Raw genomic sequence first — 124226 nt, 5'->3', positions numbered from 1 at the left:
GAAAGGCAATGCCAAAGAATGATCAAAGTACCCCACAATTGCACTCATCTCACACGCTAGTAAAGTAATGCTCAAAATTCTCCAAGCCAGGCTTCAGCAATATGTGAACTGTGAACTTCCTGATGTTCAAGCTGGTTTTAGAAAGGGCAGAGGAACCAGAGATCAAATTGCCAACATCCGCTGGATCATGGAAAAAGCAAGAGAGTTCCAGAAAAACATCTATTTCTGCTTTATTGACTATGCCAAAGACTTTGACTGTGTGGATCACAATAAACTATGGAAAATTCTGAAAGAGATGGGAATACCAGACCACCTGACCTGCCTCTTGAGAAATCTGTATGCAGGTCAAGAAGCAACAGTGAGATCTGGACATGGAACAACAGACTGGTTCTGAATAGGGAAAGGAGTACGTCAAGGCTGTATATTGTCACCCTGCTTATTTAACTTCTATGCAGAGTACATCATGAGAAACGCTGGGCTGGAAGAAGCACAAGCTGGAATCAAGATTGCCGGGAGAAATATCAATAACCTCAGATATGCAGATGACACCACCCTCATGGCAGAAAGTGAAAAGGAACTAAAAAGGCTCTTGATGAAAGTGAAAGTGGAGAGTGAAAAAGTTGGCTTAAAGCTCACATTCAGAAAACGAAGATCATGGCATCCGGTCCCATCACTTCCTGGGAAATAGATGGGGAAACAGTGGAAACAGTGTCAGACTTTATTTTTCTGGGCTCCAAAATCACTGCAGATGGTGACTGCAACCATGAAACTAAAAGACGCTTAGTGCTTGGAAGGAAAGTTATGACCAACCTAGATAGCATATTGAAAAGCAGAGATATTACTTTGCCAACAAAGGTTCGTCTAGTCAAGGCTATGGTTTTTCCTGTGGTCATGTATGGATGTGAGAGTTGGACTGTGAAGAAGGCTGAGCGCCAAAGAATTGATGCTTTTGAACTGTGGTGTTGGAGAAGACTCTTGAGAGTCCCTTGGACTGCAAGGAGATCCAACCAGACCGTTCTGAAGGAGATAAGCCCTGGGATTTCTTTGGAAGGAATGATGCTAAAGCTGAAGCTCCAGTACTTTGGCCACCTCATGTGAAGAGTTGACTCATTGGAAAAGACTCTGATGCTGGGAGCGATTGGGGGCAGGAGGAGAAGGGGATGACAGAGGATGAGATGGCTGGATGGCATCACTGACTCCGATGAACATGAGTCTGAGTGAACTCCGGGAGTTGGTGATGGACAGGGAGGCCTGGGGTGCTGCAATTCATTGGGTCGCAAAGAGTTGGACACGACTGAGTGAATGATCTGAACTGAACTGAAGTCTTCATTGTGCTGGCTTCTTTCTCTTTTTGCAGCAATGGGGCTATGAATTGTCCACATAAACTTGGCTGGGGTATGGTTGGAGACTGGCATTTTGATGCTTCTTTTGGTGAGTCCAGAGGACTCAATGTCTGTTTTTTGGCTATGCTGAGCCTTTTTTTGCTGTACATGGAATTTTCTAGTTGCAGCAAGCAGAAGTGACTTTCTAGTAACTTCCGTACAGGCTTCTCATTGCTGGGGTTACTATTGTTGCAGAGCACAGGCTTTAGAGCAAAGGCTCAGTACTTGTGTTCCACAGGCTTAGTTTCTACGAGGCATGTGGTATCCTCTCACACCAGGGATCAAACCCGGGTCCTATGCATTGGCAGGTAGATTATTTACCACCGGACCACCAGGGAAGTTCTACTCAGTGTCTTTTAACTGGGTGTTATGTATGTTAATACACTGCCAAACAAAACTGGGGTCATCAACCAATAACTGGGAGATCTGAAAACCAGGAGAGACTTCCCAAAACTTCTCTAGACTTGCTGAAGAGGTGGATGGACCCAAGAGACCCTTCCTGAAATACCAAGGCCAGAATGTCCAAAGCACAGTATGGTGCCTGCTTTTCTCAATCCTGCATTCCCCTCAGGGTGCACTTTTGCTGGGCCACTGCAGTGACTAATAAGCTTGATCCTTGAAGAAGTGGAATGTCAAGCCATTTTTCTCCTTAAAAGTGTTAGTATGAAGTAGCCCTTTCTAAGAGTTGTGTGTTTCACATTCTAGCTTGTCATCCCTACACAAAACCAGTTCTTGTTTACTTAAACTGTTTGAATTAATTCCAATTGCAGGAATATTCGTGGGTTCAGCTAGTACCCCACATCCAGCCCCAGTCCACATCAACCCCTACCCAACCTCAACCTGGCCACCAGACCAGGTTTCAGTTTCCAGGCCTCTGAATCACTTCAGCCTCATCAGCAGGACTCCAGGTACAGTTTGGTTCAGTTGCTCAGTCATGTCCGACTCTTTGTGACCCCGTGGAGTGCAGCATGCCAGGCCTCCCTGTCCATCACCAACTCCCAGAGTTTATTCAAACTCATTGTGTCGGTGATGCCATCCAACCATCTCATCCTCTGTCGTCAGACATGCAGGACTCCAAATGTTATGCCTAAACCTTCTTTCTTTCCATTGTGATTATCCCACAGAATTTTTAGGTTTTATTAAAAGTGTTACAGTTACTTAAACTAATGAGCAATGATTGATGCAACACAAGACGTGAGAGACCCTCAGGTACTACTTAACCCTGACAAGACACCTCTGGAACCAGAGGAACAAGCAGGTAAGTGTAGGCTCGGCCAGGTTTGGCCCTGCCCGTCCCCGCCTTGTCAGGTCCAGATGCAGGCATGTGTCCTAGGCTCCGCCCCTTATTGTCCTTTTCCTCTGGAACCTACCCATTGGGAGTCTCTGGTGTCTCCACTAGAAGGACGTGAGTTTACAGCAATTCGTGAAGCTGAGACTTGGTAGGTGCTCACTCCCCAGGAATAGTGTATTAGTATTAGTCGCTCAGTCGTGGCCGACTTTTTGCGACCTCATGGACTGTAGCCCACCAGGCTCCTCTGTCCATGGGATTCTCTAGGCAAAAATACTGGAGTGGGTTGCCATTTCCTCCTCCAGGGAACCTTCCCAACTGTACATAAAGGAGACTTCATTAATGTGTATTAGAGGATACCCCAGGTTAACTGTCATAGAAAACTGTCTCTTGAGCCTTTAAATTCTATACCAATTCTACACCTCTGGTTGGCTGATTGTTTGTTTCTTTATTTAGGTTTTAAGGTGAATGGCCTGGGGCTATTTGTTTCCATCAACTTGATTGCGAATCTAAAGTTGCAGTTGAAATGTCTGTTTTTCTTGCCATCCTCAGAAGAGATTGCTGCTCTACTGTAGATCTACTCTATGATTCTCGTTCTTTTCAGTTTACAATACAAATAGCTTATTATTTTTTGCAACCTATGTCTTATAATAAAGCAGTGCTGAAAAGTTAAATAGAATGTTCAGTTGCTGTATAGGCTACGAAAATGATTTGCTGGTGGTGATTTTTAAGTTTAATTTTAAATAGATTTCTGAGCTACTGTTTTTTGCTTGGTAGTCTTGTTAAGCTCCGCGTGTAGGGTCCCCTCTACTCCATATCTGTGGTCTCGGGTCACTTCAGACCTTCCTAATCCCCCAGCCTTTTCTCCCCAAGTAAATTCAGTTGTTATCTTGAGAGGCCCGTGGTCTAATTTCCTTTCAGCGTAGAATCCTGAGGTAACATATATCGTGCACAAAATATATAGTAATTTATGGGGGAAAGTTATTATACTTGCGACATGGCACTTGATAATTTTGTAAATATCCCAAAACACTTGTTCAGTAACTAGCTTAGAATTTCATCTTTGCAGCTGGTGGTGGAGCTGCAGTTCTTTCTCAAGTGTTAGAGAGGTGTATTACTGTCTTTTTCTGCTTTATATGACCAGGGAAATAAATTGACTACAGAGACGCTTCATTTTAGGGGATTATTTTCAGTGATGCTGGTTACTGGTATGAGTTCTAGAATCAAAGAAAAATATAAAATGGTCTCTATGCTCAGACATTTCCAACTATTTGAGACCCCATGGAGTATAGCCCGGCAGGCTGCTGTGTCCATGGGATCTCCCAGGCAAGAATACTGGAGTGGGTTGCTATTTCCTAATCCTGGGGATCTTTTGACTGAGGGATAAAACCCCCATCTCTTGCATCTCCATTGGCAGGGCGATTCCTTACCACTGAGCCACCTGGGAAGCCTCTTTGGTCTGTTCAGTTCAGTTCAGTTCAGTCGCTCAGTCCTGTCCCACTCTTTGTGACCCCATAAATCACAGCATGCCAGGTCTCCCTGTCCATCACCAACTCCCGGAGTTCACTCAAACTCATGTCCATCAAGTCGGTGATGCCATCCAGCCATCTCATCCTTTGTTGTCCCCTTCTCCTCCTGCCCCCAATCCCTGCCAGCACTAGGGTCTTTTCCAATGAGTCAACTCTTCGCATCAGGTGGCCAAAGTATTGGAGTTTCAGCTTCAGCATCAGTCCTTCCAATGAAACCCCAGGACTGATCTCCTTTAGGATGGACTGGTTGGATCTCCTTGCAGTCCAAGGGACTCTCAAGAGTCTTCTCCAACACCACAGTTCAAAAGCATCAATTCTTCGGTGCTCAGCTTTCTTCACCATCCAACTCTCACATCCTTACATGAGCACTCGAAAAACCATAGCCTTGATGGACTTTTGTTGGCAAAGTAATATCTCTGCTTTTCAATATGCTATCTAGGTTGGTCATAACTTTCCTTCCAAGGAGTAAGCATCTTTTAATTTCATGGCTGCAATCACCATCTGCAGTGATTTTGGAGCTCAAAAAAAAAAAAAGTCTGACACTGTTTCCATTGTTTCCCCATGCATTTCCCATGAAGTGATGGGACCAGATGCCATGACCTTAGTTTTCTGAATGTTGAGCTTTAAGCCAACTTTTTCACTCTCCTCTTTCACTTTCATCAAGAGGCTTTATAGTTCCTCTTCATTTTCTGCCATAAGGGTGGTGTCATCTGCATATCTGAGGTTATTGATATTTCTCCCGGCAATCTTGATTCCAGCTTGTGCTTCTTCCAGCCCAGCGTTTCTCATGATGTACTCTGCATAGAAGTTAAATAAGCAGGGTGACAATATACAGCCTTGACGTACTCCTTTCCCTATTCAGAACCAGTCTGTTGTTCCATATCCAGATCTAACTGTTGCTTCCTGACCTGCATACAAATTTCTCAAGAGGCAGGTCAGGTGGTCTGGTATTCCCAACTCTTTCAGAATTTTCCACAGTTTATTGTGATGCACACAGTCAAAGTCTTTGGCATAGTCAATAAAGCAGAAATAGATGTTTTTCTGGAACTCTCTTGCTTTTTCCATGATCCAGTGGATGTTGGCAATTTGATCTCTGGTTCCTCTGCCTTTTCTAAAACCAGCTTGAACATCTGGAAGTTCACAGTTCACGTAGCACTGAGGCCTGGCTTGGAAAATTTTGAGCATTACTTTACTAGCATGTAAGATGAGTGTAATTGTGTGGTAGTTTGAGCATTCTTTGGCATTGCTCAATGAGATGGCTGGATGGCATCACTGACTCGATGGATATGAGTTTGAGTGAACTCCGGGAGTTGGTGATGGACAGGGAGGCCTGGTATGCTGCGATTCTTGGGGTCACAAAGAGTCGGACACGACTGAGCGACTGAACTAAACTGAACTGAATATGGTGAAGCTTCATGTTATTCTTCAAATCACTAGATGGCAGAATATTTATCTTGAAGAGAAAGCACACAGATGTAAAGTGTGTGGCAAGGCTTTTACCCAAAGATCACAAGTTCGGGAACACACTGGAGCAACACCTCCCAAATGCAATGAGTATAGGAAAATCTTTATGTTGTCCAGGCATTAGGACTTGAGCAATCTGATCATGAGAATGTTCAATTTCTGACCATGAAGCCTAACCATGATGAAAGCTCAGTTTATGAGTCTTTGGGATGGACTGGATACGAATCTCAGGTTCCAAGTCAGTGATGGGAGCTTCTAATCATGCTATGCCAGCAAATTTGGAAAACTCAGCAGTGGCCACAGGACTGGAAAACGTCAGTTTTCATTCCAATCCCAAAGAAAGGCAATGCCAAAGAATGATCAAAGTACCCCACAATTGCACTCATCGAACACTCTAGTAAAGTAATGCTCAAAATTCTCCAAGCCAGGCTTCAGCAATATGTGAACCGTGAACTTCCTGATGTTCAAGCTGGTTTTAGAAAAAGCAGAGGAACCAGAGATCAAATTGCCAACATCCGCTGGATCATGGAAAAAGCAAGAGAGTTCCAGAAAAACATCTATTTCTGCTTTATTGACTAAGCCAAAGCCTTTGACTGTGTGGATCACAATAAACTGTGGAAAATTCTGAAAGAGATGGGAATACCAGACCACCTGATCTGCCTCTTGAGAAACCTATATGCAGGTCAAGAAGTTAGAACAGTTAGAACTGGACATGGAACAACAGACTGGTTCCAAATAGGGAAAGGAGTATATCAAGGCTGTATATTGTCACCCTGCTTATTTAACTTATATGCAGAGTACATCATGAGAAATGCTAGGCTGGAAGAAGCACAAGCTGGAATCAAGATTGCTGGGAGAAATATCAATAACCTCAGATATGCAGATGACACCACTCATATGGCCGAAAGTGAAGAGGAACTAAAAAGCCTCTTGATTAAAGTGAAAGAGGAGAGTGAAAAAGTTGGCTTAAAGCTCAACATTCAGAAAACGAAGATCATGGCATCTGGTTCCATCACTTCATGGGAAATAGATGGGGAAACAGTGGAAACAGTGTCAGACTTTTAATTTTTTGGGCTCCAAAATCACTGCAGATGGTGACTGCAGCCATGAAATTAAAAGACGCTTACTCCTTGGAAGGAAAGTTATAACCAAACTGGACAGCATATTAAAAGGCAGAGACATTACTTTTCCAACAAAGTTCCATCTAGTCAAGGCTATGGTTTTTCCAGTAGTCATGTGTGGATGTGAGAGTTGGACTGTGAAGAAAGCTGAGTGCTGAAGAATTGATGCTTTTGAACTGTGGTATTGGAGATGACTCTTGAGAGTCCCTTGGACTGCAAGGAGATGCAACCAGTCCATTCTAAAGTTGATCAGTCCTGGGTGTTCATTGGAAGGACTGATGCTAAAGCTGAAACTCCGATATTTTAGCCACCTCATGCAAAGAGTTGACTCATTGGGAAAGACTCTGATGCTGGGAGGGATTGAGGGCAGGAGTAGGGGAAGACAGGATGAGATGGCTGGATGGCATCACCGACTCGATGGACATGAGTTTGAGTGAACTCTCAAAGTTGGTGATGGACAGGGAGGCCTGGTGTTTTGAGATTCATGGGGTCACAAAGAGTCAGACAGGACTGAGCGACTGAACTGAAGTGAATAATGAAAAGAATGCCTATGAGATTTTGAATCAAACAGCCTGCTCTGAAACAAACCAAAGTGTGGGAGTTGGCTACTAGAAGTGCATCTAAGAAGATATTGCTAAGACTGATATATTTTGACATGTGTTTTTTAAAATAACGTGTAATCTGCCATTTTTGAATGTTTTGAAAATGTTGATTAGATCCCATGATTTGATGGGGGTATGGAGTTCATCCATAAATCCCAAATCTTCAGAAGACTGTATTTTTCAGATTTTGTTACCCACATTTGAGAGAACGTTGTTGTTGTTCAGTTGCACAGTCATGTTTGACTCTTTACAACCCCATGGACTGCAGCAGGCCAGGCTTCCCTGTCCTTCACCATCTCCCAGAGCTTGCTCAAACTCACGTCCATTGAGTTGATGATGCCATTCAACCATCTCATTCTCTGTCATCCCCTTCTTCTCCCACTTTCAATCTTTCCCAGCATCAGGGTCTTTTCTAATGAGTCGGCTCTTCACATCAGGTGACCAAAGTATTGGAGCTTCAGCTTGAACATCAACCCTTCCAGTGAATATTCAGGATTAATCTCCTTTAGGATGGACTGGTTTGACCTCCTTGCAGTCCCAGAAACTCTCAAAAGTCTTCTCCAACATCATAGTTCAAAAGCATCAGTTCTTTACCACTCAGCCTTCATTATGGTCCAGCTCTCATATCCATACATGACTACTGGAAAAACCATAGCTTTACTATACAGGCCTTTGTGGGCAAAGTAATGTCTCTCCTTTTTAATATGCTGTAGAGATTTGTCATAGCTTTAGAAAATAAAGACCTAAAATATATTACAACTTGCAAATAGACAGTGAAACATTCTAATTATGTTCACACTGAACATATAATCAACTTGAAATTACATTATGGACATTATTTAGTGTAATTTCCTAAACAAGTTTTGGGGAAAGATACTTAACATTTGGGCTTCCCTGGTGACTCAGACAGGAAAGAATTCGCCTGCAATGAACAAGACCTGGGTTCGGTCCCTGTGTTGGGAGGATCCCCTGGAGAAGGGCATGGCAACCCACTCAAGTATTCTTGCCTGGAGAATCCCACGGAGAGAGGAGCCTGGCAGGCTATGGTCCATGGCGTCGCAAAGAATCTGAAACAGCTGAGTGACTAAGCACGTCCTCCAAAGTATAGAATATTTTAAAGAATGATGGAGCTCTCATTTAAAGAAAAAAAATGTTTTTTTCTCCTATTTTGCTTTCTTTTTTTAGGTTATCAATACGAAATTATGGATGCTAGGTAAATTTATTGTGATAATCGTTTCACAGTATATTTATCAGTTAATTTTTCTCTGTAGCTTAAACGTTCAGTTCACTTCTGTCGCTCAGTCATGTCCGACTCTTTACAACCCCATGAATCGCCAGGCCTCCCTGTCCATCACCAACTCCTGGAGTTCAATCAGACTCATGTCCATCAAGCCAATGATGCCATCCAACCATCTCATCCTCTGTTGTCCCCTTCTCCTCCTGCCCTCAATCCTTCCCAGCATCAGAGTCTTTTCCAATGAGTCAACCCTTCGCATGAAGTGGCCAAAGTACTGGAGTCTCAGCTTTAGCGTCAGTGCTTCCAAAGAAATCCCAGGGCTGATCTCCCTCAGAATGGACTGGCTGGACCTCCCTGCAGTCCAAGGGAGTCTCGAGAGTCCTCTCCAACACCACAGTTCAAAAGCATCAATTCTTCGGCGCTCAGCTTTCTTCAAAGTCCAACACTCACATCCATACATGACCACTGGAAAAACCATAGCCTTGACCAGATGGAACCTTGTTGGCAAAGTAATGTCTCTGCTTTTCAATATGCTATCTAGGTTGGTCATAACTTTCCTTCCAAGGAGTAAGCGTCTTTTAATTTCATGGCTGCAGTCACCATCTGCAGTGATTTTGGAGCCCAGAAATATAAAGTCTGACACTGTTTCCACTGTTTCCCCATCTATTTCCTAGGAAGTGATGGGACCAGATGCCATGATCTTCGTTTTCTGAATGTTGAGCTTTAAGCCAACTTTTTCACTCACCTCTTTCACCTTCATCAAGAGGTTTTTTGGTTCCTCTTCACTTTCTGCCATATGGGTGGTGTCATCTGCATATCTGAGGTTATTGATATTTCTCCCAGCAACCTTGATTCCAGCTTGTGTTTCTTCCAGTTCAGCGTTTCTCATGATGTACTCTGCATATAAGTTAAATAAGCAGGGTGACAATATACAGCCTTGACGTACTCCTTTTTCTATTTGGCACCGGTCTGTTGTTCCATGTCCAGATCTAACTGTTGCTTCTTGACCCGCATACAGATTTCTCAAGAGGCAGATCAGGTGGTCTGGTATTCCCAACTCTTTCAGAATTTTCCACAGTTTATTGTGATCCACACAGTCAAAGGCTTTGGCAGAGTCAATAAAACAGAAACAGATGTTTTTCTGGAACTCTCTTGCTTTTTCCATGATCCAGCGGATGTTGGCAATTTGATCTCTAGTTCCTCTGCCCTTTCTAAAACCAGCTTGAACATCAGGAAGTTCACGGTTCACATATTGCTGAAGCCTGGCTTGGAGAATTTTGAGCATTACTTTACTAGCGTGTGAGATGAGTGCAATTGTGCGGTAGTTTGAGCATTCTTTGGCATTGCCTTTCTTTGGGGTTGGAATGAAAACTGACCTTTTCCAGTCCTGTGGCCACTGCTGAGTTTTCCAAATTTGCTGGCATATTGAGTGCAGCACTTTCACAGCATCATCTTTCAGGATTTGAAATAGCTCAACTGGAATTCCATCACCTCCACTAGCTTTGTTCACAGTGATGCTTTCTAAGGCCCACTTGACTTCACATTCCAGGATGTCTGGCTCTAGGTCAGTGATCACACCATCATGATTATCTGGGTCGTGAAGATCTTTTTTGTACAGTTCTTCTGTGTATTCTTGCCATCTCTTCTTAATATCTTCTGCTTCTGTTAGGTCCATACCATTTCTGTCCTTTATCGAGCCCATCTTTGCATGAAATGTTCCCTTGGTATCTCTAATTTTCTTGAAGAGATCTCTAGTCTTTCCCTTTCTGTTATTTTCCTCTATTTCTTTGCATTGATTGCTGAAGAAGGCTTTCTTATCTCTTCTTGCTATTCTTTGGAACTCTGCATTCAGATGCTCATATCTTTCCTTTTCTCCTTTGCTTTTCGCTTCTGTTCTTTTCACAGCTATTTGTAAGGCCTCCCCATACAGCCATTTTGCCTTTTTGCATTTCTTTTCCATGGGGATGGTCTTAACCCCTGTCTCCTGTACAGTGTCACGAACCTCATTCTATAGCTCATCAGGCACTCTATCTATCAGATCTAGACCCTTAAATCTATTTCTCACTTCCACTGTATAATCATAAGGGATTTTATTTAGGTCATACCTAAATGGTCTAGTGGTTTTCCCTACTTTCTTCAATTTAAGTCTGAATTTGGCAATAAGGAGTTCATGGTCTGAGCCACAGTCAGCTCCTGGTCTTGTTCACTATATAGAGCTTGTCCATCTTTGGCTGCAAAGAATATAATCAATCTGATTTCAGTGTTGACCATCTGGTGATGTCCATGTGTAGAGTCTTCTCTTGTGTTGTTGGAAGAGGGTGTTTGCTATGACCAGTGCATTTTCTTGGCAGAACTCTGTTAGCCTTTGCCCTGCTTCATTCTGTACTCCAAGGCCAAATTTGCCTGTCACTCCAGGTGTTTGTTGACTTCCTACTTTTGCATTCCAGTCCCCTATAATGAAAAGGACATCTTTTTGGGGTGTTAGTTCTAAAAGGTCTTGTAGGTCTTCATAGAACCATTCAATTTCAGCTTCTTCAGCATTACTGGTTGTGGCATAGACTTGGATTACTGTGATATTGAATGGTTTGCCTTGGAAATGAACAGAGATCATTCTGTCATTTTTGAGACTGCATCCAAGTACTGCATTTTGGACTCTTTTGTTGACCATGATGTCTAGTCCATTTCTTCTGAGGGATTCCTGCCTGCAGTAGTAGATATAATGGTCATCTGAGTTAAATTCACCCATTCCAGTCCATTTTAGTTCGCTGACTCCTAGAATGCCGACATTCACTCTTGCCATCTCTTGAACCACTTCCAATTTGCCTTGATTCATGAACCTGACATTCCAGGTTCCTATGCAATATTGGTCTTTACAGCATCGGACCTTGCTTCTATCACCAGTCACATCCACAGCTGGGTATTCTTTTTGCTTTGGCTCCATCCCTTCATTCTTTCTGGAGTTATTTCTCCACTGATCTCCAGTAGCATATTGGCCACCTACTGACCTGGGGAGTTCCTCTTTCAGTATCCTATCATCTTGCCTTTTCATACTGTTCATGGGGGTTCTCAAGGCAAGAATACTGAAGTGGTTTGCCATTCCCTTCTCCAGTGGACCACATTCTGTCAGACCTGACCACCATGACCCGCCCATCTTGGGTTGCCTCATGGGCATGGCTTAGTTTCATTGAGTTAGACAAGGCTGTGGTCCTAGTGTGATTAGATTGACTAGTTTTCTGTGAGTATGGTTTCAGTGTGTCTGCCTTCTGATGCCCTCTTGCAACACCTACAGTCTTACTTGGGTTTCTCTTACCTTGGAACTGGGGTATCTCTTCAAGGCTGCTCCAACAAACTGCAGCCACTGCTCCTTACCTTGGACTAGGGTTATTCCTCACCACCGCCCCTTCTGACCTTGAACGTGGAATAGCTCCTCTAGGCCCTACTGCGCCCACGCAGCCACCGCTCTTTGAAGGTGGGGTTGCTCCTCTAGGACGCGGCCCCTGGCCTCTGGCGTGGGATAGCTCTTCTCGGCCGCCGCCCCTAACCTCGGACGTGGGGTAGCTCCTCCCGGCTGCCGCCCCTGACCTCGGACGCGGGGTAGCTCCTCCCTGCTGCCGCCCCTCAGGCATGGGGTCCTCCCAGCTTCTGTCCGTGACCTCGGACGTACACCATGATATTTGTCATTGTAAGAGTTGCTTATACAACCCCCTTTTATGTCATTGTTTAAAGAGTTGGGTTTAGAAAGGGAAATAATTAAAACACGTTGGATAACAGAAACAATAACACAGTTTATAATCATTTAAACTGTCTTGCTCTTTTTAAGGCAGTGGTTAGTGACCCAAATGATCACATCCCTTAAGTCCTCCATCTCAGACACCCAGGTACTGACCCTGAGTTTGTTGAACTCAGCACTATGCTGAGTTTGCTGTTTTGTAGGGTGTCAGTAGGGAATAGCCCATTTCTACCCAGGGAGAGTTTTGTGTTTGTAATATAGAGACTAGAACTGCCCAAGTTCCCAGATCCGTAAATTGCTTCAGCCTCACTAGCAGGATCTGAGCACAACATGCTGTGAAAAACAGCTTTTTATTGAGAATAAACCCTTTTAGTCTTAAGAGGAAGTATCTTGGATTCGACATAACTTGAAGCTTTTACCTAGCAGTGTTACAGACGGTAACAATGCTGTCAAGGTAACAGGCCCCGGCCCCCTCCGCGGCCCGCCCCTCCCACGAACTCTGCGCACAGCCAGCCGGTGCTCGCCCCGCCCCCGGTCGGAAGCCGCGGCTCTAATACCAAAAGCCCTTTCACACAGAGCCGGAAGTTGGAGAGCGCGGAGCCGAGATCCCCGAGCGGCGCCTAAGCTTCCTTCTAGAGTAAGTTTGCAGAGCTCGCCACCCCTCCAATCCCCACCTCCGCCCCCCTCACTCGTCCTCATGGTGTGGGAATTGCCAACGACCTGAAAACCCTGGCACCCGGTGCTCGGCCCCGAATAGACGCTGCCGCTGCCGTTGCGGCCCAGTTATATTTTCGTTTGGGTTTTAAAGTGTTTTTGAGGCGGTTTCGGCCCTCTGTCCGCGTAGACACCGCCTCTGGCGACATTTTCCTGCTTAAAACCCTTTCTTACCTCTGGCCTCGTCAAGTAAAGCCCTCTCTCGCGAGTTGGAGTCGCGCCCCGCCGCGTCGCCTTCTCGACCGCTGGAGGCAGAGCCCATCGCCCCCGCTCCCGGAGAGGCCGCACCCTCTCCCTGGTCCCGGGATTCCGGAGAACCCGCCCCGCTCCTGAGCCCCCTCCCTCCCAGCACCTCTGTCCTCGCGTCTCCTCAGGCCGGTCCTTCTGCCCCGCAGGCCGCCCCCCCCCCCCCCGCCCCGCTCCCCGCCTCCCCCCCCCTCCCCGCCTCCCCTCCCCCCCTCTCCCCGCATCCCCGTCTCCCTCCCCCCCCCGCTCCCCGGCTTTCCTGTCAGCCCGTCCCCTCACCCCGCATAGGATAGGTGACCTGGCCAGCCATGCGACAGCCAGTGCTGTTCCATGCCCAGTTCAGCTCGGTCGGAAAAGGTGATCTTCGGTCCGGGGGCGTCTCGTTCTGTCGCCCACTCAGTACATAACTGGAGGCGGGAGGATCAGGAGAAGTAGAGTCAGAAGGACTGAGAGAAATAACTGCAACTGAGGAGAAAAGCATCAGGGAGAACCAATGGGAACACTGAGAATGGCTGAGGGACTTGCAAAGGGATAGTCAAGTCAAAGAGATTAAGCCTTGAAAATAGCCAAGTGAGTAAAATAGAGAAGTATTAATAAATTAAAAAGCCAGATCTCCAGGAATTGGAAAACAGCGTAGGGAGAACTGCCCTGTATCAGTGATGGGAACGGGGAGGCGAAGGGCAATGAAGGACGTCAGAGGTGGAGAGTCCCTAACTGGGTTTGGCCGGGTTTGAGTCCAGGCCTCTTGGGTTAGAGTCCCGAGTTGTGTTTTCACCCGGTTGGAGACCCTCCACGGGTTCAAGTCTCAATCTGAGGTGGCCGGTTTCATAGTGCTGGCAGAGAAAGAGGTAAGGAGCAGAGGAAGAAAGGGGCTGGAAGGAAGCATAGCCACATGGCCTGCCAGAGAGTGGGGAGGAAGGGAGAGTAACAGCGAGAGAAGAGGAGTAATCTGGAGCGCAGAGAGGGAGCCGAAATGGGGGAAGAAAGAGGCAGACATAGGTATGGATTTTTGAAAGGCTCAGGAAGGTTTGGAAAGAGAGCATTTCGAGGGGGAACGAATTGCAGCAGCCTGGAACAGGACACGTGTGAGGGAGGAAATAGGACAGGAACAGCAGGAGAGCAGAAGGGGAGAAAAAGAGACACTGAGACTCCGATGAAATAGGGAGATAGGTGAACAGAGGGGTAAGCTCCATCCAGGTGTGGCCAGTTGTTTGGATACAGATGATTTTTTTAGTTATACAGAGGAGGCTGAGAATTTCAAAACTCCTGTCTATAAGGCTTGTGTCTTTTTTTATTTTTATTTATTTTTTTTTCTTTTTTTTTGTATTCTTGCCTGGAAAGTTCCATGGACAGAAGAGCTTGGCAGGCTACAGTCCATAGGGCCACAAAGAGCTGGATACAGCACATGTGACTTAATTTTATTTTATTTTGTGTGTGTGTGTGTTATTTAATTTTAAAGTAGAGACCGAAACAACCAGAAAGACATCTTTTGTTTGTCCCATGTGATGTATTTGTTTATTTAAAGCTACATTTGGTCATCACATGGCAACAATCATGCTGAACTGAATGTTGTTTTTTCCCTTTAGATAGAGCCTGAATTCTCATCACTCTTATTTCCTTACCTGCTTGACCACTCTTACCATACTCTGTCTTACCTGCTCTGTCTTAAAACGTCTAAGAAACTGGAGATTTATGAGTGGGAGTGAAGTTGCAGAATTGAGGTGTAGTCAGACTATACCCCAGACTTCCCTGGTGGCTCAGACGGTAAAGCGTCTGTCTACAGCACGGGAGACCTGGGTTCGATCCCTGGGTTGGGAAGATCCCCTGGAGAAGGAAATGGCAATCCACTCCAGTACTATTGCCTGGAAAATCCTGGTCACAAAGAGTTGACTGAGTGACTTCACTTTCATTTTAGACTATACCCAGAGTTTCTCACAGTTCCTCAAACAGGCCAGCAGTCACTATGTTCTTCTCTGGCTATATTAGTTACTCATCAAACACAGAGTCCCACTGAATTCTTTGTTATCTAAAGACTAAATGGTAGGGATTTTCCTGGTAGTCCAGTGGCTAAGACTCCATGCTCCCAATGCAGGGGGCCTGGGAGGGAACTAGATCCCATACGCCACAATCCCTGGTCAGGGAACTAGATCCCATACACCACAACTAAGGCCCAATGCTGCCAAATAAACAAGTATTAAAAAAAAAAGACTAAATTGTGTGGGACTTCCCTGGTGGTCCAGTGGTTAAGAATCCGCCTTGCAATGCAAGGGATGCAGGTCTGATCCCTGGTTGGAGACTAAGATCCCACATGCCCTGGAGCTACTGAACCCACATGCTCTGGAACATGCCGGCCACAACTAGAGAGCCCAGGTACTGCAACAAAAGATCCTGGATGACACAACGAAGATCCTGCATGCTGCAGCTAAGACCCAACACAGTCAAATAAATAAATAATTTTTTTTTTAAAGAGAAGTGCTAGGGACTTCCCTGGTGGTCCATTGGTAAAGAATACGCCTGCCAATGCAGGGGACACAGATTCAATCCCTGGTCCAAGAAGATTCCGCATGCTTTGGGACAACTAAGCCCAGCCGCCACAATTACTGAGCCTGCACACTCTAAAACCCATGCTACACAATGAGAGAAGGCAACCACAACAGCAACACTACACACAGCAACTAACGAGTAGCCCCTCTCGAGAACTAGAGAAAGCCCCAGTGCAGAAACAAAGACCCAACACAGCCAAAAATAAGAATTTTTAAGAAGACTAAATTGGGAAGTTCACTTCCAACAACTTGTATAATAACAAAAATGGAAAGAAAGGGAGAGAGGAATAAAATGGTTACTTAGACAAACACCTAAAACAAACAGAAAATACGTTGTTACAACAGTCCTCATTTCTGTAATTGGTTAGGAAGCCATAACTGACATCTCTGAACCACTTCCACCGCTCATCTCATATTTCCCATGTCTTCAGCCAGAACTTCAGATAGTCAGGGTTCTTTACGTGGTAGAATGATCAAAGCTTTCGTTGCCGATTCAAGGTCTGTGCTGCATTTTTTTCCCCTTCGGTTGCTATGTTAACCTTTACTACCAGGCAAGGAAGTGCCCCAGAGACTCTCCTGGGCTCCAGAAATGCTCTCCTTCTCTCATTGTGTAGCAGCATCCCAATCTCCCCTAGGGAATCAGGATCAATCACACCAGCGAGCCAAGCAATCACTTTTTTTCTTCGCTTCTTGATTCAGTGATATATAGACCCCCAAATGACTAGGTGGCAGATTCTTCTAATTCAATGGAACTGTTAGGTAGGTAGAATAGGGAAAAGGAGTCCAAAATGGCAGTGGCTAAAAGACAAGGAAGGTCAAAGGAAGATCCGAGGACCAGAGTGAAAACTTCAGGCAGAACAAACAGCACTCCTGGCTAAGCCCAATTTGCATAGGGCAGGCCCAGGTGGGGGGAAAAACATATAAAAGGAGGAGCCAAAGCGCTTTCTCTCGGACTCTCTTTCCCGAGTGCATACGCGCACACTCTCTCTCTCTCTCTCTCCCTCCACCCCCCCCCCCCCCCCCACGCACTCCTCCACTCTCTTTTCTTCGAGTCTTGGATTCTCCTGCTATGTTATAAATAAAAACGGAGCTGCAACACTGATTTGCCCAAGAGCTGCAGCAAGGTTTGTCCAAGACCCGAGAGCCGTGACGCGCCGAAGGCTTTAATGTCCATCGCTCCAAATCTTTGTTGTGACGAGACAAAGAATCGAGGAACACACACTCTGAGTCACGATAGATGTCACGCGAGTGTATGTTCCTCGGTTCTCTGTCTCGTCACAACAAAGACCTGGAGCAACGGACACCAAAGCCCTCGGCGCATCACAGCTCTCGGGTCTTGGACAAACCATGCTACAGCTCTTAGGCAAATCAGTGTCACAGCTCTACTTTATTTAGAAGATATCAGGAGAGTGTGAGAGAGAAAGAGAGAGAGAGAGAGAAGAGCGCACGCACGCAGGAGAGAGAGTCCCGTCTTTTTTTATTACTTGTGGCAGACGATGACTTTCATTTGCAAACCCTGTTGAGCCTGGGGCAGTGGCTTGATTCACTGAGTTGTGAGTGACCCCCTTCCCTTGTCCTATCATAAGATAGAGGTCAGGGAAGAAGAGACCTGGGGCAAGAAATGACTGACTTTGTCACTCTGTGGTAGCTTTTTTTTTTTTTTAATTTTTTTGGCTGTGCTGTATTCGGTTCTGTGCCGTGGGCTCAGGAATTGTGGCTCCCAGGTTCTAAAGCACAGGCTCAGTAGTTGTGCACAGGCTTAGTTGCTTGTACTTGTGGGATCTTCCTGAACCAGGGATAGAACCCATGTCCCCTGTATTGTCAGGCAGATTCTTATCCACTGTATCACTATTGGGTAGCATTTTTAAAGGAACACTTATTTTTTTTTAATGGATTCACATTTTCTCCTTTCTTTTTGTGGCTTGGAATAGGTCTTAATTCATTCAGTTTCTGTAATCATTTTTAACTTCAGAAATAAGCTTTTTTAGTTTCCAGTATTGACTCATTGGAAAAGACTCTGATGCTGGGAGGGATTGGGGTCAAGAGGAGAAGGGGACAACAGAGGATGAGATGGCTGGATGGCATCACTGACTCGACGGACGTGAGTCTGGGTGAACTCCGGGAGTTGGTGATGGACAGGGAGGCCTGGCGTGCTGGGATTCATGGGGTCGCAAAGAGTTGGACACGACTGAGCGACTGATCTGATCTGATCTGATTCTACTCTTATCATCCTTTTCTAAATATGATTATTCTCAGTGGTTTTTTAAACTTTGACACCAGATTTTTAGATTAAAAATAATTCACAATTTTTTTTTTTCAAATTTTTTTCAGATTCATTCCTTGCCTGAGTGCTTTCTTCCCTTCATGTCGTACATTTGAAATTTTCTTTGGTAAGTAGTAAATCATCTTAGACTATTTTGTGCCATACTTAGCAAAAATGTCACCTCGTTTATCAGTTCTAACGAGGTAGATGAACCTAGAGCCTATAATACAGAGTGAAGTCAGAGAAAGATAAACACTGTATATTAATGCATATATATGGAATTTAGAAAGATGGTACCAACAATCCTACATGCAGGGCAACAAAGGGAGACACAAATGTAAAGAACAGACTTTTGGACTGAGTGGGAGAAGGCAAGGGTGGGATGATTTGAGACAATAGCATTGAAACATATATATTACCATATGTAAAACAGAATGATCAGTGCAAGTTCGATGCACAAAGCAGGGCACCCAAAGCCAGTGCTCTGGAACAACCCAGAGAGATTGGGTGAGTAGGGAGGTGGAACGGGGTTCAGGATGGGGGTATACATGTCCAATTCATGTTGATGTATGGCAAAAACCATCACAATGTTATAAAGTAATTATCCTCCAATTAAAATAATTAAAAATGAGGAAACTGAAATTTTACAAGTTAATAAGCAAAGATCACCTCCCTTCCCTTTCTCTGAATTCAAAGAGAAATACATCTTGGAGGGTTTTATGTATGGGACATCGTGTAATAAAATAGACATATTTTCAACTGTGGTTTTACCAAAGACATGAATTGTGTGTATGTGTTTATGTGTGCACACACAAATGGATATTTCTGGTCTCAGCTCTTTACCAGAGAATAATGGAGGTATGACATTAGATCTTGTGAAATTAAAGGCATTTCTTTGAGATATGGGAAAATAAAAGAACATTTAACACAATAAAACCAACAAAATAAAATGCTTCATTCTTTCCTTTCAAAAAAAGAAAAAAAAAAGAACACCTAGTTCAACTAGTTAGTCTAATGGTATGTTTTCTCCATTTTCTATGATCAGTGAAAAATGATCTGTGAGGTGATATGAAGATGTTTCCCTCAGGTCCCTTTTTGACTTTTCTGTGCAAATGAGGAAGGATGGGCTGGATTGACCTGGAACCTTCCAACAGAGCCTCTCTATTCATGATAAAAATGATCGCTAGATCCTATTTCTAAGCTGACCTCTTACAATGTTTTTTGTACCAGTGGAAATATATTTGCAATTCTATATTTTTAAAATATTTTACTGCAGTCTTCTAATAAAGAATTACCTGCTTCGTATCAGTTTGACCCAATCTTGAAAGAAAAGTTTCTTTTGCTCAGATATGTGACAGATGTACCTGGTGTTAAATGGGATGGGCATTAAGGACAAATTTGGCCCCCTTGCACTTCAGCCTCCCATTTCATTATTCAGTTATACCTGGTTCTCTTCACTCAGCTCAGACCTTCTCATAAACGGCTTCTCTCTTGGCCCGAGGGAGCCTACTTGTAACATGGAGATGAGAGACTAGACCGGAAACTCTGAGCGTGAGCAACACTGACCCCTGAAATGATTAGCCAAATTGGCTGTGTGTCTGTGTGTGGCAGTTCTGGGTTGGAGGGAGTGTCTGGTGGTAATTAGAATTTTAAATAGATCCCAGTCCTCCTTCAATGAAAAACGAAAAGGAAAACTGTAGAATAGAGGCAGGATCACAGGCTAAGAATCAGATGACTTCTATGAATAAGGCTAAATCTGAAGGGAGATTTTTTTTTTTACGCCCTGACGTCAGACCTCCACTGGCTTTCATGTGTTCTTGGGACAAAAGCTTGACTCCTTGCTGTGGCTCCACAGCCCTCTGTCAAGCTCAGGGCCCTGTCAGTGTCTCCAGCCTCATCCTGGGAGCTGACCCTTTGCTCGTGGTTCAGCCTGTCCTGGTCTCATTTACCTTTTCTCTGTTTCTAAATACCAAAACTATTTCTGTCTGACTTTGTAGTTCCTTTTCTCACCTTCAGGTCACCCTGGCTCAGGCCCTTTGTTACCCTTCAAGTCTAGGCTCAGAGAGGTCTCGCCATCCCCTCCTAACAGTCTCTCTCATGTTACCCAGGTTTATTGCCTCTGTATCAGTTGCCATCAGCAGAAATTAATGCCCTTCTTCGTGGATTATTTTGAGTCCTTCCTGGTTCCCCTCTTTTTATGGCTCATAGTTTTCCTCTTCTTCCCAACGTGGCTGCAGTACCTGATACCGGAAATGTCTTTAGATGACAGGACTATGGGTTGGGCTGAATAATCCTCAGGAAGACCAAGAGAACAGGGCAGGTGATGAAGATGTTTCCCATGTTCTGGACATTTCAGCTGTAATTGATCTTTACCCCATGTGACTACTTAATTACTCAAAAGAAGAGCCAAGAAATATAGGAAATCCTGAAAAGCCCTACAGAACTGGTGCCCTCAAGCAGTGGACTAAGATGTCCCCATGTTTCGTCTGCTGTGTTTCATCTTCTGCAGCCCCCAGTCTAAGCTCTGTCCATCCAGGACGAGTCACCATCATGGACAGCAGCTTTGCTTTCTAGGAGTTCATGTGCTCAGTGTCAACGATTGTTGATTTCAGTGCGCTGAGGATAAGCAGAAATGCAAAACCTAACAGGGCAGGAAGAAGACACTGCCCGCCCCCCTGCAAGGGCTAGAATATCTTCCAAGTAGGTGTGGGTGGGGAAAACAGGAGATAGTGAGACCTGGAGACCCTTGCTTTGAGACTTCCTCATCTCAAAGGCCTTTGTACGTGGACTCCATAGTGTCCCCAGGTGGTGGCAGACTTTCCTAGGGGGGCCAGTGTCTTGGTTTCCATACTGCACGTGCAGTGTCCTTTGGGTGGTAGCTCGTGGACACTCCTCTTGTGATCCCCTTTGCCAAGAAACCCTGGTGCGCTTTAGTCTTGCTTGGTCCAGTCATGCAGGGAGGAGAGGTAGACAAATGGGGAAAGCCGAGGGAGCCTGGTGGGGTCTGCAGGAGGCTTGTGGCAGTACTTGGGGGCATCAAGATGAGCCCAGTGAATGGAGCATGCGCCCATCCCAAGTGTAGTTGCAGGGACAAGGGGTGTGTGGATCTGTTGGAAAAGAATGTCTCAGTTCAGGCTGGAGAACCTGGGAGCGGGTTTGTTGGAGAGCCCTCATGGAATGGTTTGAGGTTCCAATGCCTTAGCTCGTGTTCCCGGGACAGCAGTGCTGAGGCTGACACTTGCCTGCACAGGTTTGATTTGACAACTCGTGACCACACGTGAGCAGCAATGAAGGACGTGGAATTCAGCCAGGAGAAGTCTTTTCCACTGTTAGAACTGTGGCCTGGGCTGAGCCCACAGGCACCTGTGGGTGCAGGAGGATGGGAGCCTTGGGCTTAAGGGGCTGGTTCTAGCAGGTGCCCCCAGCATCCACTCCACGCCCTGGCTTTTGTTGGCTCTTTTAGCAGGCAGGCACCATAGAGTAACAGGGAAAATTTCAGGTCATTTTTTGCATCAACTTTGTTATCATTGTGTACTTGGGGTTGCTGGTGAAGAAAGGTTCATGTGCATTTGGGAAGATACCAAGAGAATCTGGAGTGTTTCCTTGGAAGATGCTGAGGTCTCAGTGGGCCATGTGTATCATTGGAATTATCCCTCTTTTTCATAGTCTTTGGAGATTTTGATGTTTGACCTGGATCACTCACTGTAAATGAAAATATGGTGTCTTGTGTCTGTGGATCCTTGGGTGTCCTCTTTTGTGTTTTGCCTCATGCGTGAGTCATCAGGGCTTGGAATGCTTTGTGTTTGTATAAGAGGGTTCGAGGCTCATTATGGGCTCTGTGTACACCATGAAAGTTTGTAAGTTTGTTTGAGGCCCACTGGGAAATTAGGAGTACTAAGGTTAAGATTGCAGAATGCTTGTTATAAGGTGGTCCTGCTCGATAGGGATCTCTGGGCCCAACCTGAGAAGAATCATAAAGTCCTATGACATAGGGGAAGATGGCTCCGAAAAATCAGAGGGCAGCCTGGAGGCTCGTCCTCTAGAAGATGGAGCTGCAACTCTCTTGCTGCCAGGCCAGTGCTGGGTTCTCTGTTATCCACTCCTGTCCCTCCCGAAATAAGCACACACACAGGCATGGTACAGAAAACACGGAATCTTAACTGCACTGTTGATGGTAATGTAAATGGTGCTGCTTTGTTGGAAAATAAAATGGAAGTTCCTTAACAAATTAATATAAAACAGCTCTACAGTCTGTCAAACCCATTTCTGACAGATATCCAAAGGAAAAGCGATCAGTTTTTCAGAGATATGTCTGGAGTCCCGTGAGTGTGACTGGATTTGCAGTAGCCAAGGCATAGACACAGCCCAGATGTCTCTTGACAAAAGAATAGGTAACAAAAGTGTGGTATAGAAATATTTATTATATACTGTATACTCATGAACTATTTTTTCTCTATATATAAATATAAAAATCAAGAATCCTGCATTTATGCCAAAATGAATGAACCTAGAGAACATTATGCCAAGTTAAATAAGCTTGACAAAAGAGGACAGACACTATGTGGAAACTAGACTTGTCAAACTCATAGAGCCATCGAGTAATAAGGCTGTTACCAGGAGCTGGGTGGAGGGGGAAATGGGGCACTGGTAGTCAAAGAGTAGAGATTTTCAGTTGTAAAATAAGTAAGTTCTGGGGATCTGAGGTACTGCATGCTGCCGGTAGTGTTTCTATATCCTTGAAATTCACCCAGAGAGAAATAATACAGTATATTCATAGGTGGAAGTGTAACTTACTCGACTATAATAGTTATTCAGTGTATGAATCTATCACATAATCACTTTGTACACAGTACGTTTATACCATTTTTGTTAGGTACACCTTAGTAAGGCTGGGAAAGAAAAAGAGAGTTGAGGGGTGCTCTTCTCCTCTGAATGGTGCTCAGCCCAGGCTTCACGTTTCATTCATGAAGCATTTGCATACCCATGTTTTGTACCCTCTGACCAGAGATTTCCCCTTCAGGTAACTTGTGTTGGTCCACAGCTCGAGAATGTTTAAGATGCCCCAGCTGATTCCAATCTGGATCCCTCACTGAGCATCAGGACTCTGACTCTGAGTCCTCCCGGTCCTGTGGGCTGAGATCTGGGCTGAGAAGGGCGTGCTCTGTTCTGACTGGGGATGGATCAGGGCCTGCTGTGTGACCTGAAGGAGATTGCCTGGTCAGCTGAGGTGCCCCCTGCTGCTGTGGACATGAGGCCTCATCAGGAGGGGAGTGTGATCCGACGGAAAGTGTGGGAAAGTCGATGTTGGTCTCTCTGCGGGAGTTGACTGTCCTGAGTCCCTCCTGAGACAGTGGCAACAGGGGCCTGTGTGTTCCTCATGGTGAGGGCTTCCTTGTGTGTGTGGTTGGGGCTCAGGAAGGGGATGTGTTGACTCTAAGCATTAAACAGCATGTTTTCAACTTTCATGATAGACCTATGAAGACTTATGTTGCCTGAGGAAGCTCTGAAGTTAAAGAAGAGGAAGGAAAAGGAGTGAGGCATGGCTCTTTCTCAGGTAAGGTCATATTTAGTCTGTCCTTCCTGAAATGCCCTTCTCTGGACTCGCTAATGGTGTCTGACTGTGGAGTGTCCTGTCTGACTCCTGTACACGCACACTCATCTGGGGCCTTCCCTCAGGGCCTGTTGTCTCCACTTAGATTCCGTCTCCCCATGACCTGGTGGCCTGGCCCTTGTGAGGAGGCTCCCCTGGGCACCATCCTGGGCAGGGCTTCTCACCCATGGGTTGGAGACAGGGTCTTAGTGCTGTTGGGAGGATTGCTTAGGGCCCATCTGGATGTGCTGTCTGCTCTATCAACCAGGGTAAGGAAACTGCACGTCGAAGTCAGGTATTAATATGCACAATAGCCAGTAAAATCTGGGAATCAGATCAATTAGGGGCAGTTTGTTCTGACTTTTTTAAGGCAGTTCAAACTAAAATGTGGGTCAATCTCTTTAAATCCTTATGCTAATAGAATGGAAAGTTCAGAAATAGACATTAGTGAAACAGTGTTTTTTAGTTCATCATCAGATTTAAACTATGAAATGAATCTAAGTCTTTGGCAGGTGGAAATTTTCATCACCTCCGTTCTTCAGAGGTTGTCCTTTCACTCTGTGGATTGAATCCTTTGACACAGAGATGTTTTAACCTTTAATGCAAGCAAGATTCCACCTTCATTCTTTTGCTGGTGGATATCTATTTTCTCAGCATCATGGTTATTGAGACTGTCCTTGCCCTTTTGTGTATCTTGACATCCTTGTGAATATACCTTACATATACACAAAGAATTATTTCTGAGTACTGTGTTCTGTTCAGTTGGTTTATTTGTCTGTTTTTATACCAGTACCACATCACCTTGATTACCTTGTAATAGGTGTTGAAATAGACCTCCATCTTCCTTCTTCAAGAGTTTTGCTGTTTGCTCTTTCAATAGTTCTGTGACTTTCACCATGTTTTATTCTGCTTCTACAAAGATTGCTATTGCAGTTTTGATAATGAGTTAATTGATTGATTGATCCTTTGTGTGGTTATTAAAGAGTCTTTTTTGATATAGCATGTTTCTTTTGTAATCTTTATGATTTTTACTGATGCAACTTTGTCATGTGGGAAAGAAGATAAATTTACTTCTTTTTCAATTTGGGGACCTTTGATTTCTTTTTCTCATCTAATTGCTCCAAGGGTTTCAGTGCTTTGTTGAACTGTAGTGCAGAGTGTGCATCCTTGCCTTCTTCTTGACCTCAGAGGAAAAGTTTTCATTCTTTCCCCATTGCTGTGCTCTTTTCATAATGGCATTTATTATGTTGATGTTGGTATAATTTCTTGTTTGTAGTTTGTTGAGTGTTCCATCTTGAAATGTTGTCAAATTTTTGTCGAATGGTTTTTTCTGCATCGAGATGATCCTGTTTTTTTTTCCATTAATCTGTTAAGGTAGTGTTTCATATTAATTGATTTTTGTATGTTGACTTCTCCTTGCCTTATATGAATAAACTCCACTTGGTCATGGTGTCAGATCTTTTTATTTATTTTAATTGAAGGATAATTGCTTTACAGAAGTTGTTGTTTTCTGCCAAATACCAACATGAATCAGCCATAGGTATACCTATGTCCCCTCCCTCCCATCTTCCTCCCTATCCCACCCCTGTAGGTTGTTAGGGAGCCCCTCTTTGAGTTCTCTGAGTCATTCAGCAAATTCGCATTGGCTCTCTGCTTTACATATGGTAATGTAAGTTTCCGTGTTACTCTCTCCATACATCTCACCCTCTCCTTCCTCCCCTCCCCCTCCATCTGTTTTCTGTGTCTGTTTCTCCAGATCTTTTTAATGTGTTGAAGTGGGTTTGCAAGTATTTTAATTTTGCATCAGTATTCATCAGGAGTATTGGTTTCTAGTTTTCCTTTCTTGTGTCTTTGGGAAATCATCAAACTATTAGAATCATGCTTGCTCCATACAATTAGCAGGATTAGTGGTAATTCTTTTGTAAATGTTGGTAGAATTTGGTCCTGTATTTTTCTTAGAGGTTTCTGACTACTTTTCAAATCTCTCTAGTTATAATGGGCTTCCCTGGTGACTCAAATCATAAAGAATCTGCCTGCAGTGAGGGAGACCCAGGTTTTATCCCTGGGTCGGAAGATTCCCTGGAGAAAGGAATGGCTGTCTAGTCCAGTATTCTTGTCTGGAGAAATTCCATGGACAGAGGAGCCTTGTGGGCTACAGTCCATGAGGTCACAAAGAGTCAGACACGACTGAGTGGCTAACACTTTCAGTTTTAACACTTCTCAATTTTTTAATTTCTTAATAAGTAAAAGAGTTTGTATGTTTCTGAGAATTTGCCAGTATTTCCTATATTCTGTCATTTATAGGCATTATTGGTCATAGTCCTTCCTTATCTTTAGAAACTTTCTTTGACCTCAGTTGTAATCACTCCTGTTGCCTATCTGTTTTTAGTTATTTGAATCTATTTTTCTCTTTTCCTTAGTCTAGGTGGGGTTTTCCTATACAGTTTTTTCAAAACATCAACTCTTGGTTTGTTGATTTTTATATTTTTCTGCTTTCTATTTTAGCTCTGGTTTAATCTTTCATATTTACCTGTTTCCTTCTGCTAAACTTGAGTTTAGTTTGTTTTCCGTTTTCTGCTTCCTAGAAGTCTAAAAGTAGAGTTCGGATTTAAGATCTTTCCTCTTTTTTACTGTAAGCATTTAATAGTTCAGACTTTCCTTTTAGTACAGTCTTCTCTCTGTGTTACAAATTTTGTACTGTTGTCTTTTTGTTTTCATCCATGTATTTAAAAATTTCCATGTGATTGTTTTTCTTAGACCCATTTGTGGTGTAAGAGTGAGTTGTTTAATGTCCACATTTGGGGAATTTTCTTTTTTTCTTGTGTTTATTTCATTGTTATTAGGGAAGATACTTTTATGGTATCAGTCTCTTAAAGTTGTTAATTTTGGCCTAACGTGTGGTGTCTCGTAGAGAATGTTTTATGTGTCCTTGAGATGCATGTGTTTTATGCTTTTGTTGGGCCGTGTGATCTGTACATGCCTGTTCAACTTGGGCGTTGAAATCTCGTACTATTCCTGTGCCACTATTTCTGTCTTCCTTTCCCTTAATGTTTGCTTCATTTTTCTGAGATATCTAATGTTAGATGCATATATATTTTTACTTGTTACAGCTTTTCGGTAAATTGACCATTTTATCATTATACAATTTATCTCATTGCACTTTTTTTTTTCCTTCAGTTTATTTTGTCTGATATAACAGTCTCCCCTGCTCTCTTTAGGATGGACTGTCTTTTCCATCCTTTCACTTTTCACCGTTCCATGTCCTTAGGTTTGTGAGTACTACTTGTTTCAACTCTGACAAACTCTGTGTCTCTTGCCCTGTGTTTTTCCTGTTACTTGTTCTAGTGGCCCCTGCGCATGCGCATCGTATGGTGGTGAAAGACAGACTCCCTGAACAGCTCCTTTCATGCCACTGTAATTTCAGAAGGAATGCATTGAATGCTTCCTTCCCATCATGATGTTTCTTGAGATAGTCTTGCTTAATAACTATTTTTTCCCATATTCTTTTTGCCATGATTTTTAATTCTCCAAGAAGTGTTTTACTTTACTATTGTGATAATTTTTTTTTGTCATAATCTAATGACTCTTCTAATTTCAAATCACTGTTTTATTGATGGAAAAAAAAGCAAAGAAAGTCTTTGGCTTCTGTTAATGTCTTGCTATGTAAATTTAAATGGATAAAATTGTATTTGTAGTTTTGTATATGGTAATTTTATTATGAATTGAATTCAGGTATTTTTGTTTGTTTGTTTTTACCAGTTTTCTTTTGGTAGCCTAGTATAGAAGCCTGTTAACAAACTCAGCTGAGTACAAAAAATACATTTTTATTGTCTGAAAGATGCTGAAATACATGTGAATAAAAAATACATGTGGATTATATAAAATTGTCTAATAAATCTGTCAAGAGATGAATCCTCTCATTTCAGTTAATTTTTTATAGATATGTATGCATGCATGTGCAAGTCTGTGGTTTAGATAGAAGACATCATGATTTAAAAACTACATATCACCTTTTTTTTCAGTTGAAATTATGTTATCAGTATAATCTGTGGCCTTGAAATTTTCTAAACAATCCTGTTAGTGTTTTAAGTAGTAAATGACTAACAGTTGTGTTTCTGTATCCACATCTATAATGACCTTTCATGCCATTCCACATTGTTCACCTTGGACTTTTTTTTTTTTTTTCTCATATTAATACAATATTTATTGGTTTTCCTTCTGTGAAACCGTGAGCCCACCACTTTTCCCAGGCTGCCTGGGGAGTTACAGGAAAGGGAACATACAGGGCAGACACAGAAGAAAGAACTATGGGAGGTGGAAACAGCTCCTTCACATCGTGAAGAAGATGAGCTAGACCACCATCAGGCAAAAGAGCCCCATGGCCTTTGAGAGGGCCAAGCCCATGGTGTAGAAGAGCTACTGTTTCAGAGAAGGGTTCCTGACACAACAGCGGTGAAGCTCCTGAACACAGTCCCACTTCCAGCCCCGGAGCCAGCCACCCCTGCTGTGGCAGCTCCAGCTCCAGGGAACTTGTCTGCTTTGTCAGAGTCCCTTGAAATGGCACTAGTTTGGAAGATGTGGCTAGGAATAAGTGAGATGGTCCGGGGACCTGGGGCTACCAAGCTGCTCTGGCTCTCATCAGTCAGTGTCTCTGGTCCTTCACCACCACTGCGGACAGTGATCACTCAACAGGGGGGAGGTTCTCCCGATCAGGGAGAGGGTAGAGACTAATTTGGCACAGGTGTCCATTTTCAGGGGATGAAGGCCCAAGGCCCAAGAGCTGCTCCCCCTGCAGACAAGACAGAGGGGCAGGGAGGAGGCTCACCTTGGACTTCTTCCAAGTTTTCTTTAGGAGCCTTCTGTCAAAGGATTTTGAATGTTCTCTGTATTACTTAACTGTTAGATGCTTAAGTTTCAGTTGCTGAGCCCAAGCTTCTGAGTTCAGGTGCTTGGTGTAACATTTACCTTCTTGATCTGAGCTGAGTTTTTCAGAGTGTCTGTGACACAGTTTTTCTTCTGTAAGGTGGAAACAGATCGTTCTTTAATGAGCTATTGCATTGATGACAGATTCTTGCCTATAAAGTATTTATTTAATGTTTAGAGTAATATTACAGTAATTTAGAGCAACAGGAAGCCTTCAGACACTTTTGGTCCTTGCTGCTGTTATCAACATCATAACTGAAAATTTTGACCTTTCCATTAGGAGTGCCATGGACTTTGTCATCTCTGAAGACACCACTCATGCTGTACCTCATCTAGATAATGAATTGCACTCACTGGGTAGAACATAAAATCTGACACTTCTGTATAGCCAATACACTGTTGAGTTGTATTTATATATATTTCATGGATTTTGAACAATGATGAAAATTCCATATTAAATTGGAGGATTTCATTAGGTCTTAGGAAAAAGCATAAGAAATTAAAATTAGAGATCCATAATTTCTCCAGATACCCCTGCATGGATCTGTTAGAACACATACTTGAACCAAGTCAATCCTTACCCCTTACTACCCTTTCTCTTTTGCATGAAAATGAGAACTTTTCATGGCCCTTTTGGTGACATGTGGTTTCATTTCAGGAACGACTGACCTGTGAGGATGTGGCCATCGAATTCACTCAGGAGGAGTGGGAATTCCTGGACCCTGCTCAGAGGGCCTTGTACAGGGAAGTGATGCTGGAGACCTACAGGAACCTGCTGTCTGTGGGTGAGGATGACTTCCTTCCAGAGCTGCCCTTGGGTATCTGCATTTTCCCTGTGTGCCCCCTTGGGAGGCCCTGATGTCTTTCATCTGAGAGTTCTGGTGACTCGGGCATGATACAGCTTCACAAGGTTAAACTGACCCTCTTCAGATGCTGTGTCTGTTTCATGTCACTGACTAAGGATCAAGCCTGCACCCCGTGCATTGGAAATGCAGAGTCTTAACCACTGGATCACCAGGGGAGTCCCAGAATTTCTGTTTCGGATCTGAATAGTATTTCCACATTGGAGCACGAGAAAAAGCTCTGGACAGTGGGGAATGATGTAAAAATAGCTAAAAATACAATGTATAAAGAAAAACGAGTATCTCAAAAGGGCTGTTTTTTTCTGTTTAGGAGTGGGACAAGTTGGTGGATTGGGTCCTCTGTGGTCGTTACTTAGGAAAATGTAAGGAGAGTGGATAGAGAGATCGTCTTTTTGATCCTAGATCCTACGAGGGGAGCATATGTGAATCTCGCAGGCTCTTAGCTTGCCATCTGTAGGTCGAGCACATGGTCCCATATCCAGATCCTGTAATGTCTGACCTTCATGTTGTATTATTTTTACTCTTGTGCTGCTCTACCCCGTCTGGGAATGTGAACTGTTCCTGATGTTACATTCTCCTTACTTTGTATCCTTTTACCTCTTAAATCTCTTTGAAATATATTCCTGAGGGTCTGAAATTTTATCTGGTTTCCTTGCTGTGATAATCCACCTATGTTTAATTGGCAGCCTCTGCTGAGTCGCTGTGGGGTGGATTTACTAGGTAACAGAAAACTGTGATGGAGACACTATCCCTAATATTATTTTCTTGCTCTGTACAAAGTCACCACTTGAAGCTATCCAGTAGAGTGGTCAGTATGTTCTAGGATTATGAGAGAGAAAGTATCACGAGAGCCCAATACATCTTTCCAGGTTATTTTATGGCTTTGGAGACTCTGTCAAGGTCACCGTGACAGTGTTGTTCATGTGTATCAAAGACCATATATTTTAGCCTCTGTCAATGCTATGGTAATTTATCCCAGGACAACTTTGTCCAGGTTCACATTCTCATATCTATGAGGCTATTGGCTGCACTGTTGTTCTGTGCATTATAAGTATTTTTTTATTTTTTCATTGAGTTCAAATTTCTGTGTTACTCTTAGTGTTTCTGTTTTGTATTTGCAATGCGTTGGATGGTTGATTGGGGAATGGTCCCTATGGTGGAACTGATGATCAGACCCTCTTAAAATTCTTTATATATTCTTTATACTCATTTATTATCAGATGTATGATTTCCACATATTTTCTCTTTTACTATTGATTGTCTTTTCAAACTCACTGCATTTTAATGCACAGTAGTTTATAATTTATTATCTGGTTTTAATTTGTGGCCTGTGCTTTTGGTGTTATATCTGGTAAATCATTTGTGGGTCCAATTTCCAGAAACAGTTCCTACACGTTTACTTCTAGGAGTTTTATACATTTGGGACTTAGGTTTAGGTCTTTGAACCATTTTGAGTTCATTTTTGTCTATAGTGTAAGATAATGTTCCAAGTAAATTCTTTTGCTGGTGGGTATTCAGTTTTGTCAACATGTCTTGTTTCATAGACTGCTTCCCCCACTTAGCAGTTTTTACACCCTTGTGAAACAGCATTTGAACATCTCCGCAAGACGTGTTTTTGTTTTTGTTTTAACCATTCTTTTTAGGTATGATGCTGCTGCTGCTGCTAAGTCGCATCAGTAGGGTATGACTCTGTGCGGCCCTACAGACGGCAGCCCACCAGGCTCCTCTGTCCCTGGGATTCTCCAGGCAAAAACACTGGCGTGGGTTTCCATTTCCTTCTCCAATGCATGCATGCATGCATGCCAAGTCGCTTCAGCTGTATCCAACTCTGTGTGACCCCATAGATGGCAGCCCACCAGGCTCCTCTGTCCCTGGGATTCTCCAGGCAAGAATACTGGAGTGGGTTGCCATTTCCTTCTCCACTTTTTAGGTATAGTTAATTTACAATGTCGTGTTTCAGGTATACAGCAGTTTACAAGATACTTAATATAGTTCCCTGAGCTATATCGTAGGTTCTTGTTGTTTATCTATTTTGTATAAATATTAGTTTGTATATATTCAGACTCCTAATTTATCTCTCCCTTTCCAGCCCCTACAGCCATCCTGCACTATCCCCTTTGGTAACCATAAGTTTGTATTTTATGCTGGTGAGTTTATTTTGTGAATAAGTTCATTTGTATCATTTATTTCAGTTCAACATATAATATCCTATGATATTTGTCTTTCTCTGTCTGATTTCACTTAGAATAATCCCTAAGTCTGTCTATATTGCTGGAAAAGGCATTACTTCATTGTATTTTATGCTGTGGAAGTGGCAACCCACTCCAGTGTTGTTGCCTGAAGAATTTCATGGACAGGGGAGTCTGGCAGGCTGCAGGCCATGGGGCCTTAAAGAGTTGGACACGGCTGAGCTACTTTCACTTCACAATATTCCCTTGTATATATGTACCACATATTCTTTATCCCTTTGTCTGTCAGTGAACATTTAGGTTGCTGCTATGTTTTGCCTGGTATAAATAGTGCTGCTAAAAACATTGGGGTGCATGAATCATTTTGAATTGGTTATTATCCTTTCTGGATATATGCCCAGGATTGGAATTGCTGGTTCATGTGATAGCTGTATTTTTAGTTCTTTATGGAACCTCCATGCTATTCTCCAAAGTGGCAGTACCAATTTATGTTCCTTCCAACAGTGTAGGAGGGTTCTCTTTTCTCCATACCCTCTCAAGCATTTATTGTTTGTAGACTGTTTGATGGTGGTCATTCTGACCAGTGTGAGGTGATACATTTTTGTGGTTTTGATTTGCATTTCTCTCATAATTAGAGATGTTGAACATCTTTTTAGGTGATGTTGGCCATCTATTTGTGTCCTTTGGAGAAGTATCTGTTTTGATCTTCTGCTCAGTTTTTGACTGGGTTGTATGTTTGTTTTGATATTAAGCTGTATGAGCTGTTTGTATATTTTGGAAATAAATCCCTTATAGGTAGCATTATTTGCATATATAGTCTCCTAGTCCAAAACTTGTATTTTTGTTCTTTTTTTGGTTTCCTTTACTTTGCAAAAAGGTTTTAAATTTAATTAGGTCTCATTTGTTTGATTTTGCTTTTATTACCATGACTGTAAGAGATAGATCCAAAAAAATTTTGCTGACATTTATGTCAGTGTTTTGCATTTGTTTTCCACTATGAATTTTATAGTATCTGGTCTTGCATTTATATGGTTAATACATTTTGAGTTTATTTTTGTATGTGGTGTTAGAGAATGTTGTAATTTCATTCTTTTTCATCTAACTATCCATTTATGCCAGCATCACTTATTAAAGCGACTTCTTCATTCTATATTCTTTCCTCCTTTGTTATAGAATAATTGACTATAAGTAAATTGGTTTATTTCTGGGTTTTCTATCCTGTCCTACAGATCTGTGTTTCTGTTTTGTGCCATTATCATACCACTTCCCTGGTGGCTCAGAGGGTAAAGCATCTGCCTACAGTGCAGGAGACCCAGGTTCAGTCCCTGGGTCAGGAAGATCTCCTGGAAGAGGAAATGGCAACCCACTTCAGTATTTTTGCCTGAAAAATCCCATGGACAGAGGAACCTGATAGGCTACAGTCCATGGGGTCACAAAGAATCGAATATGACTGAGCGACTTCACTTTCACTTTGTTGACTGTAAGTTTGTAGTGTAGTCTGAACTCAAGGAACATGATTCCTCCAGCTCTGTTATTCCTTCTCAAGATCATTTTAGTTATCAGAGTCTTTTGTATTTGGTACAAATGAAGTTTTTCTTTGTTTTATGAAATATGTCATTGTTAATTTCATAAGGGTTGCATTGAATATGTAGATTGCCTTGGATAGTATGGTCATTTTGACAATGTTACTTCTTTCAATCCAAGAACATGGTATATGTTTCCATCTGTTTGTGTCATCTTTGGTATCAGTCATCAGCATCTTATAGTTTTATGAGTACAGTTCTTTTGACATTTTACGTAGGTTTATTCCTTAGAATTTTATTATTTTCTATGAGATGGTGAATGGGATTGTTGCATTAATTTTACTTTCTGATATATCATTATTAGTGTATAGAAATGCAGCAGTATTCTATATATTTTGTATCCAGAAAGTTGACTCTGTTCATTGATGAGGTCTAGTAGTCATCTGGTGGCATCTTCAGGATTTTCTGTGTGTAGCATCATAGTGACAGTTTAGCTTCTTTTTTTTTTTTTTTTTTACTTGAATTCCTTTTATTTCTTGTTCTTTTCTGATTGTTGTGGCTAGGACTTCCAAAAATGTGTTCAGTAAAAGTGGCAATAGTGAACATTCTTGTCTTATTCATGTTGTTAAGGGGAATGCTTTCAGTGTTTCCCTGTTGAGTATGATGTTAGCTGTGTGTTTGACATATACAGTCTTAATTATGTTGAGGTGGGGTCCATCTGTGCTGACCTTCTGAAGGGTTTTTATCATAAATGGCACTTGAATTTTGTCAGAACCTTTTCTGCATCTAATGATCATCATATGGTTTTTAGTCTTCAACTGTTGTGATGTGTCATACTGATTAACTTGTGGATATTGAGAAATCTTGTATCCCTGCAGTAAACCCCACTTGATTATGGTATGATCCTTTTATGTGTTAGTAACTGAATCTGCTCTTTTGAACTCAGAGAAGGTCTAGGAGAATAAAGCTTTTTTCTACAAAAAGGAGTTGGATGCCTCAGAAAGGCTTTTGTAACTGGGAAGGTCCTGCAGAGTCAGTTTCAATCCCTCCTTTTCTTTGATACTCCTCGATCTTGAGATGAACCTGTGTGGAAGAAGAAACGAAATAAATGTCCAGTAGAGAGGTTAATCATACTTGGCAGAGGAACCCAGGTTTAGATAGCCTTTTCCTGGATTTTCCTTCTGATTTCTGCTGATAAGATTCTTACACAATATCCTGGAATATTGTGTATGTTTTTCTTGAATATAAGCATTCCATTGTAACTTATAAAATTCACAGTTGGATACATTCCATTGTAAATAGTATAACAGGTATTATCCTCCTTTCTCCATATATCACAGTCACTTTTAAAATCTCTCTTGTTTCTGTCCCATACCCATAGTATAATGCCCATAAACTTGCTGAACCAGTTCTTTTCTTTTAAGGTCAGTATAGTAGTTTGTGCTCTCAGTTATTTTCCCAAAGACATGCAGTCACAAGCTGATATCTGACATAAACCTGTGTACCCTATGCTCCACACAGGCCCTTTCTTAGTCCTGACCATTCCTCACATAGTACCTTGATACAGATGGAAACATTGTTCTTACCTATCACATCCCTCCACCTTCTACATACACTTACAGTAAAGATAATATCTGGTCATTTATTGAACAAGTTTCTCAGGACATGACCTAAATCACTCTGTACATCCATGATGGCTCACAAACCATTTCAAGATGGGATGGTTAAATAATAGTTAAACAGAGTACTTCTGACTTGTATCTTCCTTGATATTTTCTTTCTAAGTTCCTTGTATGTTTTTTTTTTTTTAATATTTTCTAGTCTATTCATTCGGTGGGTGGTCATGTTTACAAATAAGTTTTCTCAGTCTGTAGGTTCAGATTCATATCCTGGTTCTCTTACCACTTAGTGCGCCAATTGGGTGTGTCTCCTGCTCTGATTAGAGAAAAACATGTTATTTTACTTCAAGCCTTTTAAAGCAAATTAGTGCCGTCAGTTGTATTAGAGTAATACATGTTTTATAGTAAATACTCAAAATTTACTTAAAGCTAATATCTATATTCTGTCATGTTCTTTATGATATGACTTTATCTACATTATATCTTTTTAAAATTTTATTAATTTTTTAATTGAAGGATAATTGCTTTATAGAATTTTGTTTTCTGTCAAACCTCAACTACATTATATCTTGTATGCTTTTCACTTGCAACATTTTTCAGCAATATTGTGTCTGACCCTAGTCAATAAATACACAAAGCACTCACTTTATTATATTTTGGTGCCATTAAACCAGGTAATTAAGAATAGTGCATGGCTAGAGATAAGCCTTCCTGGGTGTCTCAGTGGTAAAGAATTCCCTGCTAATGCAGAAGATGCAGGTTTGATCCCTGAGTCAGGAAGATCCCATGGAGAAGGAAATGACAACCCACTCCATTATTCTTACCTGGGAAATCCCACGGACAGGAGTCTGGTGGGCTACAGTCCACGGGGTCGCAAAGAGTCAAACACGACTGATCGACTGAACAACATAGGTGGGGATTGCTTTGGTTATTGGCTGTTAGAAAACTGGTGAATATTTTACGTCTTAATTTATGTGTCATTTAGCAGTATTCTGCAATACAGCTGACACATACTACTTGGTAACATTGTAAAATGCCTTTTCTTTTTGCGTACGTAGTTCTGTAGCAGATATAGAAAATTGTGTTGTTTGCAAAAAATTGTTTTAGTCATATTCTTCATTTTCTCATTTGTTTTCAATTGTAAACAACCAATTATGAATAGTTAATTATTAATTGGGTAAGCTTGGTTTTGGATTATTTACTGTTATAATATATAATACATTGTTTAGAATTTATTTATGTACAGTAAGTATGCAGAATACAATGATAGTATAATACTTTTCTTTTCAATTTGAAACAACTGTTGATTGATACGTTCCTAGGGGTCCTGGTAGAAAAATACCCTGTTTTTGAGAGTTGGCCTAAGATTGTCCAATGTGAGTGTGTTTGGTATATGGTTTTTAAAACTAGGCTACCTTAACAGTGAATTTATGTTATCATGCTTTCTTAAGTTAAGTATTCTATTACTTTAGTGTTTGTAGAAACTTAAGGTCATCATTGTGGTGTTTCATAACTTGGTGTAAGTATTACTTTTGGTGTAATATATATTCAACATGAAAGATTTATTTGAATTATTGTGAGCAGGATACCTGTGGTTCTTTTTATCTTGTAGATATCTCTCCTACACATGTGATCAAGCATTTACAACCCAAAGCGACCAGTGATAAACGAGAAACATTCCAAACATTGATGCTGGGAAGACCTGAAAGCTGTGAAATCGAATGCTTTCATCTTTGGGAAAGTCAGGAAAATACGTGTGACTTTGAGTGTCAGGGGAGAGATGACAAAAGAAATTACAAAGGAACACCTGTTGGCCTTAATGGAAATGTGCCTGATGGAAGAGATTTGCATGATAGAAAGAATGCAGGGATCGAGCCCTTTGGAAACAGGCTTGGATTTAACTTTCAGGATAAACTGCAGATATTTCAAACTGGCGGGATAATTTCTGAATATTATGAAGTTGAGAGGTCTGTCAACAACAGTTTCTCATTTTCACCACTTCAAAGAACCACTGTTTCTAATATATATGGGAATGATTTCATGAATCCTTCAGTAGTAACACAAGACCTCAAAGCACAGAGGGAAAAACCTTACAAATGTAATGAGTGTGGGAAAGCCTATCTTAAGGGCTCATACCTCATTAAACATCAGGCCATCCATATAAGAGAGAAATCACATAAATGTGAAGTATGTGACAAATTGTTTGATCAAAGTTCACAGCTTGCACGTCATTTGAAAATTCATTCTGAAGTGAAATGTTACAAATGTAATGAGTGTGGCAAAACCTTTAATGATAGCTCCACCCTTGCTAGACATCAGATAACCCACTCAGGAGCAAACTTACATAAATGTGATATATGTGGTAAAATCTTTGGTCAGAATTCATTCCTTGTAAGTCATCAGAATATCCTTGCAAGAAAGAGAAGTTACCAATGTAATGAGTGTGGCAAAACCTTTACTGACAGCTCAAATCTCAAGAGACATCAGAAAATTCATACAGGAAAGAAATTATTTAAATGTGATATATGTGACAAAGTCTTCAGCCGAAATGCACACCTTGCTGGTCATCAGAGGGTTCATACTGGAGAGAAACCTTACAAATGTGATGAGTGTGGCAAGCACTTTAGTCAACCTTCACAGTTCATAAGTCATAAGAGATTTCATACTGGAGAGAAACCTTACAAATGTGATGAGTGTGGCAAGGCCTTTCGTGTAAAGTCAATCCTTTTAAGTCATCAGACAGTTCATACTGGTGAGAAACCTTACAAATGTGATGAGTGTGGAAAAGTCTTCGGTCAAAAACCACATCTTCGACTTCACTGGAGAATTCATACTGGAGAGAGACCTTTCAGATGTGATGAGTGTGGCAAGTTCTTCAGTCGAAATTCACACCTTACAAGTCATCGGAGAATACATATAGAGAAACCTTTCAAATGTTTCGAGTGTGGAAAATCCTTTATTCAGGTCTCAGCACTCACTAAACATCAGAAAATCCATACATGAGAGAAACTCATGTGAATGTGGTATATGTTAGAAGTCTACAAAATTCAAAGTTCAAAATTTACACCCTACTCTTGGTCAGAGAATTCACACTACTGAGAAATCATACAAATATCATGAGTCTGGCAACATCTTAGGCTTCATGAGAAAATTCATACTGGATAGAAGCCAGATATATATGTATTTATTAGTCAGGTCTTTAGAACATGAATTCATTCTAGAAAGATTCCTCACCAGTTCCACAAATGTGGGGGGGGGGGGGGGGAGGAGCGAAAAACAAAACCCTATCCTCACTGCTCACATCTCACCAGTAGTATCAGAGTATTTATCCTGGAGAAAACACACAGCAATGTAATGTGTGTGGCGAGGATCTTACCCAAAAGTCACAAGATAGGAACATAGTGGAGCCATACTTCCCAGATTCAGTGATTGTGGCAAATCCTTTACCTTTTTCACTATATTTAGTCTCTGATGACTTTAGTTCAGGTACTCAGCAATTGCAGTGAGTTCTTTTCGTGTAAAAGAAACCCGAATTCTAACTCAGCAAAGATAATTCTTTGGGACAGTAGCCCACCATCTTTTTGGTCTCCTGGCTTTCTGAATAAAGTCACTATTCCTTGCCCAACAAGTAGCCTCTCAGTTAATGGCCTGTTGTGTGGTGAGCTCTAAGATCTTCACTTTGGTAATACATTGATCAAATGCATTTGCTACATGCATTTCAAAATGGTCTCAGGGAAGGAATCAGTGAGATGAAGGGGCTGACTTCATTAGATACAATTCATTCACATCCGTGTTTCCTGGAAAGACACATAGCCTGAATTACGAAATTCAATAGTGTGTGTGATTTAGCAACAGGGAGAGCAGAAAATAATGTAAAACTAGGACATGACTCATCATGGTCAGTAGGATCAGGAAGCCCTTCCGTACATAGTCCAGCCTGTTATAAAACATAATGTTCTACCAACTGACCTTGAACAGATTAGGCAAGATGTTAAAAGGACTGGGCTTTTCGTAGGAGAGGGACAGTTACCAGGGACTTGCCAGGAGCCGGTGAGGCATTCCACTCGTGACAAAGGTCATGAGGAAGGAGGCTCGGCATATGCAAAGGCAGGATCGAGCCTCAGGAGTCCGCCCGGATATTCTCGAGCATCTACCCCCCAAAAAAACCAGAGTCTGCCTACTTTATTGCTTTGTGCTCTCACCTCTGACTTTACTGGGGGCTGTCCCCTACCACCATCTCGCTCTCTCTGTCAGAGAGTTAACTTACAGCTCCAATTAATAAAGTTCCTGGGCAATTAGGAGTGCTTAAATCCAAACCCCTCAGATGGCTCTCTAACTCGCCTGACAAGTTTACCCGGACTCCTGCAGCTATGCATACGATTGTTTACAGTCTCCCAGCCTCGAGAGGCATGGGAAGCTTAAGATATTCAAATAGCTTAGAGCCTCTCAGAGAGTTAGAAACTGTCAGAATAAACTAGTAAAGGATTTCATTGATGAGTCAATGTTTGTTGCCAAGTTTTCACATCCCCTAAATTGTATCCTTGAATATGTATTAATTAATAGTTGGTATATAGAAAAAATAAGTAGTGGCCTTGGTGTTAGTAACTTTAGACCCTTAAGGTAATAAATTCTTTCCTTTGTTGTAAACCCATTACACATCCGCCCTATAGGAATGCAATTTTATCTTTGGAAGATGGCACCAAACCTTAAAATAATTACTCTTAGAGAAAATAAGTCTTTGTTGATAAGTCCTTGTCAAGAGTCATAAAATGTTAGTAGGCCTTCTGGCCAGAAGATGATGTAAATCACCTAAACCATTTGTATACGATAAATTTGCAGGAAAGAAACCCTGGTTTTTGATAAGAATCAAAGACTGCTGACTTTGCATCCCCTATTATCCTCTATGTGTAACTTAGGGTATAAAAGCCCCTGTTAAAAATAAAGCTATGGGCCTTGCTCACCAACGCTTGGTCTCCCCGTGTCATTCTTCCCTTTAACTTCCAGCTGAGTCTCCATCTGGAGCGTGGAACCCACCACGCTTACTAATTATGCCTGGGCTTCTAAGACCCACTCGAGAAGGTGTCTAGGGTGAGGCACCTTCCGCTATTCGAGAGGGCGCCTGCGGCCTACGTAAGTGGTGCAAACTTCTTGTCTTGAAGTTTTATTGGTCTCCCGCGTAAACCAAGCTACTCAGCCTCTTTTCTCCACTGAATTTTCCTACTGAGCTATCCTCATTCTATTATTCTTTATATCTCTAATTAGCATATAAATAGTCGCCTAGGCCGTCTCTCCTTCGAATACCCTGGATCAGCTGGGGCTGGTCCCCAGCAGGGACTGATGGTGTGCTAGGGACAATGCACAGGAAAATGACCATGTTCTCCATTGGATAGAAATAACTGTTGTATGTATGATTAAAGATTAGTTACTCTTATTTGTGGAAATTGAAGACAGAGCTGTCACAGTCTTTGTAGACCGGGACCTGGGGACTGGAGTTGACGAGAAGAAGGAAGCAGGGGACCCAAGTCTTGAGTGAAACAGGGTGCTTTATTTGCAAAAACACATGTTTCTATATCTTCATACAAGGCAGCTTTAGACAGTAAAAAAATTGAGGAAAAACAAAGCCAAGCAGATAACAATCTTGAAGGGGCCAAGAAAGCATTTCATATCCTGAGGAAGAGGGGCATAACTGAATAGATTACCTTCAAGTAAAAGGTCACTGAAGGGAGTCACTGAAAGGAGTCCAAGCAGATGCTCTTTCTCATGACCTCAGTCCTGAGAACTGCATGCAGCTCTGCTCGTTCCTGTTTTCCAGGAACTGATAAGGAATACAGTCCTTGAGAAACACAAAAGAAGAAAATAATATATTGTATCCTTTAAAGTTGAACATCCCCTGACGGTTCCCTCTTTTTTATTTTTTCATAATTGGTGATGACTGTAGATACTTTTGTGAAAAACGCCCTGAGCAATTGAGTTTGTTTAATTTGAACAATTTTAGTTGAAAGGCATGGGTATATTACAAATACAATCACCAGGATAATTATCAGCATTATAGTTCCAGATGAATACTATGTGTAATGCTTTGAAGCCATCTTCGAGGGTCAAGCGCAGATAATTGATCAGCTAGCTGTTCAGCTAAGGTTCCCAAACTGTTGGAAGAGGGTAGACTCTTAGAGAAGGTTTCAAGGATTTCCTTTTGCAACAATTGTACACGTTTCAGTTCAGTTAATTCAGTCGCTCAGTAGTGTCCGACTCTTTGCAACCGCATGAATCGCAGCATGTCAGGTCTCCCTGTCCATCACCAACTCCTGGAGTTCACTCAGACTCATGTCCATCGAGTCAGTGATGACATCCAGCCATCTCATCCTTTGTCGTCCCCTTCTCCTCCTGCCCCCAATCCCTCCCAGCCTCAGGGTCTTTTCCAATGAGTCAACTCTTCGCATGAGGTTGCCACAGTATAGGAGTTTCAGCTTTAGCATCGGTCCTTCCATTAAACACCCAGGACTGATCTCCTTTAGGATGGACTGGTTGGATCTCCTTGCAGTCCAAGGGACTCTCAAGAGTCTTCTCCAACACCACAGTTCAAAAGCATCAGTTCTTCGGCACTCAGCTTTCTTCACCGTCCAACTCTCACATCCATACATGACCACTGGTAAAACCATAGCCTTGATTAGACGGACCTTTGTTGGCAAAGTAATATCTCTGCCTTTTAATATGCTATCTAGGTTGGTCATAACTTTCCTTCCAAGGAGTAAGCGTCTTTTAATTTCATGGCTGCAATCACCATCTGCAGTGATTTTGGAGCTCAAAAAAATAAAGTCTCACACTGTTTCCACTGTTTCCCCGTCTATTTCCCATGAAATGAGGGGATCGGATGCCATGATCGTTTTCTGAATGTTGAGCTTTAAGCCAACTTTTTCACTCTCCTCTTTCACTTTAACCAAGAGGTGTTTTAGTTCCTTTTCACTTTCTGCCATAAGGGTGGTGTCATCTGCATATCTGAGGTTATTGATATTTCTCCCGGCAATCTTGATTCCAGCTTGTGCTTCTTCCAGCCCAGTGTTTCTCATGATGTACTCTGCATATAAGTTAAATAAGCAGGGTAACAATACACAGCCTTGACGTACTCATTTTCCTATTTGGAACCAGTCTGTTGTTCCATGTCCAGTTCTAACTGTTGCTTCCTGAGCTGCATACAGATTTCTCAAGAGGCAGATCAGGTGGTCTGGTATTCCCATCTCTTTCAGAGTTTTCCACAGTTTATTGTGATCCACACAGTCAAAGGCTTTGGCTTAGTCAATAAAGCAGAAATAGATGTCTTTCTGGAACTCTCTTGCTTTTTCCATGATCCAGCAGATGTTGGCAATTTGATCTCTGGTTCCTCTGCCTTTTCTAAAACCAGCTTGAGCATCTGGAAGTTCTCAGTTCACGTATTGCTGAAGCCTGGCTTGGAGAATTTTGAGCATTTCTTTACTAGCGTGTGAGATGAGTGCAGTTGTGCGGTAGTTTGAGCATTTTTTGCATTGCCTTTCTTTGGGATTGGAATGAAAACCGACCTTTTCCAGTCCAGTGGCCACTGCTGAGTTTTCCAAATTTTCAGGCATATTGAGTGCAGCACTTACACAGCATCATCTTTCAGGATTTGGAATAGCTCAACTGGAATTCCATCACCTCCACCAGCTTTGTTCGTAGTGATGCTTTCTAAGGCCCACTTGATCACATTCCAGGATTTCTGGCTCTAGGTGAATGATTAACATCATGATTATCTGGGTCGTGAAGCTCTTTTTTTTACGGTTCTCCTGTGTATTCTTGCCACCTCTTAATATCTTTTGCTTATGTTAGGTCCATTCCATTTCTGTCCTTTATCGAGCCCATCTTTGCATGAAATGTTCCCCTGGTATCTCTAATTTTCTTGAAGAGATCTCTAGTCTTTCCCGTTCTGTTGTTTCCCTCTATTTCTTTGCATTGATCACTGAAGAAGGCTTTCTTATCTCTCCTTGCTATTCTTTGGAAATCTGCATTCAGATTCTTATGTCTTTCCTTTTCTCCTTTGCTTTTCACTCCTCTTCTTTTCAGAGCTATTTGTAAGCCCCCCTCAGACAGCCATTTTGCTTTTTTGCATTTCTTTTCCATGGGGATGGTCTTGATCTCTGTCTCCTGTACAATGTCAGGAACCTCCATCCATAGTTCATCAGGCACTCTATCTATCAGATCTAGGCCCTTAAATCTATTTCTCACTTCCACTGTATAATCATAAGGGATTTGATTTAGGTCATACCTGAATGGTCTTGTGGTTTTCCCTACTTTCTTCAATTTCAGTCTGAATTTGGCAATAAGGAGTTCATGATCTGAGCCACAGTCAGCTCCTGGTCTTGTTTTTGCTGACTGTATAGAGTTTCTCCATCTTTGACTGCAAAAAATATAATCAATCTGATTTTGGTGTTGACCATCTGGTGATGTCCATGTGTAGAGTCTTCTCTTGTTGTTGGAAGAGGGTGTTTGCTATGACCAGCGCGTTCTCTTGGCAAAACTGTATTAGTCTTTACCCTGCTTCATTCCGTATTCCAAGGCCAAATTTGCCTGTTACTCCAGGTGTTTCTTAACTTCCTACTTTTGCATTCCAACCCCCTATAATGAAAAGGACATCTTTTTTGGGTGTTAGTTCTGAAAGGTGTTGGAGGTCTTCATAGAACCGTTCAACTTCAGCTTCTTCAATGTCACTGGTTTGGGCATAGGCTTGGATTACCGTGATATTGAATGGTTTGCCTTGGAAATGAACAGAGATCATTCTGTCGTTTTTGAGATGGCATCCAAGTACTGCATTTTGGACTCTTTTGTTGACCATGATGGCTAGTCCATTTCTTCTAAGGGATTCCTGCCCACAATAGTAGATATAATGGTCATCTGAGTTAAATTCACCCATTCCAGTCCATTTTAGTTTGCTGATTCCTACAATGTCGATGTTCACTCTTGCCATCTCCTATTTGACCACTTCCAATTTGCCTTGATTCATAGACCTGACATTCCAGGTTCCTATGCAATATTGCTCTGTACAGCATTGAACCTTGCTTCTATCACCAGTCAGATCCACAGGTGGGTATTGTTTTTCCTTTGGCTCCATCCCTTCATTCTTTCTGGAGTTATTTCTCCACTGATCTCCAGTAGCATATTGGCCACCTACCGACCCAGGGAGATCCTCTTTCAGTGTCCTATCATTTTGCCTTTTCATACTGTTCATGGGGTTCTCAAGGCAAGAATACTGAAGTCATTTGCCATTCCGTTCTCCAGTGAACCACATTGTGTCAGACCTCTCCACCATGACCCGCCCATCTTGGGTGGCCCCACACTGCATGGCTTAGTTTCATTGAGTTAGACAAAGCTGTGGTCCATGTGATCAGACTGGATAGTTGTCTGTGATTGTGGTTTCAGAGTGTCTGCCCTCTGATGCCCTCTCTCAGTGCCTACCATCTTACTTGGGTTTCTCTTACCTTGGATGTGTGGTATCTTTTCATGACTGCTTCAGCAAAGCACAGCCGGTGCTCCTTACCTTGGATGAGGAGTATCTCCTCACGGCCACACCTCCTGACCTTGAACGTGGAATAGCCCTTTTCGGCCCTCCTGCACCCTTGCAGCCACCGCTCCTTGGATGTACAGTTGCTCATTTTGGCCACCGCCCTGACCTCGGGCATGGGGTAGCTCCTCTTGGCCACCGCCCCTGACCTCAGATGTGGGGTAGCTCCTCTCGGCTGCTGCCCCTTACCTTGGATGTGTGGTAGCTCCTCTAGGCTGATCCTGTGCTGTTGCAGCCTGGTGATGGAGGAATTAGTTCCCCAACCGAGGGTCAAATCCATGCCCCCCCCCCCCTTTTTTCCCCTTTTTCCTCTGTGCTTAGTTTCACTCACTCATAGTCACATGGTAATGTTTCAGACATTTCAGACCTCAAGCCAGAGTTCCTGGTGCAAAATGACTGCACAGATACCTCAGTTCGGAGGGCGGTGTGCAGACGTACTGCACACGACACTCAATTCAAGATGGTGGCGCCAGGCTGTACATTTAAGAAGCGTTATTATGTGTATCTTGCAAATGCAATTTGGTTTGTCCCCAATTGTAAGCACTATGGTTGAACCCAAGAGGAGTGATACAAAATTGAGTACAATTCCAGTTGCAATTTAATAATACTTGTTTTTGTAAGTCTATTAATTGATCTCCAGTCCATTGGATGGCTCTTTTTAAATCCTGAATTTTATCTTGGACTTTTTCATATATCTGAACCTGTGTCCCATATACTATGAGCATCTTTAGTCCAGTTTTGAATAAAGTTTTGTGTTTGAAGTTTGTAAAGCAATGTCTGCGACAGCAGCAATGGTGTAAATGGCTATTAACCCCCATATGCCAAGAATCAACCATCCGATGAATCACTTAGATCGTCGGAGTAATTTAGTGAGTAACTGATAGGTAAGTCTTGCCATGGGACCCTCTTTCCAGGGTCGTTGGAGATCTACTGGCAACCACAGACTATGTTGAGACCGAAGAATCAAAAGGGATTCGTTTTTTGTTTTGTTTTTTTTTTTTTTTTAGAGAAATAGAGGATTTAAGGCAAGTATACAATGTGCAATCTATACAAGTCACAGAACATAAAGTCTTATTAAATTGTAAGTCTCCTATGGCAATAACAAAAGGAAGGGGAACACAAGCTTGCATAAAATATGAATGAGTATAATGGAAGGAATAGTTACTATGACTATGACTGGTCCCTATGAACTATCCAGTCCAAGTTCCAAGTTTTTCAGTATTTGTAGCAAGTTTCCAGATGTCCCATTGTTCAGGCCCAATTCGTTTATTGAGGACAATTTGAGGGCGAGGAGGTGCCATTCCGCCATCAAGACAGCCAAGGAGTCCTTTGTCCATTGCACTGTTGGTAATCTTCCCTGTTACTTGAGTAACATAATCACACATAGTACTGTTAATGTCATCTGAGCAGTTAGATAACCACACACCATAGGGTCCCCAATCCACAATGGTGTGATTGGCCACAAACATTAATTTCCATGATTTAGCTTGACATCTATCTCAATAAATAGGAGTATATTTAAAATCCTTATAAGTAAACCCCTTACATTCCAACTTTTGTCCTTTTCCTAGAGTTTTGGTAGTATTGACATGGTTCTCATAAAAGGATAGGGCAGTAAACAGTCTAAACAATGTGCGGAAGTTCTTTTTTGGAGGCAGGATGAAAGCCCACGTTTGTTGACTAACATTAATACATAATTCTACTGGGCCCATGCATAAAGGAAGGATTTCATAGCCTAGAGAAATGTTAATTAATCTTTCTTCCTCAGGATGAGAGGGCCCCTCCAAGCTCCAAGGAGGAGGCATATGTACCAAGTCATTACTGGATACGACCAGTCCTATATCTGTCCATTCTACAACCTGCAATAAAGGGGGGTTAGGTATTTAAGGCCAATAAGTGTGATTAATCAAGTCAGCCTGAGCAGGGGAAGAAAAGCAAGCAAAGCATGCATAGCGACAAAAATGTTTTCAGGATTCCGAGACATTCCCTGTTGAGAAACCAGATTTTCAGCTTGATTAGTAAGGGTTTTTAATCTGTCCCCAAGTAGGGAGATCATAAGATTGATGACCTCGAGTCCAGTGTGTCTTGGAAATTTTTAAAGTCGCCATGGCTAGTACTGGAAACTCCTCCTCCTGGAGAGTTCCCCGTTTCTTCTCTATTTTGAAATACGGTGGCTCCCCTGGGGTGGATCTTCCGAAGAGGGAGCCAACTGATTTTGTTGGGTCCATCTGGAGAAATAGAAGCATACCCCTTTTCCTGTAATATTAATTTTCCAGATTTCCATTGTTTAGTCAACCCATCTTGATACCAAATGGGCAGAGGAAGGGAGGTATCTATCCTTCAATGCTTTGAAATGATTTTCTCTTTTGTCAAAATATCTCCTTGGGGTAAGTTTAAAAAATTTAAAACAAAGCTGTATTAACAATAGTTATAGGATTAAAGAATATATTGCATTGGAATCTAGTAAAGTCTGCTCTGGATAAGTGTCAGGGGACCTTCAACTTTAAGGGATCCAATATGTTGCATTTTCTTTCTTTGTGTGCCGTTTCTCAAGGACTCTCTGTTCCTTACCAGTTCCTGGAATACAGGATCGAGCAGCACTGCACGCAGTTCTCAGCACTGAGATCATGGGAAAGACCACCTGCTTGGATTCCCTTCAGTGACTCCCTTCAGTGACGTTTTACTTACAGGAGTATCCATTTTGTTGCAGCTGATGAAATTTCGTTCTTAATGGCTGAGTAATCATTTTATTGAAGATATATAAGCATGCATTTCTGCAATAAGGTACCGTTGTTTCACTGGAGACTTGGGTGCCTCGCGTCTTTGTTTTCTTTCCCTTCTTTTCATAGACTCCAGTCCCCAGGTACCCGTCTGTAAAAACCATAACAAGTGGTGCCCTAACAGGGACCTGGAGAATGCCCTTGTGAAGCGGACGGAGTGACTGTGGACCTACAGAGGTTGGTAAGTGCGGGCATATGGGACAAACGGCTGGAAAGACCCCCTACTTTTCTACTTTACTTCATCATTTATTTAAAGTTCAAGGACTTTCAGTTTCACATTAGCGAATAAAGGCTTATCTCCAAACGGTGGTTGAACATAATCCCTGATTCCCTGATGAAGGCAGTTTCAATTTAGAAATTTGGAACCAGATTAATGAGAATGTTAAATGAGCTTCAAGACAGGGAAAAACTATTCCAATAGATTTCTGGCCCATATGGGCTCTTATTAAAGCTGTGATTCTGCCATTTCAAGGTAATTCTAGCCTCCCCCCGATATTTGACAACAGGTGGAACACTTGTTACATGAATATGAATTAGATGATGAAACTTTACAAAAGGCTCAATTAGAACAACATGAAATATTTCAAAATTTCCCCACCAACCCTGCCCCAAGTGCTCCTCGTTTAATACAAAGTAAATTGCAAAACAGTTTCTTAGTTGTATTAGACTTCACTTACCTCTAGAGTTTTTTATACTCCCTTCTCTCCATTCCCCGACGGGACTTCTTGCCTGAGAAGAACACCCAATAGAATGGATCTATACCCATTTTAGAAGGACAAGGTCACTTACGCCCTATCTTGATTTGATCGCTCTAATAATTATCAATGGGAGAAATAGAACTAAGACTAATTGGCTCCAATCCTCATAAAACTGTAGTACCTGTTAGTAAATCTCAATTCGAGAACACATTACAAACTTCTACCGATTTCCAAATAGCCTTTCTGGAATATTTTGGAGAAATTTCACTTCATTATCCTTCTAACAAACTCTGGAATTTCTTCAAAAATACTGAATTTATTATCTCTCGCATTGTCACATCACAACCTATACCTCAAACTGATGTTTTCTATACAGATGGGACCAAATATGCCAAAGCCTCATTCTGGTCTCTCAAAGAATATAAAGTCTTTTATACTAAAATTTTTGTGGGCTCCAAAATCACTGCAGATGGTGATTGCAGCCATGAAATTAAATGATGCTCATTTCCTTGGAAGGAAAATTATGACCCACCTAGATAGCATATTAAAAAGCAGAGACATTACTTTGCCAACAAAGGTCATCTAGTCAAGGCTATGGTTTTTCCAGTGGTCATGTATGAATGTGAGAGTTGGATTGTGAAGAAAGCTGAGCACCGAAGAATTGATTCTTTTGAACTGTGGTGATGGAGAAGACTCTTGAGACTCCCTTGGACTGCAAGGAGATCCAACCAGTCCATCCTAAAGGAGATCAGTCCTGGGTGTTCATTGGAACGACTGATGCTGAAACTGAAACTCCAATACTTTGGCCACTTTATGCGAAGACTTGACTCATTGTAAAAGATTCTGATGTTGGGAGGGATTGGGGGCAGGAGGAGAAGGGGACGACAGAGGATGAGATGGCTGGATGACATCACCGACTCGATGGACATGAATTTGAGTGAACTCCAGGAGGTGGTGATGGACAGGGAGGCCTGTCGTGCTGCAATTCATGTGATTGTAGTCAGACACGACTGAGCAACTCAACCGAACTGATACTAAATTTCATTCTGCTCAACAAAATGAATTATATACTCTTATTCAAGTTATTCACCTACATCCTTACCCAATTAATATAGTCTCTGACTCCTTATACTCAGTTTTTATATTAGGAAATATAGAAACCTCTATTATAAATTCCAATGAACCTATTATTCAACAACTTTTTCTCGAACTAGAGTCTCTTATTGGGGACTGCACTTCCCCCATTTATATTACCCATATTTGAACACATTCCTGCCTTCCCGGCCCTATGACTCATGGTAAAGAACAAGTTGATAAAGTTGTTTCTTTTGCTACTCCTGAGGAACAACATGCTCTATTGTACAATAATCCTGGCTCCTTAAACCAGATTTAGAAAATTCCATACCGCCATGCTAAAGAAATCATTAATAATTGCTATACTTGTAGACCCCTACATCTTCGACCCATTGCACAGAGTGTTAATCCTCGAGGATTACAACCTAATGAATTATGGCAAATGGATGTAACTCATTGCCCTGAACTTTCTCCATCTTCTTTCCTACATGTCTGTATCGACACAAATTCTTTTATATGGGACACATCTCTTTGAGGTGAGGCTGCACAGCACGTCATAACCCACCTATTAGCTTGTTTTGCAATAATGGGAACTCCTAACTCTATAAAAACAGACAATGGCCCTGCCTATACTTCTAGGCAATTCAAACAATTTTTACAATCATTTTCTATTAAACATATTACAGACATTCCTTACAATCCACAAGCACAGGGCATAGTTGAATGAGCACATCACACACTGAAACTGCAAATAAAAAAATTTTTTAAAGGGGGAATACACAGGAAATTTCTATCTTCCTTATCCAGAGCAGATTTTACTAGATCTCAACACTATATATTCTCTAATCCTATAACTATTGTTAATACAGCTTTGTTTTAAATTTTTTAAACTTACCGCAAGGAGATTTCTTGACACAAGCAGAAAAACATTTCAAGGAATTGAAGGATACTTGTCTTCTGAAACTCCAGTACTTTGGCCACCTCATGCGAAGAGTTGACTCATTGGAAAAGACTCTGATGCTGGGAGGGATTGGGGTCAGGAGGAGAAGGGGACGACAGAGGATGAGATGGCTGGATGGCATCACTGATTCAATGGAGGTGAGTCTCAGTGAACTCTGGGAGTTGGTGATGGACAGGCAGGCCTGGCGTGCTGCAATTCATGGGGTCGCAAAGAGTCGGACACGACTGAGCGACTAATCTGATGTGATCTGATAGTCTCTTAGATGTTGGCTCAAGGAGTCAGTCGACAGAAGAATAACCAGTAACCAATAATTTTTTCCTCCCTCTGTATGCCATCCTGAGTCGGTGGCACAGAGACAAACAAGGGTGGGTGCCCCCTCAAAAGAGGAGACCATTCGGATGTCCATTTGGCTGGGTCCCCGGGGGGAGGGGGGTGGAACTTAGGTGCCTCTTAGCATTGACTGCTGCTGCTGTTAAGTCACTTCAGTCATGTCCGACTCTGTGCGACCCCATAGACGGCAGCCCACCAGGCTCCCCGGTCCCTGGGATTCTCCAGGCAAGAACACTGGAGTGGGTTGCCATTTCCTTCTCCAATGCCTGAAGGTAAAAAGTGAAAGTGAAGTCGCTCAGTCGTGTCCGACTCCCAACGACCCCATGGACTGCAGCCCACCAGGCTCCCATCTCCGTCCACGGGATTTTCCAGGCAAGAGTACTGGAGTGGGGTGCCATTGCCTTCTCCGCTTAGCATTGGCAGATCAGTATAAACCCTTGATCTGGATGTGTCTCACAGGCTGACACACCCTTGAGCCATATGAGGTCACCACGAAACTGCAAGCTAGGGCCCACTTGGACTCCATAGCCTTGAAGGCCGTGAAGCCACACAATCCAGCTTTAAGCGCCAGAAAATCAGGTCGCACAGTCGTCCACATTCATTTTTCGTCCGCCTGGCTGCTCTCCCGAGGGAGACTTAAGACGTATCTTATCACTGGCAGGTCGGTATAAATCCCTGACCTAGATCAGCCTCACAGGGAGGGATCAAATCCCCCAGAGACTGGCACCACCTTTCAGCCTTATGAGGTTGTCATGGAACCACAGGTTTTGGACCCTCTCAGACTCCGTACTCTGAGGACTGTGGAGCTCAGTTTTACTTCCTTCAGTCAGCAATCATGCATACACAATCACTCAGTTTATCACAATATGTCCCTTTTCCCAAGTTCCCAGGTCTCCCTATCTGATACTCCCTTCCCAAGGTGATCTGTCTCCTCTTCTACCCACTGGGGTAGGACCTCCTGACTGGGGACTGGCCCTGTGGCCTTACCTTACCCTGTGGCCATTCCTGGTGAGTCCAGTTGGGGTTTGGCCATCTGGAGTCAGAATGCTGGTCCAAAAGAGAATCTGGAATGAGGAGGTGGTGCGCCTTCTGATTCAACTCGGGGATCCTCTGCTCTGACTCAGCCAAGCCACAAATCCGGCAGCTCAAGAGGCCAGTATGGGTGGAATCTAGCTAGGGCCTCCAGAAATGCTGCACAAACCAGTACTTGAGAAACCAAGCACCACACTTGGGAGGTTGGAGAACTCAGGTTTATTATGCTGCTGGGCCCAGAGGAGTTAACACTCCAAGGTTTGAGCCCTGAACAAAGGGGTTAGCGTTTTTCTACACGGAAAGGCATGATTAAGCAGGTTTGCAGGGGCTAGGGCGATTGCAGACCATTCAGGTATGACCTAAATCAAATCCCTTATGATTATACAGTAGAAGTGAGAAATAGATTTAAGGGCCTAGATCTGATAGATAAGACTGCCTGAAGAACTATGGAATGAGGTTTGGGACATTGTACAGGAGACAGGGATCAAGACCATCCCCATGGAAAAGAAATGCAAAAAAGCACAATGGCTGTCCGGGGAGGCCTTACAAATAGCTGTGAAAAGAAGAGAAGTGAAAAGCAAAGGAGAAAAGGAAAGATATAAGCATCTGAATGCAGAGTTCCAAAGAATAGCAAGAAGAGATAAGAAATCCTTCCTCGGTGATCAATGCAAAGAAATAGAGGAAAACAACAGAATGGCAAAGACTAGAGATCTCTTCAAGAAAATTAGAGATACCAAGGGAACATTTTATGCAAAGATGGGCTCGATAAAGGACAGAAATGGTATGGACCTAAGAGAAGCAGAAGATACTAAGAAGAGGTGGCAAGAATACACAGAAGAACTGTACAGAAAAGATCTTCATGACCCAGATAATCATGATGGTGTGATCACTGACCTGGAGCCAGACGTCCTGGAATGTGAAGTCCAGTTCACATTCAGAGAATCCCATTCACCAAACAAGGGTGAATGGGATAAGCTCCAGTTACTAGTATTGTGAGTTCCCACTTTCTGAGACCTATGTGATTTAGAGTTTGCAAGAAGCAAGCTGAGTTACAGAGGCAGAAGGAGAAGGAGGTAAAATTTTAACTTTTCCTCTTCAGTTTCTCTCCTGTATGAACTGCCTAATGGTCAGTTAAGGCTGAACATGAAATAGAAGCTTTGCCACATTCATTTCATTTGTATGCTTTCTATACAGTATGAATACTCTGATGAATTAGAAGGCCTGAATTCTAACTAAAGACTTTGCCACACTCATTACATTCGCACTGTTTCTCACAGTTGTTCCATTTGTAACGTTTTTCTCCACTATGACTTAATCTGATGCTTCCTATGATGGTCATTTCAAGCACCAGCCATACATCACATTTCTATGCTTTCTCTCCTGGATGAACTGCCTGATGGTGAGTTAAGGCTGACTGTGCACTAAAACCTTTGTCACAATTCTTACATTTGTAAGGTTTTGATAACTTATCATGAATAGTGTGGGATTCATGATCTCTGAAGATTTAGCTTTGGGACCAGGGACCAGGGTTGATCAATCAAGAGCTTTTGTGTAGCCGAGTTTTATTAAAGTGAAAAAGGGATAGAGAAAGCTTCTGACATAGACATCAGAAGGGGGATGGAGAGTGCCTCCCTGCTAGTTTTAGCAAGCTGTTTTATGTAGGTTGGAAAGTTATGCATCAGATAAGAGAGACACCTCAAGGCTGAGGGAGTTTCAGCAGGCCCCTCTCCCACAATATGCATTTTTTAGATAGGATGGCAAGAGATGTGTCATCCCCCAGCCATAAAACAACTGATACGAATACTGTTTTGTTGAGCTATCATCAGCCCATGGTTTGATGATAGTCAAATCTGATGATAGTCTTAGGAAGAATCATTCTGAAGAAAGGCCAATTCCAAAGCAATTACATAGTTTCATTAACATAGCTTAAGAAAAACATTTCCATAAGAAAAATGCTCGAGGTTTAGCTCGAGGTTAGAGAAAAGTTAAGTTCAGGTGGAACCAGGTGTCATCATAGCAACACAGAATTTTAAGACACTTGCAGCCTATTTCCTCTGTTTGGAGACCCATGTCCTTCCTGCATGTTACCCTCTCAGTTTCTCTCCAGAATGAATTCTTCGGTGAACTGCAAAGGATGCAGTTTGTCTAAAGGCCTTTCCACACACAACACACTTATATGGTTTCTCTCCAGTATGAATTCTCCGATGAACTGCAAGGCTTGCGTTGAAACTAAAGGCCTTGCCACATACATCACATTTATATGGTTTCTCTCCAGTATGAATTTTCCGATGAGATGTAAGGCCTCCATTTACACGAAAGGCCTTGCCACATACATCACATTTATATGGTTTCTCTCCAGTATGAATATTCCGATGAGATTTAAGTCTTCCATTTACACTAAAAGCCTTACCACATACATCACATTTATATGGTTTCTCTCCAGTATGAATTTTCCGATGAGATGTAAGGCCTCCATTTACACGAAAGGCCTTACCACATACATCACATTTGTATGGTTTCTCTCCAGTATGAATATTCCGATGAGATTTAAGTTTTCCGTTTACACTAAAGGCCTTACCACATACATCACATTTATATGGTTTCTCTCCGGTATGAATTTTCCGATGAGATGTAAGGCCTCCAATTACACGAAAGGCCTTACCACATACATTACATTTGTATGGTTTCTCTCCAGTATGAATATTCCGATGAGATTTAAGTTTTCCATTTACACTAAAGGCCTTACCACATACATCACATTTATATGGTTTCTCTCCAGTATGAACTTTCCGATGAGATGTAAGGCTTCCATTTACACTAAAGGCCTTACCACATACATCACATTTATATGGTTTCTCCCTGGTATGAACTTTCCGATGAGATGTAAGGCTTCCATTTACACAAAAGGCCTTACCACATACATCACATTTGTATGGTTTCTCTCCAGTATGAATATTCCGATGAGATTTAAGTCTTCCATTTACACTAAAGGCCTTGCCACATACGTCACACTTATATGGTTTCTCTCTGGTATGAACTTTCCGATGAGATGTAAGGCTTCCACTTACAAAAAAGGCCTTTCCACACACATCACATTTATATGGTTTCTCTCCAGTATGAACCCTCTGATGAATTGCAAGATATGTGCTTCGAGTATAGCCATGGCCACATACTTCACATGTATACGGTTTCTCTCCAGTATGAAGGGTCTGATGAACTGTACGCCTTGCTTTTCGACTAAAGGCCTTTCCACACACATCACATTTATATGGTTTCTCTCCAGTATGAACTCGCCGATGATATTGAAGGTGTGTATGCTGTTTAAAGCAGTGGCCACATACATCACATTTATATGGTTTCTCTCCAGTATGATTTCTCTGATGAACTATAAGGGTCGATTTATCATTAAAAGCCTGACAACATATGTTACATTTATATGCTTTTCTTCCTGTATGGATTCTTTGATGTCTAGTGAGTTCTGAGTCCTGAAGAAAAGTTATGTTACACTCATTACAACTGTAAGTGTTTTTCTTGTGTGCTTCCTGGTCTGGTACCAGTTCTGAGGGATGTATAACAGCACTCTCTTGTTTATGAGAATTGCCTTTATGGACACTACGAGTTCTCTGAGGTGGTAAACCTGAGGCGCTAATGTTGATATTCGCCACAACCTGACTACATTCAGAAACTGTCCCGTCAGATTCAAGTATCTGCAACTGATCCTGAAAGCTTGATCCATGCCTTTCAACAGGCTTATTTCCTGCATCACTTCTACTATCATGATCTCTTCTATTGGTGAGATTGTTGTTATGGGATGTAGACGTTCCTCTGTCATTTCTTTCATCATCTGTCCACAGACACTCAAAATCATGCATATTTTCTTGTACCTTCCTGAGGAAAAAATCTTCGATTTCATGGCTTTCAGCTGTTCCAAACACCACTCTTTGAAAACTTTCTTCTTTACCACTATTTCCTTTTGCCTGTAATTTCTTGATCATACGTATTTGAGACACATCTACAAAATATAAAAACCATATGCATCCTATCAATTACAATTCATAAATAAATTGTTTCATGCCAAATACATGGTATTATACCAAAATGCATATTCATGCTGAACAGGATTACACATGTTCCCAATGATGATCTTAAAAATATTTGAAAAGCTAAATAAATAGAACTCTTTAAAAATGAAAGAGCAATCATATGTAATCCAAATTAATTTTAGGATAGCCTAGCTTCAAAGATACAGTCAGACCATATTATTTTTTTCTAAACTCATGTCAGTTCTCAAAGAAAAGGGTATTTTCGCACCATGACTTCTAAACTCATTCTACTTGGTAGTAAACACACTGCTGTCTCATAATTGAGGAGAATTTTTAGCATATTGTATACACTTTATGCATACTTATACATAAGTAAATGGTAAAGAATAGACAGGGCTACGTAGGTGACTTGGTAGTAAAGAATTAGCCTGCCAATGCAGGAGACATAGGATAGGGAGCTTCAATCCCTAGGTGGGGGAGATCCCCTGGAGGAGGAAATGGCACCCACTGAACTATTCTTGCCTGAAAAAAATTCCATGGATGACGAGCTTAGCAGGCTACTGGCCATGAGATCTCAAAGAGTCAGACAGAACGATCAACTGAACAAGCATTCATTAACAGGCAATACACTGCAATGATAAATAATCAAAAAGAAGCACTTTAACGAACAATGGAAAACATAAATAGCAGTTGACAATTGTTCATGAAATTCCCTACAATAATGGGAAAAAAAAAGAAAAGAAAACTTTCCTAAATACCTCTTATAAATCTATCAATAGATAGACCTATAGGCATTTCATGACATTGACAAGTGGTTCATGTCAGTTACATTGTGTAATACATAAAGACCATCATCTTTAAATAACAAAATATTAATAAATGAAACGTTGTCTACTTAAAGAAAAGTCATTCAGTAGAGCAATTCCCTATCTATACAGTAACTTTAACTTACCCAGTTCATTGGTTCCAAGATACATGTCAAGGAACAAGTTTTGGGGCCTCCCTTCTGGCTCAGAGGTAAAGAATCCACCTGGTAATTAACACAGGACACAAGGGTTCCATCCCTCATCTGGGAAGTTCCCACATACGTTGGAGAAACTAAGCCTGTAGGCCACAACTCCGTGTTCCAGAGTTTGGGAGTCACAACTACTGTGCACAGGCATAGAGCCCATACACTGTAACAAGAGAAGGCATTAGAATGAGAAGTCTGTGCACTGCAAGTGGAGAGTAGCCCTTGCTTGCCACAAGTAGTGAAAAGCCCCTGAAGCAACAAAGACCCAGTGCAACCAAAAATAAAAAACATTTTAAAAATGTAATGTATTGGTATGAAGAAAACCAATATTATTTGAAAACTTATTAACCAGAGTCAGAGACAACACTCACAAAAATGAAAAGTAAAATAAAAACATACAAGATGTAAAGTAGACAAAGAGATGTCACAATAAACAAGACAGGAAGTAAATATATTCTTTAAGCAAAAGTAATCTTTCAGGCAAATTCCCTGGTGGTCCAGTCATTAGGACTATGCACATACACTGGAGGGGGCACAGATTCCATCCAGGAATGGGGAACTAAGATACCACCTGCCACATGGCACAGGGAAAAACAACAACAACAACAACAAAACCAAAAAACCAGTAACTTCTGACCTTTTCTGTAAAACAGGCAACGTTCTATGCCACATAACAGCACTAATAACCTCAATTTTACAAATAAAGGTAGTGGATTCACAGGATTCCTGTACACAACTCCATGGAACATGAAAGTAAATGAGCAAAAGCAGGACTGACACCGAGACTTACAGATTCAGACATGCTCTGAACCACCAGGGCCCACTTGAGCAGAACAGAGGACAAAAAGTTACAATGAACTCTAGGAGTGTGAAAAGGAAACTTCAGATCAGACACAAGAACTGATGGCTGTGTTACTCAGCCATCCCTCTTGGAAATCATTTCCAAAGTACCAACAAGATATCAATTCAGGTCCTGTCTAAGAGAGGACCTCAATATCCACTGCCCTTACAGGTTTCCTGAGTTACAATCACAGAAGATCCAAACTACATTCCTGTTACACACACCCCTGAAGGATGTGGCAAAAGAAGTAACAACAGGAATAGCTGAGGGCTCTGAACAGGAAGACAGGTTGAAGGCAGCTCTGTGTAGGATCTGAGACACCAAATGCAATCAAAGAGCTGCTAGTCTTTCCCTTCTTCCAATGAGGTCTCCCAAGTGCAGCAAATAGGAAGAGAAACAGGCTGGGCCCGAAATAATCTCTGGAGGTGTCAGCGCTGTTCTACACAGACCAAAAAGCAGGGATCCGATGGAATCCAGCACAGAAGGGGGACAAAGAGGAAATAGATCCCATTGAAACACCACATCACATGCTTCCCATAGTCAAGCAAAAACATTGATGGGAGTCAAATGACAGATTGTTACAGATCATATAAAGACTTTGGCCTTTTAGGACCTCTTTTCTTGGAGGTCTACTTTGTATAAAAACTCTCCCTCTTTTCCCTAATTAAATCATTTTGTTCATTGAGAAACAGCCACCTGTAAGTCAGACCTACTTTCTTTCTCCCTAAAAAAATATAATTTTCTGGTAGGAGCCTGATGGGCTTCATGTTAAATGTCTTGAATGCTGTCATCTTCCCCTTTGCATTCCCTGAGATAAGAGATACATGGGATGGAATGTAAATTCCAGTTGAGGAATTTACACCCAACAAAAACAGGGTAAATAGACAGTCATTCTCTAATCTCAGGGAATAATTATGGCAAGGACAAAGAAAGGAAAAAACCCTGTTTGTTAAGGGAGACACTACACATGCCCAGAAAGGTTTCATGGAGTCAAAACTCACAGGATAATTCCAGGCCATAATGAGTGTTGCTCCTCCCAGAAGCCTTCACTTTGAGATCCAACTTGGCTAAGGTGTGCATGCACACTCCACGGAGGGTCCTGAGACAAATTAACCCGGGAGAATAAACAAGGTGATTGGCCTGAGGGAAGATGAAGACCTGGAAAACCGCCCCTTTGTAAAGAATTTACACTTCCCAAAGGCGTCTCTCTCTCTCAGGCTGCCCGTGTGCCTTGCCACATGTACTTTTCCTTTCAATAAACTTTTTCCTTTATTCTCTATCTTCTGCCTCGTCATCTGAATTTGTTCTTGACTAGGCAGGCCACACTAGGGACCTTAGCCCTAAATGTTGGCTCCTGTGGTCCAGGGGTTAGGAGTCTCGATCTGGGAAATTAGGAACTTGCTTCCAGCTTCTGCTCGCTCCCACTCACTGCTATGAGCATCCCAAATCAATTTCACTGCTCATACCTTTTGTTACTAAAAACACGGATCTTACTTTTCTTAAGCAACCATGAACTGTCCTTTATATTAGCATTTTGTAGCATGGTGACCATAAATACCAGTGATAACTTCTAAAAACATTTGCTTCTTATGGAGAACATCTCAGGGTAGCAGCAGACATATTCATTAATAATCCAAAATCTCTTTAGTTTCTCTATGAGAGGAAATTATCAGTAATCAGTGCCTATGTGAGTGCTAAGTCACTTCAGGCATGTACGACTCTGACCCAGGGACTGAACTCTCAAAAATCAGTGTAATACAATAAAAGCATTACACAGTTTGATAATTCAACTCATGTCTTACTCAGATGAGCAAACAATTGTTTTTACTAGATATTTAATGTTGAATATTTCCCAGTTCATGTGCCTCTGAAATTCATTTAGGTTAATTTCTCGTAACTGTTTGATCTGTAACTGCTTACTTTTTTTTTTTTTTAAGCCAAGTGAATTAGATCTCACTTACAAACTAACCTCAGCAATATTATCCAAAAACAAAGACACACAGTGAGACATGCATAAATCCAGACACACAGATGGACAGACAGAGACCGTAGTTTTCTGCCTGAGATTTAAAATGTCTCTTTGACCTTTGTCTTTCCCCTTGGTTTGGAATTTCTAATTTGCCCAAGGTTAAGGCCTCAGGGAAAGTGGGTTATGTATCAAGGACTTGGTAAAGGTTGCGTGCTGTGCTAAGTTGCTTCAGTCACGCCCTGTGATCCCATGGTCTGTATCCTGCCAGGCTCCTCTTTCAATGGGACTCTCCAGGCAAGAACACTCTGGTGGGTTGCTATTCCCACATCCAGGGGATCTTCCTAACCCAGGGATCAAAACCACCTTTTCCACACTTGCAGGCAGGTTCTGTACAATTAGAGTCATCTGGGATGCCCTGGTAAAGGTTAACTTCAAGCTTTTTTCTAGGCTAGCTGTTTCAAGGAGTTAGTTGCTTTTAAATCCATATGCTGGAGAAGGCAATGGCACCCCACTCCAGTACTCTTGCCTGGAAAATCCCATGGACGGAGGAGCCTGGTAGGCTGCAGTCCATGGGGTCGCTAAGAGTCGGATACAACTGAGCGTCTTCACTTTCACTTTTCACTTTTATGCACTGGAGAAGGAAATGGCAACCCACTCCAGTGTTCTTGCCTGGAGAATCCCAGGGACCGGGGAGCCTGGTGGGCTGCCGTCTATGGGGTCGCACAGAGTCGGACACAACTGAAGCGACTAAGCAGCAAGCAGCAGCAAATCCATATGCAAAAAGAATCATTTGTGCACTTTCAAAGAGAAAAAAAAAATTCATTTTAACCAGTTTTATCCAGAGTCTAGAGAATATCACAGCTATCCTATGTCAAAAAACTTACCTATCCTTTCTATAGTCATAGTTTTGTAGCTAAAATACAGACCAAATAATGCTCAAATTGACTGTGAAAACAAGCGCTGATGGCCTGATAAAAATCTTGGATTGTCCCTCTGGGAAAATGGGGGTCTTGGATTGTTCAGAAGAATCTGAAGGGGTAAAGAAACTTCCTAGAGTTGGGGGCAGGAGTGGGGGAAGCTGGGCTTATCCTCCCCTCTGAGAGACAGGGGCAGTTAGAAGGGGACCAGCTGATGGAGAGGGAGACAGAGGGGTTGGGAGGGGTGAAAGGCCACAACAGGACAGAGAATGGTGAGAGAAAGGGCAGTGGGGGACACTACTGGAGCTCTGGGCCGGCTCAATAGAGAGCCGACTTAAAAAGTGAGGATTTGATCAGCCAATATATAATTTTGACACTGTAATATGGACAAACATCCTCACTAATCACATAATTATTTTTCCAGTAACTTCTCTAAGACAGTTTTAAGTTCGCTTTCTGTACCTCACGGTAGGAGAGAGGAGGATCCAGCCTCTCATCCAGCAGGGCAGATTCTTATCCTTTCTCAAGGGGTGAGAGTCACGAACATTCAGTAACTTCTAAGGGTTCAGCCCTGTTTAATTTACGGTTCCAATTCTCACACAATCCAGAGAAGATGTCCCATGTATTAGCTAATGAGTAATAAGGTGAAACTTACCATGTGGGAATGAAAATGTCATCAATCTTAATCTCTTGAATCTTAAAGAGTGGCATTTTGTCTCACAAATCCTGCTCACAGTGCCAATTAATGCCTTGCCAAAAGTTTTCACTTTCGTCTCAGGTTCCAAGGATTTGTTAGGAAAATAAGCCACTCGTTCTATACAAATAAATATTCCAGTATTTATTAGAGAATTATCTAGCTGACTTTCAATATACTAATCTAACCAGTCCATCCTAAAGGAGATCAGTCCTGGGTGTTCATTGGAACGACTGATGTTGAAGCTGAAGCTCCAGTACTTTGACCTCCTGATTCGAAGAGCTGACTCATTTGAAAGGACCCTGATACTGGGAAAAATTGAGGGCAGGAGGAGAAGGCGAGGACAGAGGAGATGGTTGGATGGAAGCACCGACTCAATGGACATGAGTTTGGCTAAACTCCGGAAGTTGGTGATGGACAGGGAGGCCTGGAATGCTGCAGTTCATGGGGTCGCAAAGAGTCGGACATGACTGAGCAACTGAACTGAACTGAAAAGACAAGGAAATAAAAACAGCAGAGGCTACATCACCAAATTGGTTTCTGACCAGCATCTAGACTGGAACAGCCCTGGGAAGTCCCAGGACACAGCACATCTGGAATTTCAATTGGGAAAAGGTACCAGGCAGCATGTCCACTCCATGGGTGAGGCTTTAACACTGCAGTTCGGGGTTCCTGCTTATCATCCCAGGATGCAAACCGATATCATCAATCTGTGAGCAAAATCTCACAGCAGCTCTGGTTTCATCTTAATGCTGTTTGTTTTGTCTTATGAAACTTGGATGTCCCTAAGCCTGGGGCTGGGTTGTTCAGAGCCTCTTTGAACAATCTCAAGGGTTTACAACCTGAAGATTTGTGTCCAGATTTATCTATGGTGCTGCAAGCCTTGCACTCACAGCAGGCAGTCAGGGTACTCACAGTCAGGGTGTGTCCAGGCAGGTTAGAGGAAAGCACAGAGGAATGCACTGCTTTGTCTTGAAGCCTAAACAGGATTATTTATTTAATTTCCCTAACACTCTGGTGGCCTCATGGTAAAAAGTTAGCTTGCTGATGCGGGAGACATGGTTTCGATCCTTGTTCTGGGAAGATCTCACATGCCAGGGAGCAACTAAGCTGATGAAGGACAGATACTGAGCCTATAGCAAAACTACTGAAGCCCATGTGCCTAGAGCTGGTACTCCACAACAAAAGAAGCCACCGCAATGAGAAGCCATGCACCCTGCAAGCAGAGAGTAGCCCCCACTTGTCTCAAGTAAAGAAATGGCCATACAGGAAATAGACCCAGTACAGCCAAAAAAAAAAAAACAACCCAAAAGGCCTTGTCTTTGTCTCTGTGGGCACTAAAGCACCACTGGAGGGTGATGAACGTTTCATACATCAAAGAACAGAGCAGGAAGTTGAAGAGAAGAAAAATCTCCTGTGAGAGTTCATAAACACTAAATATCTGTTTTCTCACAGAACTCTCACACTTTGAGAGCTTCCCAAACATGATGAATGGTGTGGCTTCCTCTCTGTCCTTGTGACAGCTGACCTGGGATCACAGTGTTGATCTTTTCCCACTCACCTGATTTTCTGCTATTAATACCTCATTCTCCACAATCCAGGGATCTTTCTCGTGCTACAAAAATAGAGTTATGATTCAGGTCAGAATCAGAAATTCCTGCTCAGAAGAAATGTCATACTTGGCTTCTTCCAGAATCCAAATTTTCATTTTTTAAAATAAATACATTTGCTATCTTTAATAATTTTATTTATTCATTCATTTTGGCTGCAGCGAGTGCTCCTTGCTGCTTGGACTTTTCCTGAAGTTGGGCAAGTAGGGGTTACTCTGCAGTTGTAGTGCACGGGCTTCTTATTTGCTTTGCCTTCTCCTGGGTGCACGTGCTTCAGTAGTTCTCCCATGTGGGCTCAGTAATCGCAGCTTCCAGGACTAGAGTGCTGCTTTAGTCGTTCTGGCCCACAGGCTTAGCTGCTCTGTGACATGTGGGATCTTCTAGACCAGGCATCGAACCTGTGTCTCCTGCATTGGCAGGTGGAAAATCCCAGCTCTTTTGTCAGTCAAGAAATGAGGACATTATGATGGACAGAAAATATTTCACAAATTACTTTACTATCTGCCTCCTTCTGAACGCACAGGGAGCAGTATACTATACAGTACAGTATATATCAGTTATCTAGTTCCTTTCCAAGAGTTACGAACCAAGAACAAAGGGATATAAAATAGGCAACTGGATATTTCGAAGTTTGAAATCAGCTTTATAAACACTCAAGCTCTGGAAAAACTCCTTGTGTATCACACAGTGGGCAGGTCATCAGAAGGAAAGACAAGTTTAACCTCCTGATGCCAATCATGAAGCCTTACATGTCTGAGTGAACAAGGTTTTCAGCTCAGTCAAGAAAAACAGGGCTCCCAAGACACAGTGAGGGAAAATGCAGAGATACCCCAAAGTAGATCCCTACTTCAGAGGGACGTGATCCTCACCCACAGACAGCAGGTTCCTGAGGGTCTCCACCATCACGTCCTTGTACAAGGTCCTCTGGGCAGGGTCCAGACAGTCCCACTCCTCGGGAGTGAAATCTATGAACACATCCTTGAAGGTCAACCGTGCCTGAAATGAAAACACATGTCACCAACGGGCCCTGAGGAGGGTTATTATTTTCACAGAAAAGGAGAAGAGGTGAGACAAGTGAGGTCAATTCAGCTGAAGTAATATTCTGATAGATCCATGCAAATCTATATGGAGCAAATTGTTGCTCTCTAATTTAGTTTCCTATTTTTTCTAAGATGATGATATCCTCCAATCAACATGAATTCATCATGGGTGTGGACAAGACATGAAAAATATACAGATTACAATCAACAGTGGGTCACTGATGCAGAAGTGTTACGTTCAACACACTGAGTGACATTCACTATCTAGATGAGTTACAGCAAGACTGCTGTCTTCAGAGAGGACAAAGTCCACAGTGCCTTTAAAAGAACACAGACTGTGATGAGGATGTCATCATCACACTCACGAGAGGTGTCTCAACACTTCATACAAACTAAGCATTACTCTAAAGACTTTACCCATATGAACTTGTCATCAACATAACAGCAACAGTAGAGAAAGATCTGTGTCCATCTTACTGGGGAGAAAACTCTGTCACTCTAATAAATAGCTCTGATCAAACAGTTAAGAAATGAGGCGATAGCACCTGAGCTCAGGTGGTTGGGAGAGACAACTGAACCTAAGGAATCAAAGAGTTAAGTAACAGTATAAAAGACCATCCCCAGAGAGTCCCCTGAGAATACCTGAAACAAGTTCAGGGGAGCTGAAGGGCAATGGAACAGCATGAATAGTCACTGTACAGGGTCACCCCCTCTACCCAACCCACACAATGTCAATAATCTGACTACTATTTACATTATTCATGTGATGAGGTAGAAAATATTAAAGGCCATTGAATACACACTTAAGATACAACTGCAACTGCTCTAAGCATAAACCGTATTTATGAGATGGTTTTGTAATAAAATCATGTACATCCATGCACTCATGCATGTACATGCAAACACATTATTGATTGAAAAAAGAAGACTTGTCTTTATCTTTTTCTTTCATTCAATCAAAATTTAGTGAGCATCAACTCTGTGTCCCCAACTGGGAGTACAGCAGTGAACATGACGGAGCTTACCATCCAGCAGCCAGCGAGTCAATTACATCCATAATTTTAACATCACTATTGTTATATGTGCTCTGAAACAGGCCTGGTGCTAAGGGAAGATTCAACAGAAAGTGTTGACCTACATCAAGAATCAGACAAGGTCTCTGTGAGGAAGAAACACTTAGGATTGGCAAGGTGGGAAATGGAAGAGTTTTGTAAGCAGACAGAAGAGCCTCAGTGCCGGCTCTGATGCAGGAAGATATTTACTGAACAGAAAGCCAGCCAGTGTGACTGCAAAGTAGGGAATGAAGAAAGGGTGATGCCAGGTAGAGGCTGATTTCTGCAAGGCCTATAAATTGAGGATGTTATTTCAAAAGAATCTGCAAGAGGAAAGTTAGAAATTTAGGTTTGTTTTCAGCACTCTGCTTTGTGAGGAGGTTGTTGTTCAGTTGGCTCAGTCATGTCAGACTCTTTGGTACTCCATGGACTGTATGTAGCCTGCCAGGCTCCTCTGTCCATGGGATTCTCCAGGCAAGAAAACTGGAGTGGGTGCCCATTCCCTTCTCCTATTCATGTGTATTTTGGCATCTTTGGGACATTAAAAATGAATCAAATGTAAGTTTGATTCAGTAAGTTTACTGACATTCTATTTCCTTTTTACAGCTTATCTGGTTTGGTTATGCTGGGCCTTCGTTGCTGTGACCCAGCTGTCTCTACTTGTGGCTGCACTGCAAGGAGTTGTGGCTGCAGTGCCCAGGCTCTCATTGCAGTGGCTTCTCTTGTTTCAAAAGACAAGCTCAAGCATGCGGGCTTCAGTAGTTAAGGATTCTGGGCTCCAGAGCACAGCCACAGCAGTTGTTGGGCATGGGCTTAGTTGCTCTGCGGCATCTTCCAGGAATTGGGATGGAACCCGTGTCCCCTACATTGGCAGACACATTGCTATCCACTTTATCACCAGGGAAGTCCTCAACATTATTTTATACTATTAAGAACATAAAAAGTAGTACGAGCAGAAAAAAATACACAAAATACTTTAATGCCATCTGTATAACATATCTGTATTTAAAAATAATATGAGGGTGTCCCCAGTGATTCAGTGGTAAAGAGTCCACTGACCAATATAAGAAACACAGGTTGTTGCCTGGTCCGAGAAGATCCCACATGCTGAGGGGCAACTAAGCCCGTGAACCTCAATTTCTAAGCCAGAGCTCCAGAGCCCAGGAGGTGAAACTACTGAAGCCAGCACGCTCTAGAGCCTGGGCTGCAAGACAAGAGAAGTCACGGCAATGAGAAGTTCGCACACTGCAACTAGAGAGTGGCCAACTCATCAGAATTAGATAAAAGCCATTACAGCAATGAAGAGTCAGTATAGCAAATAAATATATTTTAAAAATAATATGTGACTTTATTCTTAATTTTAGGTATACAGTTATTAACTCAGAGTTTACTATTTTATTCCAATAATAAAACATTAAATCAAAATTAGTAAAGTTGGGGAATTCCCTGGCGGTCCAGTGGTTAAGATCCCACACTTCCACTGACGGGTTTCAGGCTGAACCACTACTCAGGGAACTAACCCCTGCAAGCTGCACTGTGCAGCCAAAAAAGAAAGAAAAAAAAATTAGCAAACTATATTTCATAGTTTAAATGAGATGATGTAATGAAACACTCTCCAGCCCTGAGGTCTTTTTTTGATCTTTCCATTCGATTCTGAAACACTAAGATTTTCAAGGAGGTCCTCATTTAGTTTTAAATGTACTATAAAAAGTGAGAACTAATTTCTCTTGGTTAGTTCCTTTTTCCAGATTTTACCACATACTCTGCATATGAACCTCTGACTCCAGGTGCAGCTTCTTTACCCTGGTTGACAGAGACCAGACAGTGCATCCAGATGGGCCCTAAGCAATCCCTGCTGCCCAACAGCACTGAGACCCTGTCTCCAACCCGTGGGTGAGAAGCCCTGTCGAGGACAGTGCCCAGGGGAGCCTCCTCACAAGGGCCAGGTCACTGGGTCATGGGGAGACGAGATCTAAGTGGAGATGACAGGCCCTGAGGTAAGTGTGCACGTACAGGAGTCAGATAGGACACTCCAGAGTCGGACATGATTAGCGAATCCAGAGAAGGGCAATTCAGGAAGGACAGACTGAGAATCCTCTGAGAATATGACCTTACCTGAGAAAGAGCCATGCCTAACTCCTGTTCTTTCATCTTCCTTCTCTTCTGGGCTTCCTCAGGCAACACAAGTCTTCAGAGGTCTATCATGAAAGTGGAAAACATGCTGGCATCTGGTCCCATAACTTCATGGGAAATAGATGGGGAAACAGTGTCAGACTTTATTTTTGGGGGCTCCAAAATCACTGCAGATGGTGATTGCAGCCATGAAATTAAAAGACACTTACTCTTTGGAAGGAAAGTTATGACCAAACGAAATAGCATGTTGAAAAGCAGAGACATTACTTTGCCAACAAAGGTCTGTCTAGTCAAGGCTATGGTTTTTCCAGTGGTCATGTATGGATGTGAAAGTTGGACTGTGAAGAAAGCTGAGTGTCGAAGAATTGATGCTTTTGAACTGTGGTGTTGGAAAAGACTCTTGTGAGTGCCTTGGACTGCAAAGAGATCCAACCAGTCAATTCTGAAGGAGATCAGCCCTGGGTGTTCTTTGGAAGGACTGATGCTAAAGCTGAAACTCCAATACTTTGGCCACCTCATGCGAAGAGTTGACTCACTGGAAAAGACTCTGATGCTGGGAGGGATTGGGGGTAGGAGAAGGGGGCGACAGAGGATGAGATGCCTGGATAGCATCACCGACTTGATGGACATGAGTGTGGGTGAACTCTGGGAGTTGGTGATGGACAGGGAGGCTTGGCGTGCTGCAATTCATGGGGTCGCAAAGAGTCAGACACGACTGAGTGACTGAACTGAACTGAATGCTTAGGGTCATCACACCCCATTCCTGAGCCCCAACCACAGACGCAGGGAAGCCCTCACCATGAGGAACAGACAGTCCTCTGTGCCCACTGTCTCAGGAGGGACTCAGGACAGGCAACTCCGGCAGAGACCAACACAGGACTTTCACACTTTCCCTCGGATCACACTCCCCTCCTGGTGAGGCCTCATGCACACAGCAGCAGGGGGTACCTCCACTGACCCCACAATCCACTTCAGGCCACACAGCAGGCCCTGGTCCAGCCCCACTGAGAGCAGAGCGCCCTTCCCTCCCCCAGGGCCTAATCTCAGTCTCAGAAGTGGAGGCTAAAAGCCCTGGTGCTCAATGCAGGATCCAGATCGGAATCATCTGCAGTCTGTGCACATTCCTGGGGCGAGGCCCCCACACGAGAACCTGAGGAGCATGTCTGTTGGGGGAGGGGTATGAAACATGCCCGGGCAAAAAGCCTCATGAGCTCATGTGAAGCCTGGGTTGAGCACTAGTGAAGGATTAAGCCCAGGCCACCTCCCACTTTCTTGTTTTCCAGCTTTACTGAGACTAAGGAGAAGGGTTATGTATATATACCATACACCATATGATCATGTGACACTGTGAAATATTTATCACAATCTACGAACCAACACATCCATCACCTCCAAATTCCCATGTTGTGTGTGTGGTGACAACATTGATGACATACTCTCCTGACAAATTCCCAGCATGCAGTAACAGAATGGGATTAACTACGGTCAGCATGTTGCACACACCTCCCCAGGACCCACTCATTTTACAACTCAAAGTCTGTACCTTTCAACCAACATCTCCCCAACCTCCCCACCTCCCAGCCCCAGATAACCACCATCCCACTGTCTGGTACTAGTGAGTTTCACTTTTTTACATTCTACAGATAAGCGAGCACATACAATATCAGTCTTACCCTGTCTGTCCTAAATTCACTTAGCATAATATTCTCTACATTCATCCAAGCTATCCCAAGTGACAAAAATCTCCATCTTTACAGGAAGGGATAAGAAATCCTTCCTCAGTGTTCAATGCAGAGCATGAAAGTGTATCCACAGAGAGTTTTCTGAGAATACCTGAAACAAGTTCAAGAAAGCTGAAGAGCAATGAAGGTGTAGAATCCCAGATCTTTTGTCAGCCAAGAAATGATGGACATTATAGACAGAGAGAAAAATATTCACAAATTAATTTACTATATGCCTTCTTCTGAATGCCAGGGAAGAGTATAATATACAGTATAATATGTAGGTATCTGGGCTTCCCCAGAGGCTCAGCAGTAAAGAATCTGCCTGCAATGGAGGTGACATGGGGCTGATATCTGCATGGGGAAGATCCCCCTGGAGGAGGGCATTGCAATCCACTCCTGTATTCTTGCCTGGAGAATTTCAGGGGCAGAGGAGCCTGAAGGGCTATGGTCTATTGGGTCGCAAAGAGGCAGACACGACTATCAGATAAATGGTTACTGTATAGGGTCACCCCCTCTCCCCACCAACCCACACAATGTCAATAATCTTACCACTATTTCCATCAGCCATGTGCTGAGGCAGAAAAAACTTAAGGCCGTGGAAAACACTTAAGATACAATTTCAACCGCTACAAAGCATAAAACGTATTTACGAGATGATGTTCTGTAATAAAACCATGGAATTACAGATCCATGCACTCACACATGCACACATAAACACACAACTGGTTGAAACAAGGAAGAGTTGTCTTTACTTTTTTCTTTCAATCAAAATTTACTGAGCGTCAACTCTGGGCCCCAAAGTGGGAATATAGCAGTGAACGTGATGGAGCTTACCATCTAGCAGCCAGCCGGCCAATTACATCCATAATTTTAACATCACTATCATTATATGTGCTCTGAAACAGGCCTGGTGCTGAGAGAAGATTTAACAGAAAGTCTTGACCTACATCAATAAATCAGACAAGGTATCCGTGAGGAAGAAACACTTGGATTGGCAAGGTGGGAAGTGGAAGACTGATGCAACCAGAGAGTACAGCCTGAGTGCTGGCTCTGAGGCAGGAAGGTATTCAGTGAACAGAAAGCCAGTCAGTCTGACTGGGACACAGCAAAAAGAGCGGTGATGCCAGGTAGAGGCTGCTTTCTACAAGGTCTTTGGATTTAGGACTTTATTCCAAGAGTACCTGGAAGTCACTGAAGAATCTGCAGGAGGTAAATCAGAAATTTAGTTTTGTTTTTCAGAGCTCACTCTCCAGTGTGTGGAGGTTTTTATTGTTTAGATACTCAGTCATGTCAGACTCTTTGCGACCTCATGGTAGCCTGCTATGCTCCTCTGTTCATGGGATTTTCAGGCAAGAATACTGGAGTGGGTGGCCGTTCCCTTCTCCAAAAAGATGCCTTTGACACATTCTGGGATGATACTCCTGTCTTCTTTTATTCATGTGTATTTCAGCATCTTTAGGACATTAAAAAGCAATCAATTGCACTTCAGTAATGTGTCAGCATTCTCTGTCTTTTCTAAAGCTTATTTATTTTGGTTTTGCTGGGTCTTTGTTGCTGTGAGCACACTTTCTGTACTTACGGCTGCAATGCCCGGACTTCTCGTTGCAGTGGCTTCTCTTGTTTTTGAACACATGCTCCAGAGTGTGTGGGCTTCAGGAGTTATGGCTCCCGGGCTATAGAACACAGTCAGTAGTTGTGGCACATGGGCTTAGTTGCTCTGAGGCATCTTCCTGGACCTGGGATGGAACCCGTGCACCCTACACTGGCAGGCACATTCTTACTCACTGTACCACCAGGGAAGTCCTCGACATTATCTTATACTAGCTCAAAATAATAATAATAATAATAATACAAGCAGAAAATAATATACAGATTTAAAAAATAATACGAGGGCTTCCCCTGTGGTGCCTGATCCGTTAAGATCCCACATGATGAGGGGCAACTAAGCCCATGAGCCTCAATTTCTGAGCAAGAGCTGTAGAGCCCAGCAGGTGAAATTACTGAAGCCAGCGTGCCCTACAATCTGAGTTGCAAGATAAGAAAAGCCACTGTAATAAGAAACTCATACACTGCAACTAAAGAGTGGCCACCACACACCAGAACTAGATAAAAGCCACTGCAGCAATGAAGATCAGTACAGCCGATATATATTTTTTAAATATATTTTTAAAAAAAAGTAATATGATTTTATCCTTAACGTAAGGGAGGTAGTTATTAACAGAATCCAATGTTTACCTTTTTACTCCATAACCAAATATTGCATGAAGATTAGGAAAGTTGGGGGAATTCCCTCTCAGTTCACTGGTTAAGATCCCACACTTCCACCACTGGGTTTCGGGTTTAATGCCTCCTCAGGGAACTGAGACCCTGCAAGCTGCATTGTATGGCCAAAAAAGAAGAAAAACTAATTAGCCAACTATATTTCATAGTTTAAAGTAGACACTGTAATGAAATACTCTCTAGACCTGAGGTCTGTTTCTGAACTTTCCATTCCATTTCCAAATATTTCAGATTTTCAAGGAGGTCCTCATTTAGTTTTAAATGCTATTTAAAAATTCAGATCTGATTTCCCCTTATTGGCCTCTTTTCCAGATTTTAGCACGTACTGTGCATGTTAATACCTCACATCTAGTGTGCAGCTTCCTTACCCTGGTTGACAGAGGGCAGACAGGGAATCCAGGTTGGCCCTAAGCAAAGCAATCCCTGCTGCCCAACAGCACTGAAACCCCATCTCCAACCCATGGATGTGAAGCCCTGCCCAGGACAGTGCCCAGGGGAGCCTCCTCACAAGGGCCAGGTCACCGGGTCATGGGGAGACGAGATCTAAGTGGAGACGACAGACCCTGAGGGAAGGCCCCAGGTGAGTGTGCATGTACAGGAGTCAGACAGGACACTCCAGAGTCAGACATGATTAGCGAGTCCAGAGAAGGCCATTTCAGGAAGGCAGTGTGAGAATCCACTGAGAATATGACCTTACCTGAGAAAGAGCCATACCTGACTCCTGTTCTCTCCTTCTCCTCCTCCTCCTCTTCTGGGCTTCCTCAAATAACATGAGTCTTCATGGGGTATCAAGAAGATGGAAAACATGCTATTTAATGTTTAGAGTCAACAAATCCCCTACCTGAGTCCCAACCACACACACAGGGAAGCCCTCACCATGAGGAACAGACAGTCCTCTGTGCCCACTGTCTCAGGAGGGACTCAGGACAGGCAACTCCTGCACAGAGTCCAACATGGGACTTTCCCACACTTTCCCTCAGATCACATTCCCCTCCTTGTGAGGCCTCATGCACACAGCAGCAGGGGGTACCTCCACTGACCCCACAATCCACTTCAGGTCACACAGCAGGCCCTGGTCCAGCCCCACTGAAAGCAGAGCGCCCTTCCCTCCCCCAGGGCCTGATCTTGGTCTCAGAAGTGGAGCTAAAAGCCCTAGTGCTCAATGCAGGATCCAGATCGGAATCATCTGCAGCCTGTGCACATCCTTGGGGTGAGGCCCCACACCAGAACTGATGAGCGTGTCTGACGGGGGAGAACCAACTAATGAAAGGGTTCAGTTTGGTTCAGTTCAGTCGCTCAGTCGTGTCCGACTCTTTGCGACCCCATGAATTGCAGCACGCCAGGCCTCCCTGACCATCACCAATTCCCAGAGTTCACCCAAACTCATGTCCATAGAGTCGGTGATGCCATCCAGACACCTCATCCTCTGTAGTCCCCTTCTCCTCCTGCCCCCAATCCCTCCCAGCATCAGTCTTTTCCAATGAGTCAACTCTTCGCATGAGGTGGCCAAAGTATTGGAGTTTCAGCTTTAGCATTAGTCCTTCCAAAGAACACCCAGGGCTGATCTCCTTCAGAATTGACTGGTTGGATCTCCTTGCAGTCCAAGGGACTCTCAAGAGTCTTCTCCAACACCACAGTTCAAAAGCATCAATTCTTTGACGCTCAGCCTTCTTCACAGTCCAACTTTCACATCCATACATGACCACTGGAAAAATCATAGCCTTGACTAGACAGACCTTTGTTGGCAAATTAATGTCTCTGCTTTTGAATATGCTATCTAGGTTGGTCATAACTTTCCTTCCAAGGAGTGTCTTTTAATTTCATGGCTGCAATCACCATCTGCAGTGATTTTGGAGCCCCTCAAAGTTAAGGCTGACAGTGTTTCCACTGTTTCCCCATCTATTTGCCATGAAGTGATGGGACCAGATGCCATGATCTTAGTTTACTGAATGTTGAGCTTTAAGCCAACTTTTTCACTCTCCACTTTCACTTTCATCAAGAGGCTTTTGAGTTCCTCTTCACTTTCTGCCATAAGGGTGGTGTCATCTGCATATCTGAGGTTATTGATATTTCTCCCGGCAATCTTGATTCCAGCTTGTGCTTCTTCCTGCCCAGCGTTTCTCATGATGTACTCTGCATATAAGTTAAATAAGGAGGGTGACAGCATACAGCCTTGACGTACTCCTTTTCCTATTTGGAACCAGTCTGTTGTTCCATGTCCAGTTCTAAATGTTATGTGTACATATGTGTACATACACCCTGTGACACGTGTACACTGTGAAATATTTATCACAAACCACTAACCAACACATCCATCACCTCCAAATTCCCATGTTCTGTGTGTGGTGACAACACTGACGAAGCATTCTCCTGACAAATCCCCAGCATGCAATAACAGAACAGGATTAACTATGGTCAGCATGCTGTGCATACCTCCCCAGGACGCACTCATTTCACAACTCAAAGTCTGTAGCTTTTGACCAACATCTCCCCATCTTCCTGACCTTCCAGCCCCAGATGACCACCATCCTACCCTCTGGTACTAGTGAGTTTCATTTTTTTTTACATTCCATATAATGGAAGGACATATAATACCAGTCTTTCCCTGTCTGTCTTAATTCACTTACCTTAATATTCTCTACATTCATCCAAGTTGTCCCAAGTGAGACAAATCTCCAGAATTGTTTACAAGAAAGTCGCTATTGAACGAACAAATCATTATCCCAAGTTACAAAAATAATTAAATGTAAAGAGTGCAGAAAGCCAAAAGTAATACCATCACAAAGAACATGTTTAAAGTTCCTTGAAAAGGCATCATGTAGTAAGAGTCAGTCAGTTCTTGCCCCATTTCTTCTCTCACATAACCTCTACTCCTCACCAGGAATAGGGAAGGGGGTGACCCACACCTGAGAGAATCAAGTCACTGCCACAGCCCCCACCTCAACCGGCTCTACACATGCATGCTCTTTTAATACAAATAATTACAAAATACACATGCCTCACAGACAGAAGTTTTGCAATTCTCATTTGTATCTGTATAATTTAAAGAAGCAAGATTTGCATTAGATTTTAAAGCCAAAAATCAATGTATAACAACTTAATAATTCTTACCCAACTGATTCAGCACTCTTCGGGATCTAGTCCCCACCATCACCTGCACACTAGCTGTTTACACTTCATTTGGTTGATCTGTTTCCCTACTTCTTTCTACATGTCCCTTTCTCTGCTCTCATCTCTGCTCTCCTGCTGTGCGTGTCCTCCCTCTCTACTTCTTCCCTGCCTCCCATCCCGCCTTTCTCTGCCATCTGTTCGCATTCAAGTTGCTTTCTCTCCAACCTCCCTGGTGATCCTCAATCTCCCTGGATTTCTGCCTTTCATCCTCCATCTCTGCCCGCCCTTCCTGCCAACTCTCTGGCACCCCCAAGTGGCTATGCTTCCTTTCAGCTCGCTTTTTTCCCTCAGCTCCTCCAATCTCTAGGAGTCCCCTTTCTCTCCCAGCAGGATATTGTTGCTCTGTAAGCCAAGGTCCGAACTCTTGTATCCCCTCGCGGGCTGTCTGTGTGCACTGCGTCTCCACTGTCGCCCTCTTTGGGACCCCTGATTTACATACCCTCTCCCTTGAAGGCTATAGAAGGGGGCGGCAGAGGATGAGATGGTGAGATACCATCCCTGGACTCAACAGACATGGATTTGAGAAAACTCTGGGAGATACAGGGCTCGCAAAGAGTAGGAATGAACAACCACACCTCCCTATGTTGCTCACCCTTAACTCTCCGGAGACCATGCTTTTCTCTGAAGTTCTCTCCTTTCCTCACCCGCTCCCTTCAAGGCTCATTCTCTTTCATGAAGCTGTCTCTTCCAAGTTCCTCACAATCCTCTTCACTGCCATCGCTTGTCCATGCTTTTCTCAATTTTCCATTTCTCTAGGAGTCGCTGTCTCTGCTTCTCCTGATCCCGCCTTCCGCCCACTATTTACAGGGTAGGAGACTGAATAAGAAAGGCCCTCCCGCAAGAGCCAAATTCCAGCCGGTGGTATTTGGGGCCGAAGAACCATGGGTGTCCCGTGGCTGGCTCAGGTCACCTCCCCCGACCAGGGATCAGGGGAAAGGTCACTCTGAAGGGCAGAAGGACCGGCCTGAGGAGACGTGAGTACAGAGCGCTGGGAGAGAGGGGGTCTCAGGAGCGGCGCGGGCTCTCCAGAATGCCAAGACTGCGGAGAGAACGCGGCCTCTCTGGGAGAGGGGCTTCCGGCGAGGCCTCCAGGGCCCAAGAAGGAGAGGCTGAAGAACGTGGAGCGAATAAACCACCTCGCCTAATAGAATTGTATGTGGTACAGAAAGGGTAGAGGGATCACTGAGGTCAGTAAACGGTTTTAAGCTGGAAAAAGGTGCGAAACGCAGCGTTTCAGTGTTCCAAAAGCAGGAACCGGCTTCAGTGCGGATTTTTAAACCAAAAGGCTTAAAAGGCCTTCGCCGCTTACGGAGACGTCTGAATTTGGTGCGGGTGGTGGGGCGGGAGAGGGGATGTAGAGTCAGTAGCGACCCTCAGACCCGGGGTACAAAGAAAAGGAGACTGCGAGAGGCAAGTTTGACTCCAAAGAGAGAAACTCACGCTGCGCTGGGACCTCCACTCGCCGCTCTCCACTTCCGCGTGGGTCACGGTGCGCGCAACAGCAGACAAATAGCTGAACGGCCTGCAGGCGGGGCCCTGCCGTCAGTGGGTGGGTGGTGGAGAGAAGCCGGACCAGCATAGGGCCTTTGAAAGGTGAGGCGGAACCTCGCTGCCCCGAGGGGCGGGGCGGAGCGTCCCGGCGCGGCGGGAGGGGCGGGGCGTCCCGGCGCGGCGGGAGGGGCGGGGCGTCCCGGCGCGGCGGGAGGGGCGCGGCGGCGCGGTGCAGCGGGCGGAGGAAACAGCTCAATACTGTGATCACTGCTAAAGGGGACTGCATCCAGGAAATAAAAAAACCAACTGCTTCTTGGAAGGAAAGTTATTATAGAACTAGATGGTGTATCAAAAAGCAAAGGAATCACGTTGCCAACAATAGACAATCTAGAGTTTTTCCAGTAGTCAGCTAGGGATGTGATTAAAAATGTGATGAGAGTGGTCCATAAAGAAGGCTGAGCATGGAAAAATCGATGCTTTTGGATTCTGGTGCTGGAGATCAGTCTTGAGAGTCCCTTGGAAAGCAAGGAGATCAAACCAGTCAATCCGAAAGGAGACCAACCGTGAATATTCATTGGAAGGACTGATGCTGAAGCTGAGGCTCCAATACTTTGGCCACATGATGCAAATATCGGATTCACTGGAAAAGACCTCGAGGCTGGGAAAGATTGAAGGCAGGAGGAGAATGGAATGATAGAGGATGAGACGGTTAGATGGCATTACCAACTCAATGAGTCTGAACAAACTCCAGGAGATGGTGAAAGACATGGAAGCCTGACGTCCACGAGGTTGCAGTGAGTCAGTCGTGATTGAGCGACCAAAGAACAGCAACAACAACACATCACTGATAGGGCATAGACTGGGAATTTGTGGAGGGTGTGTCTGGTTTTTTCCCAGGAAACAGGGGGCCTAGTGGGGTCTCAAATCAGTGATAATGGAGAAGGGTGGCTCTTGGCAGTAAGTCTTTTCCTGGAAGTGAAGTGGGAGAATTCTTTAATCTTTGCTTTTTTCCATAATTACAGGATCTGAAGTAAGCTTCAACTCTGTCATCATAAGCTATAATACCAAGAAAAGTCAAAGAAGATAAATACACATGTAATAGTTTAAAAATGGAATCTTAGGAATATTAGCCCAATAATAATGAAGGAACAACAAAGGCCTGAGAACCTCGGTGTATGTACCTTAGAATGTTGGTGAGGGGCGCTGCCTGTTCCCTTGGGCTGTGTTGTGTCTAGTCCTGTCACATCTTAGAGACATCAGTATGTGTTGAAAGACGTTCCTCTGAATCAACAAGTCAGAGGTCTGGGTTGAACCAGAACCCAGAGGTTATACTGATGCCAAAATCTTGGCTCTCTGTGCACAAATGCCAAACTGAAATATTTGAAATACAAACACAGAGACAGAGTTATGGAGGAATAAGAGTGGCTTTCTATATGTGTGAGGCTAAAAGGGAACACTTTAGGGACTCTCCCTGGTGAGTAGGGAGAGGTTATATCACCTGCTAGGGATATATGCTAAGGATCAAGGCAGTAACAGTCTTGTATTCTTGTTTCCTCTGCAAAGTTGAAAAAGGATTGGGTTGGTGACAAGTTTAAGTTTTGTGCAGGGTCTTAGGTGGTCTGGTCTCCTAATCAGTGCAGTGTTAAAGAATCCACCTGCCAGTACAGGAGACTTGGGTTTGATTCCTGGGTCAGGAAGAGCCCCTGGAGGAAGAAATGGCAACCCATTTTGTGTCCATTGGGTCACAAGAGAGTTGGACACGATTGACCCGACGTGAGCATCCTTCTCTGATTAGCAACTGTTCTGCCCTTTGGAACTCACAGAAGGTCATGGAGGCTGCAGTCCTGTCTATAGGAAATGGGAACCAAAAAGGCCTCTGTGCCTGGGACCCCCACAGGGCCCTGCTCTGCAGCCTCAATACTAGGAAAAGTATTTTCCATTTTGCCATTTCTCTGATGATCATGGGGAAAAAAGTCTTTGCACAGTATCCTGGATATTATGTGTATGATTAGACAGTAATGAACTATCATACTGATGTAACTAAATTATCCTATCTCCTATTTTACCAGCTGTGCTCTGGTGAAGAAATAGCTGGTGAGAATAAGCCTTTCTTCATTAATAAAGTGAAAAAGCAGTCAGTTGTTTTCTGTGCCCTGAGAAAGAAAGCTGCATGTGAATTGTCAACGTTCCACATGCATACAGTACACACGGATGTGGACAGATGTGGTGTGACCTTAAAACGGTTTGGCCCAGACACCTGGGGGAAAGTCTTCACGAAATTCCAAGAGTAGATGTACTGACGATTTAGCACATATGAATAGTAAACACAAACTGAACTGAATTATCCAAGAAATACTCAACATTGTTGGGAAAACAAAATTAAACACCAAAGTGAATGGGCCTGGAAATTATCATACTGAGAGGGTAACACGCAGGAAGGTCAGGGGTCCCCAAATGGAGGATATAGGCTGCAACTCTTAACGTTTTTTATCTTTCTCTAAGCGGCAGGAAGAGGAAACAAACTACAAATGTCAGATATTTTCCCCTTCTCTATTCAAAGTTTTTTGTATAGGAGGTTTCTCTTAAAATTCTGTGTTGCCATGACAACACCTGGTTCCACCTGAACTTAACTTTTCTCAAACCTTGAGCTAACCAATGCATTTTTCTTATGGAAATGTTTTTATTAAGCTATGTTAATGAACTATGTATTTACCCTAGAGTGTTTCTTCAAGTCCATTTGCTAAAGAAACTCAGACCTGATAATGGCTCAACAAACCAGTATGTTATACTCATACAATTGTTCTCCTAATCCATGTTAATGAAACACTTTATTTGCTTGGAAACCTGCCTTTCTTCAAGATTCATGTCAATTGTTTTATGGCCCGCGACAACTCACCTTGTGCCAGTGTTATCTCAAAATGCATGTTGTGGGTGAGGGGCCTGGTGCCAATCTCTGAGTTTTGAGACATTTCCTTTCTCCAATTAGCAGCCTGCTAGTAGCTATATAACATTCCACTAAAGACTAGCAGGGGGGCACTCTTTCTGTCTCCTTCAGTCTATGTCAGAAACTTTGTCCCTTAATACTTTAGTAAAACTTTATTACACAAAAGCTCTGAGCGACCTCATCATTGGCCCCTGATTGAATTCCTCTCCTCTGGATGCCAAGAATCCCAGAGTCTTTCACGGCTCAGCAACAACCTTTCAATACTAAGTGAATAAGTCAGAGAAAGACAAAGATTAGACATCACTTATATTTGGAATCTGAAAAAAGATACCAATGAACGCATTTACAAAACAGGAATATCTGATTGTATAGCACAGGGAGCTCTATTCAATGCTATGTGGCAGCCTGGATGGGACAGGAGTTTGGGGGAGAATGGATACATGCATATGTGTGGCTGAGTCCCTCGATTGTCATTTGTCCTGACCCCTTAAAAGATCTGAATCCTCTTGGGACCCAGTAGTACCCTACAGCCATACTTCACCCCCCAGTATAAATCCACCTCATCCTGCCTCGTCTTTGCTCTTTTATTAAAATTTGAAAGGAGTAGAGTAGGTTCACAATGTTGTGTTAGTATCAGGCATAGAGCGAATTGAATGTGTTATATGTAAAAAATTATTAGAGAGAAAAAAATCTCCTTTAATGAGAAATGCATTCTCCTTTATAAGAAGTGTTTCTGTTTCATGCTTGTGATGATATAGCTTCAAATACTTGAGAAAAACTTGTATAATAATATATATAATTATATATATAATAATTCTATATAGTAATTATAGTTATATAATCACTATGTAATAATGTATAGTTGTCAATATTTTCTCAATGTACCAGTGCCAGTGAAGTTGCTCAGTCATGTCCGACTCTTTGTGATCCATGGACTGTAGCCTACCAGGCTCCTCCATCTGTGAAATTTTCCAGGCAAGAGTACTGGAGTCGGTTGCCATTTCCTTATCCAGGGGATATTCCTGACCCAGGAATTAAACCCAGGTCTCCCACATTGCGGGCAGAAGCTTTACTGTCTGAGATACCAGGGAAGCCCAATGTAATGGAACGTCAAATTACTGTATGACCATTTGAGGGTAATCAGGCAATTTACAGAGAAGACAATGGCACCCCACCCCAGTACTCTTGCCTGGAAAATCTCGTGGATGGTGGAGCCTGGTAGGCTTCGGTCCATGGGGTCGCTAAGAGTGGGACACGACTGAGCGACTTCACTTTCACTTTTCACTTTCATGCACTGGAGAAGGAAATGGCAACCCACTCCAGAGAGCCTGGTGGGCTGACGTCTATGGGGTCACACAGGGTCGGACATGACAGAAGTGACTTAGCAGCAGCAGCAGCAGGCAATTTATTTTTTTTTTAATTTGTAATCTATTTTTCTCTTTTCTTTGTTGTCTCTTTGAAAGCACTGTCACGTGTGAACAACGAAGCAGAGTATAAAATATAGCGTTTTCAGAGGACACGAGAATTTATTTTCACCAAAATTATCAACTACGCACTATTTGTAAATATTTCTGTGTATTAACTGTACATAAATATTTGTGTATTAACTCAAGTCCTAAAGGAATTGTCTGTCTTCATATGTCCCATCACTGTCTTATGTATGTGCATTTTCATGTACTAAAAGTCTCAAAACAACCCACTGAGGTGGATTTGTTAGAGCAAGGCAGGGAAGAAACGTAAACTAAACATTAAATCTGGGTCACAACATGCGGACAGAAAAAATTATGTTAAGGAAAAACTATTGAAAAAACAAATAGTGCAGTGTGATTTGAAACAATAGCACTGAAACATATATTGCCATATGTAAAACAGATAGCCAGTGGAAGTTTGATCTATGAAGCAGGGCACCCAGACAGAGCCAATGCTCTGTGAAGACCTGGACAGATAGTGTGGGGAGGGAGGTGGGTTCAGAAAGGAGGGGGCATATGTATGCCTATGGCCAATTCGTGTTGGTGCAGAGCAAAAATCATCACAATATTGTTAAAAAAAAAAAAAATTGTTTTCAAATACATCTAAGAATGAACAATGGAGCATATTACTTAATTCTATAATGTGACATCAAGACCTTAATATCCTCTGGACTTCTATTTATTACCTAATAAATATTTCCAAACATTAATGTTCCTAATATTCTTAGGAAAACAACAGAATGGGAAAGACTAGAGATCTCTTCAAGATAATTAGAGATACCAAGGGAACATTTCATGCAAAGATGGGCTCGATAAAGGACAGAAATGGTATGGACCTAACAGAAGCAGAAGATATCAAGAAGAGATGGCAAGAGTACACAGAAGAACTGTACAAAAAAGATCTTCATGTCCCAGATAATCACGATGGTGTGATCACTCACCTAGAGCCAGACATCCTGGAATGTGAAGTCAAGTGGGCCTTAGAAAGCATCACTACGAACAAAGCTGGTGGAGGTGATGGAATTCCAGTTGAGCTATTTCAAATCCTGAAAGATGATGCTGTGAAAGTGCTGCACTCAATGTGCCAGCAAATTTGGAAAACTCAGTAGTGGCCACAGGACTGGAAAAGGTCAGTTTTCATTCCAATCCCAAAGAAAGGCAATGCCAAAGAATGCTCAAACTACCGCACAATTGCACTCATCTCACATGCTAGTAAAGTAATGCTCAAAATTCTCCAAGCCAGACTTCAGCAATATGTGAACCGTGAACTTCCTGATGTTCAAGCAGGTTTTAGAAAAGGCAGAGGAACCAGAGATCAAATTGCCAACATCTGCTGGATCATGGAAAAAGCAAGAGAGTTCCAGAAAAACATCTATTTCTGCTTTATTGACTATGCCAAAGACTTTGACTGAGTGGATCGCAATAAACTGTGGGAAATTCTGAAAGAGATGGGAATACCAGACCACCTGACCTGCCTCTTGAGAAATCTGTATGCAGGTCAGGAAGCAACAGTTAGAACTGGACATGGAACCACAGACTGTTTCCAAATAGGAAAAGGAGTACGCCAAGGCTGTATATTGTCACCCTGTTTATTTAATTTACATGCAGAGTACATCATGAGAAATGCTGGACTGGAAGAAACACAAGCTGGAATCAAGATTGCCGGGAGAAATATCAATAACCTCAGATATGCAGGTGACACCATCCTTATGGCAGAAAGTGAAGAGGAACTAAAAAGCCTCTTGATGAAACTGAGAGAGGAGTGAAAAAGTTGGCTTGAAGCTCAACATTCAGAAAACAAAGATCATGGCATTTGGTCCCATCACTTCATGGGAAATAGATGGGGAAACAGTGGAAACAGTGTCAGACTTTATTTTTCTGGGCTCCAAAATCACTGCAGATGGTGACTGCAGCCATGAAATTAAAAGACGCTTACTCCTTGGAAGGAAAGTTATGTCCAACCTAGACAGCATATTCAAAAGCAGAGACATTACTTTGCCAACAAAGGTTTGTCTAGTCAAGGCTATGGTTTTTCCTGTTGTCACCTATGGATGTGAGAGTTGGACTGTGAAGAAGGCTGAGCGCTGAAGAATTAATGCTTTTGCAAAGTGGTGTTGGAGAAGACTCTTGAGGGTCCCTTGGACTGCAAAGAGATTCAGCCAGTCCATTCTGAAGGAGATCAGCCCTGGGGTTTCTTTGGAAGGAATGATGCTAAAGCTGAAACTCCAGTACTTTGGCCACCTCATGCAAAGAGTTGACTCATTGGAAAAGACTCTGATGCTGGGAGGGATTGGGGGCAAGAGGAGAAGGGGACGACAGAGGATGAGATGGCTGGATGGCATCACTGACTCGATGGACGTGAGTCTGAGTGAACTCCGGGAGTTGGTGATGAACAGGGAGGCCTGGCGTGCTGCGATTCATGGGGTCGCAAAGAGTCGGACACGACTCAGCAACTGAACTGAACTGAATGTTCCTAGGCTGGTGTAAAAATGTCACAGGCAATGGACAATAAATAGCAATCTATCTTTCTAGTCAAATAGATTAATAGTAATTTATACCATCTTCAACACCATATAGAATAGAAAATATGTGTCCAGCACGAAAAGGAATGTAATAAACTCAAAGCACGAGTAAACATTCAGTGTTTTGTTACACACTCTCACAATGTTTTTTGATGTTTGACTACTGACACCTTTAGACTTTATTTGGCACCATCTTGTTCCAGTGGGTGACTGCAAAGTAAAAGAACTGAAATGTTGGGGACTGAATATATGTAATTTCCAGTTTAGCAAACAAAAACTTTCCCATTATTAGCCCTTCTAAATTATTTCCAGGGCTTCCGTGGTGGCTCAGGGGTAAGGTATTCACTTGCCAATGCAGTAGACAAGGGACTGATAATTCCTGGTCTGGGAAATTCCCATATGCTGTAGAGCTCCTGACCCCATGAGCCACAATTATTCAGCCAACAATAAGCAAAAAAACAAAAAAATTTTTCCAGAATGCTCCAAGCTCCAAAATACACGTCACTTTTACCCTTATTTCCAAAGGTTTTTATTTCCTAATTATTGCGTGTTTATTATTCCTATTTTCACTTCATGTAAATCAGTCACATAATTTTATTTGGGCACAAAAGATAACATTGGGAAATATCATATAGTGCACATATAAACGGGGGGTAGGTTTTACAGGGCCAGAATCTATAATTGCTCCTCTATGGACAAAGTGTGGAGAGAATAACTCAAGTGTATATTGTTAGTATATAATCCCAAGATTGTCTATTTGATTTCACCATGCAAAGAAACTCTTAAATTCTTTCAACCTTGAGAGTCTTTGGTGCATTGCTAGTTTCTGTTATGAAGTACTGAGGTGGATTAAAATTGTGTTGTTGAAAGAAACGATCCTTTCAGAGTTATGGAAAAAATGATACAAATTTATTAGAGCACAAGACTTATGATACATTCTGAATAAAACAAAGGCACATTGTAAATGGCAGCAGGTAATGATGAAGCAGATACACGGCCATCCTCTTTCTGGTTCTTTTGATTAACATTTTTCAAGAAAACTGCTCTCTTCAATTTCCAAGAATAAGTTTCCATTAATCATTTACACACAGTAGCAATTGCTCGGAGAAGGCACTGGCGACCCACTCTGGTACTCCTGCCTGGAAAATCCCATGGATGGAGGAGCCTGGTAGGCTGCAGTCCATGGGGTCATGAAGAGTCGGACACGACTGAGCGACTTCACTTTCACTTTTCACTTTTATGCATTGGAGAAGGAAATGGCAACCAACTCCAGTGTTCTTACCTGGAGAATCGCAGGGATGGGAGCCTGGTGGGCTGCCATCTATGGGGTCGCAGAAAGTCGGACATGACTGACGTGACTTAGCAGCAGCAGCAATTGCTAGTTAAGGGAGAAAAGGACCACCATTTCCCTGGTACTATTTCTCCCACACAATCAGCTCCCAGTAACCTGTCAACTCCCCTCACATGAAAAGCCCAAGGCCCTCAATGTCCAGCCTGCTCTTTGCATGGTCAGATGGTAGAGCATTCAGTTCTTTAACCATGGTGACCTGTGTACAGAAGGGCACCCTGAACATAATGAGCATACTGAGTCACGTCATGGTTTTACATGGTTCTCTGTCTCTCGCTGATCCTAATTCACACACCATTGAATTTGACAACTCAGTGTCCTTGTTTTACCAGGATAGATAGATATAAATGAACCACACCTAATTAAGTCAGCCCCTTCATCTTACTCATTTCTTTGTAGAGACCATCATGAAAGTCTCTAAGAAAGCTGTAAGAATTTTAAACTTTCAGGAAATAAAGAACAATAATGTGACATTCTCAAGAAAATTCAAGTAATTAAACACACACTGAAGATAACGGGCCATTTCCACAAAAGTGGTTAAGTTTCAACATACTTAATTATTCTGCAGTAATATCGTAAGTTAGTGCTGGAGAACTGAAGATTTATTTATTCCTCAAATGAATTCTCTCTTCTGTGATCTGCTGTAAGAACTGTCACAGAAGTTGGCCAAATTCACTACAATTGTAAGGATTCTCTCCAATATGAATTTGGCCGGGGGGGGGGGGGGGGGGGGCGGGGGGGGTGGTGGAATCTTGAGGAAATATTGTTTTCTTAAACATGTTTCCAAATTCGGTATAGTGTACAGTTTCTGATACACATGAATCACTTCATTATGCCCATGGTTTGACTATTTCATGGAACAGACTACATAGTATTCATTACCTGTCCAAGTTTGCTCTCCATATATATCCTCTCTGCTGCTGCTGCTAAGTCGCTTCAGTCGTGTCCGACTCTGTGCGACCCCATAGATGGCAGCCCACCAGGCTCCGCCGTCCCTGGGATTCTCCAGGCAAGAACACTGGAGTTGGTTGCCATTTCCTTCTCCAATGCATGAAAGTGAAAAGTGAAAGGGAAGTCGCTCAGTCGTGTCCGACTCTTCGCGACCCCATGGACTGCAGCCTACCAGGCTCCTCCGTCCATGGGATTTTCCAGGCAAGAGTACTGGAGTGGGGTTCCACAGTTTTGATCTTTGAGTTAAAGCTTCAGTGTGCACATTACTTTTATGTGGTTTCTCAGAAAGACATATATTCTGAAGTCTAGTGTACTCTGAACCCTCCAGAAAGCCCTTGCCCATCCATTTCCAAGACTCCTCTTCACTATGGAGTCCTGTCTAACACTTCAACTCAAGGTGAAAATTTTCCCACTCCCATTGCATTTGAGCATTGCTCCAGAATGTTCCCGAGCTTGGATGTTTGGTAAAATCCTTCCCACAAATATTACATTTGTTTGGTTTAACTGTAGGATATATATTCTTACACACCTAAAGAGTGAGCAGTAGCTGTGAAAACTTCCATAAAGCATAAAGTAAAGTATAAAACTGCCAAAGTGTAAAGTATTTGGTGAATCCTGAGTTTAAGGTAGTACCTAAAGGTCATGCCATATTCTGTGCACTGGTAAGGTTCTCTCTAGTATGGATCATCTGATGGCTAGTGCAGTGTGAGCCCCAAGTAAAGGTTTTACACACTCATGTCACTTGTAAGCTTTCTCTCCAGAATGACTTCTTTACTGAATCCTGACTTAGAATTGTTGTCTAAAAGCCGTGACACACTCATTACATTGATATAGTTTCTATCCAGTGTGAATATTCTTAAGAAGCCTAAGGTGTAAACACCTGAGAAAAGCCCAGACACACTGATTGCATTCGGATGGTCTCTCCAGTGCATCACCTGATGTCTTTTGAGGGCTGAATACCACCTGAAGGATTTGTCACACTCTTACATTTGTGTCTCTGCGTTATGAATTCTCTGCTGATGGGAAAGATGAGACCTGTTATTGAAGCCTTGGCCACACACATTATATTTACATGATTTCCTCCTTAAGATTGGAGGGACAGACTGCTCTAAATGTATGGATTCTCACCAGTATGAATTTTCTCATGTTTTGTAAATAACTGAATGCCTTCCAAAAGACTTACCACATGCACAATGTGGGTAAGATTTCCATTCAGAATTAATTATGTGATGGTTAGTTACATTTGAACACAGAACCAAAGCTTTGCTCCACCTACCACATTCGTGAGGTTTCCTCTAGTTTGACTTTTCTGAGGGTCAAAAAGTTGATATACTTTATGACTGAAGGGTTTGTCATATAAATTCCATTTGTGTGGTTTCCCTCCTGTATGAACTGCCCAATGATCAGTTGAGGCTGAATATGCACTAGAAGCTTTACCGCATTTCTTTCATTTGTATGCTTTTTATACAGTATTAATTCTTTGATTAATTATAAGGCCTGAACTCTGACTAAAGGCTTTGCTACACTCATTACATCTGCACTAAAATGTTTCCCTTAATTGTTGTATTTGTAACATTTTTCTCCACTATGAATTATCTGGTTTCTTAGATGGTCCTTTCAAGCACTGCCCACATACATCACATTTCTATGCTGTCTCTCCTGAATGAATTGCATGATGTGAGGCTAGCTGTGCAGTAAAATGTTTGTCAGAATGGTTACATTTGTAAGGTTTCTCTCCAGTATGAATTCTCCAATGAACTGTAAGGTTTGCATTCAAAGGCCTTGCCACTGAGATCACATTTATATGGTTTCTCTCCAGTATGAATTCTCTGATGAATTCCAAGGTGTGTGTTTCCAGTAAAGCATCAGCCACACACAACACATTTACACGGTTTCTCTCCAGTATGAATTCTCTGATGAAACGCAAGGTTTGCTGTTTGACTAAAGGCCTTGCCACATAGATCATTATTTATATGGTTTCTCTCCAATGTTTCCAATGAACTGCAAAGACCTGCAACTGAAGACTTTGCCACATAAATTACCTTTCTACACTTTTCCTCCTGTATGAACTGCCTGATGGCAATTGAAGGATGACTGTGCACAAAATGTTTGTCCTAATTTTTATATTTGTAAGGTTTTGCTCCAGTATGAATTCTCTGATGAATTACAAGGGTTGAATTTCGACTAAAGGCCTGTCCACATACATCACATTTAAATGGCTTCTCTCCGGTGTGAATTCTCCCATGAATTACAAGTTTTGACTTTTGAGTATAGCCACAGCCACATACTTCACATGTATATGGTTTTGCTCCAGTATGAAGGGTCTGATGAACTGTACGCCTTGCTTTTCTACTAAAGGCCTTTCTACACACATCACATTTATATGATTTCTCTCCAGTATGTACTCTCTGATGAACTACAAGCCTTGAATTTACACTAAAGGCCTTGCCACATACATCACATTTATATGGCTTCTCTTCGGTATTAATTCTCTGATTAATTAAAAATACTGACTTTTGAGTATAGCCACAGCCACATACTTCACATGTATATGGTTTCTCTCCAGTATGAACTCTCCAATGAACTACAGGCCTTACATTTACGCTAAAAGCCTTGCCACACACATCACATTTATATGGTTTCTCTCTGGTATGAACTCTCCAATGAATTCCAAGGTGTGACTTTCGAGTAAAGCAATGGGCACATACTTCACACGTATATAGTTTCTCTCCAATATGAAGGGTCTGATGAACTGTACACCTTGCTTTTCGACTAAAGGCCTTTCCACACACATCACATTTATATGGTTTCTTTCCAGTATGAACTCGCCGATGATGTTGAAGGTGTGTATGCTGTTTAGAGCAGTGGCCACATACATCACATTTATATGGTTTTTCTCCAGTATGATTTCTCTGATGAACTATAAGGGTCAATTTATCATTAAAAGCCTGACAACATATGTTACATTTATATGCTTTTCTTCCTGTATGGATTCTTTGATGTCTAGTGAGTTCTGAGTCCTGAAGAAAAGTTATGTTACACTCATTACAACTGTAAGTGTTTTTCTTGTATGCTTCCTGGTCTGGTACCAGTTCTGAGGGATGTATAATAGCACTCTCTTGTTTATGAGAATTGCCTTTACGGACACTACGAGTTCTCTGAGGTGGTAAACCTGAGGTGCTACTGTTGATATTCACCACAACCTGACTACATTCAGAAACTGTCCCTTCAGATTCAAGTATCTGCAACTGATCCTGAAAGCTTGATCCATGCCTTTCAACAGGCTTATTTCCTGCATCACTTCTACTATCATGATCTCTTCAATCAGTGAGATTGTTGTTATGGGATATAGACGTTCCTCTGTCATTTCTTTCATCATCTGTCCACAGACACTCAAAATCATGCATATTTTCCTGTATCTTTCTGAGGAAATAATCTTTGATTTCATGGCTTTTGGCTCTTCCAAACATCACTTTTTGAAAACTTTCTTCTTTACCACTGTTTCCTTTTGCCTGTAATTTCTTGATCATACGTATTTGAGACACATCTACAAAATATGAAAACCATATGCATTCTATCAATTACAATTCATAAAAATTGTTTCATGCTGAATACATGGTATTGTACCAAAAGGCATATCCATGCTGAACAGAATTATACATCTTCCCAATGATGATCTTAAAAATATTTGAAACACTAAATGAATAGAACTCTTTAAAAATCAAAGAGCAATCACATGTAATCCAAATTAATTTTAGGGTAGCCTAGCTTCAAAGATCGGAGAAGGCAATGGCACCCCACTCCAGTACTCTTGCCTGGAAAATCCCTTGGATAGAGGACCCTGGTGGGCCGCAGTCCGTGGGGTCGCTAAGAGTCGGTCAAGACTCAGCGACTTCGCTTTAACTTTTCACTTTCCTGCATTGGAGAAGGCAATGGCAACCCACTTCAGTGTTCTTGCCTGGAGAATCTCAGGGACAGGGGAGCCTCGTGGGCTGCCATCTATGGGGTTGCACAGAGTCAGACACGACTGAAGCGACTTAGCAGCAGCAGCAGCAGCAGCTTCAAAGATACAGTCAGACCATATTATTTTTTTCTAAACTCATGTCAGTTCTCAAAGAAAAGGGTATTTTTGCACCATGACTTCTAAACTCATTCTACTTGGTAGTAAACACACTGCTGTCTCATAATTGAGGAGAAAATATAGCATACTGTACACATTTTATGCATACTTATACATAAGTACACGGTAAAGAACAGACAGAGCTATGTAGGTGACTTGGTAATAAAGAATTAGCCTGCCAATGCAGGAGACATAGGATAGGGAGCTTCAGTCCCTAGGTGGCGGAGATTCCTGGAGGAGGAAATGGCAGCCACTGAACTGTTTTTGCCTAAAAAAAAACTCCATGGATGACAAGCTTAGCAGGCTACTGTCCATGAGATCACAAAGAGTCAGACAGAACGATCAACTGAACAAGCATTCATTAACAGGCAATACACTGCAATGGTAAATAATCAAAAGAAGCACTTTAACGAATAATAGAAAACATAAATAGCAGTTGACAACTGTTCAGGAAATTCCCTAAAATAATGGGAAAAAAAAAAAGAAAACTTTTCTAAATACCTCTTATAAATCTATCAGTAGATAGATGTATAGGCATTTTATGACATTGACAAGTGGTTCATGTCAGTTACATTTTATAATACATGAAGACCATCATCTTTAAATAACAAAATATTAATAAATGAAACATTGTCTACTTAAAGAACAGTCATTCAATACAGCAATTCCCTATCTATACAGTAACTTTAACTTACTCAGTTCATTGGTTCCAAGATACATGTCAAGGAACAAGCTTTGGGGCCTCCCTTCTGGCTCAGAGGTAAAGAATCCACCTGGTAATTAACACAGGACACAAGGGTTCCATCCCTCATCTGGGAAGTTCCCACATACCTTGGAGAAACTAAGCCTGTAGGCCACAACTCCGTGTTCCAGAGTTTGGGAGTCACAACTACTGTGCACAGGCATAGAGCCCATACACTGTAACAAGAGAAGGCATTAGAATGAGAAGTCCGTGCACTGCAAGTGGAGAGTAGCCCTTGCTTGCCACAAGTAGCGAAAAGCCCCTGAAGCAACCAAAAATAAAAAACATTTTAAAAATGTAATGTATTGGTATGAAGAAAACCAATATTATTTGAAAACTTATTAACCAGAGTCAGAGACAACACTCACAAAAATGAAAAGTAAAATAAAAACATACAAGATGTAAAGTAGACAAAGAGATGTCACAATAAACAAGACAGCAAGTAAATATATTCTTTAAGCAAAAGTAATCTTTCAGGCAAATTCCCTGGTGGTCCAGTCGTTAGGACTATGCACATACACTGGAGGGAGCACAGATTCCATCCAGGAATGGGGAACTAAGATACCACCTGCCACATGGCACAGGGAAAACAACAACAACAACAACAACAACAAAACCAAAAAAACAGTGACTTCTGACTTTTTCTGTAAAACAGGCAACGTTCTATGCCACATAACAGCACTAATTACCTCAATCTTACAAATAAAGGTAGTGGATTCACAGGACTCCTGTACACAACTCCATGGAACATGAAAGTAAATGAGCAAAAGCAGGACTGACACCGAGACTTACAGATTCACACATGCTCTGAACCACCAGGGCCCACTTGGGCAGAACAGAGGACAAAAAGTTACAATGAACTCCAGGAGTGTAAAAAGGAAACTTCAGATCAGACACAAGAACTGATGGCTGTGTTACTCAGCCATCCCTCTTGGAAATCATTTCCAAGGTACCAACAAGATATCAACTCAAGTCCTGTCTAAGAGAGGACCTCAATATCCACTGCCCTTGCAGGTTTCCTGAGTTACAATCACAGAAGATCCAAACTACATTCCTGTTACACACACCCCTGAAGGATGTGGCAAAAGCAGTAACAACAGGAACAGCTGAGGGCTCTGAACAGGAAGACAGGTTGAAGGCAGCTCTGTGTAGGATCTGAGACACCAAATGCAATCAAAGAGCTGCTAGTCTTTCCCTTCTTCCAATGAGGTTTCCCAAGTGCAGCAAATAGGAAGAGAAGCAGGCTGGGTCTGAAATAATCTCTGGAGGTGTCAGCGCTCTTCTACACGGACCAAAAAGCAGGCATCTGATGGAATCCAGCACAGAAGGGGGACAAAGAGGAAACAGATCCCTTTGAAACACCTCATCACATGCTTCCCATAGTCAAGCAACAACATTGACAGGAGTCAAATGACAGATTGTTACAGATCATATAAAGACTGCATTTTGGGACGTCTTTTCTTGGAGGTCCACTTTGCATAAAATCTCTTTTTTTTTCCTAATTAAATCATTTTCATTGAGAAACAGCCACCTGTAAGTCAGACCTACTTTCTTTCTCCCCAATAAAATGTAATTTTCTGGTAGGAGACTGATGGGCTCCATGTTAAATGTCTAGAATATGTCATCTTCCCCTTTGCATTCCCTGAGATAAGAGATTCATGGGCTTCAGTTGAGGAATTTACACCCAACAAAAACAGAGTAAATAGACAGCCATTCTCTAATCTCAGGGAATAATTATGGCAAGGACAAAGAAAGGAAAAAACCCTGTTTGTTAAGGGAGACACTACACATGCCCAGAAAGGCTGCTTGGAGTCAAAACTCACAGGATAATTCCAGGCCATAATGAGTCTTGCTCCTCCCAGAAGCCTCCACTTTGAGATCCAACTTGGCTAAGGTATGCATGCACACTCCACGGAGGGTCCTGAGACAAATTAACCAGGGAGAATAAACAAGATGATCGGCCTGAGGGAAGATGAAGACCTTGAAAACCGCCCCTTTGTAAAGAATTTACACTTCCCACAGGCGTCTCTCTCTCTCTCTCTCTCAGGTTGCCCATGTGCCTTGCCGCATGTACTTTTCCTTTCAATAAACTTTTTCCTTTACTCTCTATCTTCTGCTTCATCATCTGAATTTGTTCTTGACTAGGCAGGCCACACTAGGGACCTTAGCCCTAAATGTTGGCTCCTGTGGTCCAGGGGTTAGGAGTCCCAATCTGGGAAATTAAGAACTTGCTTCCAGCTTCTGCTCACTCCCACTCACTGCTATGAGCATCGCAAATCAATTTCATTGCTCATACCTTTTGTTACTAAAAACATAGATCTTACTTTCCTTAAGCAACCATGAACTGTCCTTTATATTAGCATTTTATAGAATGGTGACCATAAATACCAGTGATAACTTCTAAAAATATTTGCTTCTTATGGAGAGCATCTCAGGGTAGCAGCACACATATTAATAATCCAAAATCTCTTTAGTTTCTCTATGAGAGGAAATTACCAGTAATCAGTGCCTATGTGTGTGCTAAGTCGCTTCAGGCATGTACGACTCTTGGCAAACCCATGGATTGTAGCCTGCCAGCTCCTCCATGGTATTCTCCAGGCAAGAATACTGAAGTGGGTTGCCATTTACTTCTCCAGGGATCTTTCTGATGCAGGGATTGAACTCTCAGTAATCAGTGTAATACAATAAAAGCATTACACAATTTGATGACTCAACTCATGTCTTACTTAGATGAGCAAACAATTGTTTTTACTAGATATTTAATGTTGAATATTTCCCAGTTCATGAGCATCTGAAATTCATTTAGGTTAATTTCTCATAAGTGTTTGATTTGTAAGTGCTTACTTTTTCTTTTTTAAAGCCAACTGAATTAGATCTCACTTACAAACTAACCTCAGCAATATTATCCAAAAACAAAGACACACAGTGAGACATGCATAAATCCAGACACACATATGGACAGACAGAGACCATAGTTTTCTGCTTGAGATTTAAAATGTCTCTTTGACCTTTTTCTTTCCCCTTGGTTTGAAATTCTAATTTGCCCAAGGTTGAGGCCTGAGGGAAAGTGGGTTATGCATCAAGGACTTGGTAAAAGTTGCTTGCTGTGCTAAGCTGCTTCAGTCACGCCTGACCATCTGCGATCCCATGGACTGTATCCCGCCAGGCTGCTCTTTCCATAGGACTCTTCAGGCAAGAACACTCTGGTGGTTTGCTATTCCCTCCTCCAGGGGATCTTCCTAACCCAGGGATTAAACCTGGCTTTCCTACATGTGCAGGCACGTTCTGTACCATTAGAGTCATCTGAGATGCCCTGGTAAAGGTTAACTTCAAGCTTTTTTCCTAGGCTAGCTGTCTCAACGAGTTAGTTGCTTTTATCCATATGCAAAAAGAACTGGTTGTGCACATTCAAAGAGAAAAAAAAAATCATTTTAACCAGCTTTCTCCAGAGTCTAGAGAATATTACAGCTATCCTATGTCAAATAACTTATCTTTCCTTTCTATAGTCATAGTTTTGTAGCTAAAATACAGACCAAATAATGCTCAAGTTGACTGTGAAAACAAGGGCAGATGGGGTGATAAAAATCTTGGGTCTTCCCTCTGGGGAAATGGGGGTCTTAGATTGTTCAGAAGAATCTGAAGGGGTAAAGAAATTTCCTAGAGTGGGGGGCAGGAGTGGGGGAAGCTAGGCTCATCCTCCCCCCTGAGAGACAGGGGAAGTTAGAAGGGGACCAGCTGATGGAGAGGGAGACAGAGGGGCTGGGATGGGTTTAAGGCCACAACAGGACAAAGAATGGAGAGAGAAAGGGCAGTGGGGGACACTACTGGAGCGGCTGGGCCGGCTCAATAGAGAGCCGACTTAAAAAGTGAGGATTTGATCAGCCAATATATGATTTTGACACTGTAATATGGACAAACATCCTCACTAATCACATAATTATTTTTCCAGTAACTCCTCTAAGACAGTTTTAAGTTCGCTTTCTGTACCTCATGGTAGGAGAGAGGAGGATCCAGCCTCCCATCCAGCAGGGCAGATTCTTATCCTTTCTCAAGGGGCGAGAGTCACAAACATTAAGTAACTTCTAAGGATTCAGTTCATTTCGTTTCAGTCTCTCAGTCGTGTCTGACACTTTGCGATCCCATGAATTGCAGCATGCCAGGCCTCCCTGTCCATCACCAACTCCCAGAGTTCACTCAGACTCACATCCATTGAGTAAGTGATGCCATCCGGCCATCTCATCCTCTGTCGTCCCCTTTTCCTCCTGCCCCTAATCCCTCCCAGCATCAGAGTCTTTTTCCAATGAGCCAACTCTTCACATCAGGTGGCCAAACTATTGGGATTTCAGCTGTAGCATCAGTCCTTCCAAAGAACATCCAGGGCTGATCTTCTTGAGAATGGACTGGTTGGATCTCCTTGCAGTCCAAGGGACTCTCAAGAGTCTTCTGTAATGCCACAGTTCAAAAGCATCAATTCTTCGCACTCAGCTTTCTTCACAGTCCAACTTTCACATCCATACATGACCACTGGAAAAACCATAGCCTTGACTAGCTAGACCTTTGTTGGCAAAGTAATGTCTCTGCTTTTGAATAGGCTATCTAGGTTGGTCATAACTTTTCTTCCAAGGAGTAAGTGCCTTTTAATTTCATGGCTGCAATCACCATCTGCAGTGATTTTGGAGCCCCCCAGAAATAGTCTGACACAGCTTCCACTGTTTCCCCATCTATTTCCCATGAAGTGATGGGACCAGATGTCATGATCTTTGTTTTCTGAATGTTGAGCTTTAAGCCAACTTTTTCAATCTCCTCTTTCACCTTCATCAAGAGGCTTTTTAGTTCCTCTTTACTTTCTGCCATAAGGGTGGTGTCATCTGCATATCTGAGGTTATTGATATTTCTCCCAGCAATCTTGATTCCAGCTTGTGTTTCTTCCAGTCCAGCGTTTCTCATGATGTACTGAAAGCCCTGTTTAATTTATGGTTCCAATTCTCACACAATCCAGAGAAGATGTCCCATGTATTAGCTAATGAGTAATAAGGTGAATCTTACCATCTGGGAATAAAAATGTCATCAACTTTAATCTCTTGAATCCTAAAGAGTGGCGTTTTGTCTCCAAATCCTGCTCACAGTGCCAATTAATGCCTTGCCAAAAGTTTTCACTTTTGTCTCAGGTTCCAAGGATTTTTTAAGAAAATATGCCACTCATTCTATACAAATAAATATTCCAATATTTATTAGAGAATTACCTAGCTGACTTTCAATATACTAATCCAACCAGTCCATCCTAAAGGAGATCAGTCCTGGGTGTTCATTGGAAGGACTGATGTTGAAGCTGAAGCTCCAGTACTTTGGCCACCTGATGCAAAGAGCTGACTCATTTGAAAAGACCCTGATGCTGGGAAAGATTGAGGGCAGGAGGAGAAGGTGAGGACAGAGGATGGGATGGTTGGATGGAATCACCGACTCAGTGGACATGAGTTTGGGTAAACTCTGGAAGTTGGTGATGGACAGGGTGGCCTGGAGTGCTGCGGTTCATGAGGTCACAAAGAGTTGGACATGACTGAGCAACTGAACTGAACTGAAAAGACAAGGAAATAGAAACAGCAGATACATCACCTGCGGGAGTCCAGCTCCAGCAGCCAGGGATTCAACCTGAAGGGAGGGGCGGTGTCAGCGAGTAACAACACAGCCTCGCAATTTTCTTGGACTGCGTAACTTTATTTCAAGCTTAAGATTCTTTTTATACTTTAACAAAAGCATTAGGTCAGAGGTTTGACATTTTCAATTTCCCCTCACCCAAATTTATTGTCTCCATAAATCATTGTTGCCCTTCAAACAGAGTTTCTGCTCCAGCGGTTCTCTCAGAATAGTGTTTGCTTTAACTCATGATTACATTGTAACTCGTGCTTAAGTCTGGGCTGCATACCACAAATCTCAGCTTATTTTTTATCTTTCTAAATCCTGTTTGTCCCTAGTATCCTGAGTTCACTATCTCTTAAAAAGGGCTTCTAGCTATTAATATCTCTAAAGTTTCTAACCTCTATAAGCTATAGTAAAATATGCTAACATTACAACATTCCTTAAGTCTTTAACTTCCAACTATTTTAATTATTCCTAAGCCCTAAATTCAGCAAACTCCTTTGCCATAAACATTTTCCTCACAAATAGGCTTCAAATAGCAATCCCTCCCATGGCTGTGGACTATTCTGGAACACTCTTTTGTAAAAGTCCTTGAACAAATGTCAATGATTAACTTTATAAATTATTCTCTGAGCACAGCTGCAGAAGGCTTTGGGCCTTCTCATGCTCCTCTCAAGAACAATAAGCACCTTAATATTCTTCTCAGTCAACTCAGTCGAGGAGAGGAAAAAACAAGTCAGAATCACAAGGCCTAACTCCTTCATCCCAGCTCTGTGCCTGCGGGACAAAGAGAGGGGGTTCGGGCTGTGCCTCCATTTTGTCAGTAATGCCTAACGCAACTCCTGACAATCACCAAATTGGCTTCTGACCAACATCCAGACTGGAACAGCCCTGGGAATCCCAGGACACAGCACAGCTGGAGTCTCAACTGGATAAAGGTCCCAGGCAGCCTGTCCACTCCATGGGTGAGGCTTTAACATTGCAGTTCAGAATTCCTGCTTATCATCCCAGGATGCAAACCGATATCATCAATCTGTGAGCAAACAGCAGCTCTGGTTTCATCTTAATGCTGTTTGTTTTGTCTTATGAAACTTGGATGTTCCTAAGCTTGCGGCTGGGTTGGTCACAGCCTTTTTGAACAATCTCAAGGGTGAACAATCTCAAGATTTGTGTCCTAACTTATCTATGTTGCTGCAAGCCTTGAACTCACAGCAGGCAGTCATGGTACTCACAGTCAGGGTGTGTCCAGGGAGGTTGGAGGCAAGCACAGAGGAATGCACTGCTTTGTCTTGAAGCCTAAACAGGGCTATTTATTTAATTTCCCTAACACTCTGGTGGCCGCATGGTAATAAGTTAGCTTGCCGATGTGGGAGACATGGGTTCAATCCTTGTTCTGGGAAGATCTCACATGCCAAGGAGCAACTAAGCTGATGAAGGACCGATACTGAGCCTGTGTAGCGAAACTACTGAAGTGTGTGTGCCTAGAGCTGGTGCTCCACAACAAAAGAAGCCACTGCAATGAGAAGCCATGCATCCTGCAAGCAGAGAGTAGCCCCCACTTGCCTCAAGTAAAGAAATGGCCATACAGGAAATAGACCCAGTATAGCAAAAAAAAAAAAACCCAAAGGCCTTGTCTTTGTCTCTGTGGGCACCACTGTAAAGCACCACTGGAGGGTGATGTACATTTCACACATCAAAGAACACAGCAGGAAGTTGAAGAGAAGAAAAATCTCCTGTGAGAGTTCATAAACACTAAATATCTGTTTCTCATAGAACTCTCACACTTCAAGAGTTTCCCAAACACGATGAATTGTGTGGCTTCCTCTCTGTCCTTGTGACAGCTGACCTGAAATCACACTGTTGATACTTTCCCATTAATCTGGTTTTCTACTATTAGCACCTCATTCTCCATAATCCAGGGATCTTTCTCATGCTACAAAAATAGAGTTATAATTCAGGTCAGAATCAGAAATTCCTGCCCAGAAGAAATGTCATATACTTGGCTTCTTCCAGAATCCAAACTTTCTTTTTTAAAAATAAATGCATTTGCTATCTTTAGTAATTTTGTTGATTCATTTATTTTCGTTCGAGTGAGTGATCCTTGCTGCTTGGACTTTCCCCAAGTTGGGTAAGTAGGGGTTACTCTCCAGTTGCAATGTTTGGACTTCTCATTTGCTTTGGCTTCTCCTGGGTCCACGGGCTTCAGTAGTTCTCCCATGTGGGCTCAGTAATTGGAGCTTCCAGGACTAGAGTGCTGCTTTGGTAGTTCTGGCCCACAGGCTTAGCTGCTCTGTGACATGGGATCTTCCAGACCAGAGATCAAACCTGTGTCTCCTGCATTGGCAGGTGGAAAATCCCAGCTCTTTTGTCCATCAAGAAGTGAGGACATTATGATGGACAGAAAAATATTTCACATATTACTTTACTATTTGCCTCCTTCTGAAAGCACAGGGAACAGTACAATATACAGTATAGTATATATCAGGTATCTAGTTCCTTTCCAAGAGTTACTGGACCAAGAACACAGGGGTATAAATAGACATCTGGATATTGCAAAGTTTGAAATTAGCTTTATAAACACTCAAGCTCTGGAAAAACTCCTTGTGTATCACACAGTGGGCAGGTCAACAGAAGGAAAGACAAGTTTGAACTCCCGATGCCAATCACGAAGCCTTACATGTCTGAGTGAACAAGGTTTTCAGCTCAGTCAAGGAAAACAGGGCTCCCAAGACACAGTGAGGGAAAGTGCAGAGATACCCCAAAGTAGATCCCAACTTCAGAGGGAAGTCATCCTCACCCACAGACAGCAGGTTCCTGAGGGTCTCCACCATCACGTCCTTGTACAAGGTCCTCTGGGCAGGGTCCAGACAGTCCCACTCCTCGGGAGTGAAATCTATGAACACATCCTTGAAGGTCAACTGTGCCTGAAATGAAAACACATGTCACCAATGGGCCCTGAGGAGGGTTATTATTTTCACAGAAAAGGAGAAGAGGTGAGACAAGTGAGGTCAATTCAGCTGAAGTAATATTCTGATAGATCTCTCTAATTTAGTTTCCTGTTTTTTCTAAGATGATGATATCCTCCAATCAACATGAATTCATCATGGGTGTGGACAAGACATGAAAAATATACAGATTACAATCAACAGTGGGTCATTGATGCAGAAGTGTTACGTTCAACACACTGAGTGACATTCACTATCTAGATGAGTTACAGCAAGACTGCTGTCTTCAGAGAGGACAAAGTCCACAGTGGCTTTAAAAGAACACAGACTGTGATGAGGATGTCATCATCACACTCACAAGAGGTGTCTCAACACTTCATACACACTAAGCATTAGTCTAAAGACTTTACCCATATGAACTTGTCATCAACATAACAGCAACAGTAGAGAAAGATCTGTGTCCATCTTACTGGGGAGAAAACTCTGTCACTCTAATAAATAGCTCTGATCAAACAGTTAAGAAATGAGGCAATAGCACCTGAGCTCAGGTGGTTGGGAGAGACAACTGAACCTAAGGAATCAAAGAGTTAAGTAACAGTATAAAAGACCATCCCCAGAGAGTTCCCTGAGAATACCTGAAACAAGTTCAAGGGAGCTGAAGGGCAATGGAACAGCATGAATAGTCACTGTACAGGGTCACCCCCTCTACCCCTCAACCCACACAATGTCAATAATCTGACTACTATTTACATTATTCATATGGTGAGGTAGAAAATATTAAAGGCCATGGAATACACACTTAAGATACAACTGCAACTGCTCTAAGCATAAACCGTATTTATGAGATGGTTTTGTAATAAAATCATGGAGTTACATATCCATGCACTCATGCATGCATATGGAAACACACAATTGATTGAAACAAGAAGCATTGTCTTTATTTTTTTCTTTCGTTCAATCAAAACTTAGTGAGTATCAACTCTGTGTCCCTAACTGGGAGTACAGCAGTGAACATGACGGAGCTTACCATCCAGCGGCCAGCCAGCCAATTACATCCATAATTTTAATATCACTATTTTTATATGTGCTCTGAAACAGGCCTGGTGCTAAGAGAAGATTCAGCAGAAAGTCTTGACCTACATCGAGAAGTCAGACAAGGTCTCTGTGAGGAAGAAACACTTAGGATTGGCAAGGTGGGAAATGGAAGAGTTTTGTAAGCAGACAGAAGAGCCTGAGTGCTCTGACACAGGAAGATATTTACTGAACAGAAAACCAGCCAGTGTGACTGCAACGTGGTTATGAAGACGGGGTAATGCCAGGTAGAGGCTGATTTCTGCAAGGCGTATAAATTGAAGACGTTATTTCAAAAGCAACTGGACATAACTTAAGAATCTGCAGGAGGAAAGTTAGAGGTTTAGGTTTGTTTTTCAGCACTCACTCTGCTATGTGAGGAGGTTGTTGTTCAGTTGGCTCAGTCATGTCAGACTCTATGGGACTCCATGGACAGTAGCCTGCCAGGCTCCTCTGTCCTTGGGATTCTTCAGGGGAGAAAACTGGAGTGGGTGCCCATTCCCTTCTCCTACATTTTGGCATCTTTGGGACATTAAAAGTGAATCAAATATAAGTTTGATTCAGTAAGTTTGTTAACATTCTATTTCCTTTTTACAGCTTATCTGGTTTGGTTATGCTGGGCCTTCATTGCTGTGACCCAGCTGTCTCTACTTGTGGCTGCACTGCATGGAGTTGTGGCTAAAGTGCCGAGGCTCTCATTGCAGTGGCCTTCCTTGTTTCAGAAGACCAGCTCAAGCATGCAGGCTTCAGTAGTTAAGGATTCTGGGCTCCAGAGCACAGCCACAGCAGTTGTTGGGCATGGGCTTAGTTGCTCTGTGGCATCTTCCAGGAACTGGGATGGAACCCGTGTCCCCTACATTGGCAGACACATTGCTATCCACTTTATCACCAGAGAAGTCCTCAACATTATCTTATACTATTAAAAACATAAAAAGTAGTACAAGCAGAAATAATACAGAAAATACTTTAACGCCAATCTGTATAAAATACCTGTATTTAAAAACAATATGATGGCATCCCTGATGGCTCAGTTATAAAGAGTCCACTGACCAATATAAGAAACACAGGTTGTTGGCTGGCCCGTTAAGATCCCACATGCTGAGGGGCAACTAAGCCCGTGAACCTCAATTCCTGAGCCAGAGCTGTAGAGCCCAGGAGGTGAAACTACTGAAGCCAGCGCACTCTAGAGCCTGGGCTGCAAGACAAGAGAAACCACCACAATGGGAAGTGTGCGCACCACTACCAGAGTGGTCACCGCTCTCCAGAACTAGGGAGAAGACACTGAGGCAATGAAGTCAGAGTACAGGAAATTAATATATTTTTAAAATAATAATGTGATTTTTATCATTAATTTTAGGTATGTACTTATTAACAAACTCCAAAATTTATGATTTTATTCCACTAAGAAAATACTGAATCAAGATTAGTGAAGTTGGAAAATTCCCTCATGGTCCAGTAGTTAAGATCTCTCACTTCCACTGCAGGGTTTCAGGTTTGATCCCTACTCAGCGAACTATGATCCTGGAAGCTGAATCATGTGGTCAAAAAAGAAAGAAAAAAAAATTAGTAAGCCCGATTTCACAGTTTAAATTAGATGATGTAATGAAACACTCCCTAGCCCTGATATCTCTTTCTGAACGTTCCATTCCATTTCCAAACACTTAAGTTTTCAAGGAGGTGCTCATTTAGTTTTAAATGTACTATAAAAAGTCAGAACTGATTTCCCCTCATTGGCCTCTTCAGCACATTTTACCATGTACTCTACATGTTAATACCTGAGGTCCACCTACAGCTTCTTTATCCTGATTGACCGAGAGTAGACAGCACATCCACATGGGCCTTAAGCAGCCCCTACTGCTCAACAGCACTGAGACCCCATGGTCTCCAACCCATGGGTGAGAAGCCCTGCCCAGGACGGCACCCAGGGGAGCCTTCTCACAAGGGCCAGGTCACCAGGTCATGGGGAGACGGGATCTAAGTAGGGACACCAGGCCCTGAAGGAAGGCCCTGGGTGAGTGTCCATGTACAGGAGTCAGACAGGATACTTCAGAGTCAGACATGATTAGCGAGTCCAGAGAAGGGCAACTCAGGAAGGCAGTTTGAGAATCCACTGAGAATATGACGTTACCGGAGAAAGAGCCATGCCTGACTCCTGTTCTTTCCTCTTCTGGGCTTCTTCGCCCATGAGTCTTCACAGTTCTATCATGAAAGTGGAAAACATGCTGTTTAGTGCCTAGGGTCAACACATTCCCTTCCTGAGCCCCAACCACACATACAGGGAAGCCCTCACACTGTGGAACAGACAGTCCTCTGTGCCCACTGTCTCAGGAGGGACGCAGGACGGTCAACTCCCACAGAGAGACCAACACGGAAATTTCCCACACTTTCCCTCGGATCACACCCCCCTCCTGGTGAGGCCTTATGTACACAGAAGCAGAGGACACCTCCGCTCACCCCACGATCCCCTTCAGGTCACACAGCAGGCCCTGGTCCAGCCCCACTCAGAGCAGAGTGCCCTTCCCTCCCCCAGGGCTTGATCTCAGTCTCAGAAGTGGATGCTAAGAGCCCTGGTGCTCAATGCAGGAACCAGATCGGAATCATCCACAGCCTGTGAACATTCCTGGGGCGAGACCCCACACGAGATCTTGAGGAGTGTGTTTTTTGTGGGAGGGGTACAAAACATGCCTGGGCAAAATGTCTCATGATCTCATGTGAAGCCTGGGTTGATCACTAGTGAAGGATTAAGGCCAGGCCACCTCCCACTTTCTTCTTTTCCGGCTTTACTGAGACTAACGCAAAGGGTTATGTGTACATATACCATACACCATGTGATCATGTGACACGTGTCCACTGTGAAATATTTATCACAATCTACGAACCAACACATCCATCACCTCCAAATTCCCATGTTCTGTGTGTGGTGAAAACACTGACGATGTACACTTCTGACAAATTCCCAGGAGGCAGTAACAGAACGGGATTAACTAAGGTCAGTGTGCTGCACACACCTCCCCAGGACGCATTCATTTTACAACTCAAAGTCTGTACCACCCTTTGACCAACATCTCCCCAACCTCCCCACCTCCCAGCCCCAGATAACCACCATCCCATTGTGTGGTACTAGTGAGTTTCACTTTTTTACATTACACATATAAGCAAGCCCATACAATATCAGTGTTACCCTGTCTGTCCTAATTCACTTAGCATAATATTCTCTACATTCATCCAGGCTGTCCCAAGTGACAAAAATCTCCATTTACACGGGAAGGGGTAAGAAAACCTTCCTCAGTGATCAACGTAAAGAAATAGAGGAAAACAATAGAATGGGAAAGACTAGAGATCTCTTCAAGAAAATTAAAGATACCAAGGGAACATTTCATGCAAAGATGGGCACAATAATGGACAGAAATGGTATGGACCTAACAGAAGCAGAAGATATTAAGAAGAGGTGGCAAGAATACACAGAAGAACTGTACAAAAAAGATCTTCACGACCCAGATAACCACGATGGTGTGATCACTCACCCAGAATGAGACATCCTGGAATGCAAATTCAAGTGGGCCTTAGGAAGCACCACTACAAACAAAGCTAGTGGAGGTGATGGAATTCCAGCTGAGCTATTTCAAATCCTGAAAGATGATGCTGTGGAAGTGTTGCACTCAATACGACAGTCAATCTGGAAAACTCAGCAGTGGCCACAGGACTGGAAAAGGTCAGTTTTCATTCCAATCCCAAAGAAAGGCAATGCCAAAGAATGTTCAAACTACCACACAATTGCACTCAGCTTACATGCTAGCAAAGTAATGCTAAACGTTCTCCAAGCCAGGCTTCAACAATATGTGAACTGTGAACTTCCAGATGTTCAAGTTGGATTTAGAAAAGTCAGAGGAACCAGAGATCAAATTGCCAACACCCACAGGATCATCAAAAAAGCAAGAGAGTTCCACAGAAACTTCTAATTCTGCTTTATTGAATATGCCAAACCCTTTGACTGTGTGGATCACAACAAACTGTGGAAAAATCTTAAAGAGCTGGGACTACCAGACCACCTGACCTACCTCCTGAGAAATCTGCATGCAGGTCAAGAGGCAACAGTTAGAACTGGACATGGAATAACAGACTGGTTCCAAATTGGGAAAGAAGTTCATCAAGGCTGCATACTATTACCCTGCTTACTTAACTTACACGCAGAGCACATCATGAGAAATGCTGGGCTGGATGAAGCACAAGCTGGAATCAAAATTGCTGGGAGAAATATCAATAACCTCAGATATGCATATGACACCACTCTTATGGCAAAAAGTGAAGAAGAACTAAAGAGCCTCTAGATGAAAGTGAGAGAGTGAAAAAGCTGGCTTAAAACTCAACATTCAGAAAACTAAGATCATGGCATCCAGTCCCATCACTTCATGGCAAATAGATGGGGAAACAGTGGAAACAGTGACAGACTTTATTCTGGGGGGCTCCAAAATCACTGCTTATGATGACTGCACAAATAAAATTAAAAGACGCTTGCTCCTTGGAAGAAAAGCTATGTCTATGACCAACCTAGACAGCATATTAAAAAGCAGAGACATTGCTTTACCAACAAAGGTCTGTCAAGTCAAAGCTATGGTTTTTCCAGTAGTCATGTATGGATGTGAGAGTTGGAATATAAAGAAAGCTGAGTGGCGAAGAATTGATGCTTTTGAACCGTGGTTTTGGAGAAGACTCTTGAGAGTCCCTTGGACAGCAAAGAAATCCAACCAGTCAATCCTAAACGAAATCATTCCTGACTATTCACTGGAAGTATTGATGCTGAAGCTGAAACTCCAATACTTTGGCCACCTGATGAAAAGAACTGAGTCACGGGCAAAAACCCTGATGCTTGAAAAGATTGAAGGTGGGAGAAGGGGATGACACAGGGTGAGATGGTTGGATGGCATCACCGATGCGATGGACATGAGTTTGAGTAAGTTCCAGGAGTTGGTGATGGACAGGGAAGCCAGGTGTGCTGCAGTCCATGAGCTGGCAAAGAGTCAGACATGGCTGAGCAGCTAAACTGAACTGAATATGTCGTTACAAATATGTGTGTATATTTGCCTGGGTTACCCGTGAGGACTTCCCTGGGAGCTCAGAAGGTAAAGAATCTGCCAGCAATGCAGAAGACCCAGATTTGATCCCTTGGTTGGAAAGATCCCCTGGAGAAGGGAATGGCAACCCACTCCAGTATTCTTGCCTAGAAAATTCCATGGACAGAGGAGCCTGGCAGAGTACAGTCCCTGGGGTCACAAAGAGTGTGACATGACTGAGTGACTAATACTTACACTTACATGTTTTCAACGTGGATCCTGGGGCTCTTTAATCAATAGAAATAGTTATGAGACCAGGGGGGAATTTCAAGAAAGGCTTTATTGGGACTCTTGCTGCAGTAAGGAGGGACAGAAAAAGAAGTGTGTGCCCCTGCTCCTCCCAAAAAGGGGGGTGAGCTGATCCCTTTGGTTAAGGCTGGAAGGAAGCTGAGGTGATCTGCTCCGCCTCGGGCCCCCCGGTGGTGCTGTGAGCCGGGATCACGGGAAGTGACCTGCTTTTGCTTCTGGAGCCTCAGAAATCAAGCTTGGTTTGTGGTCCTTTTACTTATTGTTCAGAATTGCTGTCTGCTCATGAATGTGGTTATAGTTTCTTCGTTCAATCACATTTTCTTTGAGGTCTGTTGCCCGAGAAGATGTTCGTCCAGGTGCAAGAACTGCAGTAAAATGTCCCAGGACCCAGCCTGTCTCATACACACATCACGGTTTCATCATCCACTCGGCTGAGCACAGACATTCAGGTTGTTTCTACAACACATGGCTGTTGTGAATCATACAGAATGGGTTACGGGAGTGGTGGTTACTCCTGCAAAATATTGATTTTTGCACAGGACTTCCCTGATGGTCCAGTGGTGAAGAACCTGCCTAGCTCTTTGGGGGATGTGGGTTCAATCGCTGGTGGGGGAACTAAGATCCCAAAGGCAGCAGAGGGACTAAGCCTGAGCACCACACTAGAATTTCAGTGCGCTGAAACCAAAGATCCTGGAGGATGCAGGCAAAGCCAAATACATAAACAGTTTTTAAAATTTTGCTTTTCTTAGCTATATAATTAGAAGTGAGATTGCGCGATCCTATGCATGTTCTATTTTTAATCTTTGGGTAACTCCGTACTGTTTTCCTGGAGAAGGCAATGGCACCCTACTCCAGTAGTCTTGCCTGGAAAATCCCATGGATGGAGGACCCTGGTGGGCCCCAGTCCATGGGGTCACTAAGAGTCGGACACGACTGAGCGACTTCACTTTCACTTTTCACTTTTATGCACTGGAGAAGGAAATGGCAACCCACTCCAGTGTTCTTGCCTGGAGAATTCCAGGGATGGGGAAGCCTGGTGGGCTGCCGTCTATAGGGTCGCACAGAGTTGGACACGACTGAAGCGACTTAGCAGCAGTAGCAGCAGTACTGTTTTCCATGTACCATTTACTTGCCTTCAACCGTTTACAACCATTAACTGTACTGTGCATGTACATAGCAGACGCCCAAGACCTGTAAAGATGATGAGAGAACAGTAGAGGAATCCACTGCACTGGCAGCAACAAGTAGCAGCTGCGTCATCTCCAGAATAAGCCTCTGTACTACAGGTTCCTATGGAGCTGATAACCCTCGGATTATAAGTACAAGCCTTCAGTGCATCATGAAAAACTTCTGCCATCAAAGCTGAGGCCCAATCATTACCCTCTGAGGCTGAAAGAAACTTCCAAACCTGCATCTGGGCCAACACACTCCCCAGAGACCTACTAATAATCCACCCATCCTGCTAGGCAATCCCCAGAAGGTTCCAAGCCTTAACAACTCCTGTGTTAATGATGGAATAATATACACGAAGATGCCCAAACACCAACCAGACTCAAGACATCTTATCAGTCACAGTGACCCCAGCAGCCCCAAACTGTCATCACAAAAATCTAATAATACAAGACAGATGTGTAGGCTGATGCACACGCCCCAATGCAACTTCAACATCTTCCAAGGAACACGCCAACTTCTCTTTTTTTACCTTCCATCTGAAATCTTCTTCATTAGTAACTCAAATTAAGAGAAAAACTATGGGTAACCCACAAAGTGATCTCTGGAATTTTAATGACAGTTATTCTATGGGCCTAATTCTCGCCTTCCCTAAAGACTCTACAGAATCCACTGTGTGGAGGGGGTGCTATGGAGCATCTCCTGGATCCCATCCCCCTTCTCTGTGACCACTGTGCCCATCCTCCTGTACCCAGACCTCCCTGTGGGCTCAGCTCAGGCCTTGATTCTAACACACTGCAGGGTAACAGTCCTCAATCCAATTCCACTTCCTTCCTTCCTTCAGAGGTGTGATCATGTGTTTCTCAATGAAACCCAGTCACGCAAACCTCAGTCACAGCATCTGTGTCCCAGGGAAACTGAGCTAAGACACTATGGCATGCCCACCGTTCCATGCAGCCCACAATTGGCCATGAGCCCACACCCAGGTCCTCCAGGTAGAACTGAGACCACCTTTGTCAACAGTTCCACACAACATGATCCCACAAGTATGAATGTCTCTCTCTCTCTCATACACACACATACATACACACATCCCCATTCATTGGGTTCATCCAGAGGCCTACTCTTGCTGCCACAGCCCTCCTGGAGACTCTGATAAGCTCCCCTTCACTTTCCCCTATTTTTCTACCTCTTCATGCATGGTTAAACAAGAGGGATAAACAGCAGAGACCAAGGGCATGAGCATCGCAACAGAGTTGCGCACAAGCTGCAAACCCAAGGACACTCGGCACTCAGTACAGAGACCAAGGAGCTGGCCTTCCTGGGAAAACCTGCCAGCAACTTGGGACATCAGAAAGTTTTACAGGCCCTTGAGATTTGGTTGGATTGAGCTCAGTGAAGAATTAACAAAGATAGAGAGACCCCAGTCTCACTGATACCTGTTCTCCCCAGTGAGAGCTAACTGGAAGATATCCCTGATCTTTTAAGGAGGGGGGACTCCTTAATATCCCCTTGGATTCCAAACCTCCTGGCCATTCAAACCACAGTAAACTCAGCATCCCCTGATCTGAGCAGATAAACTGCTGGAAGGCAGAGCTGCTGTCTAAGATGGCAACCGGTCCCTGGGTGGACAGAGCTTAGAAGACCTGGGGGCTGCAGTGAGGAGTGACACAGCAGACTAAAACATGGGGACATCTCAAGACACTAGATCTATCAGGCTCATTAGGACTCCCCATATCTTTTTGCTTTTCAGTAATTAATTGTCCACATGGGGTAAGGATCAATTAGAGTTGAAATGTCCAGAACAGATACAGGAACCATCTTCACCTACCCTGTCCCCTCTGTCTCCCCTGAGAATTCTTCAGCCCAACCCACATTCCCAGTCCTCACCCCCAGAGTGAGATGCTGTGAGCATCCATGGAGGAAGAGGAACATGGTGCATCCTTCAATGGAGGGAAAAGAGGAAAGACTCCAAACAGTCAAAGGCCAAGGGCATTTCTGATGAAGGTGATTAATATAGAGGCAGTAAACCTGGTTAATGTGACAGAGAATATGGGAAAGAGACGGGGAGACCTCGCTGGCCTAGACCTGAAGGAACAGAAAGAGCAAGAGCCACGGTGATTAATGACCAAAGGCAGGCATAGAAACTAAGATCTGAGACAGAGAAGGTTTTGGTGTCTATGAGCAAGGACTAAGTGAATGTGACCAGGACAGCCTGACCATGAGAACGGGGTCAGCTCCCAGGATGAGGCTGGAGACACTGGCAGCGACCTGAGGGTGACAAAGGGCTGTGGAGCCATCTGAGGAGTCAGGATGCTGCCCTGAGGACACGGGGAAGCCAGTAGAGGCGGGAGGCCTCCCTGCAGATTGACCCTTATTCATAGAAGACATCTGCTGATAATCTATCTCACTCTAAGCATATGCTCCCGCCTCAATCCTACTGTTGTCCGTTTTCAGTTTGCAAAACTGGGACCCATTTCAAATTCTAGTAACAACTGGGCTCTCCTTCAAAGAAGAACTGCCACACACAGTCCCACACCCAATTTGGCCAATCATTTCAGCGGTCACTGTTGCTCAGATTCTGGACCCGAGGGAAACATCATCAGACCACCTCATTGCTCACTAGTTACCAGATCATATAAAAGAGAGGAAAATGGAGTATCAGACGAACTGCTTAAATTAGGTCGTGACTCTTAATATAAAAGATCACTGACATTCTTCCTAAGTACTCATCAAAACAGTCTACTTCTCTTTACTAGTTACCAGAAAAATGCTTCGAAAATATAACATCAAGAAGAAACAGCAAATGGGCCTCAAATAAACATGAAACAGACCTAAAGTGAATCAGCTAGTTAAAAAATTTTCCACTGAAGAATTATGGTGTCAAGTGAAAAAAAACTTTTGAGAACACAGCATACTTAGAAAACAATGACATGAATTAATTACAGAAGGGCAACAAATTTTATTTCAGAAGCGAATAATTCTTTACAAGAAAGTCAGTATTGAATGATCTAATCTATCCCAAGCTACAAAAAGAATTAAACGTAAAGAAAGGAGAAAGCAAAAAGGAAAATGATCACAAAGAACATATTTAATGTTCCTGGAAAAGGCATAATGTAGTAAGAGTCAGTCAGTTCTACACATGGATGTTATCTTTTAATACAAATAATTACAAAAGGCACAAGCCTTACAGACATAAGTTTTGCAATTCTCACCTGTATAATGTAAAGAAAGTGAAAGTGAAGTCGCTCAGTCGTGTCCAACTCTTTGTGACCCCATGGACTATAGCCTACCAGGCTCCTCTGTCCATGAGATTTTCCAGGCAATAGTACTGAAATGGGTTGCCATTTCCTTCTCCAGGGGATCTTCCCAACTTAGGGCTCGAACCCGGATCTTCTGCATTGTAGACAGATGCTTTACCATCTCAGCCACCAGGGAAGTACAATGTAAAGAAACAAGTTTTAAATTTATTACAAGTTTTAAATTTATTAGATCCTAAAGCCAAAAATCAATGTGGTGGTTTTGTCACTAAGTTGTGTCAGACTCTCGCGATCCCATGGACTGTAGCCCGCCAGGCTCCTCTGTCCATGGGATTCTCCAGGCAAGAATACTGGAGTGGTTGCCATTTCCTTCTCCAGAGGATCTTCCCCACCCAGAAATTGAACTCAAGTCTCCTGCACTGCAGGCAGATTCTTTACCAACTGACCTATGAGGTAAGGCAAAAATCAATGTATCATGACTTCATAATCCTTATAACTGTTGCAGGAAGGCGGGCCCCTTTCAGGGCCCGAAACTGGGCTCTTGTCTAACATTCAGAAATGAATTGTCCAAGGAGACACATGTACTGACAAAGCAAGAGATTTTATTGGGAAAGGGCACCTGGGTGGAGAGCAGTAGAGTAAGGGAACCCAGGAGAACTGCTCTGCTGCGTGGCTCGCAATGTCAGGTTTTATGGTGATGGGATTAGTTTCCCGGTGGTCTTTGACCAATCATTCTAATTCAGAATCTTTCCTGGTGGTGCATGCATCGCTCAGCCAAGATGGATGCTAGCAAGAGGGATTCTGGGAACTGGACGGACACGCAGTGTCTCCTTTAGACCTTTCCTGAACTCTTCCAGTTGGTGGTGGCTTATTAGTTCCGTATTCCTTATCAGGATCTCCTGTCATAGAACAACTCATGCAAATGGTTACTATGGTACCTGGCCAGAGTGGGCGGTTTCAATCAGTGTGTTTCCCCTAACAACTCCCCCCTGAGAGACTTCATACTCAAGATACTTCTTGGAAATTAGGGCAGAGGTCTCCTTCTTCTGTAACTTCTTCCTGCTATGCATGGGCGTAGGCCTGCCTAGCAGAGCAGAAGTCTCTGTCTACCAGATCTAAGTCAAGGTATTTTTTGCCTGAAACCAGCATTAACCCTTATAATAACAGCAATTTAGTTTGAAACTGTTGGCCTCTGTCAGAGAGAAAACAGACAGGGGCCAAACAAGAGACCTAACAGGATGGTCATCTCTGGTCCCCGGAAACAGAAGGCAACATTTGGGGTGAGGGTTGCAGGGTTTGTGACCCTTTTTGATTGGTTGGTGGTGAGGCAACAGAGCTGTGCTCCAGGAATCTTGTCTTCAGTCTGAAGTTACCACCCTCCACCTGGGTGGGGGCCCAAAGACATTGTTATGCATATTTCTTTGAGTAGGAACCAGGACTCTGTCTGGAGACTGTACCAATTCAACACTCTCCTGGATCTAGTCCTCTCCACCACCTGCACATTTTTTTTTCCACTTCATTTAGTTGATCTGTTTCCCTACTTCTTTCTCAGTCTCTCTTTCTCTTCCCCTCTGCTCTCCAGCTGTCCTCCTCTCTACTTCTTCCCTGACTCCTATCTGGCCTCTCGCTGCCATCTGTTCCCTGTAAAATGCTTCTAATCCAACCTCCTTGATGATCCTAAATCTCCATGATTTTCTGCCTTTCTTCCTCCATCTCTGCCCTCCCTTCCTCCCAACTCTCTGGCACCCCCAAGTGGCTGTGCTTCCTTTCACCTTGCTTTCTCAGCTCCTCCAATTACTGGATGTGAGTGAAAGTCGCTCAGTCCTGTCTGACTCTTGCGACCCCATGGCTGTAGTCCACGGAATTCTCCAGGTCTGGAGAATACTGGAGTGGGTTCCCTTCTCCAGGGGATCTTCTCAACCCAGGGATTGAACCCAGGTCTCCCTCATTGCCAGCGGATTCTTTACTAGCTGAGCCACGAGGGAAGCCTGATCACTAGGAGTCCCCTTTCTCTCCCAGCAGGATATTGCTCTGTAAGCCAAGGTTCCAACTCTTGTATCACCTTTGTGGGCTCTCTATGTGAACTGCCTCTCCACTGTCGCCCTCTTTGGGACCCCTGATTTACAGCCCCTCTACATGAAGGCTATAGAAGGGGTCGGCAGAGGATCAGATGGTTAGATAGCATCCCTGGACTCAATGAACATGAATTTGAGCAAACTCTGAGAGATACAGGGGTCACAAAGACTCAGACTGAACAACACTACCGGGGTCCAGCCCCAGCAGGATTCAGGGGATTCGAAGGGGAGACGGCTTCGGTGATCAGGATATGATAGAATTAAAGATATAAAGAGTGGTTAAATAAGGATAGCTCAGTGAGAAAATTCAGTGGAGAAAAGAGGCTGAATAACTTGGTTTACATGGAAAGCTAATAAAATTCCAAGATAAGGAATTTGCATCACCCACGTAGGTCGCAGGCATCCTCCTGTTCTCCCAAAGGAGAGGAGACACTAAGGCCTCCCCGGTTAGATCTTAGAAGCCCAGGCATAATTAGTAGGCTTGATGAGCCTCCATGCTCCAGATGGGAATTCAGCCAGAAGGTGAGAGAAAGAACGACATGGGGAGACCAAGCTTTGGTGAACAAGGTCCGCACTTTATTTTCCAAAGTAGTTTTTATACCTTAAGTTGTGCATAGGGATAATGGGGGAAGGAGTAGTCAGCAGTAAGCCAGGCTTTCTTCCTGCAAACTTATCATATGCAAAAGTTTAGGTGAATTACATCATCTTCTGGCCAAGAGGCCTGTTAACATTTTAAGATCCTTTCTTCAGAAAACTTATTTTTCTCTAAAGGTGATTATTCTAAAGTCAGGTGCCACCCTCCAAAAGCATTAGATAAAGTTGCATTCCTATAGGGCAAAGGTGTGGTGGGCTATAACAAGAAAAGAATTAACTCAAGGGTCCAAGGTTACAAACATTAAAGCTACTACTTATATTCCTATACACCAATTATATTAATCAATACACTCCCAGGGACACAGTAGGTAAGGGATATGGAAACTTAGCAGCAAACATTGGCCCAACAAGTGAAAAACCCTTCACCAATACAATTTCTAATCAATCTTTTAACTGTTCAAAGGAATCTGTATTTAGACAGTTTAGAACATCTCATGCCTCTCACGGTTGGGAGGCTGTGAACAATCACATGTGGCCAGAAGAACCTGTTCAGGCAGGCTAGAGGATTTCCAAAGGAGTTTGTAGGTTCAAACACTCTTGTCACGCCCATGAACTTTATTAACTGGAGCTGTAAATTAACTCTTTTTCAGAGAGAGGTGGTGGGGAACAGCCCCCCATAAAGTCAGAGGTGTAGGTGAGAGCACAAAGCAGTAAAGTAGGCAGACTCTAGTTTTGGGGGTAGATGCTTGAGAATTTCCAGGGGGACTCCTGAGGCTCGATCCCGCTTTTGCATATGCAAAGCCTCCTTCCTCATGACCTTTGCCACGGGCGGAGTTCCTCACGCTGCCTCCCAGGACAACACCTTCCTACTTTGCTCACCTTTAACTCTCTGGAGATCCTGCTTTTCTCTAAACTTCTGTCCTTGCCTAGCCGCAACCTTCAGGACTTCCTCTCTTTCATGTTGCCTTCTCTTAGCAAGTTCCTCACCAACTCTCTTGGCATCGATTCTTCCTCAGGCTTTTTTCAGTTTTCTATTTCTCTCAAAGTCGATGTCTTTGCTTCTCATGACACCACACCCCACCCCACCCCACCTCCACTATTTACGGGAATGGCGGCTGAATTAGAAGCCCTCCTTCTGCAAGAGCCCCAAATTCCAGCTGGTTGAATTTGGGATGGAAGAACCACGGGGGTCAAGTGGCTGGCCCAAGTCACCCACCCCGACACAGGATCAGGGGAAAGGTCATTATGAAGACAACGCCAGAGGAGACACGGCCGGAGGAGACTCTGGGGAGTGAGTCTCAGGAGCGGGGCTCGCTCCCCAGAATCCCAGGACCTGGGAGAGGATGTGGCCTCCAGGGGCCAAGAAGGCGAGGCTGAGGACCACGAAGCATAAATGCCCACCTTGTGGAAGAGAATTTTATGCAGTGCAGATGGGACAGTAAATGGTTTTAAGACAGAAAGAGGTGCGAAACGCAGCGTTTCCGAATTCCAAAAGCAGGAACCGGCTTCAGTGCAGACTTTAAACCAAAAGGGAGGCGCCCCTTCACCGCTCTCGGAGACGTCTGAATTCGCTGGGGTGGTGGGGTGGCCGTGGGGATTTAGAGTCAGCAGAGACCCTCAGACCCGGGGTACCGAGGGAAGCCGAGTGAGAGCGGCATGTGTGACTAAGAGAGAAACTCACGCTGCGCTGCTGAGACAGCTGCACCGCGGGCTCTCCACTTCCAGATGTGGGAAGCTGTGTAGGCCGGCAGTGAAACGGCCTAAACGGAGACAAGCTGTCAGGGTGCGGGTCGTGGAGGGAAGCCGGGTCTGCCCTGCACCTTGGGAAGGTGAGGCGGGCGGGGCCGAACAATTCAATAGTGTAATCTCTGAGGAAGGTGACTGCAGGAAATTAAAAGATGTCTGCTTCCTGGAAGGGAAGTTAAAAAGCAAAGGTATCATACTGACAACAAAGGTCCCTATAGTCAAAATAACGTAATGTTAGTCACTCAGTCCGACTCTTTGCAACCCCATGGAGTCAGACTCCTCTGTCCGCCAGGCTCCTCTGTCCCGGGAATTCTCCAGGCAAGAATACTGGAGTGGGTGGCTATTTCCTTCTCCAGGGGATCTTCCTGACCTACATATCAAACCATGTCTCCTGCAATGCAGGCACATTTTTTACTGTCTGAGCCACCAGGGAAGCTCAGATATAATGTAAGTGCTACGGAAATAGTTGAGATGAGTGGCAAATTCAAGTTGTGTTTTTTGGAATATCATGGAATTTTTTCCCCAAATATTTTCCATGCTTTGATTGAATCCATGGATATGTAGATACGAAGGGTCGACTGTATTTTCTTCTCTCCAAATATCAAATTCCTAGCAAATATATAATATCATATACAGTTTCAAATTAAATTCACGGGTTTTTTGTTTGATTTTGCTTTAACCTGTCATGTAACATACTGCCATTGAGTCTTTGGATGTGGCATCTAACCAAAAACAGCTGCATATGGTAACCCTCTGTATGAGAGGTGTAAATAGGTAAGATGACATTTTTGTGGACTATTTTAAAAACATGATAAATGGCATTATCAACATTATTCATGACTTAAATATTATGTATACATTACAGATCATCTCCATTTCAACAATTATGTAAAGGGAACACTAGAAAATAAAAATTTTATAATGTTCTTATGCAGTGCTTAAGCAACTGAATGTTTTATCTGAAGAGCCTATGATATAAAAATTAGAATCAAAGTTTTACTTTTTGAATGCTGGTCCATAAAGAAGGCTGAACATAGAAGAATTCATGTTTTTGGACTGTGGTGCTGAAGAAGACTCTCAAGAGTCCCTTGGACAGCAAGGCGAGTCATCTAGGACCATCAATCTCTTGGGGCTGCTTTGAGGAGAGCAGGAAGAACTCCATCTTGAGGGCTGTCAGCCATCTTAAGACAGCAGGTGAAGTGGGCCTGAACTTTGCCTAAGAATGAGGAAACCATCCTTAAAGTAAAACCAGGTCTCCTTGGAGACCTCTCTCCCCACAGATGGCAAAGATTGGAGTTAAGGTCAGGCTGCCCTGGTTAGATTAACAATGAAGATATCCCCCTTGAAGTATAATTACTGTTCCCCTTTAACCATAATTGTTAGTTCTCCCTACACCTACAGGTCGTAAAACTAAATCATACACATCAAAAAAAGTTGCGAACATGTAAACACTCAGTGAGGGGTATAAAACCAAGTCTCTCGAAAATGTCGGGGTCCTTGTTCGGAACAGATTCCCCTGGGATGTGCTGGGGTAATAAACTGTACTCTGCTGTCTTGAGTGTCCTCTGAGGTGTGCTTTGTGACTCTGGATTCTCATTTTTTCCATAACAAATCCTAAAGGAAATCAACCGTGAATATTCACTGGACGGACTAATGCTGAATCTGAAGCTCCAATACTTTGGCTACCTGATGTGAAGAGCCGACTCATTGGAAAAGACCCTGATGCTGGGAGGGATGGAAGGCAGGCGGAAAAGAGGATGGGATGGTTGGATGTCATCACGGACTCGATGGACAGGAATTTGAGCAAGTTCTGGAGATGGTGAAGGGCAGGGAACCCTGCCTGCTGCAGTCCATAGGGTTGCCAAGAGTCCGACAGGACTGAGCGGCTTAACAACGACCCACTCTAGTATTCTTGCCTGGGAAATCCCATGGACACAGGAGCCTGGCGGGCTACAGACCCTGGGGATCTCAAAGAGATCTGAGTGAGCATTGCGACCATTTTATGTTTCTCTTTGATTCTAATGCTCATACAAGTAACCAGCATCACTGAAAATAATCTCCTAAAATGAAGTCTTTGTAGTCAGTTTACTACCATGCTCATATAAAAAAGGACAGTAATACGCCTCCCTAACACTCGAGAAAGAACTTCAGCTCAAGCACCAGTCCCAAAGCTGAAATTCTAAACTAGTTCCTGAACACGTGATTTGATACTTATAAAATCATCAAGTGCCACGTCATAATTAAAATGACTTTTTCCTTTAAATTACTACGTATTTCATGCACTGTATCCGTTACTTCAGGATCTTACATCGAGAGGAAATCAGACCCTGGGCCTCTCAAAGCAACGGCTGAATTTATTTGGGCTAGAGGAAGGGGTCGGGGAATAGGGAGGTGAGAAGTGACTGGAGACCACGGATAGGGAGGAGAGGGGATCCGACAGGCGCAGCTTAACAACAAAAACAAAAACAAGTACCTGACATTTCCAATGGTCAACTGCACCTACCAGTCTCAGCTTCAGGAATTGGCTGTAGAATCGCTTGCGTTGAGCGAGGACGCGAGACTCCTCAGCCATTGGTATCAGAAGAATGTCACAGCGAGGGCAGGGGCGTAGGACACACGCATGCGCCTGGGCGTGAGGGGCGGGGCGTAGGACACAGGCCTCCACCTGGGAGTGTGAGGGGCCGAGCCAGCGGTGCCCAGCCAGGCCAAGAGGACACCTGCTGTGTTCTTCCTTTTGGTTCCCAGTTATCTTGTCAGGGTTTAGAAGTACATGAGGGTCGTTCCTGTCTTGTGTTGCATCATTGGTTCCTCATAACTGTAACAGTTTTAAAGTAAAAACTTAAAATTCTGTGGGATAATTGCGTTGGAGAGAAAGGTTTCCTCTTAACAGGATTCCTGCTGATGAGACTGAAGCAGTTCAGTATGGGAACTGAAACCTGGTGTGGTGCCCGGGCTGGGGGTGGGAAGGGGTGGGAGGGGGTTGATGTGGGGTGGTGGCTGGACCCAGAAATATTCCTGCAATTAGAATTAATTTAAGCAGTTAAGTAAACAAGAACTGGCTTTGTGTAGGGATGACAAGCTGGAATGTGAAACACACAGCTCTTAGTAACACCTCATAGTAACACCTATAAGGAGAAAAATATCTTGACATTCCACTTCTTCAAAGATCAAGCTTGTTAGTCACTGCAGCAGCCCAACGACAATGCACCCTGAGGGGAATGCAGACTGGAGCAAAACAGGTACCATTCTGAGCTTACGACATAGTAGCCTTGGCAAATAAGGAACAGCCTCTTGGGCCCATTGTCCTCCTCAGGAAGTCCAGGTAAGTTTAGGGGAGTCTCTCCTGGTTTTCCGATCTCCCAGTTATGGGGTGATGACCCCAAATTTTATTTTGCACGGTCAGTTCAGTTCAGTTCAGTCGCTCAGGCATGTCCGACTCTTTGCGACCCCATGAATTGCAGCACGCCAGGCCTCCCTGTCCATCACAAACTCCAGGAGTTCACTCAGACTCACGTCCATCGAGTCAGTCATGCCATCCAGCCATCTCATCCTCTGTCGTCCCCTTCTCCTCCTGCCCCCAATCCCTCCCAGCATCAGAGTCTTTTCCAATGAGTCAACTCTTCGCATGAGGTGGCCATAGTACTGGAGTTTCAGCTTCAGCATCATTCCTTCCAAAGAAATCCCAGGGCTGATCTCCTTCAGAATGGACTGGTTGGATCTCCTTGCAGTCCAAGACACTCTCAAGAGTCTTCTCCAACACCACAGTTCAAAAGCATCAATTCTTCGGAGCTCAGCCTTCTTCACAGTCCAACTCTCACATCCATACATAACCACAGGAAAAATCATAGCCTTGACTAGACAGACCTTTGTTGGCAAAGTAATGTCTCTGCTTTTGAATATGCTATCTAGGTTGGTCATAACTTTCCTTCCAAGGAGTAAGCGTCTTTTAATTTCATGGCTGCAGTCACCATCTGTAGTGATTTTGGAGCCCCAAAAAATAAAGTCTGACACTGTTTCCACTGTTTGCCCATCTATTTCCCATGAAGTGATGGGACCAGATGCCATGATCTTCGTTTTCTGAATGTTGAGCTTTAAGCCAACTTCTTCACTCTCCACTTTCACTTTCATCAAGAGGCTTTTGAGTTCCTCTTCATTTTCTGCCACAAGGGTGGTGTCATCTGCATATCTGAGGTTATTGATATTTCTCCCAGCCATCTTGATTCCAGCTTGTGCTTCTTCCAGCCCAGCATTTCTCATGATGTACTCTGCATAGAAGTTAAATAAGCAGGGTGACAATATACAGCCTTGATGTACTCCTTTTCCTATTTGGAACCAGTCTGTTGTTCCATGTTCAGTTCTAACTGTTGCTTCCTGACCTGCATACAAATTTCTCAAGAGGCAGATCATTAATGATTAAAAGACACAGGAGGATCCTGGTTGAAAGATACTGGGATTTGCTCAGTGACACTTCCCTGGTGGTCCTGTGATAAAGAATCCACCTGCCAATGCATGGGACACAGGTTTGATGCCTGGTCTGGGAGGATACCATGTGCCTTGGAGCAACTAAGCCCGAGCAACACAAGCACTGAGCCTGTGCTCTAAAGCTTGTGCTCTGCAACAAGAGTAGCTACAGCAGTGAGAAGCCAGCATAGCAATTAAAGTAGTTCCTGCTTGCTGCAACCAGAGAAAGCCCACGTGCAGCAAAAAAGGCTCAGCACAGCTGAAAGAAAAAAAGACATTGAGTGATCTGGACTGACCAAAACAAGGAGATTCAGAATGCTAGTCTCCAATCAAACACCAGCCACATTTATGTATTTTATGTACAGAATTTATAGCCCCTGCTCACCACAAGGAGAGAAAAGCCAGGGGCACAGTGAAGACCCAGCATGGCCAAAAATAAATTTTAAAAGTTATTAAAGAAGAGAGAAAAAATTTCCTGTAATGAGAACTGCATTCTTCTGTATAGAAACTGTTTCTGTTCCATGCTTATGATGCTTATGATGACGTAGCTACAAATACTTTTGAGAAAAACTTGTTTACATCATAATATGTCATATACATATAACATCATAAGTGAATACTTCCTCAACGTAATAGAATGTCAAAAATTACTAGATGATCACTTGACAGTAATTAGGCAGTTTTAGTTTTTATTTAAAAATTATATATTCTCTCTTTTCTTTGCTGTCTGTTTCCAAAAGCTCCGTCAGATGTGGACAACAAAGCAGACTACAAAATAACATCTTGAGAAGACACTACAATTTATTTTCACAGAAATTATCACCAACTTTGCACTATTTATAAATATTTCTATGTGTATTACCTGACTGAACTCAAGTCCTAAAGGAACTTTCTTCATGTTTATAGGGCAGCTACTATGTTCCCTGTCATTGTCTTATGTGCATTTTCACATTACAGAAGTCTCAAAATAACCCACCGACTTATGTATTTGTTAGTGTGAGGTAGAGAAGAAATGTAATTTAAACTTTAAATCTCAGTCACAACATGTGGACAGAAAAAATAACGCTAAGGAAAAACTTGAAAAAACAAACGAAATAGGGTAGCATGATTTAAGAAAATCGCATTGAAACATATATATTACCATATGTAAAATAGATAGCCAGTGGGAGTTTGATATATGACTGGGCATCTAGAGCCACTGCTCTGTGACAACTTGGAGGGATAGGGTGGGGAAGGAGGGAGGGGACACAGGAATGCCTATGGCCGATTCATGTTGAGGAATGGCAAAACCCATCACAATATTAAAAAAAAAAAACTCAAGAAGAAGGAAATTCTACTACAGCTGACAATGAACTATGGAGGATATTTATTAATTCTATAATGTTACATCAACATTTTAATATGTTTTGGAAAACTGGACTTCTATTTAGTATTAATATTAAATATTTCTAAACATTACTGTTCATTAGGCTAATGTAAAAATGTCCTAGGCAATAGATAGTAAATAGTAATTTTTCTGTTTAGCAAAACAGATAAATAGTAATTTACTACCATCTTCAACAACCGTATAGAACAATGGAACATATCTGTACAGCAGGAAAAGGAATGTAACAAATTCATAGCATGAGTAAACATTCAGTGTTTTGTTAAATAGTCTCACTGTGGTTTCTCCAATGTTTGACAACTGATACCTTTAGACTTTACAGCCAACTGCTTCCTATGCTGCCTATCTGGGCAGGCTGAGAAATTCCCGTCAGGTTGGAAGTCTACAGTGCTCCAACTAGAAAGCTTCATCAGTTAACAAACATTCTCATAACATATCATCCGTCCCAGTATCCAAACTAAACTTTGGGTTTGGTTCCATCTTGTGCTTTCAGTGACTTCAAAGTAACAACAACAACAAAAAAAATGTTGGGGGTTGAATGTATGAAATTTCTAGTTTATCAAACAAACAAAAAAATACCACCATGTAGTCTGCATTCTCAATGATTTCTGGGACTTCCCTGGTGACTCAGGGATAAGTAATCGGCCTGCCAATGCAGGAGACAAGGGGTCAATGCCTGGTCCAGGAAATTCCCTGTGGAGCCACTAAGCCCCTGAGCCACAACTGTTCAGCCAATAACAAATAAATAATCACAAATAAGTTATTTCAGAATTCTCCAAGGTCAAAAAGAGATACCACTTTTAACCTTAGTTCTGAAGTTTATTTCCTAATAGTTTACATGTTTATTTTTCTATTTTCACTTCATGTAAATCAGGCGCATACTATTGGTTTTATTGGGAACAAAAGAGGACATTGGGAAATATCATACAGGAACATCCATAAACAGGGGAGTAGGTTTTAGGGGGCCAGAGTCTATAAAATCTCCACTATGGACAGAGTGTGGAGAGAATAACTCAAGTGCAAATTATTAGTATATAATCCCCAAATTAACTATTCTTTGGTTTCACCATGAAAAGAAACTCTAATAGATTCTTCCAACCTTGAGAGCCTTTGGGGCATTACTAAGTTCTGTTATGAAGAACTGAAATCGGATAAAACTGTGTTATTTGAAGAAAAATGATTGTTGTGAATAAAGAAATACTGATTATACGAATGCAGGTAACTCCTTCAAAACACTGATTTTTCACAGGACATTTCTGGTGGGCACAGGAATTCCAGGTTAAGAACCTGCCTTGCAACAAAGGGGACTCAATCCTTGTTCAATCCTTGGTTGGGGATGTAAGATCCCACATGCAGCAGAGCAACTAAGCCCAGGTACCGCAAAGACAGAGCTGGCATACTCCAGAGCCCCCTGCCAGGATGAAAGGTCCTGCGTGATGCAAAAAGGATCTCGTGATCCACAACTAAGGCCCACTGGAGTCAAATAAATAAATATTTTTAAAAATACACTGATTCTGCTTCTTTGGGTATATAATCAGAAGTGAGACTCTGAGATCCTATGCATGTTCTTTTTAATATTTGAGGAACCTCCGTACTGTTCTCCATGTACTATTTACATTCCCACCAACCATTCACAAGAGTTCCTGTTTATCTGTATTGTGCAAGTATGCGGCACATGCACGTGGTTTGGAAAGACATGGAGAGAACCCCACTGCACTGGCAGCAAGAAATAGCAGCTGCATCATCTCCAGAATAAGCCTTTGTACTACAGGTTGCTATGAAGCTGATGGTCCTCGGAGTCTACGAATAATCCTTCCCTGTGCCCATGAGCTAAGTCACTTCAGTCATGTCTGGCTCTTTGCGACCCTATGGACTGTAGTCCACCAGACTCCTCTGCCCATGGAGTAGGTTGCCATACCCTCCTCCCGACTCAGGGATCAAACCCATGTCTCTTATGTCTCCTGCATTGGCAGGTGATTCTTTATCACTAGCACCACCTGGGGAGCCCGATCTTTCCTTACATCCTGAGATTTAATGGCCCCTCCCTAACAAAATCCCTCTGCCATCAAAGTTTAGCACCATTTTCCTTCTAGGTTGAAAAACCCTTATGAAATTTCATCTGGTTCAACACACTCTCCACACATTCAGTAATAATCCATCCATCGTGCTGTGCAATCCTCAAAAAGATGCCAAGGTTTAACAACTCATGCATTTATGATGGAATAATACACATGAAGGCGCCCGAGAAGCAAACCGGATTCAAGACATCTTCTTATCAGTCACAGTGACCTCAGCCGGCCCAAAAACTGTCATCTCTGAACTCTAATAATAAAAAGAAATGTGTATGCTGATGCACATGTCCCAGTGAGACTTCAACAACTTCCAAAGATACACTCCAAGGTCTTTTTCCCCTTCCAAATCCATAAGAAACCTTCTTCATTACAACCCAAAATAACAGAGAATACTAAAAGTAACCAACAATATCATCTCCGGGATTTTACCAACAGTATTTTAAGGTTGCATAGTGATCCTTGCCCTTCCAAAAGACATCACAAAATCCACTCCATGGAGTTGATGCTGTGGGGAACATTCTGGATCCCACCTCCAGGACCAATGCACCCATCCCTCCCTGTGGGCTCAGCTCAGGCCTTGATTCTAACACACTGCAGGGTAACAGTCCTCTTCCCAGTTCCACTTCCTTCCTTCCTCCACAGGTGTGATCATGACCTTCCCAATCAACCAACGCAGACAAACCTCAGTCACAGTGTCTGTGTCCCAAGTAAATTGAGCTAAGACACTATGGCATGCCCACCCTTCCAGGCAACCCACAATTAGCCATCAGCCCACATCCAGGTCCTCCAGTCAAAACTGAGACCACCCTTGTCAACAGTTCCACACAACGTGATCCCACAACTGTTGCAGGGAAGAGCCAATTCTGATTCCAAGTTGGAACGGTTTCTTTGCCTTGCTTCTCACTGCTGTGGTTATTGTAATCATCCATAATGGCTGGCCTCAGAGGACCCTACCTCTTGGCCTGACTGTTAACCTAAAGTGCCTTTGTTGAGCTCACAGGGAGATACTCTGACCTCCTAACCTGTGAATGGCTGCAGGAAAGAAGAGATGAACACAGAAGGGGGCTGAGCAGGGCCGAGCGAGCAGGGCACACCTTCCTGCTTGTTCCTCCGTTTGGTTCCAGAGGTCTCTTGTCAGGGTTAAGTAGTACTTGAGGGTTCCTCACGTCTCATATTGCACCATTGATTGCTCATTGGTTTAAGTAACTGTAACACTTTTAATAAAACCTTAAAATTCTGTGGGATAATCACAATGGAAAGAAAGGTTTTGATATAACATTTGGAGTCCTGCATGTCCGACAACAGAGGATGAGATGGTTGGATGGGATCACTGACACAATGAGTTTGAGTAAACTCTGGGAGTTGGTGATAGACAGGGAGGCCTGGCGTGCTGCAGTCCATGGTGTCACAAAGAGTCGGACATGACTGAGCGACTGAACCAAACTGTACGTGGAGTCCTGCTGTTGAGGCGGAAGTGATTCAGAGGCCTGGGAACTGAAACCTGGTCTGGTGGCCAGGTTGGGGTTGGGTGGGGGTTGATGTGGGGTGCTGGTGGGGTGGGGCTGGATGTGGGGTGCTGGCTGGACCCAGGAATATTCCTGCAATTAGAATTTAAGCAGTTTAAGCAAACAAGAACTGGCTGTATGTAGGGATGACAAGCTAGAATGTGAAACACACAACTCTTAGAAAGGGCTACTTCATACTAACACTTCTAAGGAGAAAAATGTCTCGACATTCCACTTCTTCAAGGATCAAGCTTATTAGTCACTGCAGTGACCCAGCGAAAGTGCACCCTGAGGGCAAAGCAGGATTGAGAAAAGCAGGCACCATACTGTGCTTTGACATTCTGGCCTTGGTATTTCAGGAAGGGTCTCTTGGGTCCATCCACCTCTTCAGCAAGTCCAGAGAAGTTTGGGGGGAGTCTCTCCTGGTTTTCAGGTTATTGATTGATGACCCCAATTTTGTTTGACAGTGTTTTAACATACATAGCACCCAGTTAAAAGACACTGAGTAGAACTTCCCTGGTGGTCTAGTGGTAAATAATCCACCTCCCAATGCATAGGACCCGGATTTCATCCCTGGTCTGGGAGGATACCACGTGCCTCAGAGCAACTAAGCCCGTGCAACACAAGTACTGAGCCTGTGCTCTACAGCCTGTGCTCTGCAACAACAAACAGTAGCCACAGCAATGAGAAGCCTGCACACAAGAAACTAGGAAGTTGCTTCTCCTTGCTACAACTAGAGAAGGCCCACATGCAGTAAAAAGAGGCTCAGCACGGCCAAAAAAAAAAAAAGACTGAGTCCTCTGGACTGACCAAAAGAAGCATCAAAACGCCAGTCTCCAACCATACCCCAGCCAAGTTTGTGTGGAGAATTCATAGCCCGATTGCTGCAAAAAGAGAAAGAGCCCAGCACAATGAAGACTTAGCATAGCCAAAAATAAATTTTAAAGATTATTAAAGAGAAAAAAAACTTTTAATGAGAAATGCACTCTTCTTTATAAAAATTTCTTTTCCATGCTTATGATGACAAAGCTTAAAATACTTACATGAGAAAAACTTGTTTACATCATAATATATAATACTTAAGTCAGTACTTCAATGTAATGGGATGTCAAATTACTATATGATCACTTGACGGTAATTAGGCAATTTACTTCTTGTTGAAAAATTGTAATATATTTTCTCTTATTTTTTGTTGTCTGTTTCTGAAAGATCTGTCAGTTGTGGACAACAAAGCACATTGTAAAATATAAAGTCTTAAGAAGACATTAGAATTTATTTTCACCAAAATTATCAACTTGGCAATATTTATAAATATTTCTATCTGTATTATGTGACTGAACTCAAGTTGTAAAGGAACTGTCTTTCTTTACATTTACAGGGCACCTACTATGTTCCCTGTAATTGTCTACGTGCATTTTAATGTTACAAAAGTCTCAAAATAACCCACTGACTTATGTATTTGTTAGTGTAAGGCATTAAATTAAATTAAACATTAAATTAAACATTAAATCTGGGTCATAACATGTGGATTGAAAAAGTAACGCTAAGGGAAAACTATTGGAAAAAAAAAAAACAAAAGAAATAGGATGGCAGGATTTAAGAGA

At 43.0% G+C, this 124226-nt stretch overlaps 2 protein-coding genes and 1 pseudogene across 33 annotated transcripts; 1 reads left to right on the top strand and 2 right to left on the bottom strand.

Annotated features, from left to right (window-relative positions):
* Window positions 1-12875: 12875 nt before the first annotated feature.
* Window positions 12876-39790, top strand: LOC139177324 (zinc finger protein 665-like). 3 transcript variants are annotated; one of them, XM_070772333.1, is made up of 6 exons: window positions 12876-12990; window positions 18188-18246; window positions 23591-23673; window positions 29291-29417; window positions 31585-31642; window positions 36439-39790. In XM_070772333.1, exon 6 carries the CDS (start codon window positions 36516-36518, stop codon window positions 37827-37829), a length of 1314 nt encoding a protein of 437 aa, XP_070628434.1. In that variant the 5' UTR covers window positions 12876-12990; window positions 18188-18246; window positions 23591-23673; window positions 29291-29417; window positions 31585-31642; window positions 36439-36515; the 3' UTR covers window positions 37830-39790. The 3 variants fall into 3 exon arrangements, with proteins under 3 accessions (XP_070628434.1, XP_070628432.1, XP_070628433.1); XM_070772331.1 differs by lacking the exon at window positions 31585-31642; XM_070772332.1 differs by lacking the exons at window positions 12876-12990; window positions 18188-18246; window positions 31585-31642 and adding an exon at window positions 18280-23499.
* On the bottom strand, window positions 28060-28458 carry LOC139177258 (ATP synthase F(0) complex subunit C2, mitochondrial pseudogene; annotated as a pseudogene).
* Window positions 39791-51472: 11682 nt separating the features above from the next.
* On the bottom strand, window positions 51473-75368 carry LOC109571811 (zinc finger protein 665-like). 30 transcript variants are annotated; one of them, XM_070772328.1, is made up of 5 exons: window positions 66563-75353; window positions 63225-63351; window positions 62307-62360; window positions 58167-58264; window positions 51473-55281 (listed from the first exon to the last, which is right to left on the bottom strand). In XM_070772328.1, the coding sequence occupies exons 4-5, from the start codon at window positions 58243-58245 to the stop codon at window positions 53354-53356; spliced, it is 2007 nt and encodes a 668-aa protein (XP_070628429.1). In that variant the 5' UTR covers window positions 58246-58264; window positions 62307-62360; window positions 63225-63351; window positions 66563-75353; the 3' UTR covers window positions 51473-53353. The 30 variants fall into 30 exon arrangements, 29 of the variants coding, with proteins under 29 accessions (XP_070628429.1, XP_070628417.1, XP_070628409.1 ...); XM_070772316.1 differs by lacking the exons at window positions 58167-58264; window positions 62307-62360 and having other exon boundaries at window positions 66563-66645; window positions 69884-69977; window positions 70540-75351; XM_070772308.1 differs by lacking the exons at window positions 58167-58264; window positions 62307-62360 and having other exon boundaries at window positions 66563-66687; window positions 70540-70678; window positions 71299-75351.
* Window positions 75369-124226: the final 48858 nt, after the last annotated feature.

Source organism: Bos indicus, chromosome 18, assembly GCF_029378745.1.
Source record: "Bos indicus isolate NIAB-ARS_2022 breed Sahiwal x Tharparkar chromosome 18, NIAB-ARS_B.indTharparkar_mat_pri_1.0, whole genome shotgun sequence".
Lineage (NCBI taxonomy): Eukaryota > Metazoa > Chordata > Mammalia > Artiodactyla > Bovidae > Bos > Bos indicus.
The sequence above is the reverse complement of the archived record's forward strand: the minus strand, read 5'-3'. Positions and strand labels throughout refer to the sequence as shown.

Bases quoted from the DNA above. Each gene is read 5' to 3' on its own strand.
- LOC139177324 (XM_070772331.1), top strand. The intron at 29,418-36,438 runs GTGAGGATGACT...TTTATCTTGTAG, and splicing joins CAGGAACCTGCTGTCTGTGG to ATATCTCTCCTACACATGTG.
- LOC109571811 (XM_070772305.1), bottom strand. From the start codon at position 66,598: ATGAAAGAACAGGAGTTAGGCATGGCTCTTTCTCAG. The intron at 63,352-66,562 runs GTAAGGTCATAT...TTTTCATTTCAG, and splicing joins TAGGCATGGCTCTTTCTCAG to GCACGGTTGACCTTCAAGGA. The intron at 55,282-63,224 runs GTGAGGATCACG...TATATTTTGTAG, and splicing joins CAGGAACCTGCTGTCTGTGG to ATGTGTCTCAAATACGTATG.